The sequence below is a fragment of the Gobio gobio genome, assembly GCF_949357685.1.
Source record: "Gobio gobio genome assembly, chromosome: 6".
NCBI lineage: Eukaryota > Metazoa > Chordata > Actinopteri > Cypriniformes > Gobionidae > Gobio > Gobio gobio.
In genome coordinates, this window is record NC_137102.1 from 23,692,221 (window position 1) to 23,823,265 (window position 131,045).

Sequence of the window (131,045 nt, forward strand, 5' to 3'; positions counted from 1 at the left end):
AACATCCTGAATTAATGGGAAATGTGTCAATTTTCATTGTATCATTTTAGCTCGCTTAGAGAGGAGCAAATGTAAAAAAAAAAAAGTCTCACTTTACCCCACTCTCCCCTATATCGTGCATCCCTATATAAAAAAACAGCTCTGTAAACACTTTTTTTTGCAACACTATAAATGTGTCCCATTGGGCAATCAAAAGTTATATACACATTTGCAGTCTTCACGCCTGCTTGAACACTTGGTGTGTTCAAGTTTGATTTCAGACACAGGCTCCGTTTTGGTCCGTTTACACTGACTTCCAAAAGTCTGCATTTTCAAGGGTTGAAAACTCTGGAGTAGTATGACAGGCGTAACCGTAGCAAAAGTTATGTGTTTTAAAATGAAAAGCTTTAAAACACATGACAGAACAACAGAGTGACATCAGAGCATTGAACCTGCAACAATCACTTGACAAAAAACAAAGATTGCAGATAAGGAAGTTTTCCCTTTCCTGAGAACACATGACCCTTGGGAGCAATGTCCATCTCTTTAGCACGGATTCAGAGGAAGTTTTTAAAAAAGACAAAAAAGAAAATTCCTTTTAAAAATAAGATTACCTGGTATGCCACAATTCACAGCAACAAGAACTACATGATAGTCCAGCCAAAATGAAATTTGTCACCATTTAATTACCCTAATGTAGACAACAACAGTCCTACAAACTGTCTTTTGTGTTCCACAGGACATGAGGCTGAGTAAATGATATAAGAAATAAACATTTTGGTGAACTATTCCTTTAACAACAAATGGGAGATTGACAAGTTACTGAAAAAAAATGCTTTAAAATGCTAAGAATAGGTAACTTTATAAAACATATGAATGCCTCATTCATTTAAAGTTATGATGCTCACATACAGTGGGCAATGAAACATTGGGTACCTATGCGACCATTTGAATAAATAACCACATGTCAAACCAAGTAGCAATTGCAAACAAATGCTGGACTTTCTCAGAACTACCTTTGCTTTTCTGAGCCTCAAGTGGATATGAAGTTAGTTCTCCTCACGTGCACAAAGCTGTCCTAACATAAAGTGTCCAAAGTAAATCCTTTTGAGCAGTATAACTGTTGTTTGGTCGTTTAAAACGTTTTTGTGTGTGAAATGGTTTAAATTAAAATGTTTGTGCTAAACTTCAGTTTTACTTTAAGTTTGACGCGCCATAATGTCATCAGGAATATCACAAGGTAAATGTGCTAACTAATGACACTTATTCGTTATTCGGCAAATAATATTTTAAAACAAATCAACAAAATTAAAGCATTAAGAACATAAGAAGGTCTTACCAGGTCGACTGACAGCAGCACGCCACGCTGTCCTGCCTTGCTCTGTGGAAGTTGTGGCAAAGTGAACTAAGCAAGCAAGAGGAACGACTCGAGTGTGTTTGAGAAACGAAGGACAACTCCCGTATTTGTTTAAATTAATGTTAGAGGAGACGCCTACAGTCTTGTAAGTGATGGGGAGTCGCTTTTAAGACAATGCCTGTGTGCGTTTAGCGCCATCACCCGACCATAACCTATAATGAGAATAATTAATTAAAGAATACCTTCGTTTATATAATTCGGACATAATATTCGACCACGGGTGTTTTTCATGACGTTCCCCACAGTAAAATCAGGCATTGGCAACAGCTAGCAATGTTGATCTACTCATCAAGTCATTGCTAAATTGGACTAATTTGAACAGTCACGCTAAAGTCACGTGTCTTGTTTTAATAAGGGGATTTTAAGACTTTTGTCGGATGTAAGTTAAATAAATAAATTAAGTTTGAAACGACTACCATTTTTGTCTTATGTCTGACCTGTTTTGAAGTTAAAGTACATGGAATACAGTCGGAGTCGACTCCAAAAATCTGGAATCGAACACCTAAAATACGCCCGCTAAGTTGTTTGGCACCACGGCTTCACACATATAAAACGGTTAACGTTATGGCATAAATATTTCATAAAAACCTACAGCAGAAAAAATTTCATAACATATCGATAACAAATAAAGATAATTCCGCCAAGCTTTATTCAGAAAACTTTAGCAGAATGAACACACTAATTATTTAAAGGACTTAAATACCACTTTTTAAATGTCAAAGAACAATCGTACTGACCCTGTGATGACGCGTTTTAACGGTCATCAGTAAATCCTGCAGGTAAAAAAAAACAAAACACACACACACACACACACACACACACACACACATATATATATATATATATATATATATATATATATATATATATATATATATATATATATATATATATATATATATATATATATAAATATATATATATATATATAAACCTACAGCAGAAAAAATTTCATAACATATCGATAACAAATAAAGATAATTCCGCCAAGCTTTATTCAGAAAACTTTAGCAGAATGAACACACTAATTATTTAAAGGACTTAAATACCACTTTTTAAATGTCAAAGAACAATCGTACTGACCCTGTGAGAGAGGGGGTTCAGCGAAAAATCGGCAGCTGGCAGCAGGAAGTAGCTGCCGTTGACAGTCGGAAGTCCTGCCATATTAGGAGGGACCTGCTATTTCGTGGCAGCCAATCAGCATCGTCCAACGTAGTAACAACCAATCACATTTAACTGAAAGTTAAGCGACAGCAGCCAATATTGGCGCCGGTGAATCTTCAGTAATGGCCTCGGTAAGTTCGTAATTAGTATATTAATTATCAGATTAATTAATTATTGTTGCTCTGTAAGTTGGATTTTAACTTTTATGTTAGAGACAATGTATCTGTGACTACTTGAATTGGTTAATTTAATCATTTGTAGAAACGCAGCTTGTGCACATGTGGTCCTGGTTTGCCAAGGGGCGATCATTAACTTCAAATTACATTACCATTAAATATTAGCGTTTGTTAACACGTTGACTTAATCTATTGATTGGAATAAAGCTCATGCTGATTTATTGGAATTATTGACAAGCTCAGCCTTGATGATACACGTACAACACTAACCATGTCGTTTATTTGTGTGTGTATCTAATTTTTCAGGGGATTGTCTGATATCCAACCATTTATTGATTTTTTTTTTGTTTGTTTGTTTTTGTTTTATTGCTATTGCATTGTTTTTTTTGACAAAAAAGTTATTTTAAGAACTACCTTTCTTTCTCACTCTGTGTACACTCAGTTCTACACTTCTTGTGATTTAAATGTGGTTAAAATAGAAACATGTCTTCAATTATTCTTTTTAATCATGCTCATTTGTATGCTCCTCAAATTTAAATATTCTGGTGTAACAAATTGGAGAGAGAAGTCGGCGACATGTCAAGAATACTACCAGATGTACACTCTGCAATGAAATGTACAAGAACTGCTTACCAGGTGTATAAATTATGAATGTGATCATTGCTAGCTGCTTAATGACAATGCAATAAGAATAGTCTTTCATGTGGCTGCATCCATGTGTACTGTTAATAAGGTAATTTGGATGTTAATGTCACAACTTTTTATGTTGGAAGTTATGTTATGTTGGAAGAGGAAAACGAGGAGAAATGCAAGGCTTTTACTGGGAAAACACCCATCCAGGGTTTTGCAGTGATTGGTGCCAGCTAATGGAGAGTGAAAAGTCGTTCAATCAACCATTTCCAGTCTAAAAGCCTAGTTAATCTATCTAATCTTTCTTTTTCTTTTTCTTTTTCTTAACTTGCCTTTAACTTAACTTTTCTTTCTAATTCTTTTCTTTCTAACTTGTCTATCTTTCTAAAAGTTGCAGCTGTTTTATAAAACAAAGACAAGAATGTATTGAAATACTACAAATGTAAAACTGAACTTAAATGGTGGCAAAATATGATTTTAAATAAAGGTCATTGAGACAATGTTCTTTTTTTTCTCTCTCTTTTAGACAGGACTTTAATGAATGTTTATGTGCATTTAATAAATATATGTGTATGTATTTATTTAACAAACATGTACACTCATAAATTATATTTATACACATACAAATTCATAATTTCAAGTGTAGCTTAATTTTAGTTTTCTGTATTATGTCTATGATCTTCGTTAATTGATTTATTTGATAAACCTTTTTAAATCAAATACAAAATCACAAATGTAAGTAAGTACTAAAATGATATATTACTTGATTTGCTTTGCTAAAAGCGGCATCCTCCGACTTCTGGTTATTAGCGGCAGCTGACGTCAGCTGCCAGTGGCACCTACTTCCTGCTGCCAGCTGCTGATTTTTCGCTGAACCCCTACTGCCCTGTGATGACGCGTTTTAACGGTCATCAGTAAATCCTGCAGGTAAAAAAAAACAAAACACACACACACACACACACACACATATATATAGCCTATATATATATATATATTAGGGCTGTCAAAAGATTAACCGCGATTAATCTCATCCAAAATAAAAGTTTGTGTTTACATAATATGTGTGTGTGTACTGTGTATAATTATTATTTATATATAAAAACACACACAAGCATGTATATATTTAAGAAAAATTTATTATATTTATATATAAAATATTTATATACAGTATATACATGCAAATATTTCTTAAATATAAACATGAATGTGTTTGTATTTATATATACATAATAATTATACAGAGTACACACAAATATATTATGTAAACACACAAACTTTTATTTTGGATGTGATTAATCGCGATTAATATATATATATATATATATATATGTATGTATATGTATGTATGTATGTATATATATATATATATATATATATATATATATATATATATATATATATATATATATATATATAAATATATATCTATATATATATAGATATATATATATATATGTATATGTATGTATGTATGTATATATATATATATATATATATATATATATATATATATATATATATATATATATATATATATATATATATATATATATATATATAGATAGATATATATATATATATATATAGATAGATATATATATGTATGTATATGTATGTATGTATATACACTGTAGGCTACTTTGCATTTTACAACAAAAAAATTCTATTAGCTACAGTGGCTGAAGGTATTGATATATTTCTCGATCTATTCCTATGACTTTGCCTGGAACACTACAAAGTCGTGAGTCGTGGTTTGAAGTTGTAACTTACGGGCTCAAAAACCTGCCTGGAACGCAGCATTAGTCTCTCATTCACCACTAGGTATAGAAGTTTACCCAACTATGATTACTTCCACTCATAGGCCACACATCCACATGAAGCCAGAGCTTTCCCTATCCAATCTTTTTTTTTCCCTCTAATAACTGCGTACACTCGAAACCACTAAAACCGACTCAAAATGATGTAGTATACACGCCAGACCAGTAGTAGCGCTTTAATTCTGCCACAGAGATACACTAAAAATGGAGAAGAAGACTTGAGCATACGCAAGACGTGGGGTGGTAATGACATCATCGTTTCACAAAATATACGGATTGGCTGTACACAAGAAAACGCAATGGTGTCATTTTCAGATATATCCACTCTGAGAACGTTTCAGGCTCCCAAAACTCCGGATCCGTCTGGATGAAACACCAATACGATACAACAGTTTTATGGATACAGCGAAATGTGTTTCCGTTTGTACGGGGCCATAGACTGTAAAAAAGATTCCATTGTACAAAAGTGAAACCGGCAATGTCCAAATATGGCGCTGACATCTTGGAGCCCGCTTTTGCGCAGTAGTGCGCATGAAGTGGAGCGTTATCAAAGCCCAGCCCACACTCCCGCAGAATTGGTTACTGCAGAACACCTCATTACGTTGGTGTGAAATAAACAGTTATGGAAATTAAAGTTCCAATCTCCTCCCGAGAAAAGTCAGTTGGTGCCTCAGTTATTACTTTGCTCACATACCATACAACTGTCTCAGCATTAAAATTTCGTCATTTTTTAAGAAATTCAATTCTGTTTTGTGACTCTTTAATGAGTTGCGACAGGTCACTGTTGTGTCTCAGTTCAAACGGCACGTGATTCTATCATCTCTTCCAACTACTTATAGCATAAAATACACATGAATGAACATCAGAAGGTATGTTGTTTCAACCAGGGACGTCACTAGGATTGGAAGACGGGGGGGGGGGATTGGAAGACGATTGGAAGAAAAATATTTGTTTATTTTTCCCACATTAATTGCACACATGTCTAGTATAATTATGTGGTTTTAGTTCATTAATACAGTGTATACTTTTTTCTTGATTTACCCCGAAAGAATGGAAGTGAAATGTGACAACATGCCCCATAGGTGGGGTACATTGTAACATGACCAAATGACAGCTTAAAATGTTATCTGATATAATAAAAAAATTGGCAAGACAAACTAAAATATTTTGTCAACAAAATACAATTATTAACTTTTTAAATTAAAATAATGGCATTTTTTAATCATTAAAAATGTTTGAGTTTGACAACAAACACATCGCTAAATACAGCTATACAGCATAGTTCAAAACATAATAATAATTAATAATTTCTGAACATTGACTCTCAGTCCTTATTCACTCTTTTCTCATGGTTTCTCAAAAGAATTCATAAAAGTATACAATATAATGGCATATTTCTAATAGGGGCTCATTGTAATGCAGTGTTACAACGCACCCCATCTGCGCAATTGGGATTTAAATCGCGGCCTGTGTCTTCTGCTGTTAGATCAGCATTAAAGAACGATCTCAACTGTTAAATAAACAGACATAAAATTTAAATAATATCGGATTTGTCTTATTTTAAATAAACACAAAAAACAGAGATGAAAACTACACTTAAGTAAGAAATTTACTTTTGCTATGGTTAAATAAATGTTCAGTAATATCTTCCAGAGAATTTTTAATTTTGGTGCTATTTTTTCTCTAAATAATGTTGATATGGCAACTAGTAAATACACTAAGTTTCGTCATTCTGGCATGTGTGGAAAGGGTTAAAACATGCGTGTTACAATTAACCCCGCGTTAGGTCGTGCCCCGCGCTCCCCTACACAGGTCAACAAAATATATAACATTGTTCTGGTTATTTTTGGATATTTTAATCTAAAAATCTTACATATTGTGCCTTTAATTAAAAAAGTTGTTTGCAATGCTTTATGGGTTTGTAGTTTTTTCCCCCTCACTAAAGGAATAGTTCATCCAAAAATGAAATTTCTGCCATCATTTACTCTGCCCTCAAGTTGTTCCAAACCTGTATGAATGTTTTTCTTCTGCTGAACACAACAGAAGAATATTGGTAAACCAGACAGTTGCTGGACGCCATGACTTCCAATAGTAGAGAAAAACGAAAAAAAAAAAACGATGGAAGTCAATGCGGTCCATCAACTGTTTGCTTTCCGACATTCTTCAAAATATCATCTTTTGTGTTCAACAGAGGAAAGAAACTCATTCAGGTTTGGAACAACATGAGGGTGAGTAAATGATGGCGGAAACTTTCCTTTTTGGGTGAACTATCGCTTTAAGTCTTTTTGTCCAATTTTCAAAAAAGAAATGTTTTGCTTCAAATCAAACTTTGTAGTGTTGTGATTCACCTTGTAGAAGATTGGCTTAGTTCATGGCTTATAACTCTTTAACAAAGACTTCCCTATGGGAAAATGGAATAGGAGAAATACTTCCAGAACTAGAGCTGCTGAAAAGGGGGGCAGGCATCACACTCTGCCCCTTAGCTGTTCTTAATCACTGTAAACCATGCCTTTTTGGGGCTTATTGCTTCAATGGACAGCAAACATGAATGTTTCCCTAACATTCCCATATGGTTCTCATTTGTTTTGTTTTTTGTGAACTAAATAAAAACATTCTAGGAACATTCCCAGAAGGAGGTATTTTTGTGTCCTAAAAAAACCTATACAGAACAATCTCTTATGGTTATTTTTAGTGTTGTTTTAATAACTACAAACAAACTTTACGACTTCCCAGAACGTAACTTAATCCTAAAAAGGGCAAGAGAAATCAGAAAAATAATTTATTGCTATATTTTTCATCGTATTATGACACAAATAATACAAATTAATTTTTTTTTTATTTGATAAAAACATGACTTGTTGTTTGTATCCCCCAGGATACATCGCCCCTTTGGGAGTATAAAATTATTGAAAAAAGAATGCTTGATTTTGTAAATGCGTGTTACAACATTTTAACCAAATCTTTAAAACATTTATTCTCTCATAACTTAAACGAAACATTCTTTGTCAAATTCTGTTGAACAATAATGCCTATTTATATAGCATACTGTATCATATTTAATTTGCAAATTTCTAGGGCCTATAAATTGTCAATATGACCAAAACTTCAAAAGGATTTATGTCCTTTGATTGATAGTTTATACTTTTCTTTTTATCAATTAAAGTCTTTTTTTGCTCATAAATCTTTAATGGTTTTATTATAATATATATATATATATATAATATTTATTTATTTACTGGACTGAAGCAACTTGGGTTTATCTGATTTTTCATACACCATTTTTTAATGTTCAAAATTAAAAATTCTTTTTACATATTTTTTGTCATGTTATTGTAAATGTTTAATATGACACAACAGGCTTTTGCTAGAATATTTATTTGTCCATCTCTGTTATCAGTGATTTGCATATGGACCATAAAAACCTGATGTATAAATATGAGACTCAACATAAACACATATGGATGAATATACAAGTTTGCATGTGTTTTTTGTTGAGTATTTCACTCACACGCACACACAAACACGTTTGGTTCACTATCTTTGTGGGACTCTCCATAGACGTAATGGTTTTTATACTGTAACTGCATTCAGGTTGAAGTCCCCACCAGAATAGAAAAACGAACACACACACACACACACACACACACACACACACACACACACACACACACACACACACACACACACACACACACACACACACACACACACACACACACACACACACACACACACACACACACACACACACACACACACACACACACACACACACACACACACACACACACACACACACACACACACACACACACACACACACACACACACACACACACACACACACACACACACACACACACACACACACACACACACACACACACACACACACACACACACACACACACACACACATCACGCTTGTATGGCCCATATATGAAATTCATTGCAAATCGGTGGTGAGTAGATTTCCTCCTGCAGGTTGTCATGTGGTTTTTAATTGCTGCTCGTGATCTAAAAAAAGAATGTATGAACAAAGTCACCAGATTCAACATGAAACCAAGAAATGTTAAGACCCTTTTATGGTTAAAGAGAACCTACACATAATAGTTATTTTTAGGTTTTTCTTTTTATAACCATAAGAAAACCTAAGTAGTTAAACGTTTTAATTCTGAGCCAACTACTCCCAGACTGTAGTAAATTGAATAATACATCGATATGTAACATTTTTTGCAATTAAAGGAATAGTTCACCCAAAAATGTAAATTCTGTCATCATTTACTCACCCTTAAGTTTTTCCAAACCCCTATGAGTTTCTTTGTTCTGCTGAACAAAAAAGAAGATATTTTGAAGAATGTTTGTAACCAAGCAGATAGAGCAACCATTGACTACCATAGTAGGGAAAAAAATACTATGGTAGTCAATGGTTGCTCTATCTGCTTTGTTACAAACATTCTTCAAAATATCTTCTTTTGTGTTTTTGTGTACCTGTCTTCTTACAGGTTTGGAACAACTTGAGAGTGAGTAAATGATAACAGAATTTTCATTTTTGGGTGAACTATCCCTTTAAGTGACTTTTTGTCTGTGGTTTATTTTGTGCTGTTTTGTGCATTAATATTAGTTCAGGCCTATTATATTTTATATTACTGTCTAACATTTATAACTTTGCTCATAATATGCTCTTTGGTGGAAAATGAATTTGCATAGTATAAATTTAAACATCTGAGGAAAAATGACATTAAAAATTAAAGTATTTTTTTTTTCAACCTACCTATTTTGACCATATCATAATTTTTATGCATATTTTCCAACTCCAAGCCATATAAACTTGAAAGCTTGTTGGATTTAAGCATATCAGGTGATGGGCATTTGTGTAGTGAGGAAAGGTGTGGCCTAATGAGATCAACACCATCAATATCATTGCGCCGACTGCACCCATGGTACGGCAGCAAAGTTCCTTGATTATTACGCAGAAATTACAGTAAAGTTCCTAGCCATATCGGCCTAGAAAATCGCAACTTTTCATTTTCCGTCGGTCGTAGTACACAATGTAACTACAGAAGAGTAAATTTTTAAAAAGGAAAAATATCAAAACTCTTTAGTAATTTTTTGAGCGAGATGCTAACTAGCCGCGTTTCCATTACAGATTTGCGCAAAACTTTTGCGATATTTTCTAAAAGTCGACAAAAAAATATTGCGAAATGACAGCGTTTCCATTAACTGATGTTATGCGACTAAAAAAATTGTTTTCCTCTCCTGATAAATCATTCCAAAAATCATGCTACGTATGTTGTTAGGTTTATGTATATCCCAGCCACCGCACGCCATTATTTTTAATGGAAAGAGACGTGCGTGTTATACCACTGATGGCAAGGAAAGCACCTTATACTTGAGCGGCACATATGAGGTGTTATGATAAATTGTGGCATTTTATATTCTATTGTTTTTTTATGAGTTTAATAAAGAACTCGTCTTCTGTCCAAACATACCATCATCTGTAAAGATTGATCGACTTTTACATACGCCAGGTTATTGTGACGCATTGCCAGAGACGAGCGAAAAGTTTGAATTTGCATGGTGGTAACTCAACGTTTTTTTTACCACTTTCGTTATTTCGGCTCGGAATTTTGTTTTTTGGAAATATAAACTGAATTTAGAAATGCTTTTGAAATGAAAAACTTTGCGTTTAATAAACAAAATATATTTTTGAAATGAAGACAACGTTTGGAGTGGAGTGCAAAATAATCTGTTCCCTGAGTCCACGGCCTTTGCTGTTATCGTGAGTGTACACAAATAAAAGTAGACAGTTTATAGTTTATAATTATGTCTTGCACTTATCTGTATGGCTAAAAAAGACGGAGAATTTTAAGTTTCCGCTGGAATAAGGAAAAAATTCATCAAAAGGCGACAACGACTTCATCGGAAAGAGGGTTAAAGAGAGGTTAAAAAAACCTAGCCTATTTAGTTTCATATAGTTAGGCTATGTCTAAATATTATAATCTTTTAATTTCATATGTTGATTATGAAAAGTGAGCAGCATGAGTAAGGCTACATAATCAGATGCGCATATGTCTGGAGACATGGATTTTGAGCACAATTGAATTGTTTTCTAGAAAGTCTTTCTTTAAAATTAATTTTGTTTTGTATAAATTGTATTTTAATTTTGATCAATGTTTAATCAACTATTTGGCTGTAGGCTATATTTAATAAATAAGAAGCAAACCAAGATCGTCGGGAATGGATTGACCTAGTCTTTGAGCAAGGCTGAAACTATAGCGTCTTTCTGTTTTAATACATTTCTTGAATATATGTCATAATTACAGTAGGCCTATAGATAGTTATGATATTTGTGGTTGCACCGGGGTCCGTCATTATAAAGTTACGCCGCTTTCATTATTAGGAGAAAATATATGTCGTTTTAACGACATAAGATCTCGTACATACTTGAGTGGAAAAAAAATGATATGTAGGCCCTATGTGAGAGCAATGCGTGACCGTACCAGGTGACCTGTAAATGCGAAAAAACTGTTTCCATTGCAGTTTTGCGAAAATTTCCTTTTTCGAATTGCCTGAAAAACCACCTCATGCGAGCGTAAAAACTTTTTTGCGATATATGGGAGTTTTTGCGAAATTGACGCGTTTCCATTGGGCGTATTTTCAATTAGCAATTTCAATTTGCGCAATTTGAAGGGTAATGGAAACGTGGCTACTGTCTAATCAGATTCAATGATCTATGCTAAGCTATGCTAAAAGTGCTACCGCCAGACTCGGAGATCGGCTGAATGGATTCGAAAACGGTAAAACTTAACTGTTTAACATTGGAAAATGAACCTATTTTCAAAAATAGTTCCTTTAAAGATTAAAGAATAATGACATGGCCCCATTTCTCACCTGATCTAAACCCTATTGAGAACTTGTGGGCCCTTCCTAAACGGGAACTTTACGGTGAAGGAAAAGTGTACACCTCTCTGAACAGTGTCTGTAGTAGTAGTAGTAGTAGTTGATTGATCCCAGTTGGGAAATTAAAGTGTGTTAGCAGCAATACATGAACACAGTAAAGTACTCACAGAACACACAAAAACATACTATACACATATATATATAATAAATAAATAAAGTGCCAAGAAAAACAGTAATTGTTGCTCATCTTGTTTGAAGTTAAGACAAAAATAGAATAAAATATAAATAAAAAACGGTCAATAAATAAAAGCAGTAATGCACATTTGTAGTGCCCTAGTTCCTAAAATTAAAGGTTAATGATACCTGGGCACAGGGTAGATGAATTGTAAAGTCTCACAGCAGTAGGCATAAATGTAGCGTTCTCTGTTGCACCGTGGCATGTCATGGAGGGGGTGTGAGGTATTGTTTGTGATGGTCAACAGCTTGGCCACTGGGAGGCTGTGGATGCTGATGCACAAAAAGTTGATAGTCAGATCAAGAAACTGACAAACTCCATGGATGGAAGGCTTATTACTGTTATTAAAAAGAAGGGTTGCTATATTGGTCATTGATTTTTTCATTTTGTTGCAGTCTGCACATTAACTGTTGCCCAATAATTGTGCACACATACTATTTTGCCAAAAGTTTTAGGACACCTGCCTTTACATGCACATGAACTTTAATGACATCCCATTCTTAATCCGTAGGGTTTAATATGGAGTTGGCCCACCCTTTGCAGCTATAACAGCTTCAACTCTTCTGGAAAGGTTTTCCACAAGGTTTAGGAGTGTGTTTATGGAATTTTTTGACCATTCTTCTAGAAGCGCATTTGTGAGGCACTGATGTTGGGCGAGAAGGCCTGGCTCACAGTCTCCACTCTAATTCATCACAAAGGGTCGGCCGAATGTTTACTTGGTAAAGTTTTGAATATGGATATTTTGCTTACACAAACGCGTCGATTCGCTTCAGAAGGCCTTTATTAACACCCCGGAGCCGCGTAGAGCACGCTATTTGACGGACAGATGCACTTTTTATGGACTTCAAAAACAGAGCAACTATTAATCAAATTATAATGCTTGGATTAGCCCAGGACTTTTGTAATATAACTCCGATTTTATTCGTCTGAAAGAAGAATGTCACATACACCTAGGATGACTTGAGGGTGAGTAAATTATGGGCTAATTTTCATTTTTGGGTGAACTATCCCTTTAATGATGGTTCTTCCCAAAGGTTTAGACTCTCTGCATAACTTCATCCATCTGTTCTGACCCTTTTCCCTCCAATCACTTTAACCTTACCTCTTGTCATGTATGTATTGTGTATGTATGTTTCATGTTAGTTTTAGTCTTGTTCCGTGATTTAGTTATTAAAGTTTGTGCACAATATATGTTTGGTCCTGACTCCCTGCCTGCAAACATATTGTCCCTTAAATGATTGATCTTGCGATGCGCTCTGAGCGCTCAAATTATTTTTCTGGGGCCATGAAAAATATCATTTTCTAAGAATTAATTAATGATCAATAAGGAAACTGATTGAATGATTGTAATTTTAATGTAGCTACATCAAGTTAATCTATTTAACTGATTCAAATATTCATAATTAATCATAATGAGTTATGAATAATTATTCATATTTCCCCTCAGCGCTAAATCAGCAGTCATGTTGGAACAGGAAGGGGCCATCCCCAAACTGGCCCCACAAAGTTGGGAACATGAAATTGTCAAAAATGTCTTGGTATGCTGAAGCATTAAGAGATCCTTTCACTGGAACTAAGGGGCCAAGCCCAACCCCTGAAAAACAACCCCACACCATAATCACCCCTCTACCAAACTTTACACTTGGCACAATGCAGTCAGGCAAGTACCGTTCTCCTGGCAACCGCCAAACCCAGACTCATCCATCGGATAGCCAGACAGAGAAGCGTGATTCGTCACTCCTGAGATCACCTCTCCACTGCTCTAGAGTCCAGTGGCGGCCAGCTTTACATCGCTGCATCTGATGCTTTGCATTGCACTTGGTGATATAAGGCTTGGATGCAGCTGCTCGGCCATGGAAACCCATTCCATGAAGCTCTCTGTGCACTGGTCTTGAGCTAATCTAAAGGCCACACAAGGCTTGGAGGTCTGTAGCTACTGACTGCAGAAAGTTGGTGACTTCTGCGCACTGTGCGCCTCAGCATGCGCTGACCCCGCCATGCGATTTTACGTGGCTTTTGTTTCCAATTGCTTCCACTTTGTTATAATACCACTAACAGTTGACCGTGAAAACAAAGTTATGACAAAAAGATTCTGCACTACACCGATTTCTAGGTCACTAATTAAATAAGCAGACGTGTGACTGATCTTATGACTCTTTATACAGACGGTTCTTGCTTCCATTGAATCTCAAGCTGGAGAACAGAATCATCAGGTTTTACGCAAACTTGTGTTCAAGCAGCTTCAGGGAGACAAACCAAATGCTACATTTTGGCATTACATTTGTCTCAACTTTAATTTTTCTTTTAATTTAAGTTTTCTGCTCAGGTTACTTGTGTGCGTAGAACAATATAAGACTAGAAACTTAATGCAATGCTCGACACAGAGAGGCAGTGTTTCTGCATTCATAGAGATTCATAAGCACAGATGGAAAACACCAAAACTACTATCAAAATATAGTTTATTCTGGACTTTTCATTTGATCGGACTCAAATCACAATAGTCAAATCAACATCGCAGTAAGTGATTTCTGCAGGAGAGTGAGCAAAATAAGAAAAATAACTAAAACAAAAGAGAAAGAAGAGGGAAAAAAGATTAAAGATTAAGTGAGACAAAAATCACTGAACAAGTATTTGCATGGTCCAAGACGTTTTGATATGCCCATGTACATGCTTTTGCTGAGAGCTAAAAACAACATTAGAATTACAAAAGATTTTAAAGTACAAAATTTCAAAGGGTTGTGGACACAGCAAGCCGAGTGCTAGGCGTTGAGGACCGAGAGAAGCAAACGCTTACACACACACTGTAAAAGGTAAATCTCTTTCAAATTAAAACATTATAAAATACCATTCCACTGTCATAGACAATATAATAAATAGCACATTTTCGTACAATCTACTCGTTGATTATATTAGAGCAAGCTTCAAAATACTCATCTCTTTAAAAAAAAAAAGCAAAAAAAAAAGCAAAACAAAATTCAGGACATTTGGATATTCTTAGGAGGGGATACAGATTATAGTTGATCCATGGGGAAAGAAAGGCATTTGTTAGCATTTTGGATTATTTTCATATCTAAAAACAAACTATTACATAAGTTTGAAAACCAGCCGCCTCATCCTCTAATTATCTGGTTCATTCAAGTAAATGTTTAATGTCACTCAAGTAATTTCAGTCCAAAAGATAAAAGATGTTTTAAGTGCTCATTGGATTTCATGGGAGTAGGTCTAAAGTGCTGACAGGTGACATGAGTGTGCTGGATAAAAGCTGCTTCTCTGGACTATGACTGTCTAATGGTATTTTATAAAGACACGTGACAGCGTCTAGCAAATTCTAAATCAATGTGTCGTTATCCTGACGAAATCATGCTGCGAGAAATCCAAAATGTTAACGGAGGTTACGTTAAAATCCATCCTTTATAACAGCAGCATCCCTGTGGACACATTTACGTTTTTTACGTTCTTCACCACGCAATGTCATTTTACAAACAAACAAAAATAGTTGGCAAAACCGCAACGCCTCATCTTGACTTTGGACTTTCGAAGTCTATGGAAGCTCGTTTCTGCCACGGAATAAAACATTCCTTTTAGCGAATTTTTCCCTCAGAATTGAAAGATAGAAACTCGTAATTGCCAGATGTAAAGTCAGAATTGCGAGATATTAACTATAAACAGAATTAAGAGTTAATATCGCAATTCTGGCTTTATATCTCGCAATTCCGACGTCCTTTCTCAGAATTGTAACATATAAACTCGCAATTCTGTTAATATCTCGCAATTCTGACTTCTTTTCTCAGATTGGTAAGATATAAGCTCGCAATTCTGTTAACATCTCACAATTCCGACTTTATATCTCACAATTCCGACATTATATCTCACAATTCCGACTTCTTTTCTCAGAATTGTAAGATATAAACTCGCAATTCTGTTAATATCTCACAATTCCGACTTCTTTTCTCAGATTTGTAAGATATAAACTTGCAATTCTTTTAATATCTCACAATTCCGACTTTATATCTCACAATTCCGACTTATTTTCTCAGATTTGTAAGATATAAACTTGCAATTCTTTTAATATCTTACAATTCCGACTTTATATCTCACAATTCCGACTTTATATCTCACAATTCCGACTTCATAGCTCACAATTCCGACTTCATATCTCACAATTCCGACTTCTTTTCTCAGAATTGTAAGACATAAACTCGCAATTCTGTTAATATCTTACAATTCCGACTTTATATCTCATAATTGTGAGATACAAACTTTTTACAATTGAGTTATAAAGTCTATTTCTGAGGGAAAAAAGGACAGATTTCCCCCCCCTCAGAATTGCTAGTTTATATCTCATAGTTCTGACTTTATAACTCGCAATTGCGTTATAGTCACAATTGTGCAGTTCTGAGAAAAAAAACCCTCATACTTGCAAGTTATAAAGTCAGAATTATGTGATATAAAGTTGCAATTTCGTGTTATAAAAAGTCAGAAATGTAAGATACTCGCAATTCTTTTTATAGTTTAAATATAAACGACTTTATATCTACCTTATCTCAAAATTGTGATATATAAACTTGCTATTGCAAGTTATAAAGTCAGAATTGTGAGTTTATATCACTCAATTCTGACTTTATAACTCCCAATTGCGTTATAAAGTAAGAATTAAGTGATACAAACTCACAATTCTGACTTTAAAACTTGCAATTGCGGAAAAAAAAGTCAGAATTGTGAGAATAAAAAGCAATTAACTTTTTATTCTGCGGTGGAAACAAGCTTCCATATGAGTCCACTTCCCTGCTGACTGACTGAAAGTGAATAAAAACCGCACTGACCCATAATTCTGTCACTCGCGTGAAGCCATAGACTACTAATGCGGTTACAGTCGTGCGCACATACCGAGCACTAAAAGTGTAATGACCAAACCGAAGGATCATTCGAAGCTCATACCTCTAGAGAAAAGCAGGAAATGACAGCAATACGTAGCACTAAAGAAAGAACATTAAATCTGAGGAACAAATCGCTGTCATCAACATTTTTAAGTGAGCCGTCATCTAGGAGGAAGGTAAAAGGTAAAAGGATATTAATTGGAATCAACGAAAGGAATGAATAACCTGATAGCTATAGTTTCTGTAACACAAGAGTGAGAGTTGAATGTGCCGTTGTGTTTTTAGGGTGGGCCTATCAGATATTTTAACCGTACAGGCTTCACCCATTCATGCACTGCAAGTTCATTTTTGTCTTACCACAAAGTTGCATAGGTTGTACAAAATAACACAGGGCATTCGTGTTTGAAAATATAGTTGAGTAATTTAATAGGCTTTCTGTACTCGTAGAACTCTTAAAAAAAAAAAGAATCAAATTATCTCTCAAAGTTTGGCAAAAAAAAATAAAAATCCTTGAGCATTTTTTGGAGAACAGTTCCAAAGTCGCAGAGCCACTAAACATACAGTGCCAATACTCTGAATTGTCAATATCATACGGCCATGAGATGGCCATATTCTGCTCTTTAGCTCATGCAGTTACGCCTAAACCATCGTTGGAGTGCTGACGTGTACAATATGCACACGACAGCGGCGTGAACCTCAGGCCTCTGGGTTTGGAATGATGAACACAGGAACTAATGAGCTGTGTGTGTGTGTGTGTGTGTGTGTGTGTGTGTGCACATGCGGTGTATCTCTCATGTGTCGAGCGTGTCTTTACATAACAGTCCTTGAGCACGCTGATCTGGTGAGTGTCTTAAGCTTCACAGGTCCGTATTGTGATGGAGCTGAGGGACCGCTGGTCTGGGCTGTGGTCTGGCACCTCACGTGTGGTCTACAGCAGTGGATGATGGGCCAGGGACAGTCTGTAAATTTGGCTATGCACACATTCATAGTCGGTCCATGGCTTCCCATAGGCAGTGTCATTTCCTTAGGTCTAATACACAAACCTGAGATGGGGGAAGAAAACATATTGGCAGTCAATCAATGGGCAGTGACATTAATCCTTACGGTAAATGTTATACCTCCTAAAAATTAGGGCTGCACAATTTGGAGATTTTTTTGGTGATTATGTGTCATTATGGCTATAACACAACAACAATAACAATTAAACAAAACAATAATAATACAAATATTTTTAAATAATCTAAAGATTGCTAAATAAAAACATTACTTTTGAAATATTTCACTGTAAAATAAACAATATGAGTATTTAAAAGGGGTCATGACATGAGATCAAATTTGCATTGATGCTGTATCGGTCAAGTCTGCATTTCTATGATTAAAAAAAATACAGATTTAAAATAATGGTTTTCTATTTTATTATACTTTAAAATATAATTTATTTCTGTAATGCAAAGCTGAATTTTCAGCGTCATTATTCCAGTCTTCAGTGTCACATGATCGTTCTGAAATCATTTTAATATGCTGATTTGATGATCAAGAAACAATTATCATCATCAATGTTGAAAACATTTGTGCAGCTTAATATTTTTATGGAAACTTTTCAGGATTCATTGATGAATAAAAGGTTAAAAGGAACAGCATTTATTCAAAACAGACATCTTTTCTAACAATAATAATCTTCTTAATGTAATATTAATTACTTTAAAAAAATCAATTTAACATATCCTTGCTGAATAAAAGTATTAATTTCCTTCCAAAAAAAGAAAGAAAAAAAAAACCCCCTTTGAACAGTAGTGTATATTGTTAAAATATTTATATTTTGAAATAAATGCTTTTCTTTTCTTTTCAGTCATCAATGAATCCTGAAAAAAGCATTAAAAAAGACATTAGGCAACACAACTGTTCCCAACATTGATAATAAATCAGCATATTAGAATGATTTCTGAAGGATCATGTGACAGTGACTACGTTTACATGGACAGCAGTAATCTAATTATTGACCTTACTCTGAATAAGACAATAATCTGATTAAGGCGTTTACATGAGTTGCTTTTAGAATATTACGTTCATGTTCCCGTTTTACATGTTACAGAACATAGTTTGATTAATGGTACGTCATTACGTACCCATGCCACGCTACGCTGTCCGGGGTCCAATCATAGCGCGACTTTCGTAGGTCTGTTCAAATCAATGGGCTCAGGCAACCCACTGTAACTTTACCTGCGGGTGTCGCTGTTGGACAGTGTGACTTTATAAAAACGAGTGATTTTTATACTTTTATATATATATATATATATATATATATATATATATATATATATATATATATAGTTTTATTTTTTGTAATATTAAATATTGTCTTTCAGGTTTTTTTAAGAGACACTGCCCATCTTGCCTCCTTCTTGACAGCCTACATTTCGAATAATAGTTTTGATAAATGATGAAAATGTGATGAAAAGGTTTCAAAATCGTGATTGTTTGGATTGTTGTTTTTTTCTGCCATCGAGCCACAAGCGTTCACTGAATGGCATATGGCTCGCAAGCCTAGAGGTTCCCGACCGCTGTTGTAAGCAGACAAATATGAATCTGGGATTACAGATACAAAATGATCGTATTTTACTTTTAAAATGAGCATTATTGCAACACAAAGAAAAAAAATATAGAGGAGGCCGTGTCCGAGTGAGCAGAGTTTTTACGGTCTATGAGCAAGACACGCAGTCACGCACCATAGCAACACGTCATGGCAACGACATTTCAGACTGAAAGATACGTAAAAGATAAACGGGAATTTAAGCGCATTGTTTTGTACGTGCGGTTATATTAATTATAATTCAAATTCTGTTTTATTTGTCACAATATTATTGATGATTGTTTAGAGGGGCACTTTATATACTTTTGATACGAGCCCCCAAAGCCCTCCCCTCTGCACTTGCCTGGTGTGTGTGTGTGTGTGTGTGTGTGTGTGTGTGTGTGTGTGTGTGTGTGTGACCTGTCACAAAACGCGGCGGAAACTCCTTCACGACGTTAATAGTTAGATTAAGGTGTGTACATGTCTACAATGCACTTAGATAATGCGACTAAAATAGGCATACTCCACATGTCTTAATTCGATTTTTGTTTAATTCGAGTATGGCTTTAACCGGATTAAGGTAATTAGAAATCGCTGTTTACATGGTAGTTTCTTAATCAGAGTATGGTCTTAATCAGATTAATATCGGAGTATTGTTGTCCATGTAAACGTACTGAGTGTGACTGAAGGCTGGAATAATGAGCAACCAACTGTACTGGATCTGATAGCAGCTGCATCACAAATGGTAAATAAATGATTCCACAATGCTTTGTCTGTTAAATTACAGTTTGGATAATGTTTTCAAAACACTCGCATGCAATAGTGAGTGGGCATTGATACTGTTTCCTATGCAGTGTCTGTTTCCCCATCATAAAATTTATGAGAGGAAATTTCGGCCGTTAAACATTTATGGCTGTTTACTGCTACCTTAAACAGGGTTCCTACACATTTTTGACTTCAAAATTCCATACTTCTGACTACTTCTGACATACTTTTGACTTCTTACCAATCAATTTTTCAGACCATATTTAATATTAATGGTTCATACAGTATTTTCAGCATTATTTTTGGTAAATAGTAGAATCATGCAAATTATTCTTTTTACAGTGATGCATGCACTTACATAATGAGAAGAAACCTAAAATGCTTAACTTGCATAATATTCACCTCTGACACATGACTTTGTACTTTACTGTTTGGTGATTATGCAACATCAGACCACAGTTAAAGTATCAGTCTGATTTAGATGATTGTTTGCCGATTTATCTGTTGATGGTTTGAGAGGCACACGCACATTTATCAGTCGGCCGTGTTCGAAAATCAAACAATCACTAAACTTCTGCCACTAAAAACACTCTGCTTGTAGGGATTCGATTCCATATGATTGACATAAAAACTGATCATTTCAGACAGAGGATCAGAAGGGAGGTTGAAAATAATTGTTTTTCCAACTGTATATACACTATATTGCCAAAAGTTTTTGGACACCCCTCCAAATCATTGAATTCGGGTGTTCCAATCACTTCCATGGCCACAGGTGTACAAAATCAAGCACCAAGGCATGCAGACTGCTTCTACAAACATTTGTGAAAGAATGGGTTGCTCTCAGGAGCTCAGTGAATTCAAGCATGGTACCGTAATAGGTTGCCACCTGTGCAATAAGTCCATTCGTGAAATTTCCTCACTACTAAATATTCCACGGTCAACTGTTAGTGGTATTATAACAAAGTGGAAGCAATTGGGAAACACAGCAACTCAGCCATGAAGTGGTAGGCCACGTAAAATCACAGAGCGGGGTCAGCGCATGCCAAGGTGCAAGGTGCGCAGAAGTCGCCAAGTCAATAGCTACAGACCTCAAAACTTTGTGTGGCCTTCAGATTAGCTCAAGACCAGTGAACAGAGAGCTTCTTGGAATGGGTTTCCATGGTTTCCAAGCCTTACATCAACAAGCACTCTGAACTCTAGAGCAGTGGAGACGTGTTCTCTGGAGTGATGAACCACACTTTTCTGTCTGGCAATCTGATGGACGAGTCTGGGTTTGGTGGTTGCCAGGAGAACGGTACTTGCCTGGCTGCTTTGTGCCAAGTGTAAAGTTTGGTGGAAGCAGGGTTATGGTGTGAGGTTGTTTTTCAGGGGTTGGGCTTGGCCCCTTGTTCCAGTGAAAGGAACACTTAATGCTTCAGCATACCAAGACATTTTGGACAATTTCATGCTTCCAACTTTGTGGGAATAGTTTGGGGATGGCCCCTTCCTGTTCCAACATGACTGCGCACCAGTGCACAAAGCAAGGTCCATAAAGACATGGATGAGCGAGTTTGGTGTGGAGGAACTTGACTGGCCTGCACAGAGCCCTGACCTCATGCCGATAGAACACCTTTGGGAAGAATTAGAGCGGAGACTGCAAGCCAGGCCTTCTCGTCCAACATCAGTGCCTGACCTCACAAATGTGCTTCTAGAAGAATGGTCAAAAAGTCCCATAAACACACTCCTAAACCCTGTGGAAAGCCTTCCTCGAAGAGTTGAAGCTGTTATAGCTGCAAAAGGTGGGCAAACTTTATGTTAAACCCTACGGATTAAGAATGGGATGTCATTAAAGTTCATGTGCATGTAAAGGCAGACGTCCGAAAACCTTTTTTGGCAATATAGTGTATTTATACAAAAATTAACTGACTTGTTAATGTTAATGTCGTGTGTTATATAACACATTAAATAATCAAGACATCACTAAGAGGTTAAGTAGAATTAATAATCTATCTATCTATCTATCTATCTATCTATCTATCTATCTATCTATCTATCTATCTATCTATCTATCTATCTATCTATCTATCTATCTATCTATCTATCTATCTATCTATCTATCTATCTATCTATCTATCTATCTATCTATCTATCTATCTATCTATCTATCTATCTATATATATATGCTAATAGTGTGCATATATTTAGCGAAAGAGTTGATTTCTCTAGTGAACTAACAGCTGTGGACACTGAACGACTTCTGAGGTAAAAGATGCTGCGTGACACTGTTTACAAGTTGTTTGACATCTTTTTTCCACGGTTGAAACACTGATTGAGCGATTACACGACATATGATACGTTTCAGTAAGTGTTCATGTATCCTCAACATACCTTAAGATATTAATTAATGTTTATTCTTCTGGAAGAGATGATCGTGTTCACTTGCGCACGCGCAGCGGCCACTTGAATTGACGCGCCTATACAGTGATCAGTTGTCACATTAAAGAGCGTCAAAACGGCATTTATCTTTTGAATTTCGTGATGAAATGGACTGAATAATTAATATGTTCGAGTGGGAACTAGGATTGAAGTGTGTTCCGCACTTGAAACAAGCAGACTGTTAACTGTTAAAGATTGCATTCGGAACCGTTCGGTACACACGCTCACCGAACCGAAAACCCTGTACCGAAATGGTTCGGTACGAATACGTGTACCGTTACACCCCTAATATACACTCACCTAAAGGATTATTAGGAACACCTGTTCAATTTCTCATTAATGCAATTATCTAATCAACCAATCACATGGCAGTTGCTTCAATGCATTTAGGTGTGTGGTCCTGGTCAAAATCTCCTGAACTCCAAACTGAATGTCAGAATGGGAAAGAAAGGTGATTTAAGCAATTTTGAGCGTGGCATGGTTGTTGGTGCCAGACGGGCCGGTCTGAGTATTTCACAATCTGCTCAGTTACTGGGATTTTCACGCACAACCATTTCTAGGGTTTACAAAGAATGGTGTGAAAAAGGAAAAATATCCAGTATGCGGCAGTCCTGTGGGCGAAAATGCCTTATTGATGCTAGAGGTCAGTGGAGAATGGGCCGACTGATTCAAGCTGATAGAAGAGCAACTTTGACTGAAATAACCACTCGTTACAACCGAGGTATGCAGCAAAGCATTTGTGAAGCCACAACACGCACAACCTTGAGGCGGATGGGCTACAACAGCAGAAGACCCCACCGGGTACCACTCATCTCCACTACAAATAGGAAAAAGAGGCTACAATTTGCACGAGCTCACCAAAATTGGACAGTTGAAGACTGGAAAAATGTTGCCTGGTCTGATGAGTCTCGATTTCTGTTGAGACATTCAGATGGTTGAGTCAGAATTTGGCGTAAACAAAATGAGAACATGGATCCATCATGCCTTGTTACCACTGTAGGCTGGTGGTGGTGGTGTAATGGTGTGGGGGATGTTTTCTTGGCACACTTTAGGCCCCTTAGTGCCAATTGGGCATTGTTTAAATGCCACGGCCTACCTGAGCATTGTTTCTGACCATGTCCATCCCTTTATGACCACCATGTACCCATCCTCTGATGGCTACTTCCAGCAGGATAATGCACCATGTCACAAAGCTCAAATCATTTCAAATTGGTTTCTTGAACATGACAATGAGTTCACAGTACTAAAATGGCCCCCACACTCACCAGATCTCAACCTAATAGAGCATCTTTGGGATGTGGTGGAACGGGAGCTTTGTGCCCTGGATGTGCATCCCAGAAATCTCCATCAACTGCAAGATGCTATCCTATCAATATGGGCCAACATTTCTAAAGAATGCTTTCAGCACCTTGTTTAATCAATGCCACATAGGATTAAAGCAGTTCTGAAGGTGAAAGGGTATTAGTAAGGTGTTCCTAATAATCATTTAGGTGAGTGTATATACAGTCAGATCCATAAATATTGGGACATTGACACAATTCTAATCTTTTTGACTCTATACACCACCACAATGGATTTGAAATTAACTGCAGACCTTTAGCTTTAATTTGAGGGTATTTACATCCAAATCAGGTGAACGGTGTAGGAATTACAACAGTTTGTATATGTGCCTCCCACTTTTTAAGGGACCAAAAGTAATGGGACAGATTAACAATCATAAATCAAACTTTCACTTTTTAATACTTGGTTGCAAATCCTTTGCAGTCAATTACAGCCTGAAGTATGGAACGCATCGACATCACCAGACACTGGGTTTAATCCCTGGTGATGCTCTGCCAGGCCTCTACTGCAACTGTCTTCATTTCCTGCTTGTTCTTGGGGCATTTTCCCTTCAGTCTTGTCTTCAAGCAAGTGAAATGCATGCTCAATCGGATTCAGGTCAGGTGATTGACTTGGCCATTGCATAACATTCCACTTCTTTCCCTTAAAAAACTCTTTGGCTGCTTTCGCAGTAAGCTTCGGGTCATTGTCCATCTGCACTGTGAAGCGCCATCCAATGAGTTCAAAAGCATTTGGCTGAATATGAGCAGATAATATTGCCCAAAACACTTCAGAATTCATCCTGCTGCTGTCGTCAGCAGTCACATCATCAATAAATACAAGAGAACCAGTTCCATTGGCAGCCATACATGCCCACGCCATGACACTACCACCACCATGCTTCACTGATAAGGTGGTATGCTTTGGATCATGAGCAGTTCCTTTCCTTCTCCATACTCTTCTCTTCCCATCACTCTGGTACAAGTTGATCTTGGTCTCATCGGTCCATAGGATGTTGTTCCAGAACTGTGAAGGCTTTTTTAGATGTTGTTTGGCAAACTCTAATCTGGCCTTCCTGTTTTTGAGGCTCACCAATGGTTTACATCTTGTGGTGAACCCTCTGTATTCACTCTGGTGAAGTCTTCTCTTGATTGTTGACTTTGACACACATACACCTACCTCCTGGAGAGTGTTCTTGATCTGGCCAACTGTTGTGAAGGGTGTTTCTTCACCAGGGAAAGAATTCTTCGGTCATCCACCACAGTTGTTTGCCGTGGTCTTCCGGGTCTTTTGGTGTTGGTGAGCTCACCGGTGCGTTCTTTCTTTTTAAGGATGTTCCAAATAGTTGATTTGGCCACACAAAGTTTTTCCCATCTCTCTGATGGGTTTGTTTTGTTTTTTTCAGCCTAATGATGGCTTGCTTCACTGATAGTGACAGCTCTTTGGATCTCATATTGAGAGTTGACAGCACAGTTTCCAAATGCAAATAGCACACTTGAAATGAACTCTGAACCTTTTATCTGCTCCTTGTAAATGGAGTAATGAGGGAATAACACAAACCTGGCCATGGAACAGCTGAGCAGCCAATTGTCCCATTACTTTTGGTCCCTTGAAAAGTGGGAGGCACATATACAAACTATTGTAATTCCTACACCGTTCACCTGATTTGGATGTAAATACCCTCAAATTAAAGCTTAAAGTCTGCAGTTAAAGCACATCTTGTTTGTTTAATTTCAAATCCATTGTGGTGGTGTATAGAGCCAAAAATATTAGAATTGTGTCGATGTCCCAATATTTATGGACCTGACTGTATATGAAGAGACAAGACATGTCATGGCCCCTTGAAGAAATGTTTTTACACATTACAACTGAAATGGATTGGCAATTTCTTTCTTTCTCCACATTAAATAAAACTCTTATTATTTTGACAGAAAACTGCAAGGAGACCTTAAAGTTTCTTTGGTTGAGAAGCACTTCTCATTGGAAGTACCGGAAGATGGTTGGCACAAATTCACGTTACAAGCAGATGAGCCGAGAGAAGTTTTTGTGTGGAGCTGCATTTACTGCAAAACAAGCCGCTCTTAGACACTGTTCATGCGCAAGAACTGAAAATAAACTGAAAACTGAAATACACATATCCATTTAATTAAATCAGAGCCTTTGTGATTTGATATATCAGACTTCGTTTTATTGCAAAAAATTGTGCAGCCCTACTAAAAACTATGATTGCTTTCAAACAGACTCAGCACATGCTGTATCTTCATAGTAATCTGAGCATGTTCAAGCAACTCTTCGCATTTTTGCTTTGCAACACAAACTCACCGATCCGTCTGATGCACTTGCGCCCACTTTGTCCCCAGTGGAGTTCCAGCATACTTCAAAAATGCCGCCTGTCCCTCTGTAGCTGTTGACTAAAGCACCACTCTGTAGGGCAGAAATTGAGACTTGCGTTGAGAACACCAGCCATGCAATGCAGCACAGTGACAGATCAATATATCAGTCAGGCCAGAAGGTGAAAACTCTATCTGCAACTAACGATTAACGTTAATCTGAAACTAAGAATATATCAAGTTTGAACACATTTGATTGACTTAGTCTGATGCTTAAACACCTGAAGTTAGTTTGTAGACAAATCTAAATTATGCCTAAATAGGGTGTAAACCGCTAAACTGAAGTTACTATTTGGAACATTTTAATAATAATTAATAAAAAGCCTCAAGGAGGTATAAAAGGTGCAGTAAGCGAAAACAAACAGACCCCTACCCAAAAGGATCACACCCCACACACAATCTTGATGACTCCACCCCCACATTCACGTACATGCTATGCAAGACAGGTAGGATTGGGTACCGTTACTGGAACATGAAATTCAGTACCGGTACCCAACAGTACCTTTTTTGGTACTTTAGGGATGTTTACCTCAATAACTGTATAGAAACTGCAAGTCATTTATAGACATGTTGTTCACATTAAGCATCGCTCGTTGTCTGCCATTGTCTGTGATGTTTGTATACAGAGATATTTACCAGTAAATAGTAGACTACTAGCTACTTAATTGCATTCATAAAAACAACCATTTTAATATATATATATATATATTTTTTAAATTTCATGTCTATGAAAAGATGTTGTGTATTTTCTGGTAATCAAATAAAGACATTAAACATTAATTTAATTTATGTTTTAAATTTAATTTAAAAAAAAAATTGGCAAACAAAGTGCTGCACAACAGCTTTATACTGTTAAAATGTATTATTCAATAGATTTATTACTTAAAAAAATAAAGTGTTGATAATTTATTATTATTATTATTATTATTATTATTATTATTACTACTACTACTACAACATTAATGTTAGTAGCCTATTATTATTACATTGAGACATATCTAAATTCAGTAATATATTTGTTAAACCAAACCTTTATTTTGACGGGTTGCTGTGAAGACCTTTGAGATTCTGTGCGTTTATGATATGGCGGTAGTTTTTTCTCAAATGAAACGGTAAAAAAAGAGTTTTGGCTCTGGAGAGGACGTTCATGCATTCAAGTCCTCGTATGAGATGGTGGAGATTGAAACACGCGGCCGTCACGCGTGATTCAGAGAGTGTGTGAGGTAAATTAAACCGTGTGTCTGCGCCATTCATTCACACAGAGACATGCAAGATTCGTATTTAAATAGTCTTTTTGCCTTTTTATATTCACAGACACTAGTCTATATCACCAGATATGTTCTCAGGTACTGAAATTTGGCCCCGATTGATTTAATGTGAATTAGGGCTGGGCGATATGACCAAAATCTCATATCACGATATAAGTAATCTCATATCCTGATAATAGGGGTGTAACGGTACACGTATTCGTATTGAACCGTTTCGGTAAAGGGCTTTCGGTACGGTGTGCTATTGAACGGTTATGAATGCAATCTTTAACAGTTAACAGTCGCCTTGTTTAAAGCGCGGAACAAACTTCAATCCGAGATCCCACACGAACATATTGAGTATTCAGTCCATTTTATCATGAAATTCAAACGATAAATGCCGTTTTAATGCTCTATAATGTGACGTGACTGATAGACGCGTATCAGTTCAACTTCAAGCGGCAGCGTGCTGCGCGCGAGTCGCGATCATCTCTTCTAAAGAATAAACATAAATTCATATCTTAAGGGATAGTTCACCCAAAAACGAGAATTATATACTTTTCTGCTTACCCCTAAGGCATGCAACGTCAACTGGCGGCCCGCGGGCCAAATCCGGCCCCAGGAATAGCCTTGTAAGAGCATAAAGTTTAGGGCTGGTCCGAATACCCTTTTTTGAGCTTCGAAGCTTCGGAGAGAGGGGCTGAACATATTTTTCTCTCTAATAGGCAGGAATCTGTGTCTGTATGTCCGTTTGCATCTTTATTATTTCGAGAACCGTTCATCCAATCGTCTTCACAAGGGAGTGCAGTGTCGCATTTGGTGCAATATAGATAGGACATGCCATCACTTCCCGTAGGTGAGGTCAAAATAGCGGCCGGGTCATAGATATGTATACATAGATTCCTCATTCGAGCGATCCACACCATGATCCACGCAGGCACTAATGAGGTATCTATGTATATATCTATGACCCGGCAGGAATTTTGACCTCTCCTACGGGAAGTGATGGCATGGCAGTCTGGAGAGCTAAAGCGTTCGTCTGATATGAGGTGATATATTTGCATAAATACCGTTCGGTTTCTCTCAGAAACCGATCATTTCGTGTCTTAAGACATCAATGTGTCGTCACGAGCTGCAGGGTTTAATTTGAAGTTGTCTGTCCATGTTTTTTTTACTCTAATAGAATTATACCCCATTGACAGGCATTATATGAGTGACACACAGCAACGGTTGGAGTTAAAAATCTTCATTTGTGTTCTACTGAAGAAACGAAGACACCTACATCTTGGATGCCTTAGGGGTAAGCAGAAAAACATAAAATTTTCGTTTTTTTGGGTGAACAATCCCTTTAAGGTATGTTGAGGATACATTACAACTTACTGAAACGTATAATATGTTGTGCAATCGCTCCATCTGTGTTTCAACTGCGGAAAGACAATAAACCGGCTTGTAAACAATGTCATGTAGAATCACGTTTACCTCAGAAGTCATTCAATGTCCACAGCTGTGAGTTCACTAGAGAGATTAACTCTTTCACTGAATACATGCACTATATTAGCCTATATATTCGTTATATTAGCCTACATATCGTCGCTGCCCGATGAAACTCACGTATGTCCAAAACGGTTACTTTTCAGGAAGTGAAAAAAACACCGTATTTCAAAAGCAGTTGAATGTAGCGTTGTCATACTTGGTACGGCATCTTTACATGTAACCATATTCTTGCCAGTGTAATGATATAATCCACATTATTCCAAAATTGAGTTTAAATGGACATACGTGCATATTTTACAGTAACGGTGGTCGATACGCGTTCTTCCAATCATTAATTAGAATGGCCAAGTCGCGTTTCATATTGACAGAGGAATACGCTCAGTTTATTAAATAGCCTACGTTTTAGTTTATTAAATACGCTTAGTTTATTTAAAATTAATTATAAATTTATTAAATGTCTCTTGCAAACTTTGAAGGGACAATGAATCAATACATAATATTCCCATGTCGGTTATTTCGGTTTTTAATCCAGTTAAGTGAAACAACAGTTTTCAACATTAATAATAATTTAAAAAAATTCTTGAGCTTTAGCATATGAGATTGATTTCTGAAGGATTATGTGACACTGAAGACTAGCGTAATCATGCTGTAAATTACATTAAAAAAATAAAAAAAATAAAAAATGGAAAACAGTATTTTTAAATTGCAGTAATATTGTGAAATACGTTTAGTGTATTTTTGATTAAATAAATCTAGCCTTTATTTTATTAATCTCATGTGAATAATATCTAACAAGTAACAGTTCGATAAACAGCCTACAGTACCTGCGTGTTCCAGATATGGACACACTTGTCGAAGGAGCCGCTGGCCAGGTGCCGCCCATCTGGGCTGAATGCCACACTGTAGACAGGCTCCTGGTGTTTGGTCAGCGTGTGGATGCAGGCGCCACGCTCTGCGTCCCACAAACGCACCGTTGAATCAAACGACGCGCTTTGGGCAGAAAATAAGAAGAAAAAACATTGCTCAATGTGTACACACACCACATACACCCACACCCCCACACTTTAAATTTAGCCAATAAATCTAAATTATCTTTAAAAAAGGACTGATGGCGGCTGGTTTTAAGTACCTGGCCAGCATGAGGTTGGCATTGGGGTTGTTGGTTCCAGGGCCAGTAGGGCTCCATTTGATGGTGTAGATCTCCTTACTATGGGCTTGCAGGTCATGAACACAAGTGTCCTGTTTCATGCTCCAAAGCTGATGTTCAACACAAAACACAACATTATTATAATACACTACCCATTGACAATGCAAACACAATAGAAAAGAGACATCAAAAGAGAGATGATGGCAGGTTGTTTGTAGCTCACTTTTAATGTCATGTCATCAGAGCAGGAGGCCAAGAGATTCCCTGTTGGATCCCATTTGATTGCATTGACTTCATTCTGAGGAAAAGGGGTTCAAATAATCAGTGATGTAATCAGTTAAGCATGCTTTACCCTATAATACTGTATCTATCATATTTGATGCATAGCTTATCCGTGCGCTTCAGAAAAAAAATGACTTAATATAATTCCTATTCCTAAGATTTTGCTGATTTTGTAATGACTAGAACAACATTTATACTGTTGTTGATATTTCATGCATTTCTGTGCTAGAAACGCAGAGATCTTGTGCTAGATTCACAGGGAATGCATGAACTTTAAATGGGTAGCTTAAATGCAGTGTAAAAGTGTCTGCCAAACAGTCAATGCAAAAAGTAAAAATAAGCAGATATTAATATACACACTCTATGTGAAATAGTAGAATATCTGATGCAAGTGTCTTACTGTGTGGCCCTGGAATGTTTTGACTGGTCTGTCCTGGCCCAGTTTACACACGTGAATGCACATGTCCGTGCTGCAGGAGGCAAACGTGTTGTTGCTCTGCCAGTCCACGTCCAGAGCCGGAGCTGCAGGTGACAAATGCAAACCACATTATTCTTAAAGTGCCCCATTATGCAATTTTAAAGCCTCCTGGTTGTGTTTTGGAGGTCTCCTACAACAGGTTTACTCTAGGGATGCACCGAAATGAAAATTCTTGGCCGAAGCATAATAAAACACTTGGCCGAAGCCGAATACCGAAAGCGTTTTTTCAATTTTTTTCCATTTATTTTGCCTTATTTTTTTTTTACCATGGCATAAATTAAATAGTAAAAATTAGCTTTTTACTTTTTTGTCTTGCTTTTAAAAGAAAAATAAATGACAAAACAACAATTTAAAAATATTTATTTAACACTGAACATTTTTTAGCATTCCAGCAGACATTATACAAACAAAGCACAATATAACTTAAAATAATATTAAAAAAGTGTAAAGGAAAACAATTTTTATGGCCATCTTATGCCTTATCTTATCTTTGGCCTATTATGCCTACAGGTATCATAATCAAATCACTGAGGGTGCTCTATAAATAATTTAAATGTCTCACTGTACGCTTAGCCTACATCTGCAATTTAATAATTTCAAAAGCCAAGACCACTTCACTTACGATCACGAACCACTTTCACTATGCCAGTTCATCGCAAATCTCACAACGTACAAAGTTCAATGAAGCTGCTAACAAGTGCACAATAAATATCTTAAGTCGATTCGTGTCTACACTTTGTTTGTTTGTTCATGAGAGGTTTTTGCGAGCCTGTCACCGCTGCAGAAACACGTAAATGGATACATTTGACATTCTACAGACAAAAATATGCACTGGAGCATTTGCCAGTATATTATTACAGTATCAAATGAGGGTGCTCTTGCTTGCATATGAGGGTGCCTCTCGGACACTTTAATGCTTCCACACTTCGAACATGTTTGCTGCATTTAGAAGTGTGCGCGCCTATCTCTCACACGCGCTGGTTGCTATATTTGATCGAGTCATCAAAAATTTAATTGTTCGGTTAAATTTATTCAGCCTTTTCATTACTTACTATTACTTATTACACTGAAAGTGCAATTTTTGCCATTTTCGGCCGAATAATTTCGGTTGCCGAACATTCGGTGCATCCCTAGTTTACATGCATCAAAATGCTTTCATTTTCTCATAATATACATTGCACATCACCACACTGTTCAATGATTCTTAAACGACTCGATGGATGAATCAGTCTCTCTAAATCCCTCCTTTCCGTGAGCTACTGTTCTCTGATTGGTCAGATGGCCCAGCCTGTTCAGGGTTTTTCCTACATTGAAAAATGTTTGGCTGCTGCCAAAACAAATGTTTGTCCTGCCAAAGCCTTATTTGATGAGTTATTGTGATTTATGAGTGATATAAAACAGATAAGAGACTGCTGCACTTGTTATCTGAGTGACAGAGAGAACGAGAAGAGAGCTCCTCCCCGCGCACACTCTCTCTGTCTTCTGTCTTAGCTCTCTCATATTTCACATATTAATCCAAATCAAAAGGTCGGAAGACCGAATCCATGTTGCACATTCGGACAATTTTTTACTGCTGGGTGTGAATTGCGCTCAAAAAACGTTGACTCTTCTCTGACCAGCTGACACAAACCATACTTTCAATAAACGGGAAACAAATCCTATCCAGTCATGAAGTGTTTTCTGTGTGTTGACAAATCTTTCTGTTCTAACAGACTGGATTCACACACAGCAGGTCTGCTAATGTCCGATTCACGACCTAATGACTCCTTTGAACCGAATCATTTTAAAAGGACTGATCTGTCCAACACTGAACTCACAAATCAGTTTAATAATTTACTCAGAACACATCTGAAATGAGAACACAAGTGCGCTTACTCAATTTAGCAAGAGTGGATAGTAAGAATTAGTTTTAATTATCTTTCAGCTTATTTATGTTGTCAATGTGTAGTGAAATAAATAGCCTAAAATCATTTAGACTGGAGTGAGGTGAAACCAGAACAAAGTTGCTATTAGCTAGCTGATAATTTTATGAAATCGTATATGGCAGAAAATTTGGCTATTTGTAAAAAAATTGAATACTACTTTTTTAATCTAAATTAAAACAATTATCTGTAAATAGTGTAAAAAATGAGGAACAAAAACAAACATTAAGGTCTCAAAATAAGATAAGCAAAAATTACAAACTGTTTCTTTGAATTTATTTTAAATTTATTGTCAGTATTGCATTTGCAGATCACGTGGGTAGGGTACTTTTTACTGTGTGTGTGTGTGTGTGTGTGTGTGTGTGTGTGTGTGTGTGTGTGTGTGTGTGTGTGTGTGTGTGTGTGTGGATGACCATGTCGTCAGCCACCACGAAGACCATATTTGACCCAGGAAAAACCCTGCTGTTGTGATCAATCTACCACTTGCAGAACACGTTGGAAACAAACACCCATTACCGGAGCGGTACGGAGGCTTCCTAAAGCTCGCCGGTTGTACACACTGTAAAGACAGTAATGATGACATTGATTTTACCACATCAATCTGAGCGCGAGTCCGATGATGAAATATTGGAAGAACTAGCTATTCAACCCCAACCTCCATCACAAGGACGACTTGAGCAGTATGTTTCTCAGTGATATGCTACTGATTTTGAGGTACATTATGAGATGTTGCAGCTGTATTTCCTCACCATCAGCATTAACAAGAGTAACTTATGTACATCAACAAACCAATGTGTTTATTTTTAATTTATTGCGGAGCACATGTGGATACTGTATCATTAATTGTTGATCGGAAATGTTGCCTATAAATAGTATTGCGCGCCTTCTAATCAAACCTGCCTCAGCATCGAACAACCACTCCTCCATTTTGCTTGGGAACTAAAAAACTAAGTTTACAGGACTGCATTCTCTGGAATCCTCTCAAGCGGAGCACTTCTACATTCCGATTGGTTGCCGCTGAATCGTGTTATAACTCATTACCATAAAGTTGACCTGATTTCAACTCTCCTCGTCCGAGATGCGCCACGCCGTCTCTGACACATAACAGAAAAATAAAATGTTTTCTATCTACGACCAACATGGGCGGTAAACCCTCAGCTAAATGCTGCAGCTGCTCTTCGTACCAAAATACTCTCTCTGAAGGTCCTACAGGTCCCATTAAAACTGATAAGGCTGCAAAATCCTGTCATGTATAGTTTTATTAATGTTCATTAATTAGTGTGTTTAAGGTGTTTCCAACCCAGACAAGCAAGAATGTCAAGGTCTGTCGTGGTTAAATTAATGTCCTGCTTGTGATCATTTTTGTTACTCACCAGAATGGAATGGAAATTGCTGTTTGGCCTCTCCTGTGTGTGCGTCCCAAATTATGGTGGTCTGAAAGGTGCACATTCCCATTAGCATCTTAACTTCATCACATCAGCTTATCTTGACAAGAGTATGAAAACAAGCATAAGATTATACTGTACCTTATCAACACCAGCGCTGAGAATAAAATTTCCTTTCTTGTTCCACTTTAAAGCAAATATAGGACCTTTGTGCTGCCCCAGAGTACTGGCAAGATTACCTACCAATTATAGGACACTGATTAGATGAACGGGATTTTGTAGTTTAACTGATGTTAGCGATAGAATGAATGAAGCTCACCATCTTTAGTCCATATCCTGGCAAAGCCATCATATGATCCGGTGGCTAGAAGTGTTCCTTCACTCTGTCCAACACACGAGAGAGAGAGAGAGAGAGAGAGAGAGAGAGAGAGAGAGAGAGAGAGAAATATGAATTTGAATAATTTGTTCTGTCTATGAAGTGAGAAATACATGTGTGGAGAGAGGCTCATGCAAGCAGGGTTACTATGATTCATAAGCGCTAGTCCCAGCACTCACATTCCAGTCCAATGAGGTGACGTCTTTGTTACTGGGTACATCCTGCCCCCCCTCCCGAATGCAGTGGCGCAGCACCAGCTGAGTGGATCCTCCCGCGCTGCTCTCGCTCAGGTTCCAGATACGTGCAGTCGAGTCTCCAGATCTGATGGCAATAACCAAAGTATTAACCCATTTGAAAAGTATTATGCAGAGACATGCAAAGCAAGTAAACTGTGGCTTTAGCTTGATACTGACCCAGAGGCCAGCAGGTCGCTGACAGGGTTCCAAGCACAGATGAAGACCTCAGACTCGTGGCCACGCAGCACCATGGCTTTACTGGCTGGGATCTCCACTGCCCTGTCCACCTCCATCATGTCTGAGTGGTGGTCTGTCAAAGGAAGAGGCAGACACACTTTCAGCGTTAGCTTTTGTGACAAACCTAAACCCAACCAATATGCATAATTTATGTAAATGTGCAGCCATGTTGCACCTTTCTGTGTTCTACAAAAGAAAAAAGGTCACACAGGGTTGGAACAACAGTCTGTTTAACCCCTAGTTATCATCTTTTTAAAACTTGGAAAGCAACGCTCACATTGTAGTGCCAAAGGTATACAGGGTGAAAATGTAACAGCCAGTTGTTTAGCAACAAACAACCAATCATTCAATGAACAGCGCTTGCCTCATTAAATATTAATATGCTTTGTATAGCCACAGACACCTTCATCCCCTTCATTTAATTTCAGCATTCAAGGAAAAAAAACTAAATGTCAAACAGATGTGTTTAGTGGAGTGGCGTTTTATTCAGTTATTTAGGTCAGTGTAGTTACTGTAAACTAAAACCATCAAAACAACTTTAATTAAAAACCTGAAATGGAGATATATATATCAGTGAGGAAAATAAGTATTTGAACACCCTGCTATTTTGCAAGATCTCCCACTTAGAAATCATGGAGGGGTCTGAAATTGTCATCGTAGGTGCATGTCCACTGTGAGAGACATAATCTAAAAAAAAAAAAAAAATCTTGAAAATCACAATGTATGATTTTTTAACTATTTATTTGTATGAGACAGCTGCAAATAAGTATTTGAACACCTGTCTATCAGCTAGAATTCTGACCCTCAAAGACCTGTTAGTCTGCCTTTAAAATGTCCACCTCCACTCCATTTATTATCCTAAATTAGATGCACCTGTTTGAGGTCGTTACCTGCATAAAGACACCTGTCCACCCCATACAATCAGTAAGAATCCAACTACTAACATGGCCAAGACCAAAGAGCTGTCCAAAGACACTAGAGACAAAATTGTACACCTCCACAAGGCTGGAAAGGGCTACGGGGAAATTGCCAAGCAGCTTGGTGTAAAAAGGTCCACTGTTGGAGCAATCATTAGAAAATGGAAGAAGCTAAATATGACTGTCAATCTCCCTCGGACTGGGGCTCCATGCAAGATCTCACCTCGTGGGGTCTCAATGATCCTAAGAAAGGTGAGAAATCAGCCCAGAAGCATTTGGATGATCCAGAGGAGTCATGGGAGAAAGTCATGTGGTCAGATGAGACCAAAATAGAACTTTTTGGTCATAATTCCACTAAACGTGTTTGGAGGAAGAAGAATGATGAGTACCATCCCAAGAACACCATCCCTACTGTGAAGCATGGGGGTGGTAGCATCATGCTTTGGGGGTGTTTTTCTGCACATGGGACAGGGCGACTGCACTGTATTAAGGAGAGGATGACCGGGGCCATGTATTGCGAGATTTTGGGGAACAACCTCCTTCCCTCAGTTAGAGCATTGAAGATGGGTCGAGGCTGGGTCTTCCAACATGACAATGACCCGAAGCACACAGCCAGGATAACCAAGGAGTGGCTCTGTAAGAAGCATATCAAGGTTCTGCCGTGGTCTAGCCAGTCTCCAGACCTAAACCCAATAGAGAATCTTTGGAGGGAGCTCAAACTCCGTGTTTCTCAGCGACAGGCCAGAAGCCTGACTGATCTAGAGAAGATCTGTGTGGAGGAGTGGGCCAAAATCCCTCCTGCAGTGTGTGCAAACCTGGTGAAAAACTACAGGAAACGTTTGACCTCTGTAATTGCAAACAAAGGCTACTGTACCAAATATTAACATTGATTTTCTCAGGTGTTCAAATACTTATTTGCAGCTGTATCATACAAATAAATAGTTAAAAAATCATACATTGTGATTTCGGTCTCTCACAGTGGACATGCACCTACGATGACAATTTCAGACCCCTCCATGATTTCTAAGTGGGAGAACTTGCAAAATAGCAGGGTGTTCAAATACTTATTTTCCTCACTGTATGTGTATGTGTATATATATACATATATAATAAAAACAAATACTATAAATGGCTAAATAATACAAAAATAACACTGGTTATTGTCACACAAGTCTATTCAGGATAAACTGATGGTGCAGTCAGGAATGTAAACACGACAGGATGTTCATTTAATTAGGTCACATGCTGTGTTCATCAGTCAATGATAATGACACCACAGATATGCAAAGAACATTAACCTAGGGTTTACAAAGGTATAGTATGAAACCTCAAACCTTGAAAATCCAGGATTAAACCATAAGATTGATTCCTAAAGATTGAAGAGTGATTTATAGTAACACCATTTCGATGATCCACTTTAGACATTTTAGTTGACATGTAGTCGCAAAGTTGGAGTATTAGGAGACTGTAGTAGACCATTAGTGAACTGTTAGGTTAGGGTTAGTAGTAGTAGGTAACGAGTAACGAGAGCCACAAGATCTTGCAATATTAAAATGTGACGAGATTTCTTGTTGAGGTGAAAAGCTGTCTCGTGATATCGCCATGACAGAGCGTGAGGGTGAAATTAGCATAGAATATGCCACGTCTACGTTTACATTACATTATGGTGTCACTGTCAACTAACTCATACTTACCGCGGCACTGCCTCCACTGTTGGTTTGCTTTTTTTTTAATAAAATTAAAACAGATTCATAGAAAGTAGAACTCAAATGACATTCATTAAGATGATTAGTTAAAACATTTCAAAATGTACCTGCAGACTATCTTTCCAGTAATGTATTTTGTCATTGAGGATTTCTTAAAAATACTGTGCAAAAATCTAAGTCACAAAGAAACATCAACCGGCAAACGAATTGAAAGCGGAATGGAACCACACTACACGTTTGAACTGAGCTGCGCGGACCTTTAGAAACATTCGAACATCACAGAACATCAGTGGAGAAAGGCATATAGTTCATACAGGGAGTGCAGAATTATTAGGCACGTTGATTTTCTGATCATATTTTTTTTGTGAAAAGTGAAAAGAATGTGAAAAGAATGCTTCTTTTAGTTTAGTATGATACTATATAGTATAGATGAACAAAAGTACATTTAATAAGAGTAGAATATTTAATTTTTCCCTATACAAAATTTGTTTTTTGCACATTACTGTTCTTAATAAAAGTTCATTTTATCTGCATATCAATTCAAGATCAGTGCTTCACTGTTACATTTCCAATAAACAAACAAACATGTAATATTATTAGTAACTGCAATTATTAATAAAACAATGCAAAACAAGAATAATTTTATGTTTAAATTTATTTTATGATACTCTCTGTAGAACTTAGTGGCACCGGTGCCACTGCTTTAAAATGTTAGTCTGGAGCCCTGCCTAGTCAGTATAATAAATTGCCATGCAGTTGCAAAGTTACTTATAGTTAGTAGAATGTCTATCAAAATTAAGCGCTACCCAATTTATGTTTCATGGTATTAATACAATTTCTTTACGGCTATTCTGTTAGTAATATGTAGGATGTAAGCTTACTAGACAGCGCGTGAGATCCATTCTCGTCTCCATTAGCCGTGTTCTCTCCGTTCTTGGCAGCGGTGGCCGGCGTGGCGCTGGAGGTGGCAGCTTGCTGTTGAGCTAGCTTATCCTTATACACCTGCTGCCTTGTTTGCACCACGTCTGGCATCACTGCATCAATCAACGACAGCGATTCGATTGGTCGTCCATCAAACAGCGTACCGTCCTGAGAGCAAAAACATGTCATATAGAGCATCTTCTCGCATGCATAATTGGGAAGCTGAGAAATATCCAAATCTGGTACTGGTACCAGTGCTGACCTCATTGATGCTGACTTCAGCCTCCACGTACTGCAGCCCTTTCTGGATGATGGAGATGAGGGCAGCAGGGGGCACCAGAGCGCCGTTGATGTTGGACTGGCTGATGTGGCTCTCTATGCCAAAGGTGAACGCTGAGTGGGAGAAGCCTGCAGGGAAAAGGAAGACCGTTCTTGTTACCATTTAGGAACGCATTTTTGAATAGTATTTGTACTTTGGAATCAAGTCAAAGATGTACAAATTTTTATATAAAATCGACAAGTCTTTCTGCAATACCGACCCAATATGGTCGACTGATTTCAAACGAGTATTATTACATTTACATTTATTAATTTAGCAGATGCTTTTATCCAAAGCGAAAAATACAACAAGCGATTGTTCCAAACCTGTAAAACTTTCGTTCATCTTGGACACAACTGAAGACTGACAGTCTACACAACTACAATGAATGTTTATATGTGGATAAAAGCATAAAATTAAGGTTCAATTAGCTGGGCAAATTAGCGCAAGAGCGCAGTTCCAGAAAAACGCAGATGGGAGTGGAAAGTTCTGTGTGTGATCTACTGACGATGTCGAAATTAATCGTTTCTACGTTGCATCGCGATGCAGACGATGCAATTAGACTTTAGTTTTGACTGTAATGCGGCCCAGACCACCTCCTGAAGTGGCTTTTATTATTTTGTGTATTTGTTCTAAATGTTCCTGTTGTCTTCAGTGCCCAGATACATTCAAGAAGCGTGTTTTCTTTGAGCAGGTAAAGTGAAAGGTTCAGTTCATATAACTGACTGACAAAATTGTATACATGAGGATGAAGTGCATTGTCAATGTATTATGATGCATCGTGATATCGAATTGAACCCAATTGATGGCATGATAATCGTAATCGAACTGTGAGACCAGTGTAGGTTCACAACCTTATTGACGACACGCAAATTAAAAGAACGCTGACACAGCTGGATCATTTCCATAATAACTAAGAGAAGCACAAATTAGCGTCTGGTTTAAGACAAACTTTTTTGCCAGTAAATTGACCAGCGCAAACCTTAGTAAATCACCTTGCATGTCTGGAAGGGAAACTCCTACAAATGCATATGCAATAAGGTCAGACGAAAAAATTATTTGTGTGTTTGTTCTGCAGAACATTCCTCTCATCTGCTAACACTGAGTTTGTGATTTTTTGTTTTTCTTTAACATCATTTTAACGTCGCGATTTAAACTGTCCTTTTGCTTAGTAACTTTTGCACATCATGCATAGCACAAACATACCCTTACGAAAATTAACCATGGTTTTATTATAGTAAAACCATGTTTTTTTGGCGTATTGATTACCATTTGTATAACAACACAAATACCATATAGTTAAACTATGGATTTGAAGCAAAATCATGGTTAGTTTGTAGTTACCATGGAATAACTACAATAACCCTGTTATTTATTTATCATTATTCATATTTTTTGTTTGTTTTATTTGTTGTAAAACCATGGTTCGTTTTTGTAAGGGTAGATATATTCACCATGTATGTTTTCATAGCACTCAGCTGACATGTTTGTTTGAAGGACAGCATTGGGCAGGATGTGGAATAGTACGTTTTATCAATAAAATAAAAAACAGGCATTTTATCCGATAATCGAAAAAATTATCGGCCCTACATCAAAGTTGTAGTTGCAGAAATCTCTCAGATTTCATTAAAAAAATCTTAATTTGTGTTCAAAGAATGAGTGTCTTAATGGTTTGGAATGACAGAATTTAAATTTTTGGGTGAACTATAAATGTTATATGTAAATGTAAACAAAATAAAGGTTAACTAAAACATTAAAAAAACTTAACATTTTATTTCAGCTAGTTGCTAATAAAAACTACAGACATATAAAACTAATAAATAAAAATGTATAACACTAATACAAATTACAAAAACAACTAAACTACTAAAACTTTAAAGGGTTAGTTCACCCAAAACTGAAAATTCTGTCATTAATTACTCACCCTCATGTCGTTGGACACCCGTAAGACACAAATGAAGATATTTTAGTTGAAAGCTGATGGCTGAGAAAGGCTTCACACAGGCCTCCATTGGCATTCAGTACATTGACACTTCCAATATCCATGAAAGGCACTTAAAACGTCGTTACAAAGTCTATCTCACCACAGTGGCTCTACAATAATTTTACGATGCGACGACAATAGTTTTTGTGCGCAAAAAAAAATCTAAATAACACCTTTATCCAACTTGTTCTCGACTTCTGTGTATGCCTCCACGACGCATGCGCGAGAATATGACGCAGATCCGGCGTTCGGACATATGACCCAGAAGCGATTTGTTTACAATCAGAGGAAGACGCGCGTGTCTAAGCTGTTGGATTCTACATAGATCGTGCTTTAGGTCTCAGCGTAGTTCTCAAAATGGGGCTTAAGTGTGTATTTCATGGATTCCCGAACGCCGGCGCTACGTCATATTCTCGCGCATGTGTCGTGGAGGCACACACGGAAGTCGAGAACAAGTTGGATAAAGGTGTTATTTTGATTTTTTTTGCGCACAAAAACTATTGTCGTCGCATCGTAAAATTATTGTAGAGCCACTGTGGTGAGATAGACTTTGTAACGACGTTTTAAGTGCCTTTCATGGATCTTGGAAGTGTCAATGTACTGAATGCCAATGGAGGCCTGTCTGAAGCCTTTCTCAGCCATCAGCTTTCAACTAAAATATCTTCATTTGTGTTCCGAATATGAACGGAGGTCTTACGGGTGTCCAACGACATGAGGGTGAGTAATTAATGACAGAATTTTCATTTTTGGGTGAACTAACCCTTTAAAATTAGCACTCAAAATATTAAAATCTATTATAGTATATAATTATATTAAAATAATGGTTTCAAATGCTCAAATGCATAATTGTTCATGTTAAATAGTTCAATAGTTAAAATAGTAAAATAGTTCTTATAAATGCCACTGGTATCGGTTCTGACAACTGACATTTATTTTGTTTTTAAACCTTACTCTTAAAGAGCAGCACATAAAACACTACATTTCCTGAAGAAAACATGGATGATATTTTCCTAAAACACGCTGTCAAGATGTTGCAGGGAGTTGCTATTGTCCTGAGTGTTTTTAGCATGTTACAATGTGGTTTTCAGGGTGCTCTGGTTGGTCCTAGGTGGTTCAATCACTAATTAATTTTTTCGGAAATGAACATGGCACCGGACAAACAACTACCCCAGCATGTGATATGAAACAGGATATTACACAGAGCTGTTAGCAGAAGTGAAAAGGAGGTTGATGAACACACAAACCTGACTCTTGCAGGTATCTGTACACCAGGAAATTGACCTCATCACTGCTTACGCTCATTTTGGATCCTGGGTGAACCAAGGTCAGGGCGAGAGTGGAGCCTGGAATAACAAAGACATGTTTGTGTTAAAGTTCTTCACAAACAGCATTTGGAACATCAGAACATCACTAGACACTGGAGTATACACTACAGTTTAAATTATATATATTTTTTTAGACTTATTCAGAAGGAATTCGTTAAATTTATCAAAAGTGACAAAGACTGCTACAAAAAAAATATTAACTCCGTCTTGAAGTAAAAATGCATCATGTTTCCACACAAATATTAAGCAGCACAACTGTTTTCAACAATAACAAAAAGAACATTATATTCTAAAATAATTTAAAAAACCAACCCTCATTTTATTGTCATTTATTAAGAAAAAAAATTGTATGCAAGGTTGAATACATGCACATTTTTTTCCTTTTAAATTAAGGCAAAAAAATAGTTTTTGGCTAGCGTTACATTATGATCAGACGCTTACTCACGCAAATGTTTTTAAACCATTCAAGCGCCACAAGACAAGAGAATGCACTGACACACACACACACACCTCACAGAAATTACAATAACACACAGAATTATGCCAAAATGCCTGTTTTGTCGAGTACTCTCATGAAAGCGGTCTTAAATTAGTTAAATAACGTCTTAAATGAACTAGCTGTGAGAAAATGATCTTAAAGTGACATCAGTCTAATAAACCAGTTTCTGTGATGTCATTAATGTTAATCACAGATAAAGGAGGTAACAGAAAAAAGTGAACAGAGAAAATTGTAGCTTTAATAAAGATTAATCTATATTTAATTTATAATTTATGCAGTTAAGACTGTAGTGTTTGATAACTTTATTCAATTTACCTGTTAGACAGGTAGGAAGGCCACAGGTAAATATTATATTTATTATTATGGGTTTATGTTAATATTTCAGGTACATTTCAGTGTTGAATGTCTATAATTAATGTTTTAAAAACATCTATTTCAAAGAGACAGCAGTAGCAGTATTAGTATCAGTGATAATGGCCTTCATTCACAAAAAGATGCCATCAAAGAAATATTTTTTAAAAAATACTGTCTTTAAGTTGCTTCTACATTAATTTGGAGAGTAACTGTGAAATTATTACGTTATAGAAATATTAAAAACTGATGTTTTTAAACCACAATTAAGTACAGAAAAAATGTGCGATTAATTAGTTTTTTTTAATTGATTGACAGCACTGATATATAATCACAATTAATCGAATTTCAAATTGCGATTACAGATGCCACGATTCCGTAATCGTTCAAAACCGCGATTACAAACCAAAAAATTATCCCCCCCGCTAGCCTAGCTTAGCACAAAGACTGGAGGTATATGGCTCCAGCTAGCCTACTGCTCAATAAGTGACAAAATAACACCAACATTTTCCTATTTACATGTTGTGATATGTATAGTCACAGCGTGTACAAATAACAAGGTTACATGAGACACAGCTATCTTATAAACGTATACATACAGGGGAATATTCTCAGAAGGCGCAGCACTGCTCTACTTCTGGGGAGTGATTTGCTCGCAGCACCTGAGAAGCCCCGCGGTGAGGAGCAGAGAGTTCGCTCAGAGTTGGAGTAATAGAGTCAGCAATTACTAGATAGTTTACAATCATGGGTGTTCGCTGTATTATAAAGAACTGCGACATAAACAGGGGAGATCAGGTAATACAATGATATTTCATAGAATTCCAATCCAAAACGCTGACCTGATGAATCGATGGCTACTTCAAATCGGCTACAGGTGTGTTTGGGCCATCAAGCACCATTGCGTTTGCTCTGAACATTTCACAGAGGACCACTATTTTGAAAAAATGGAATTTGCCACACGGACCATGAAATGTGTGCTGAAGGATACAGCCATCCAATTGATAGTACAGACGGGACAAAGCGGATCACCTGCGGCTGCGGTAAGTGTTCCGTTATGTTTTTAGATGACTAGCCTACTGTAACAGCACCATTAGCTAGATCTAATGTAACGTTTGTGACACTGTTACATGAATAGGGTGGTCACTACTGTATTGCAGTTTTTCCCGTGCTCCATGTATCTCCTGTAATGTTAGTATTGTGCTGTCACGAACGTGCTCTGTCATAGTAACAAATTAGCGGTGCTAGAGGTAATTCTCTGGACTGTAGCATTTACCTTGCTAATGAATTGGAGGGGGGATGGGCAGTTTTAATATTTGTCTGTGGGTTCATTGTGCAAAAACAGCTACCTAGTCACGCTGGTTTTGTTAACAAAAGTCACAACGCTGCTTCTCAGGTGCTGCGAGCAAATCACTCCCCAGAAGTAGAGCAGTGCTGCGCCTTCTGAGAATATTCTCCAGTATGTATACGTTTATAAGATGGCTGTGTCTCATGTAACCTTGTTATTTGTACACGCCTTGACTATACACATCACAACATGTAAATAGGAAAATGTTGGCGTTTTTTTTGTGACTAATTGAGCAGTAGGCTAGCTGGAGCCATATACCTCCAGTCTTTGTGCCAAGCTAGTCTAGCGGGGGGGTTGTGCGTCAGACAGAGTTATGGCACGCACGGAGATGAGAATGGTATGTATGGACTTATCTAACTCTGGGGAATACAGTTAATAATCCAAAGTCCCAAAAAGTTGGCGTGTTCCTTTAACTCCACGAAATAACTCTTGCCACCGTTGCCTCTGGCTTTTGGCTTAGTTGTGGACACTAAATATTCAACTATATTACTGATCTGCTTGCATTAGCAGTTGACACCATATGATAACTGAACTGAGCTGGATGACTTTACTGTTTTCTCCAGAGCAGCTGTACAGTCGAATCAAATTCTGTTGCATTATTTTCCTGTTTAACACTGTGAAGCTGCTTTGAAACAATCGGCATTGTAAAAAGCGCTATACAAATAAAGGTGACTTGACTTGACTTGACTCTACAAACATGGAAAACAGTGATCGATGGACCTCTCAAACTTTATGCTTAGGAGAAAATCCAACGTCAAACATGATTGTCTCAGCTAGTCATCTCGGTATAGGACTGGGGCAGAAATCATGTTAATGGACGCGATTATTAACGTTACTATAGTATGAAGCAGAGCAGGACCGAGTGTTTTGGGAGCTGAGCAAGGCCGCTGGAGCGATTGTTAATAAGAGCGGAACAAACGCCTTGCGAGCAGCGGGACTGTTATTATGGCAGTCGCAGGTGGGATTTTTATTATGCCAGTCGCCGGTGCCACTTCCGCTTTTCTGGTCAGGAGTATGAGGTAACTCAGCCCTGTTTTATCATATAGAATACATCTGAGTGTGTGGACAATTATGTTATGACTTTACTCTGTGCTTTCGCTCAGCGGCTGCTATGACACTCGTTGCACACTTGAGTAAGAGTAAAGCGTTTCTGCAAAATAAAACCGGGGGTAACGCAGATATGACGCAATTGACAGGCGACTTCCTCACACGTCCCGGCTCCTTGGTTAAAATAGCAATTTTCTCACGATTTACAAATAGTTGAAACATTAGGGATATTGCAAGTACTCAACTGAACAAAATATAACACTGGCCTAGGGGTTTTTGGATATTTTACTGTAAAAATGTTACATAGAGCACCTTTAACATACATTTTAAATGGGCTGTATCTATTTTTGACTGTTCTAAAGCATACAAATACTATAATATGTTTGCAGATAATTCGGAAACATTCTCACACGGGTTGCCAGCTGGCGGAAAACACAACAGCGTATAACAGCCATGGAAGCCAGCAAACGGACTAGGTCAGAGATCGCAGATCCTACCCAACCTAAATAGCCTCGGCATCCATATAAAAAGCTCTATGACCAGAGGCATATTAATACGCAGATACATAAGCTGATCAACTTACAGTGTAAGGCTCGATGCCTTCCATTGTTAATTGCACTCGCTCCTGTTGCGTGTCCTCAATCTGGCAAACCCAGATGAACTTGAGTGTTGAGTCTGAGGAGGAAGGGGCGGGGGGAAACAACTCCCTCCAATATTTTAAATTTGGACTGCAGTACCCATGTCAACAGCTAACTGTCAAAATCATCTTGCCCCTTTAAATACCTATATTTTTTTAATAAATGGTCAGAAATAAATCTGGCTGCCTTTTTTTCTTCAGTTCTTTCAGCCACCTGGCTAGTAAGTGTAAAAGTTAAAAGTTAATGTCAGACCCTGCAAATCCGCTCTTGGTCTACTTAAACAATATATTTTCAAGCAAAAAGAGAACTGAACCTAAACTTCTCCACTGAAGATTTTCCACAGAAGCCCCTTTGAGCCCTGGGGAAATTTTCCACCCGTTTGCTCACTGCTGGAAACAATTGTTAAGAAGCTACACTGTTGGGATTGATGTTGTGATGGCAAGAAGAATTGCATGTGTTTAACAAGAGGAAATGCTCCAGATGTACTCATACAGCCGCTTATTTGGTCTTTAAGCCTCCTTCACACAAGTTCACAGTCTAATAAGCCTTCACATATAACAGCAACCCATCATATGACAAGAATCCCTGTAGATTACGACGTGTCAACAGCCAATTCGCAAACAAATATAATGGGCTTATGCAACTTAATGAAAAGACTCTTGAGCAGTGTAAGATCAAAATGTCTTTACATTCATTCTCTTATCATACACTCATAATAATCAAAACAAACCAGTACATTTGTTTTCTGAAGAAAAGAAGAAAAACATTTTGATCTGATCATTCCGCATCTCTAAAAACCATTCATCCCAACAGCAACAGCAGTTAGGGCTGGTTCACACCGGACACATTTTCCATTCCACTGCGCTACTTTTACATTGTTTTTCAATGTAAACATGTTCAAGCCGGACATCTCTGACCACTGCCGCTCACGTCACATGTCTTTTGCAGCATCTCGCGCTTGACATGGCGTTCTAAAAACATGGCACTCAATTAGGCTAAACTTTCCCCCTGCTTCACTCACCTGGATTTCACGGTTTTAACCGCAAAAATGTTTTCTGTGTGTAAAGGGCCTTTACAAGCTACCTTTGCAGTGAAGGATATTTTAGACTTCATACAGCTTTAAATTTTGGAAGGTAAAATTTAAGACATTTTCATGCTTTTTAAAGGATTAGTTCACTTTGAAATTTAAATTAGCCTATGATTTACTCACCCTCAAGCCATCCTAGGTCTAAATGACTTTCTTCTTTCTGACGAACAGAGTTATATAAATAAATATCCTGAAGCTTCCAAGCTTTATAATGGCAGTGAACAGGGCCTATTGAGTTTGAAGCTCAAAAAATGTGCATCCATCCATAATAAACGTACTCCACGTGAAACGATTCGATGGGGTTTTGTAAGTAAAATATCCATATTTAACACGTTATAAAGTAAAATATCTTGCTTATTCCAGACTGCCTTCCGTATTCAGCTAAAGCAAAAAGTATAACGCCTCTCGCAGTTCAAAATACTTACGCTACGTCTTTGTCGTATGTTCCGTCAGTTACGCTTTTTTCCATAAGTTGAATGCGGAAGTCGGTCTAGTTTTAAATATGGATATTTTTCCCAATCGATTTGCTTCAGAAGGCCTTTATTAACCCCCACTTTTTTAAGCTTCAAACTCAATGGACCCCATCACAGCCATTATAAAGCTTGGAAGGATATTTATTAATACAACTTTGATTGTGTTCATCAGAAAGAAGAAAGTCATATACACCTAGAATGGCTTGAGAATGAGTAAATCATGGAATAATTTTAATTTTAAAGTGAACTTGTCCTTTAAGGAAGTGGCACTCACTTACCATGATACCAAGTGTCGATTAGATGCTCATACTCTTGCCATCCATGGGAGCACAGGAAAATCAGCCTGTTGATAAAACATTGTATTAGTTAAAAAAAATTATTGTAATAGCTCATTTGAATTCTGCCGAAGGCATTCAGAATGTGTGCTCGTAAGTGATCGTTTGTCTTTTTGTAGTTTGAATAATAAATAACTTCTGTCCCTTTAAGACCTGACGCACGCATGGATTCCACTGTTCCTGTGAGCTGGTTACGACTGTGTTTACGTTAAAACCATAGGTTAAAACTCACCAAGATGGGCATTGAGACATTTTTGAGTGCATTTGACCATTAATAAGCTGGAAAAAGGAGCTCATATTTGCACTTGTATGTCAGAGGTGGCTTTATCACGGTATGTGTATGTGCGCTTCAGATGCGAGCGCGAAATCGGCGGGAATTAGTAAACTTAACGTTATGTGCAACCTCGCGCAAAATTCAGACCGGTCACACCAATACTAACACGCAGTCATGAGGAAAAATCCAACAGAACAGCCGTTCGCAATGTTCAGAGGGTTAAACGGACTGAATGAGAGGAGGCGGGTACGTGTCAACTCGTTGTCGGTCGGACAGGAGAGCGCAGCTGATATCGATACTGTAGAAAATGAGTATCATATCGTTTCAGATATTTCAGTATCGATTCATAGCGAAATATCAATCTTTTTGACAACACTAGTAGGCATACACACAGGTTCGAAGACTCGTTCTCTCGCCCCTACAGTGCAATTCGGCTAGGTATACATTAGGGATGGGCAACAGTGGTCGAGTAATCGAGTACTCGAACGTGACAGCGATCATCGATCATGAGAACGATGATCGCCCTGAAAAAAAAAATATTTGTCTCTTTTTTTATTGGTTATTGCGTCGTTTTGCGCGGTACCGGAGGTCTGATTGGTTAGCGTTATACAGCACGCCTCCTGACCGCGGCGAAGTAAAGTGAAACTGAGGCGTGCACTGCAGTGATGTCTGGAATCACTGTGATCATTAAATGGTTAGTGCAAGATGTGCAGCGCCAATCTGTCATAGCCTACATAGCATTATATTGAGAACACCGTGGAAAATGCTGTAAATGATCTGTGTTTAGTTCCCCGTGTATCAGCTGATCCACAGAGAAACTAGCGAGAACACTCAGACTAGCGCGTGAAGTTCACGTGCTCCTTCGCGTCCTTTTCTGCAGATGCACGTTGTAAGATTACTTTTATGTTGTCTATATCTGATTAATCTAATATAAAACGCGTTTGGTTGAGCTTAATAAGCTAGCAAAGCGCTGCCGTTATACCGGCTGTTGTTCATTCTCTTCAGTTTCAGCTCAAATGCATTAATGCTCGAGCTCGACATGGTTTAGAGACAGATATTCTTTTTAGATAGGCTATTTCTTTCTCAGAATCATTGACATTAGTAATGCAGCAGTGCTATACTGTTCTCATATTTTTTAACAGTAGACCTAGTTTATTTAAAGTTGTTTTTCGTTATGAGTTTGAAAACGCGCAGTGATGTCTGTAAACGCTTCGATCATGAATAATAAAATTAAGTGCATGATGTGCAGAGTCAATCTGTCAAAGCATTATAATGAGAACACTATTTTAATAAAATGTTGTTTCTGTGTGCTTTCGTTGTCCGTGTATCAGCGTTGTTGGGAAGAGCGCATTCAAAATGTTCCGTTTCAAACCCTTCGCCTGTAAAATCTAGCACGCTGAAGTTCACGTGCGCATTCACGTCCTTTTGTGTTGATTTATGTCGTAATAGGTTCATAATAATCTTCATATTAATATTGATATAGGGTGCGTTTGGTTGAGTTTATTAACCCGCTAGCAAGCTCTGCAGGGTGGTGTTATTTCACAGTTTCAGCTCAAAGGCATTGCTCGATATTACCGACTTGGTTATTTGAGACGGTCATTTTATAAAGATGTTTCTTTTTCAAAGACATTTATGCATCATAATCTAGCAGTTATTTTTTGTTTTATATGTTCATGTTTTCATGTACCTGTTTTCATGTCACGTTTGTATTTGTCAACAACCATTTTCATAACAGTTTTCATTATCTCAATGAAGGACATGCCCCGCCCCCTGCACAAGCCCCGGCCCCGAGTACTCGAGTACTCGTTTTTGAGACCTATCGATGATCGAAATGAGAAATTGACAAAAATGCCCATCCCTAGTATACATCCGCGCTAAAATATCAAGGTGAAAGTCATCATAGCTTGCGTAGTATAGACCCAGCTCCCAACCCAACTTTGAGAATAGATTAACGGCGATATTTTTTTTAATCGCCCGTTAAGAGTCTCACGTTAACGCAGCACGTTAACGCCGATAACGGCCCACCACTAATTAGTTATAAGCAGATTTACAGTCAGCCTTTTATTTTTTCACTCTATAATTAGGCTAGTCCTGAGTTGAACAAAATTAAAGTGTAAATGTTTGTGGACATCAAGTAAAAGAACATTAATTCAACTAGCAACTGTCATTTATCATCAGATTCATCAAACTATTAGCTTTAAACAAATGGCAAATCATCTACACATTACCACACTTTAGAGAAAAACCTCCAGCTTTTTCAGGCACATAGCCTACTGGATTTCCATTTGAGGCCAATAAACTTGAGATTCATGGATCCAGATTTTTTAAATTAATTCAACAGTGATTGTACTTGCAAATGGGAAATTCTAGAGAATTAGTTAATTTAGACTTGAGTATGTACAATTTTTTTTTTTTTTCAGAAAATTGTCAACTTTCCAGGTTTGGTAATAACTTTAACATTCCCAGAAAAATCCTAACTAATACCACAACTATCCTATTCTCACGTTTCAAGCTAGGGTGACCACTTAAATTGGGAGCTTTGTCCCGCAAGATGCAAGCAGTGTCCCGCATTTCAAATATGTATAGTTTTCCTTCCCTGAAATTAAAATACTACAATAAGAAATATTAGAAATGCTAAAAATGAAATGTGTGCAGCCATATGTTCCAGTTAGAGCGGGAAAATTATCAACCAACACATTCATAGTGTGATTTTTCTGCTGTTGACGACTGGGGGCGGACCAAAGGAATTTGTGTGGACCTCATCAAAACTCGTTAAATACAGCTACACCGGTCAGGACTTCCTCTAGACACATACAGGATAAGAACATCCTCATTATAAATGACAAATCAGTTCCTCCCTCGAAATTGGGTTTCCATCAACTAGGATATCAGTTCATTAATAATAATAATAATAGCATATTAAGTGAATAATTGAGCATTACTACATTCTTTTTATAACTGAAATATTTGGACATTTAACACATAATTTAACAATTACATTAAAGATGATTGTTAATGCATGCATAAACAAGGCTTTAGCTTTACTGCAACTCTGGATCTGATTGTACAATTAAACTGCTGAACTGGAAGCCAGTGCTGATATAGTGAGATCAACCTAAAACAACCCTCTGAAACCACTAGAATGATACATACTGACAGCACTAGTGGTTGACCGATATGGGCTTTACATATCTGGCCAATGCAGATATATACAGCTAATAAGACAAAATTCAATTAATCAAAAATAGGCTGGACGATTTTGGAACTGACATTTTGCTTTCAAGCTAATTTTTTTCTTCTTCCATGAATTGGACCCCAAAATATGATCATCCTTGTGTGAGGCCATCCTAAAATGTAAAAAGACATGTACATAGTTTCTGGTTAAAGATCTAATTTAATCTCTAAAAACTATTATTCAAAATGGCTATTATTTTTAAAATGTTGTTTTTAAGAAACACTTTTTATTCCCATCAAGTTAAATATTTTTTCTACTCATAGTACTACTGTTAGTAGTTATATATACATCTTATTTTTATTATTTATTTTATTACACTCACTGTTTTTCTCTAAACTTCTCCTTGCAGCCCCATGGGGGTCCCGGACCCCAATTTGAAAACCCCTGGTTTCGTGTACAATGTCTTGTCAATGTATTAAGTCTGCAAGTCTATGAAGATTTTTTTTTTTTTTTTTTTTTTTTAAATCACTTTGGATTTAAAGATTGGCCTTGTGGTGTATTAAGAAAAACCTAGACAAGTTAATCTGTTACAAAGCAGCTCTTACTGAGGACAGCTATCATGAAACCATGCAATCAAACTAAAGGTTCCTGTCCAGCCTAACCAATAAAGAGATAAATACAATACATCACTTCTTTGACAGGGCAAAATCTGCTATGGTCGCATGCATCTTCATGTTTAAACTGTATGCATCATTTTGTAATTCACTTAGGTAAGTTACTTTCTTTTCAACAGGTCCATAACATTATTCTCTACACTCAAAAAAAAATTAAGCCTTTTTTTTCAAGATTTACACAATTCAATTAATAGTAAAAACAATTCCATCAGAATGAATTGAATAACACATTCATATTATGAATTAAGAATTTTAAATTAAAATAACTAGAGCTTGATGAAACATGTTGTATACATCTTAAATGGAACACGGAAATGGACGTTTAGTTTGTGATTCGTATTCATAAATGAAAAAAACATGAATATATGTTTAAACGTAAGATTTATACAAAATTGTTTTTACATTAAAGGATTATTCAATTCAAATTGATTGGATTTTACTATTAAATGAAATGCGTAAATCTTGAAAGATTTTTTTTTTTTAGTGTATTCACGTCTTTACCAGTGACTACACCCGTACCATTTCAGAGTACGTTAGAATTATAACGCCCCATTTAATTAAAGTAATTCACTAAACACACCAATATAATTAATTAATAAAACGTAATTAAATACGCAATGTAATTACCATAATGACACGGCAAAAAAAACATCTGCTCGTAACAACTGTCACGCTAACACTCTGCCGGAAGCGCCATTACATGTCATTCGATTTTTCGCGTACGGCTAATGCGCATCGTGGACAAACGTCACCGGAAACAACAACGACTCCCCAAACAAGTGCAAAAATGAGCGATTCTAGTTCCAGCACGTGGCTGCTTCCATAGCAACGCAGCTAACTAGTCGGTTAAATACAAGCTAGTTGTTGTCAACGTCCATCTCGCGTGCACAACGCGAGGAACCTAAGCGCCCATCCCCCACCCCGCGGCCACACGCGCTGCAGTTTCACTCTGCAAAATGAACACTTTTAAAGACTTATAAGCGCACTCTGGCTATCTAAATCGCAAACGGAGACTACACCCGTCACTTCGTGCATAGCTGTGTTCTGGGATGTGTTAAGGGGCTAACGAGAGGCTCGTCTTACTCGTGCCGATGCTTTCACTCTCACCAACCGCTAGCTTCTGGAGCTAAAGTACTGAACAAATGTGCCACAGCGCCGACGCAAATCCGCCAGAAGGGGTTTCCTCGACCTTTCCACTCCACAATGTTAGTCCTGTGCTCGAATAATATATATTTTCCTGTTGTCTGTACGAAATATAAAGGAATAAAAGAAACATTTAGCAGCTTATGGCCAGCCAAGCGCTTCAGAGGAAGCCGACGGCCTCGGACTAGCAGTAGGGCGGAGACTTTCCAGGCGAAAATGAGGTATCAGTCTCGCGGGGATTCCTTCCAATTAAAAAACTGAAGAAAAAAACACCCCTCAATTATATCTAAATTGTCAAACGTTATTAAACTAGTTTTAAATGTGAGATTACGATTATGAAAGCTTAGTGTTTTGCTTACATTCTTTTAATTGTTTGGGGGTATTTAATTATAATCGGCGACATGTGAGATTAGTATTACGAATTGTATTTTGAAAGCAACTATTCCAAAATAATGCATAACAAAAATGTGCTACGGTTCATAAAATGGGGTTAATGATAAACAACACAGTTGAACGCCCAACCCCCATCGCTGATACAGAACTGTATTTTGCCTGGCTGGGCACTGCCTGCGATTCCGCCACACCCACAATCTCCTCCGCTCTGTCGTTCAATAACAGACTGACATCATTGGTCTGCGTACCACACTGCTATTTTCAATCTACCTTAAGTATTGTAAAACCATCGCAGTAGTCTTGTGACTTACAGTCAGCCTGGGCCTTTTAGAACTGTTACCCATAAATTGCAGCACAATTCATTTTTTAGCTGCAGACACTCATAAACCAACTACCTGGTCATTATAATTAAAGACCAACATTGTACATATTCGTTTTTTTCTCTCTTCATAATGTATACAGTATGTCCGTTTTATATCTAAGAAAGAAAGAAAAGAGCTGTATTGCCAGTATGCACACACAAGGAATTTGAATTTGTTTTGGTGACAGAAGAAGGAAGCTTCTAGACACAAAGACAACAATACTACACAGATAGTGTAAAAAATAAAGACACACACATACAAACAAAAATGTAAACAAATGTGTATGCCCAGGGGCCTGTTTCAGAAAGGAGGTTAAGTGGAAACTCTGAGTATGTTAACCCTGAAATAAGGGAAACTCTGGGTTTTCTGTTTCAGAATGGGAGGTATGTCAAACCCGAGAAAGCAGGGTAAGCCAAGCCCGTTTCTGAAAGAGAGGTAACTTATACTCAGAGTCAGTTACCAGGGTTACTTACTCTGTGAACCTAACCTGGTCAGGAGCAGGTTTTCTTTGGTAAACCCAGAGTTTATTTCGTTCTCCTCCCCCTTTTTAAAGCACCAGCAGTGTTTAAATACTTTATTCATTCATTCAAACGCCACAAATGCTTTTCTTACTGAGTATTTTGGTTGTATTTCAAGTATAAATATATATAAAAAATAAATTTAATCTAAATCTAAAGTAAGCAAAGTTTACTTAAAACAAATTAATTATCTGCCACTTGACAAAAATACAAAGTAAGAAAAGCATTCTTTGCAGGAACATTCATTGCTCATATTTTCATCATGAGGACACTGTCAAAGAGACAAAAATGGCATGTCCTTTTATACAGGATCCTGACATTCACTTGATAATCCTCTAGAAGTAACCCTGATAATTAGAATTTCCTTTAGGATTTCCAGTGGTTGGACGCATTGATGACACTCATTTACCCATCATCACACTTTCTGAAAACGGATTATTGTATGGAATGGAAGGATGCTGCCAGATGGTAGTACGAGATATATGCCATAACCACCACCACAGCTGTTAAATACATTTATTTACATTTTTTATAGTCATCTTTATTTCCTACAAATACTTTATTCTTTTTCCTGTTGGGTATTAATTTTCTTCCTCCATCTCCTCTTCATCTGTCAGTGGTGCTGGAGTTTGGCTGGCCTGAGTAGAAGTAAACTGTTTAATGTCATTACCCTAATTAATAAATGTAACAGGTGGGATCAGAGAACATTTCATTATGTGAAAGAGCATAGACCCTTTCACATTTCTGGGTTTCTCAGAGCGGAAGTCGTCATAGGGTTAACTTTCATAGCGGTGAATGAAAGAATAAATTAAATATATATTTTTGTGTCTCCATTTGCTCAAATAGCAAAAGAAAAACTCCACAATAGTGATTTCACAACTTTCAAAAAGGGAAAAATTAAAGTGAGATTGATAACTGCAGTGAAAAGAGAGAAAGATGTTAATTTTAACTATCACTCCCATAGACGCTTTATTAGAAACACTCTCACAGCAGCGGTAGCTTGATTTTTGTAATTGGATGCAAAAGTAATATAATACAAAGTATTAATGTTATAAATGTACATAAAAAAAAAATACACAAAACGTTGCAGGATTTACGATATTGATGACTATTAAAACACGTCATCACAGTCTGTGAAAAGGGTCTATGTGGGAAAAGCTGCTCCACATTGGACACTGAATGATATTTATTTAATATGTCAAATGTTTGTAAAGTCATTAAACCAACACCCATGAACATTTTATGCTTAAAGCTTTATCTGATTGAATTATGTTTTTATTTTATTTTTTATTTTTAGCTGCTGCCACATTCTTTGTTTGCCTTTTGGATACCATGAAAATTAAACTTCATTAAAATAATTAAGAATTAAACTTGTGTATTGACCTGGAAGTATGCAAATGTCTTTTTGTTGGGTGCTGTTGCCATGGTGAATCGTAATTTCGGAGCTCCATTGATCGTGGCTTTTCATAGTTGGAATGCATGTGCTTAACTCAGAGTCAGTCTACTCAGAGTTGATTGAACTACCTCAATTCAGCTGTTCTGAAACCCAAAACTCAGAGTTTCCCATCTCAGAGTAAGTCAACTCAGAGTTCAGGTTTAAACTCAGAGTTGGTTGAACCTCCTTTCTGAAACAGGCCCCAGGTGTGCTATACAGCAGTGCAGAATATAATTTACAGTTAATGGAATAAACAGAGGTAAAAGAGGTATAGCTATTATTTTATTATATATTCATTATAAATCACCTTATTTTAACACAATTGTATATTTCTTTGTCTTGTTTTACTTGTATTATGTATAATGCTTTGGCAATATAAACACAATCTTCCCGATGAAATACATCAAATTGAAAATTATGCATGCACGCACACACGCACGTTGGGTTTTCATGTTTTATGAGGACATTCCATAGACATAATGATTTTAATACTGTACACACTATATATTCTATCTCCTTACACTAAACCTACCCATCACACAAAATGTTCTGCATTTATAGTATGATTTATAAACTCTTTTCCTCAAGGGGACCAAAAAATATCCCACTAGGACAAGGATTTCAGATATTGCCATTTTGTGGACAATTTGTCTTCATAATGCAAGGTTTACCTGAAACACACACACACACACACACACACACACACACACACACACACACACACACACATTTGTGGGGACTCTCCATAAACGTAATGGTTTTTATACACTGTAAAAAAAAATCAGGTCTCCAATTGAACATTTTCTAGTGACCGATCACATCAAAATTTTTCAGTTGGCCAAATAGAATTTCTGTGAATTGATGCAATTTTATTCACAGAAATTAAATTTGGCCAACTTAAAAATTTAGATGTGATCGGTCACTAGAAAATGTTCAATTGGAGACCTGATTTATTTTTACAGTGTACTGTACAAACGGTATATTCTATCCCTTTACACTAACCCTACCCCTAAACCTACCCATTACACAAAACTTTATTTTCCAAACAAACTCATTCTGTATGATTTATAAGCTTGTAAGCCTGTTTCCTCGTGGGGACCTCAATTTAGGTCGTCACGGTGACACAAGTCCCCACGAGTCAGAGTGCATTCAGTCTCCACCAGTACAGAAAAACATGAACACACACACCACACACAAGCACACTGAGAGCCCAGCCCCCTGTACATAGCTTTTTTCCCACTTCCTCTGAGAGATGATGACACAACTATGTAACATCTCAAACCATCTTTTCTTGCTGGAAAGATGTTAAAAGATAGGACTGAGGAGGACGAGGTTAGCATGAGATAAACCACCAGCACATGTGGTCTCCAAGTGAATTATTGCCTGACAGATCAAAATCTATACATCATTGTGTAGTGGTTGCTCTATAATTTGTTCTCATAGCTATGATGAGATTGAGCAGTGCCTATGAGCATTATGGAAGGACCACATTTCTGGACACAATTTTGTTTGGGTATAAAATTATTTATACAAGGTAGAAATGCAATAACCTGACAATGTGATATTGGACATATTTGCTATCACGACCCTGGAGAGAAGCATCTTAAATGCTGGATGTAACCAATGATTGAATTATTGGATTTTATACAGATAATAATTTTTACTGTGCAGTGCATTGATTTCTGGTTGAACATTGCAATCTGTTCTTCTTCTGTAATGCCAGACCTAAAAGTAAAGGTCAGTGCTTTGTGAGCTCATTAGCAGTATGCAAAGCACTCAGTTATTTGTTGTAATAAGTAAATATTACTCATTTTTGCTGCTGTTATTAGTACAACTATATGCTTCAAAAAAGACCACACACACACACAAAAAAAAAATCTTTTTTCTCAGATTGTCTTAATGTGCCAATAATTCTGTCTTTGATGATTGTCTCTTACATGAATATATGCCCTCAGCAATTGTGTCAGATGTTTGTAGAGTTTTTCAACGCTTCAATACCAGCTTTATACAAAGATTGGATACAAACAGACCAATAAAATGTTTCCTGTATCCTTGGCAACAGCACTGGTGCTGGCTGTAAATGAGGCAATCAAATTAATGCTGGAACATAAAGCAGTGAAAAAGGGAGTATAAACTGGAACACTCTGAGCCAGGCACGATTATCCATTTTACACCAAATTTAGCAGGGAGTGAAACATTATACATTTGGATGAGATTCTCAGTCTATCAAAACACATATGGACAGTTTCATTAGAATTGGAAGCAATGCATTTTGGTTGTCTTGCACAGTTGTCCCTAATTACTAAGACCTTTGTGATTCAGTTGGGGAACTGTTTTGGCCAGCAAAGAGTGAGCAGGAGGAATGCTTTTGGGGAAAATATTAATTAATTCATAACAAAATTATTTACATTTACATTTATGTATGCTTTTATCCAAAAAGTGACTAACAAGAGAGGAACAAAAACAATTAATTAAGGAAGCAACAATATTCATAAAATACAATGCCAAAAGTGTATTTGACGACTAGGAAGCAAGCCAGAGAGGACGGGAAGAAATACAGAGAAGAAAAGTTTGTGTGTGTGTGCATAAAGCCAAAAGTACTTCGGCCATCCACACACCATCCGCGTGCCGTAATTTTTGTCATCAGGAGGGCTCGTGGATGTCCACACATGCAGCCCAATTTTTGAGACAGTGCATGTACAACAGCGCTTGACAGACAGAAGAGTCACAACAATTGTACTGTGCATGTGTCGAACTTTGCCATCCGTGCTCTTCTGCGGTTGAGTATACTTTAAAAGCTGTGCAGAAATGACTACATGAGATGTGTCCATGCAGATAAAGTATACTTGGGTGTGAGTGGTTAAGTGCTTGTGCAAGAGGTGTGCCTTCAGTTGCTTCTTTAAAGATGTGATGGTTTCAGCAGGTCGGTAGCTCATTTTAGAAGAACAGAGAGGGGGAAAGGTTTGGAGAATGACTTTTTTTTTTTGCTTTACTGGGATGTTGCCCTGCATGCTAAATAAACAAACTCCAGCTGGTACAAAACGCAGCAGTTAGAGTTCTTGCAGGAATTATGACCATATTAGCCCGGTTCTGTCAACACTGCATTGGCTCCCTATTAACTTTGATGCACAACATGGGTCTAAAGTGACCCGGCTGAGTTTTTATTTTTGATATCTTTTTAAGAAATTAATTTAATCATTCAGTATTCCAGGTATTCTTCATTTAACTTGTTTATGATCATCACAAATCCTTATTTTAATTTTTTCTTTCTTACTTTTTGAATAAAAAATATTTTTTGTATCGCAACCCTTCTAATGCACAACATGGGTCTAAAATGACCCGTATTCATGACCCTATGTTATTTCAGTCATGGCTGAGTGTTTCTTTGCTGAATCTTTAAAATATATGTATTTTATAATTTGTTATTCCAGATATTCATTAAATATCTTGTTTTTGATTTCCACAAATCATTATGTTTATATTTCCTTTCTTACGTTATAAACAAACACAGTTTTTGTATTTCTACATCAATTTTACATACATGGGTCTAAAATGACCCGCATCCTATGTTATTTCAATCATGGCTGAGTTGAATGAGACTTGAAACTTGAATGAGCTCCTGCAACTGTAAGGCACAGACATTTCAAAATAAGAGTCAATGTGTATTTTGAGCTTGTTTGTAATTAAAAGTCACACATTATATATTCGTTTTTGGTTACACAATAAACTGTATTTAATTGAATTCCCATTTAATTCATAGCCAGGAGGAAAGACCAGTATTTGACACATATTCAATAAGTATCAGGATTATAATAGTTAACTAAAACCATTTAAAAAAATCTTCATTACTTGAAATTAAATAAATGTTAACTAAAACAAAAAAACTTATTTGAAGCTTTAGATTAACCTGATATGGCCTACTAACTAAAACAGAAATACAAAGTTATAAAAACTATATAGATGTTTTTAAAAAACAAACTAAAAAGTGAATTGAGCTCTATTTCGTGTATTTTTAATGTCAAAAACAAAATGATGTCAAAATGTCAGTTCAAGTGACAGTCAGTTATTTAATGCTTAGATGCTTAATGTATTACAATTTAACTAAACTCATTAGATTTTAGGAGACTAAATCTACTGTAGATTTAGTCGACTAAAATCTTATGATATTTAACTGACAAACGTGTATTTGTGAGGCACGTAAGCACTGAGATGGCAATCTGAGTTGCCGCTGTACCAGTGTGATTTTATTTTGTCAGTTTTCTTTTCTTTTATTTGATCACATTCACCACAATTCAATTCAATACAGTTGCATTACACCACAGTTCAATTTCAGTGTTATTGGTTTTCAGTGATATGTGAATGCTATGTGAGACAAAGTGGCAAATAGAATATTTCAAGTGTTAAATGTGTTGGTCTAAATAACTGCTAAAATGATTAATTTAACAAAATGTTGTCTTTATTCTTTTGTTTTTTCATGCTTGCATAGATGGGTAATTTTTGACCCATATTTGTAAACTTGATGTAGAAACACAAAACCTAGGAAAAATTAAAATAATATTTTTTGGTAATTGAAAACAAGATATTTTGAACATTTATGGATCATGGAATTTATAGATCATGGAATATTAAATTCTTAAATAAATTGATTTCAAAAGATAAAAAAACTAAAAGTCCAGCCATGCATGAAATAACAGGAAAGGAATACGGGTCTTTTTAGACCCATGTTGTGCATTAGAAGGGGTTTGCATAGCTTGTGCATCAAATGGTTAAACATTGTATACATTTTAAAATCTAGCTAAATTACTTACAAATCATTAAATGGTTTAGCTCCCCAGTACTTGAGCGAGCTCTTAACACATTACACTCTAAAAAAAAAGGCTCGTAATCATAGGGGAACCTTTTTTAGTGCTATATAGCACCAATTTTGGTGCTTCAGTGGTTCTTCAGCGGTTCTTCAGAGGTGCTATATAGCACCTTAGTCAAAGAACCGGTGAAGAACCTCTGAAGAACCGCTGAAGAACCTCTGAAGAACCGCTGAAGAACCACTGAAGCACCAAAATTGGTGCTATATAGCACTAAAAAAGGTTCCCCTATGATTACGAGCCAAGAACCATTTTTGGTGCAATATAGAACCTTTTTTTTTTTAGAGTGTATAGTCCTTCAGGTCTATTGCAATCTCAAAATTCTGGCCAGTTGATAACACCTAAAAAATGAACAGTAGTCAGTAGATCCATTTCCCATTTAGCACCTAAACTTTGGAACGTTTTGACACCATTGTATGAGAAATGAACTGAGCGATGACATCACTGTTTCCTCCAGAGCGGCTGTATTCATAAATGAACTAAATTAATAACTTTTTTTTTCAACAGAAATGAATCATCACTAAACTTTACAGCCAAAACAAACTTTGGTTTCCTTATTTTCCTCTTATCACTGTGAAGCTGCTTTGAAACAATCTGTATTGTAAAAAATACTTTATATATAAATAAAGGTGACTTGACTTTTTGCCTCATTGTGGAGGAACGACAAGGCATCACTCATACAGTGACCTTATAGCTGGTGGGAGGGAGCGTACATTTGTAGGAGTGTATTGAGGTTGATAGGTGCCGTTCCAGTGGCAATTCTGAAAGCCAGTGTCAAAACTTTACATTTGATTCTGGCTGCAACTGGGAGTCAGTGGAGTGAGATCAGGAGGGGTGTGACATTTTCTTTGGTTGATTGAAGACCAGACATGCTGCTGCATTCGGTATCATCTGCAGAGGCTTAGTTGTTCTGGCTAGAAGGCCTTCTTGAAATGACAAGAGCTTGGACAAGAATTTGCGCCACATACAAACCATGAACGGTTTGATTTTCCTGATGTTGTAAAGCGGGAACCTGCATGACTGGGTCGTTGTTGAAATACTGGTGGAAAAGCTCAGTTGGTCATTAAACACAACCCCCATGTTCCCTGCTGTCCTGGGTGCCATTGGTGTTGTAGACCCCAGTTGAACAGGGATATTCATGGTCAACTGACAGATTTGAATTTCCAAGGAACTCCGTCTTTTGAAGTCTGTCAATGACGCTCCTCCATTCAAACAGAGATGTCTGAAAGGCAGCCGAGATACGAGCGGAGAAAGTGGGATCATCAGGTTGAATTGACAGATAGAGCTGTGTATAATCTGCCTTCAATGGTAGGAGAAGCCATATGCCTTTATGATCATTCTCAGTGAAGTTGTGTAAATGGAGAAAAGAAGAAAATCGAGAACTGAACCTTGAGGCACCCTGGTGATTAGCTGGTGTGACTCAGGCATCCCTCCTATCCATTAAAACCTTGAAAGATCTGCTTGTGAGGTAAGATCAAAGACACCAAAGTACTGTGCATGTGATGTCCAAGTCAGAAAGGCTGGATTTGCAATGTCAAAGACAGCAGACAGGTCTAGAATCAGGAAAGATGATTTGGAGTTTGCTCTTGCCAGCCATAGAGTTTCAGCAAAGGTCAGCAGGGGCAGGGCGGTCTCTGGAGTTTCCACTGACAGCCAGACTAGTTGTCGTTGAGTTGGTTGTTCAATTCTATTCAATTCAATTCTCTTTTATTGTCACATGCCATACACACAAGTGTACTGGCAGTGAATTTCTTAGGTGCAAGTCTCTTGCATGGCAGTATAAACAATTAACAATATACATAAATAACAATACACACACACATTTAATAAAGTGCAGTGGAAGGGCAAGTGAAGTATGCTATGATGTATTGCTACAGTTCAGCAGTCCAATGGCCTGTGCGAAAAAACTGTCTCGTAGTCTACTGGTAAGAGTCCTAATCCTACAGTACCGTCTGCCAGACGGTAGCAGTGAAAGCAGATCATGGCTCGGGTGGCTGGAGTCTCTTAAGATATTCTGTGCTTTCCTCACACATCGCTGGTTATAAATATCCTCTTTCAAGAGTTTTTGACAGAAAAGGAAGAAGAGAGACTTTCAACTGCTGTTGGATTGAGTTTTGGCTTTTTGATCGGGGGGGGTTACCGAAGCCTTCTTAAATGCGGTGCATGGGAAATTTGCTGGTAATGATTAATGTGTTGATGATGTGAGTCAGAGCGGGTTTCAGTGTTGGTGAGATCTCCTGTCGAAGGTGGGAGGGGATTGGGTCTGAGGGACAGGTAGTAGGACGGCTGGCACAGAGAACTTTGGAGACCTCGTTCTTGGTGAGGGGAGAGAAGGAAGTTTGGACCCTTACGAAATAAAAATATATTGCAGTATATTGGAAAATATCATGTAATACATTAGGCAATATATTCCCATATATGGGATTTAATATTTATATTTTCCAATATATTGCAATATATTGAAAGCGGCAATCATTTGTATATTTTGCAATATACTGCAATATATTACATGAATATATAATATTGTATATATGTACCATCAATATATTAACAATATATTATGTTTCAAGTAATATAATTGGTAAACATATTTTCCTTTCGTAAGGGGAATGTGTGTGGATTGGAGGTTGGTTGTGGGTAAGTGGTGCAGACTCAGAGATCGGGTTGCCACCTTATCAGTGGAATAGCTGGCAAAGTCATCAGCAGTCAGAGAAGAGGTGGGAGGAATTGGAGGGGGGACAGTGGAGGGAAGATTGTTGTGAATAGTTTCCAGGTGTCTGAGGTGTTGCTGATTTTGTTTTGGCAGGAAAAATACCTTGGCAAAAGAAACACTAGAGGAGAAATAAAATAGGGGAAATGGTACTTGCTCAGGTTAGCTATGAAAAATTCAGATAGGAAGCTCTAGCATTTTAAGTGTTAAAATCCAAGCACGTCTGTGTCAGGCCCATGTGCCATTATGCTGCATCGCATAAACCCCAGATTTAATGCACCACCAAGCTGTGAAACTGCTCAATCCATCTAAATGTGACTTCAGGTTTGATCATGGAAAGGTCATCGGTCTTAGCAGCGAAGTCTGAGTCTGGCATTACAATAGCTAGTAGATGGATGGTATCCAGAGCTGTGTGTTCCCAAGATTACAGTGTTGTGAAACGTGGCATATGCACCATTAACCTGAAATATTATTTCTGAGTAATGAATGGTATGAGATGACACACTTAAATAGCGATACCTTCATAACTTGCAGCGCTCCAGAAATACACTGTATATACAGATTGCATACCCAGCATGTCTCTATATATAAAAACAAAAGTCTGTAATTGCTGCAGCTGGAGGCATTTAGTGCTAGGCCAACAACAACAAATTATACTGGGGTCAGATTGGTCAGACCCTCCAGAGGGTCAGATTGGACTCAAAACTATTTTTCAGCACATTAGAACCAGTTTTGTCAGTTCTTCGAATAATGTATTGACCTAGGAATTAAATTTAAGTTTAAGACAATAATGATAATGAGGGTGAGTTGGAAAAAAGCTCCACCCAAATATAGAAGCATCACACAGAGGTAACACACTTTTTAGTCACAGGTACAAACTCCAACAGAGACACCCAGTGGTACAAACGGGCATCATGCCTATTTAACCACTCTCTCTCTCTCTCTCTCTCTCTCTCTCTCTCTCTCTCCTCTCTCTCTCATCTCTCTCTCTCTCTCTCTCTCTCTCTCTCTCTCTCATCTCTCTCTCTCTCTCTCTCTCTCTCTCTCTCTCTCTCTCTCTCTCTCTCTCTCTCTCTCTCTCTCTCTCTCTCTCTCTCTCTCTCTCTCTCTCTCTCTCTCTCTGACTCATAAATTGAAACTACCATTTCCAAGAATATATATTCTATACTTGATAATACAGTATTTCTCAATTGCTAAAACACATTTCTTGAAACCTTCACCCATATTCTAAAAACTTTAAACACAAAACCCAGTCTTTAAACTACATTCACAAAACCCCTGACTCTTCTGGCAAAATTAAGCCTCAAAACCGTTTGATCTGTGCTCAAAATCAACAATACTTTCAAAACATAAAAACAGCCAGTCAATATATAAACACTCATCAGCATTCATTAGACACTACATCAAAAAATTGAGACACAGCGTCCAGGGCATGTAGTTACAGAGAAAAAATGTTTATTGCATATAGAAAGTAATTTTGCCATAAATAAAAGTAAATAATTCACAACTCAGTACAGCAAATATATTGCATACTGTAAGTACTGCAAGTAATACAGTATTGAATTTCTGTATTTTCAGCATAAAAATAAAGTAAGGCCAAAGAACAAAGACAACTCTAAATGAAAAGCGTATTTCACAAAATATTGTGCAATTGCAAAATCAAAGTCAATGAGAGCCTCTTGCTGTTGGGAGAACAAAGGAGTCCTTCCTCCCTCATTTGGTAGTCTTGCAATTCTACAAAAGGGAAAATGCTCTTACAACTGTATACATACAGAAACAATAGTGATGGACATCACATTCATATGTAAAATGCATTGTAAATCTTTTTTTCTTTTTCCCCCACTCCCCTTTCTATTGACAAACTGATGTACTATATCAAATGTATACAGTAAACTTTCAGTCGCACAAATTAGAAAAACAATACATTTACCTGTTCTCTTCTCTGAATGTCCTGATTATGGTGGCCATAGAGAATCTGGACAAATTGGGTTGGAATCTTTGTCCTGCTTCCCTCATTGTCATCCCATGAACAAGAACATGGTCTATCACAGTTGCCTGAATTTGCCTGAAATTACTATTCTTGGTCTTGCTCTTCATTGTCCTTGTACTCTTCCTCCTCTTCCTCCTCTCCCTCTCACATTGTTTCCATCCATTGTGGTATCAACACTCAACGTACCTGGGCCACCTGTGTACTCTGAACTGGCTTATATTCTAGACAACTGATTTGATCACATCATTAGAAACAAGTGCGAACAATTTTGAGTTGTTGTGTGTAAACGATGACAACTGTGTTGAAGTTGTGTTTAACTTTTGCCACATGTATGTACCATTTTGCAACACAGTGCAAAATGTGTTTTAGTGAGTAAGAATGTGTTTAGAGTTTTGCAAAAAGAGTGGATGAGATTTGCAAACAGTGTCTTAACTACCTGAACTTGTTTAAGGTTTTGCCTACAGAGTGACTTATTTGACAAATGGGTCAATGCCACTGAGCATTGGGTTCAGAGAATGGGGTTTAGTGTTTTAGCGATCGTGAAATACTGTTATATAATCCACGATTTAAAATAATAAATACATTTTATTCTACAATGATGCATTCAATTGATCAAAGTGATTTCTATTTCAAATAAATTATTTTAAGAAAAAAAAACTAAAAACATTTATATTATAAAAAGAATACCAAAAAATGATGTACCATGGTTTCCACAAAATCTATATATAATATAGAATATCATACCGATTTCTGATGATGCTGAAAATTCAACTTTGCATCACAGCAATAAATTACATGAAAAATATATTAGAAAACGTCTCGGTTACGGATGTAACCCTCGTTCCCTGAGGAGGGAACGGAGACGTAACGTTAGTGACTAACGAATGGGGGTTTCGCTTAGAAGCCTATCAACTTCGAGTTTTGAGAAAACGCCCAATGGCGTGCCAATGCCATGGGGCATGTGGAATTTGCATACGTAGCTCCGCCTCACTGCGTGAGTATATAAGGAAGTACGAGGCAATATCGCATTATGTTACCTGCTTGAGGAGCCAAGACTGAACTCCTGCGTTCCAGGTAGCACAGCTCGAAGTGGCAAGGGGACGTTACGTCTCCGTTCCCTCCTCAGGGAACGAGGGTTACATCCGTAACCGAGACGTTCCCTTTCGTTCAGTCACTACGACGTAACGTTAGTGACTAACGAATGGGGGTCCCAATATAATCCCGCCACTCAGCTGTCTTCCAGTGCCCTGCGTAAGTGTGAGTACCCTGTCGTAAGACTAGTACGGACGAAGGACTCCCACTTAACACAGGAATACCAAGGTACACTGGGAAGCATATCCCAGTGAGGGAATGCCAAAGATGCCTACCCGTGGGGAGGACTTAAGAGACACATATGACCCGGAGAGGGTTGCATATGGAAGATCTCTAGGGTACCAGCCGAAGGTGGATTTTTAACCCTAGGGGTGGCGGGGACACGCCAAGGGAAGAAACCCGCTCACTGCGGAGACTTACGGTGAAATACACATGTGGGGGTCGCCGGAGGGAACCATGCACATGGGGCACCTGGCCGGACATGAGGGTCTGGGCTCGAAAGGGCAGACAGAACTGATGTCGGCGTCGACAGTGCTGGAGGAGCTCAGGGCTCTCGGGAGCTCACCTGAGGAAAATATCGCACGTATCCAGTCCGTGGAGTGGAGTGGCGAGCAAGCGAAGACACCTGAGCCTGGCCCATCACCGGCCCCTCGGGGGGGGCGAGTACATAGTCGGACACTGGCTCCACTCGGAGATTGTAGAATCTGGCGAATGTGTTGGGTGTCGCCCAGCCTGCAGCTCTGCAGATGTCTGCTAGCGAGGCGCCATGCGCTAGAGCCCAAGAGGAGGCCACACTCCGGGTGGAGTGTGCCCTCACACCAAGGGGACATGGTCGGCCTTGCTGCTGGTAAGCCAAAGCAATGGTGTCCACTAACCAGTGAGACAGCCTTTGCTTTGAGAGAGCACTTCCCTTCCGCTCTCCACCATAACAGACAAAGAGCTGGTCTGAGGTCCTGAAACACTGCGTCATGTCTACGTAGGCGCGAAGGGCGCGTACTGGACAGAGCAATGCCAAGGCTGGGTCTGCCTCCTCCAAAGGCAGCGCTTGCAGGTTCACCACCTGGTCCTTAAACGGAGTGGTGGGAACCTTGGGCACATATCCAAGCCGGGGTCTCAGGATCACGTGAGAGTTAGCCGGCCCGAATTCCAGGCACGCTTCGTCAACCGAAAATGCCTGCAGGTCCCCGACCCTCTTGACTGAGGCCAATGCGGTCAGCAGAGCCGTCTTCATAGACAGAAACTTAATATCAACCGACCGCAAAGGCTCAAAGGGAGGTCTCTGCAGAGCAGTTAACACTACTGCGAGGTCCCAAGAGGGTACGAGAGGAGAGCGAGGAGGATTCAGTCTCCTAGCTCCCCTCAGGAACCTGATGACCAGGTCGTGCTGACTTACCTTTTTGTTCTCCAAGAGATCGTGGTGGGCAGATATTGCGGCCACATATACCTTGAGGGTGGAGGGAGACAGCCTTCGCTCCAGCCCCTCTTGGAGAAACTCAAGCACGGACCCGATCGGGCATTTCCAGGGGTCTTCTTGGCGGGAAGAGCACCAGGTGACGAAGAGGTTCCACTTCAACGCATAGGCATGCCGAGTGGACTCTGCCCTAGCGGAAGTGATGGTGGCGACCACCGTAGGTGGTAGGCCACTCAAACCTGCCGGGTCCCGTCTAGGAGCCACACGTGGAGGCTCCAAAGGTCGGGACGCGGGTGCCAATGAGTGCCCCGTCTCTGAGTAAGGAGGTCCGGTCTCAGAGGAATAGGCCAGGGAGGGGCTGTCGCAAGGAGAATGAGTTCGGGGAACCAGGTCCGGCCGTGCCAGTACGGGGCGACCAAAAGGACCTGCTCCTTGTCCTCCCTGATCTTGCACAGAAGCTGTGCGAGTAGGCTCACTGGGGGGAATGCATATTTGCGTAGGCCCCGCGGCCAGCTGTGCGCCAGTGCATCCGTGCCGAGCGTGCCCTCGGTCAGGGAATAATACAGGCTGCAGTGGGAAGAGTCGTGGGAGGCAAACAGGTCTACCTGTGCGTCGCCGAACTGTTCCCAAATCAGCTGAACCGTCCGGGGATGGAGTCCCCATTCTCCCGGGAGAGGCTGAAACCGCGAGAGCTCGTCGGCTGCGTGGTTCAGGACTCCCGGAATATGGACAGCACGAAGGGACCTCAGGCGCTTCTGACTCCATAGGATGAGATGGCGGGCGAGTTGAGACATGCGGCGGGAGCGTAGACCGCCCTGGTGGTTGATGTACGCTACTACGGCCGTGTTGTCTGTCCGGACAAGCACATGTTGGCCCTTCAGCAACGCTCGGAAGCGGTGCAGGGCGAACCGTACTGCCAGCAACTCGAGGCAATTGACATGCAGGAGGCGCTGGGGTCCTGTCCAGGAGCCCGCGGCTGCTTGTCCATTGCACATGGCACCCCAGCCCGTGGCAGAGGCATCCGTCGATACGACAACATGCCTGGAAACTCGTTCTAAGGGCACACCGGCCCGTAGAAAGCTGAGGTTCGACCACGGGGTGAGTGTCTGTAAGCAGGCCCGAGTCACTTGGACCCGGAGCGTGCCAGACTGCCATGCCCATCTCGGGACTCGATCGCGAAGCCAGTGCTGAATCGGTCTCATATGAAGCAATCCGAGCGGCGTTACCGCGGCTGCAGATGCCATATGCCCCAGGAGCCTCTGAAATAGTTTCAGTGGAACCGCATTCTTGCTCTCGATTTGTCGGAGGCAAGTCAGCAGAGACTGCGCGCGCTCGCTCGAAAGCTGCGCGTACATGGCGACCGAGTCGATCTCCATACCGAGAAAAGAGATCCTCTGCACGGGGCAAAGTTTGCTCTTCTCCCGGTTGACCCGAAGGCCCAGACGGGTTAAGTGGTGGAGAACCAGATCTCTGTGTCCGCAAACCTGCTCTCGAGAGTGGCCTAGTATGAGCCAGTCGTCGAGGTAGTTCAGGATGCGGACCCCGTGCTGCCAAAGGGGCGCAAGGGCTGCCTCGGCGATCTTCGTGAAGACGCGAGGGGACAGAGATAACCCGAATGGGAGAACTGCGTACTGGTATGCCCGCCCCTCGAAAGCAAACCGTAGGAACGGTCTGTGTCGAGGAAGGATGGAGACATGGAAGTAGGCGTCCTTCAGGTCGATCGCTGCAAACCAATCGTACGGACGAACGCATTCGAAAAGGCGTTTCGCAGTCAACATCTTGAACGGAAGCCGGTGAAGGGATCGGTTCAAGATGCGAAGGTCCAGGATTGGCCGTAACCCACCGGTTTTCTTGGGTACAATGAAGTAGGGGCTGTAGAACCCCGACCTCATTTCGGCTGGAGGGACAGGCTCGATCGCACCCTTCGCCAGTAGAGTGGCAATCTCCGCACGCATGACGGGGGCATGGGCCCCGGTCATGGTATAGCGGACTCCCCTGTAACGGGGAGGAGCCTGCGCGAACTGAATCGCGTAGCCGAGCCTGATGGTCCGGGCAACCCAGCGGGACAGCCCCGGAAGCTGAAGCCAGGCTTCCAGAGACTGCACCAACGGGGTCATACGGACGAGAGACGTACCCTGGGTGGGGCAGCGAGGCAGCGTTACCGGCGCGGACAGGGGAGGCTGTTGGGCGTCCCCGGGTCGGAGCACGGTTAACGGCTGCGCCCTGACAGAGGAGACCAGGGAAGGACTCGCGTTCCACTGGGGTCTGCTCTGCCAGGGGGCTGGCGATAGAGAGGGACGAGAGTGGCGAGACCCGAGGGTGGCGCGCACTGCCGTCACCGATCTCTGGGGGCTCAGGGATGGGGTTGTCAGTTCTTTCTTTAACCACATTAGGGTGCTGCTGACCCGGGGGCCAGCAGCTGAACAAAAGATTCTCCCCCGGCCCTCCACCGGGGGAAGGAGCGGCCCTGCCGCCGTCTCCTGGAAAGAACTGCCCATCCCTGAGCCGTCCGCATCAGGAGCGCCGCTTAGCCTGGCGTTTCTTCACGGGCTGCGGGGCTGGAGCGGACTGGGACGCCTTCCTGCGGCTGCCTCTGCGCGGCCCGGGTGGAGGCTGCTGCTTGGGTGGCGCAGAGGCGGAGGAAGCCGCGGGAGGGCGTCCTCGGCGGCGAGCAGGCTGAGGCACCTGCGCGGGCGGTGGGGTGGAGGCAGCAGCTGACCGCCGGGGCAGGATGTATTTTATTGCCTCAGTCTGCTTCTGAGCGGCCGAGAACTGTTGGGCGAAGCTCTCGACCGCTCCGCCGAATAGCCCATCCTGCGATATGGGGGCGTTGAGGAAACGTGTTCGCTCAGCGTCGCGCATATCAGACAGGTTGAGCCATAGGTGTCTCTCCTGGACCACATTTGTGGACATCACCTGACCCAGGGAGCGTGCGGTCACCTTCGTCGCCCGGAGAGCGAGGTCGGTGGCGGCACGCAACTCATTGCTGAGTCCTGGATCAGCCCCTCTCTCGTGCATATCACACAGCAACTTGGCTTGGTAAGCCTGAAGAGTTGCCATGGTATGCAAAGAAGCGGCGGCCTGCCCCGCAGCTCTATAGGACTTCGCCACCAGGGATGACGAAAACCTACAGGCTTTGGAGGGGTGCTTTGGGTCACCACGCCAGGACGAAGCGCTCTGAGGACACAGTTGCATCGCAACAGAATGTTCGACTGGGGGGACCCCAGTGTACCCATGAGACGCGGCTCCATCAAGAGAGGTGAAGGCGGAAGAGGCCGCCAAACGTTCACGGGAAGACAACGGGGCCTTCCAGGAACGCGCAACCTCTTCATGCACCTCGGGGAAGAAAGGTATTGGAGGAGCGGCCGGACGGGTGTCCGAACGCGCTGCCCCCAAAAACCAATCATCCAACCGCGAACGCTCGGGCTGAGGCGGAGGGTTCCACTCCAGTCCAAGCGCTGCGGCGGCCCGAGATAGCATGGCTGTCAACTCTGGGTCCGACTCGGGCAATGCTGGCGCACCCGAAGGTGGCAGCACAGCCGAATCATCATCCTCAGATGACCCCAGCCCACCTTGTGATGCGGCGATAGACATCACTTCCTCTTCCGCCGCGCCAAACGCCACAGTCGGGACAGCAGGAGCCGGCCGTAGACGCCTGAGCGCGGACCGGGTCAAGTGCCTGAGAGGGGGGTGTGGGCCGAGGAACTAGCGTCGGAGCTTTGTTCCACACCGCATTGGCACGCCATTGGGCGTTTTCTCAAAACTCGAAGTTGATAGGCTTCTAAGCGAAACCCCCATTCGTTAGTCACTAACGTTACGTCATAGTGACTGAACGAAAGGGAACAGTATTTTCAGTTGTAATAATATGTCACAATATTGCTGTTTTACTGTATTTTTAATAAATGCAGCCTTGGTGAGCATAAGAGACTTCAAAACATTTAAAGCAGTCTTTCTGTATATAATGTACTGTACCAAGTGATATTTAATTGATTTATTAACTATATTGTCAAATGTTCTGAAGTTATTCAATTGCATTTTTTGCAACAGACCGTCCCTTTGTCATTAATTATCTTGATGTGCCATATTTGCGTAACTGCAGAGAATATTATTATTAAACACATTTATACTTTTTTCTCACTCAATACTATCTGTCACACAGGAGTACAGTAGGCACACACATTAACGAGACAGGACAAGAAACAGCGGCTGACTCGTTGCCTCGCTGCCTTATCAGACAATGGCTTGTAAGGCAGCATTTGTGCATGAAGGCACCTCACAAAACTAATTTCGGGCTTTCCGACTTCTTAGGCAGTGTAACCGTTTAATGATCTACAGCGAAATAGAGAGAGCTTTGGTGAGAACTAAACAAATATTTAATTACTGCATTAATTTCTCGGTAGAAATAACATCAGAAGTAGAAAATGTTGGTAAAAAACATACATTTACACACAAACTGACCAGCAAACGCAACTTTCGGATGCCATGTTTTTTTCCAGCTCAACTGTCACAGAATGGAAAGCACAGGATTGTGGGATATCAAAGGCAGCGAAGGATACAAATATGCTGCCTTCAAAAATCGATCAGATGAAGGTATCTCAGGAGACAGGAAATGAAGCAAACATTAGATTCGGACATGCCTTGGTGCCTTCCTGCCTTGAAATGTTTCTTCTGAAGGTAGCATTTTCCAGGTTTCGGACACAGCCAGAGAAAAACTCAGGGCTTAAAGGGGTACTTCAGCGCTGGTAAGATGAATGTGTATTTAAACTGGGTAATTTATGTAGTAGAAATGTGAAATTATTTTTGAATTTGGTGCGTTCTAGACAGAGAAAAAAAACAACAACTCCCAGAATGCACTTGCTTCGCTGCCCTACGAGGCCACTCCCAAAGCCATGGCCACTGGTTACATCTCTTGCCCACCCCAGCGTCGTTTTGATATTCATAGTAATAAAATCATTTCGTTCAGTTAGAGAACAGACACTACACTTAAAAACTGTTTGCGAACCGTACGAAAGGCACGGCACAAATGCAGCAGGAGTCAGAGATTTCAGAGAACGAAGAGCAGAGCTGAGGTAAGCGCGGGCCGCGGCAATCATTCACGATGCGTGTCCAGTCTGGCGCGTTATCATATCATGCCTATGGAAGCTTAACTTTCATAGGAATTAATCGAAAAGTTGAAACACTCACTTTGCTCTGTACCGCTCCGTTACTAATGCCCGAGCTGAGCGGCAGCGGGCTAGCACATTTACATTCTGTGAGAGACATCCCACCCTATGGGCAGGTTGATAACATGCGGAACAGCTCCTTTTACTGGCTGTAGTTTTTAGCCTCTGGCCAAGAAATCCTCAGATGACGCAAAATGATGATATTTGCGTCATCAGAGGATTTTTCCAGAAATAAAATGCATAATTCTCTCGTCTCAGGGGGATATGAAAGTACCATCATTTGAATATACTACCGGGTTTCTACTGATACAAAGCTTAAAGGGGTGGTTCCGTGTTTTTTTTCTAGGCTCGGTTGTGTTTATGGGACGCAGTATAACATGTCTTAATACTTAATAATTTTTAAAACGCCGTATTTTTCTTATATTTTACCTTTATTCCACACCGCTGTCTCCACTGTCCTTTGAACGGCTCGTTTGCTTCCTGCTTCTATGAAGCCCATTCCTCCAAAAAACGCAATGGTCTTAGATTGGTTAGATGGCCAAATGTAGTTTGTAGTTCTGCAACAGCTCTCTCTCTTTCGTAATGACTGCGACGTGGCCTCGCCCACTTTGTTGCGTGTTCGCGGGGGCAGTGTTTATGTTACTCGCAAGGGTTTATGATGTCACCAAACCGGGAAGAAGCTTGTTGTAGTCCAAACCCGCCGTTTTTGTGGACAATAAACTGCCATAACTTTAAAAGACAATATCGTTTGCATTGAACTTTCAGCGCTGTAACTTTGCAGATACTGTTTATGCTCAAGCAGCAACATTACACACTAACTAAAGTTTAAAAAGTGAAATCGCATGCAACCACCCCTTTAATGCAAAATCACTGAAGTAACCCTTTAAATACACACAAAATCAATTGACATATCCATGTTTTGAAATGTATAGTATGTTGTGATGATGAGACAGGACTTTCTAAAGACCTTTCAACCCTTCAGAACACCTGTCAATGGTACTATAATAATCCAACACATGGCAGAAAATACTACCTGGAACATTCTTGGGAAAGGGCAGGCAGATTTCTCAGAGGGCTGAATAGGCAAATGAACAGAGGAAGCTGAAACAAACACAATTGCCAGCAACAGGTGTAAATGTCCCCCGTTAAGGATCTGCTCAACACACCGTAAAACACAGAAGGGTGCGTGACTGGTCTGATTGTCAAATAAAAGATTGGGCATTTCTAAGTTTGATGTAGCCTAATCTAGAAAATAATGTGGATGTAGTACTTTCCCCCGAAAAGAACTAGTCAGCCTCAGCAGAGTATACAGAGATGAAGTTGAGTCAAAGATAGCATCGTTTTGAGAAATGGGCTCTTTGCAGAAAAAAAAAAGAAAAATGAAAAGATTTGACTCCATTCCATTTGCGACAAAGTGTGAAAAGTGTTAAATGGATTTCAGAATTTAAAAGAGACCATCAAAAAGTCCAATTATCGTCTCTATGTGCATTCACATGGACAAACTGCGCTGAGATAAAAGAGTGTGTCTTCTTGCACTTACAGCAATTCTGGCTTCTTCTCATCAGTTTGCCCTTGGGACAAAATGATCTGTCATCTTTCAGATATGTAGAGAATTTTAGTCAGCAAAGAAACCCTGCTGTCTCTCAGAGGTTAAAATAAAACTATGTTTGATCCTTTGTTGAAATGCTTGCTGTCATTGCCACCTAATTTTTCTTAGTTTCATCTTAATCTTTGGCATAATGTGTGTTTGATGCATAAAAAGCTGTATATAAGAGTAGCCACAAACTAGAGTGGCAATTGCTTGTTCAGTTGTCACTGCTGCAACGTGTGTGTTTAATGCATTGCTATATAATTGCTAGGGTGTTCTGAAGTGTAGTTGCATTGCTTTTATTATACGCCAGCTTAAATTTATATGTCTGACCGATTAGCAGAAAAGAATGCTGCATGATATCATATTCATGTCTGTCATACAAATGGCGCAGGACGAGTTACACAGTGAAATGTAATAATAAAGGAAACATACTAAACATACCAGTGCCTGAACACAGATGCATCTATTTTGCATTCTGAAATGTGTAATTCAAGTGCATGTATGCATTGCACTGTAACCTGATCTTAAAGGTAGGGTAGGCCATTTTCGGAGCAGCTAGCAATAGCAAGTTAGCTTTGAACGCATGAGATCCCACCAGTCCTTCAGAGCGTCTCCAAAACCACGCCTCTTTCAAAGCTCATGAACACGTACAGCAGGTCACGAGACACACAAGAGCCAATGACATTTTACAATCAAAGCTGACGTAATGGCGCAATTGGTCACGAGAAATACGAGAGCCAATGCAATTTCACTATCAAAGATGTAATGTTTCTTCGGGCGGCAATTTTTGAAATTTGAATGTGTGCATGATCTTTGGTGGACGGAGACGCTGATCGCTTTTGGGGATTTTCTTCACACAAATCAATCGTTTGGCCTCGGAACACTTGGAATATTTGTACTTTTTGAATAAATTGTGCCTGCAGTCTTATCTGCCTGTTATATTCTGCGTTTTATATCATATAATACCCAAATGGGTATCAGAATGTAAAGAGCTTTCAACCAACATAACAAAATATGTTTCTGGAACAAATCACCTTTTAGAAATCAACACTTTAAGGGAAAACGTAATGTTACGAGGTGGCAATTTTGTACAAGTTCGTATGCTGGGAATCGTACAAAAACATTCAATTATTAGAAAAAAAAGCATAAATTTTTTTAAGCACCTCCCCATCCCTAAACATACCTGTCACTGGGACGTAAAGACAATAGCCATACCCGTCAAACCAAAGGACAATAGACCTTATTCAGAGCAGTGAAATGACAGGTATAAAAGCGAGGCTGTGAGGTACAGACTTGCCGTGTTTTCAATGGTATCCGCTGTAAAAATCTTTGAGCTCACTTATAATTTTCCACATACAGCTCATGAGTTTTTTGTCTGTTGACATTTCTTGGAAAGATATTTTTGCAGTGTTTCATCAGCAGAACAATCCGCACACATTAAATAACAGTACAACCCACAAGAGATGTACAATCATTGAATTCAGGTGTTCCAAACACTTCCATTTCCAAAGGTGTATAAAATCAAGCATCTAGGCATGTTGCTTCTACAAACATTTGTGAAAGAATGGGTCGCTCTCATGAGCTTAGGTAACAAAAGGTAACAGAATATGATTTATTTTATTCTTCTGAAATTGTTACTCTAATATCAGGAGAGTTTTATATTATTGTGAATTTTTTTTTTTTAAATAAGACAAATTAAAGCATAAGGAAAGCATATGATCATCACAGCAACGTGGTTATGTTTGCACAAGCTCTGCAATTCGGCACTCTAGTAAAGTCACGTCACATTTATTTATACAGCACTTCATACAATAGATTGCTTAAAATCAAGCATCTTTATCGTGTTAAACATGAAAAGTGTTAGTGTCTCATTTCATCAGAAGTACAACTTCATTTTCTACTATAAAGTAACTCTCCAGTGTGTTCATGTTTTCACTCACGGACGTCTGACCTCGATGGACTGAACAGGTGAAATGAAGTTTCCAGTCACTTTTCTCATTCAGGTCAGCTTCTGTCATGGCAGAGCTACTGCTGTCTTGCTGAGCAAGTTAGATGTTACGCAAACATATCTGCAATGCGTTCTTGCCTTTGCTCTAAACTGCATTATACAATTTTTAAGCATTATTTATATGAAACCATCTATGATACCAGCCATGTCAGATGTTTTTGCTAATGTATTATTTAAATGTGAGAATTTTGTATTTGCCCATTCAGTTAGATAAGAAATGTACTTGAATGGAATAACTGCCGAGTGTGATTGTCTGAACTGAATTGCTTTGAAAGGGACCATGTCTAAATGAAAATGCAACTGGAATTGCTTTTCAGTGTGCACAGAATCATTAGTTTTATGGTGTAAAAATGCTTTGTTTCTGCCCTCAGGTTTAGGGGATCAAATCACTAATCCCAAGTATGAGTAATCGTAGTAGTGATGCTTGCCTTAGTAAATGCCATAAATCATGTATGCAAGCTCAATGACAGAGGTTTGACGAAAAGTGGCACATGGTTATTTCTGTTCAGTTCTTCACCTCTATGCTGGAAAGGGGCAAGGTCAGGGTGTCGGGCCGGCTAGGAAGGACTCATTCCACACATCATTTGGCAGGAAATTGCTGCCCTACACAGTTTCACACACTGGCACACAGCCCACAAAGCCACAAATCTGCCAGCAGCATTATCGGGTATTTTAAAAACCCTTACGGGTCTCGAGAGGAGCAAGAGAAGGCTGACGGTTATTGACTCAACATGCTTTCTTGAAATTTCATTGCTCTACTTTGGCTTCAAACTATCAATACAGGTATGTAGAGACCTTGGCCTTGCAAGGGATATAAATGGAAAGCTTTGGATTACATATATTGATTGATTAGTAAGATAAAGCATGCTGGGTTTGAATGCTTCTGTGCCTTCTGATAAGTACTCCGAGGATAGCAGAGCAAATGGAGGGAAAATGTTTCAGGAATACATTTTCACGGATGTACCTTCTTTGATTTAACTCCAGGACATCTTGAAAGGAACTGCTCTACAAAACCATGTCAAGTGAGACATGAAAAATATAATTGAAAGCCAATAAGCTGCTGTCCGTTGACGTGAACGAAAAGCAGATTTTATTTGTGAATTCCAAAGAAGAAAGGACTTTTTGTGCATTGATTTTTAAATCCATTTATCAAATGGATACAACGATTTAGACAGTTTCAATCAACCAAAAACATTTATCGATTAGATGGGATAGAAAAGGCCTATTCATTCTCAACAGGAACTTGTAAAATTATGTCCCTCATTGCTGAGTGCTTTCAATCATCTCATTACTTAAAAATCATGTGACATTGGACAAAAGGAAAGAGCTTTAGCCTTTTTTTCCTCCAAGTAGACGACATCTCTTTGTTTCAGGAGTAAAGATTTGGGCTATTTTCCAAACCCAGGGTCAGTGAATCAATAATGTATTTACTCTGCTTTATGTTTGGCAACGTTCTGCATTTAGCAAAGGCATGTTGTGCTCAAAAAACAGTTGACATTGTCGATACAGCATATGTGAGTGTGTACTTGTAATAATAATGTAATTCTCTTCATGCCCTGATGCTCTTAGTAATGGCAAGGCAATTTTGAAAGTGGGGCTCTATCAACCGTCAACTGCATTTCTGACCCCTTAATGACCCACCCCTCATAGCTGTGTATTACAGCACTCAAGCTATGTTTGAATATGCATACTTGATTTGAATATGCATAGGCCACCTCCAAATATTTATAGAGAATTCTATGTTTGTGCACTTACACTATATTGCCAAACGTATTGGGACACCTCTCCTAATCATTTAATTCAGGTGTTCCAAACATTTGTGAAAGTGACTTGTGACTTGTTTCGAGTCGAGTTTCGCTCAAACACCACGCGGTCACCAGATAAATGTTTGAGGAGCTTGAGTTTGTTGCCCAGCCCTATTTGTTTGAATCTCGAGAGGGCGTCTACTTACACTACTCCTACATACTACGTCATGTGCGGGTCAGAGGTCACTCTTCTAGTAGAGACTCCACTTGGAGTACGGCCGTTACCAGAACCCATTGATTATATTTTATATATATGTTATAAGTTATAAATATGGATAGTTTTTCGCTTTACTTCAGAAGGCCTTTATTAACTTCCTGAAGCCATATGGATTACTTTTATGATGGATGGATGGATGGATGCGCTTTTTTGGGCTTCAAAATCTATGGTACCATTCACTCCCATTATAAAGCTTGGAAAAGCCAGGATATCTTTTAATATAACTCCAACTGTGTTAGGCTGAAAGAAGAAAGTCATATACACCTAGGATGGCTTGACGGTGAGTAAATCATGGGGTAATTTACTAAATCTAACTAAATTACTAATCTAACTAAACAGCCTTCTTTACAGACTTAATTTATGTATACAAATACAGTCTCTGAATAAGCTTATATAATAACATTTTAGTTTAAGTTAAGGAATTTCAGTAATTTAATGGTGTATGCAATGTGTCTTTGTAACAATTTTATGGGCAAATCATTCAATAAGTGAATGTGTTGTTTAAAACTTCACTTACTGCAGTTTTATGAATTTCTTTCAATTTCAGTCCATACATGTAGGTTACAATATAAATTTGCACTTCCATTCTTGAATTTAAAAGGCTGGATATGACATACTGCACTCTAAAAAATGCATGGGTTAAAAATAACCCAGGTTGGGTTGAAAATGGACTAACCCAGCAATTGGGTTGTTTTAACCCAGCGGTTGGGTTAAATGTTTGCTAAAAACAACCCAATCGCTGGGTTAAAACTACCCAATTGCTGGATTAGTCCATTTTCAACCCAACTTGGGTTATTTTTAACCCAGCATTTTTTAGAGTGTGGATGCTCAGTATCTGGGTTTCAGTTTTTTCTGAAAAGGTCCGTGTTGCTAAGAAATATCCATTCAAATAATTTTGTTTTCAAACTAAATTAAGATTTTAATGGATGTAGACTAAATGAAACAAACCAAACACTTGATATTGCAAAGGCATTGCTCAGTCCTCCCATAAGATCCTCAAGCTTTCTTAAGGCTATTAGATTGATTCAGAAACTGCACTTATGGAGTTATGGCCCATGTTATGACCCATCTTTCTATATGCTGATTTATGTATCACTGAAGTGCACTGTCAGTGAATAGTTAATATATTCTTTACATAGTAAAAGCAGTGTATTGTAAAATCAATACTTCTGGCTTCTGTAAGCATAATGTGTCAAACTATGGTCCGATAGTTTTATAACAGAACTATGTAAATGCAAATTTTATAAGCTCAAAACCATTTTCAAGATGGATATTTTTAGATTTGTAATATAAACACTTGTGTTCAGTGTGACCTGTAAAACTGTAAAATGTTTGTGTGAAATTATCCAATGATTTCTCTGTTTTTTTAAACTTTCTAGAACTCCGATCCTCCAGATCTCCCTGACAGTCATCAGACAAGATGTTCTTTGTGAAGGGGGTCAAAACAACACAAGCCACTCAACAAAGGTGTAAATCTGTTTAACACTTGCTCTGCCTGCCTCAATATGTACAATTAATGTAAATTGGGTGATTGTTATTCACATCATAATGTTTCACTGATGTCTTTTCCCAGGGTAATTTCTAAGAGATTGTGGGGATATGAGCTAAAGGACAAAAAAAGAACAGAAACAGCACTGAAGGCTGGAGAGGACAGGGCCATTCTGCTGGGTTTGGGCATGGTGTTCAGCTCAGTCATGATGTACTTTGTGATCTGTATCACCATGGTGCGCACGTATGCAGACAGGTAGTGTTACACCATGACTGCTTCAATAATATTTAGCCCTGAACTATGTAACTATACACTCTAAAAAATGCTGGGTTAAAAATAACCCAAGTTGTGTTGAAAATGGACTAACCCATAATTTGGGTTGTTTCAACCCAGCGGTTGGGTTAAATGTTTGCTTAAAACAACCCAATTGCTGGGTTAAAATAACCCAATCTCTGGGTTAAAACAACCTATTTGCTGGGTTAGTCCATTTTCAACCCATCTTGGGTTATTTTTAACCCAGCATTTTTTAGAGTGTATACAGTCTTGCTCAAAAGGTTACACACCCCTTGGTGAATCTGTAAAAATGTGACCACAAAATAAGAGGCATCATACAAAATGCATGTTATTTTTTATTTAGAACTGTCCTGAATAAGATATTTTACATAAAATATGTTTAAATATCATCCACAACACACAAAAAAGCTACATTTATAAAAATGACCCAGTTCAAACGTTACCCTTGATTCTTAATACTGTGTGTCGTTACCTGGATGATCCATGGCAGGGTTTCTTTTTGTTTTGTGATGGTTGTTCCTGAGTCCCTTGTTTTTCCTGAGCAGTTAAACTGCCCAATTTTCTTCAGAAAAATCCTCCAGGTCCCGAAAATTCTTCAGTTTTCCTGCATCTTTTGCAAATTTGAACCCTTTCCAGCAGTGTCTATATGATTTTTAGATCCATCTTTTTCACACTGAGGACAATTGAGGGGCTCAAACACAACTATTAAAAAAGTTTCAAACATTCAAACAACCCTCATTTGTCCTCATTGTGAAAAGTTGGTTTTAAGAATCAAGGGTTCATAAACGTTTGAACGGGGTAATTTTTTATAAATTCAGCTATTCAGCAGTCTTGTGGACTATATGTGAACATCTTTTATGTAAAATATCTGATTCAGGACGGTACTAAATAAAAAAATAACTTGCATTTTGTATGACCTCTCTTATTTACTTAAAATTATTCACATTTTCACAGATTCTACAAGAGGTGTGTAAACCTTTGAGCAAGACTGTTTATATTTCAACCCATGACATTTTTGGAACCTTTCAGTGTGACTTTTAAGAGTTATCCTTCTTTTAAACGTTTTCTTTCTGTTGTAAAATGCAGTGTATTGACAGATGAGACCAGCTGTATTGTGCTTAACTCCAGTCTAACAAAGGATATCAATTGTTCATACAACTGTGGCTCTGACTGCTGGCAAAGCTCTAAGTACCCCTGTCTACAGGTATACGTCAGCCTGAACGCCACCGGCCGTATTGGGCTGCTCTTTCACGATGAGGAGATGCTGGACGTCAGTTCCGAGGTCAATCAATAGTTGTTTCTCCTAAATAGTAACAAGATTAAATTGAGATCAAATGGAGAATTTTCAAAAGTGAAAGAATTCATTCACGTTGCATGCTATATTTGCTGACATTGGATTGGCTGGCATGCCTTTAGGTTATAGTAAGAGGGATTGGCTGCGTCCGAAATCGCATACTCTCTTGACTAAGTACTTATTTTGATAAAGTAATTACTTCACGACTTCTAAAAATGTACGTTATAAATAGTATGAATGTGTGTAGTATGAATATAATCCGGACGTACTACATTTGTTGTCATTATCATGTGATCTACCTGCAGCATCAGTTGCGTCGTTTCACTGCCATTCACAAATCATGGGATAGTAAAGTGTCTATTGTATGCACACTTCAGAATCTCGCCGGGTACTTTTTGCCCACCCTTTTATGAGTACTACTGTAAATTCAAACATACTTCTTTTGTCACAAAGGCCTACTGTTTTTATAGTAAGGAAGTATGTGATTTCGGATGCAGCCACTGATATTACAAAATGGTGGAAGTCAGCAAAATGGGTGAACATAATCTTTAAATGGAACTCCTGAGCTTTGAGAAATACAATTTTCACAATAGTAGGAAGTAGGAAGTTTTTGGGGAAAAAAAACAGGACGAGGTTGATTCTAGTAAAGTTTTCTGTTTGTTCCGACAAGGATGGTTGTGAATGAACTAATTTAAATCGACCTCTAATGTAAAATTAACCTCTCACACTATATAGTGTACAGAAGTTTTGGATCAGCAACATTTTTTAATGTTTCTGAAAGAAATCGCTTATGCACACCCAGAATGCATAATCAAAAATACAGTAAAACACTAATATTGTTTATTTTACAATATTACCAACATGAAATTCATGCTGGGTTTTTCAGCAGGATATATATCAGGATTATATGATGAATAGAAAGTTCAAAAGTACAGCATTTGATTAAAATAGAAATCATTTGTATCATTACAAATGTATTTAATGTTAATTTTGATCAATTTAATGTAATGCATGTGAATTTTAGTGTAAATATTAAAATCCAAAATAGCACATTTAAAGTAAATTATTTTCCAGATACAAAACTGAAAAATAACATAACTAAAATAATAACTATGTTTTATATATATATAAAAAAAAACTACTCTATGTTTTTCCACAGTGTTTTTATGTGCCAAAATGCCAGAAGGACCACAGCGTCCTGCGTGTTATGGTCCAGAATATTTCAGAACATCTGAAAACGCACCAGCAGGTAACATGTTTCCATGACTCCAAGGAGCGTCAGGCCAGTATCCTTCTGAACCGTTTGCATGGCAGCAGTGCAGTTTTCCACTCGCTCTTCTGGCCCTCCTGTATGTTATCTGGAGGAACCCTCATCATACTCATGGTCAAGCTCACTCAATACCTTTCCATACTGTGTGAACAAATCGGCAAAGTGCCAAAGTGAAAGGGGCACAGTGATTGACAGACTTGGTGAAGTGAATGGAGGAGCTTTCATTTCTCCTTCAAATGGTATTTTGGTCTCCTGCTGTTCAAGGATTGACTGGAAATTGATATGTTAGTCTTCCATGACTAAGCTATATTGTAACCACAAATCATATCTCTTAAGTGCTATTCCAGATAAAGTTTGTGCTGTTGGAATAAGGACTTTTAAATAATGCAATATAATATACAAAATAATTTGACAATCTTATCGGTTATAAGCCTTTGGGAAAATTATCATAATTTGTCATTTTCATTTTCTTTTGATCAATTAGCAGTGTTTATATTGGATAAATGACGAATAATAATAAATCCAAAATAAAGAAAATACTGATTCTTTAATATTATAATTTATCAACATGTTTCATATATTTAAAAACACTTCAGTGTTTAAAATTTGTTAATGTTCAGCTCACAGAATATGACAAATTTTATTTTTCTTAGTCATATCTGATTATTGTAACGTGTGTATGCCTTCTGTTTTGGTTTCGTTATCACTCTGTTTGCTCTGTTCCTGTTTGCCTCTGTTCATAGTTAGTTTTATTGGAAATGAATTATCCCAAACCTGTTTTTGTTCAGTTGATGACCCTCACTGTGTATTTAAGCCCTGAGTTTGTTTGCGTTTCATGTGCTTGCGTTATTCAGTTCTGTGTTTTCCTAGTGGTATCTTGATTAAAGATAATTTTTTTGTAATCAAAATGTTGTGGGCTCATTACTACAGTCACATACTGTAACAGAAGGCCGAACCTTGAAAATATATTTTTTTGTGCTGTGTGCTGGTGACCAATGGATCAGCGTTTACCATCTGCCCAATGGAGGACATGACCCACACACTGCACGGAGCAAATGCCAGAGTCCACCGCAGACAGTGAGCCCAAGCCTGCTGTTATGCAAGAGTCAGTAAAGATGAATGAGCCAACCATTGTCCCGGAGCCCAACAGAGAATCTGACTAGGTGCGTGAACCGGCAACACTTGCATTGCTGTGGGACTGCTCATGGAGTACGAGGGCATGGAAGAAAGCCATGGCGGTTGTTTGTTTGCAAGATGGCTGATGTTGATCAGAATCAGAAAGAGCTTTATTGCCAAGTGTGCTTGCACACACAAGGAATTTTTCTTGGTGCTGAAGCTTCCAGTGCACATATACAATACAAACACAACAAGAACATAGTAATACAAATTCTAAGAATAAAAATCTGAAAAATAGTATAAAAAATATAAGGTCACAGTTACGTTTAGTGATAATAAACATTTACAGATTATGAACATATTTACAGTATTTGAGTAGTATGAATATATAAATATAAATAATCTCCTGAGTTTAGACGATTGCACTAAACAGTCAGAGTATCACATTTTGGGGCTTGGGGGGGGGGGGGGGGGGGTATTTAACTGTTCAAGAGGGAAATGGCCTGTGGGAAGAAATTCTTCCTGTGCCTAGATGTTCTGGTGGCCAGTGAACGGAGTCGCCGTCCTGATGGTAACAGTTCAAACAGGCAGTGTCCAGGGTGAGCAGAGTCTGTGATGATTTTCCCTGCTCTCTTCCTCACTCTGGAAGAGTACAGGTCCTGGAGGATTGGCAGAGGAGCACCAATAATCCTCCTCTCTTGATGTCAGATTTGGTAGCTGAACCAAACCAGACAGTGATGGAAGTGCATAACACAGACTCAATGACAGCCGAGCAGAACTGAAGCAGCAGCTCCTGTGGGAGGTTGAATTTCCTCAGCTGACGAAGGAAGTACAGTCTCTGCTGGGCCTTTTTCACAATGGAGTCAATGTGATTGTCCCACTTCAGGTCCTGAGAGATGGTAGTGCCCAGGAACCTGAATGACTCCACTGCTTCCACAGTGCTGTTCATGATGGTGAGTGGGGGAGAGCTGGGCTGTTCCTCCTGAAGTCCACAATCATCTCCACCGTTTTGAGCGTTGACAGCCAGCTGTTCAACCTCCAGTCTGTTAGCAGACTCGTCACCGTTTTGGATGAGGCCGATGACAGTGGTGTCATCTGCAAATTTCAGGAGCTTCACAGAGGGGTCTTTAGAAGTGCAGTCATTGGTGTACAGGGAGAAGAGCAGAGGGGAGAGAACACACCCCTGGGGGGCGCCAGTGCTGGTAGTGAGAATCCTGGATGTGAGTTTCCCCAGTCTCACTCGCTGCTGCCGGTCTGTCAGGAAGCTGGAGATCCACTGACAGATTGAGGATGGCATAGAGAGCTTGGTCAGTTTAGCTGAGAGAAGATCAGGCATGATGGTATTGAAGGCCGAACTGAAGTTCACAAATAAGATCCTTGCATAAGTCCCAGGTCTGTCGAGATGTTGCAGGATATAATGCAGTGCTATAAATGCAGATCGAGCATTCATCGAAAGAGTCAATGCTCTGTTTTTGCTCTGAAGAGCAGAACAGCGGCGAAGGGGTCAGCATCGCTGTACTTGGGTCCACCAGACCCTCCGGAGGCATTCTCAGTTTGGCGAGTTTCACCACTTGCTCCAGGAGCTGCGCCTGGATGACGTCCACTTTCAGTGGTACTTCCGCCTGTCCTGCGGCCAGTTTGATGACCTGTTGTCCTGCATCGGAGCGAGTATCGAGCGGGCAGGTCTGCCGCCGTTTATCACGAGCAGGCTCCTGATTGGTTGCGAACAGACCCCAAAGTTCAGATTTTTCAACTCTGGCGCCAGACGCTAATTCGCTTCAAACGGGTGAATGCACAAAAAGCACCAGATAAAATCACTGGTGCGTAACGCGCAAGATGCTCAAATGCGTCTTTCGAGCGAACTGGACGCACGAATGAGGTGAATTCACGTCCATCATACCGTGCTGAACACGTCTATCGCGCAGCAGGACCTCCAGACACTCGTCAACATGTCTTTACATTGACTTAACATGGAAATCACTCGCTCCAGACGGTCCAGACACTCCAGATTTGGGTTCTGCTTTGTTTGAGGAAATGGAAGAAGGATGTTTCCCTGCATCTCCGATTCCTGCATGTCCCGCACAGCTCTAAGTCTCCTGTGTTTCTGCTGGTCCTGTCCAGCTCTAAGTCTCTCCAGCTCTAAGTGTGTCTCCAGAGTTCCCATCCAGCCTCCTTCTCCCCCCTCCTCTTCCAAATTCATCAAGTTCATCGACCCAAACTCTGCTGGTTATCTCCTCAGTTCCTCCATTATTAACTCCAATATGCTGTGTGGATGTACCTTGGATCTTCCGGTCACCAGCTTCACCTTGGAAAGAGGATCCCTTAGCTCCGCTTCCAGTCGCCGAGTCCATCAAGATCAGGCATGATGGTATTGAAGGCCGAACTGAAGTTCACAAATAAGATCCTTGCATAAGTCCCAGGTCTGTCGAGATGTTGCAGGATATAATGCAGTGCTATAAATGCAGATCGAGCATTCATCGAAAGAGTCAATGCTCTGTTTTTGCTCTGAAGAGCAGAACAGCGGCGAAGGGGTCAGCATCGCTGTACGCTGTACTTGTATATTTGGGGCATAAGGCACTAATTTTAATTTCATAAGACACTGAATGAAGCCATTATAACTACTAACTTACCCATTACAGTAGAGGCACATTATACTATTTTCTAGCTAACTTGGTCATGCTACTCCATGTTGCCCCCTGGCCTGCATCTTAAGAACCGGTAAATCCTACCCTCCGTCAGTTTACTCTGCTTGCCAAGTAACTCCTCTCTACTGATCTCAGTGCAGATGAAAGCAAGATGCTGGTTGAGTTTCACCAGCCCCACCATCTCGGCTCTTTGACCTGTCGGCTACACCTTGGCTCCTCCATCCCTTGGCTCCACCTGGGACCATCGTCCTTATGGCTCCACTAGCCCCTCTCGTCCATCGAGCTTCGCTTTGGTTAGACATTGCTCTGCCTTCGCCATGGACTAACGCATCCAAAAACTGACTTGTCGCCTCGCTGCCCTACCAGGCAATGACTTTACAGGTAGCGTTTGCACACGAAGGTACCGCACAAAACTGATTTCAGACAGACTTCAGATGCAGCACAACGGTTTAATGATCTACAGCAAAAAAGAGTGAGCTTTGGTGAAAACTAAGCAAATATTTAATTACTACAATGGTAATTTCTCGCCAGAAATGATATCAAAAGTAATAAACATTGGTCAAGAACATACATTTATACAGAAACTGCTTCAAGCACCATCTTTATTTAATTATAATGAACAATCACAATGTATAAAAAGCTTTGGCCATATTTGGGGCATAAGGCACTAATTTTAATTTCATAAGACACTGAATGAAGCCATTATAACTACTAACTTACCCATTACAGTAGAGGCACATTATACTATTTTCTAGCTAACTTGGTCATGCTACTCCATGTTGCCCCCTGGCCTGCATCTTAAGAACCGGTAAATCCTACCCTCCGTCAGTTTACTCTGCTTGCCAAGTAACTCCTCTCTACTGATCTCAGTGCAGATGAAAGCAAGATGCTGGTTGAGTTTCACCAGCCCCACCAGGAGGATTCCACCAAACAACATGAGACTGGGCCACAACAGATAATAGAAGGCCATTTGAATGGAGTATTTCCTCCTATAGATGGCGTCATCTGGGTATGTAGCACTGAGATAGCATGTCATATTTTCCCCTTGCGTACTTAACACATGTTTGATGTTACTGGCCTCAGCCTCTTGCTCTGTCTTGTTTCGTTGGCATTTTGGAGTGTAGAAACACTGAGGGAAAGATTATGGCAAATTGAAATAGATTTTGCAGACATTTACACTACATGGTCACTCACATGTTTTAAAACATATTTTTATCCGTAACTTGGTAACAGTATATATCATTTTAAAATAATTAATATTAATAATCATTTTAATTTTGAAAGTCTTACCGCTCCATTATTTTTCTCCATAATTCCCTGTTAAAAAATGAATAAAATAATGATTTTAAAAGAATAGAATAAAAAAAAATATTTAATGTAAAATACAGTATTTTGACTCAATTGAAATAAGTAAAGTGTGGGGGGGTTTTGTTGGTAGTTTTTTTTATTTACATAAAAATCATCACAACTTTTAATTTCAGTTGAAAATAATATAGAATTTGGAATGACAGGATTATTAAATTCTCCACTCAGTTAAACAACACTGACAATACCTTTGGCCTGGATTTCACAGCCTCTTCATCGTAGTAAAGTCGAAGTGTTTTTTCAGGGGATGAAATGTTGACCAAAACACGCAGGCATTTAAAGCTGACAATGCCACGGCAGTCCATCACTTCATCCAACAAATCAATCTGGACTAATGAGCAGTTAGCAGCATTTTTCCAGTTACTGTTGGAAAAACAAACATGAATTATTAAGTACATTTTTACAATGTAAAAACGTAATAAAGCACGCACTATAAATCATGTTAATTGGTTAACAGTACGTTCCATTACTATTATTTTTTATTATTATATATATAATATATATTTATTATTACATTTCATGTAATTTTACAGTAAAACACTGTTAAATGTACTGTTTTTGGAAGTAAACAATAACAAATCTTATAATTTACAGAGAAAAGCCTTAAAGTTGCCCCTATTATGGCATTTGAAAGGTTTCTATTTTTGTTTTGGGAGTCCACAACAACAGATTTACATGTATGCAAGGTCAAAAAACACTTTCATTGTCTTATAATATGCATTTATTTTTACCTTATTTGCTCGAAGACTCCCAAATGATTCACTTAATGATTCATTTTTCCAAACCCTTCCTTTGCATGACGCTAATCTGCAGTGATTGATGACCCAGTCAGTTGTGATTGGTATACTGTGTACAGCGCATGACGGAAACGGAACACCTATCACCATTACTGGATTATGGCTTGTTAAGTGTTGAAAATTTTATACAGTGTATGAACAGACCAAGCGACAACTTCCCCCAGTTTCTCTTGAAGCCAATACGGAAGTGACTTAAACTGCAATTCATTGACTGGCCGCTAGAGGCAGGCTCCAAAAGGGAGCAGAATCTTATTGAGCCCCATGTTCAATGCCCAACTTTACAGCAGAAAAAAAAAACATTGTTTACAGCCTGGTACAAATTGTGGTTTTGGTCTATACGGCTAATTTTGCCCTTCATGGCAACTGTGAGGGGGGTGAATTATTTTTTATAACTAATTTGTTTACATTATATAAAGCCTTAAAGTTCTGCATAATTAAGGGTGTGGCCACTTTCAGTGACATGTGGATTACCGTTTGTCTGCTGTCTGTTAGTCATCCCTTCACCTCAACTCTAGCCATGTCCCGCCTCTTAGCCCATTTTCTGTTATCCGGGAGTGACGCACGGTGATGCTCTGCCAAGATGGCAACGGCCGATTTTGATGCTTCAAAAACTCTCTTCAAAAACCTATGGGTGACGTCACGGACACTACATCCATATTTTTTTACAGTCTATGGAACAGACATGGCATCAATTTTGCCTTACAAATTCGAGCCAAAGTCCGACGGAGAGCAGAGAACAAAGCCCGTGTCACAGTAGCATGTTTACAGACAAAATATTTCTGCTGGTTAACACGGCGTACAGTATACAGTGCTTGCATCACTTACATTGTATTATAATAATGATGGTGCGCCACTCTGTTCTAAAAATAAAGACTCAGAAAGGAAATAAGTTGTTTTATGTTTATGTTAGCAAACTATAGCCCACAGCTCGGTGGTCAACACCCAAACAGTTTGTCAGAGACATGGAGACACGGAGTGCACGGAACATACACAACACAACTAAATCCAAATAATCCAAATAAACTGGGTACTGACCCATCCTTCATACCTTCTGTGTTATTATGGAGGATGTCAGTATATGTCAAAGGTACAAAAATTACAACATGAAAAGTATCATTTCCTAATAAGGCATACAAGCAGTCTACCTGAAGACCTGGTACTAACCTATGGAGACATGGTTTCACCATCGCAATTCCCACCAGAAAGTACATGAGGACTGAGAAGGTCATCATGGTGAAGCCCAAGAGGATGGCTCTGTCTTCTCCCACACTGGACTCTGGGATTTGAGCTTTGGCTTTCTCGTTGCATTTCAGCTCCCTCTCTTTCCTCCAGTTCCCTCCAGTTTCCTGCAATTGGCCTTGATGGTGGAAGACATCCCTGAGAAACAGTTAAAGGAATAATTCACCCAGAAATTATTTACTCAACTTCATGTCATAACAAACCTATATACTGTTATTTTTTCCATAGAACAAAAAAGGAGAATTTCTGAGGAATCTTCAAAATTTCGTGGAGATTCTGTAAATCTCCTTGTCTGGCTATCACCAGACCAAGCTCAATTTAAGATTGAACATTGGTCTGGGGAGTCTGCTCTGTATTTTCTACTGCACACGCGAGCATAAATGCGCATAAATTAAATGACTCTGTACGCAATTGGATAGTCCTTCAACCAATCAAACCACAAGAGGCATGATAAACAAGCATAATTCAAATCACTCTGTACACTTGGATAGTCCTTCAACCAATCAGACCACAAGAGGCGTGATCAACAGGCAATGACCCATCGCTTCTCTATCCATCATCGTGATAATCCCTCCAATAGCGGGCCAGGTGGATAAGCCAGTCTGTGATTGGTTCCCGCAAAAGTGTAACAGAAGCAGTAGAAGAGAATGTACGGGTTTCCAGACTGAGTTGCCGGGCGAAATTAAATCGCTGGCAGATCAGGCTGGGTTTACCCAGTCTATAAATCTCCCTAAAAATAATAATAATAAAAAAAATTCAATTTTCAATTTTCGGTGACCTATTCCTTTAAATAATTTTATGCAGATTTACTATAACATGCACATGGCCTTTGTTGGTGAAATTACAAACTGCACAAATTTAAATCAGACTGCAACTTCAACCAATGGAAAAGCCACAATTTACTCATCCTCATTTTATTTCAAACATGTACTTTCTTTCTTCTGTGGAAGAAATGTGGAGTCCAAACTATTTAGAACCCCAGTGAGTTTCATTGTATGGGGTTAAAAAGTATATTTTAAAAAGACTACTCATTATGGAAATAATATACTTTAAAAGAATATAAGTGAATATATTGCATGTTATTTACAATTAAAGGATAAGTTCACTTTTAAATAAACTTTAGCTGACAATTTACTCACCCCCATGTCATCCAAGATGTCCATGTCTTTCTTTCTGCAGTCGAAAAGAAATTAAGGTTTATGATGAAAACATTCCATGATTTTTCTCCATATAATGGACTTCAATGGGCTCCAAACGGTTCAAGTACAGCTTCAAAGGCCTTTAAATGATATCAACCACCACCAGACGATGAATAAGGGTCTCATCTAGCGAAACGATCAGTTTCTGCGAGAAACCGAGCAGTATTTATGCTATTATTTGAACGTGATCATCTCTGAGCTCCGCCATAACTTCCGCTAAGTGAGGGCAAAATACGAGCGTGGTCATAGATATATCGATCGTATACATCTATGACAAATGATCAATGATCTTTTGACCTCACTTAGCGGAAGTTATGGCGGAGCTCAGAGATGATCACGTTCGTCTGATAAGAGGTAAAATAATAGCATAAATACTGCTCGGTTTCTCGCAGAAACTGATCGTTGCGCTAGAAAAGACCCTTATTCATCGTCTGGTGTCTTTAAAGCCCTTTGAAGCGGTACTGAAACTGTCCTTTGGACCTTGAACCGTTTGGAGCCCATTGAAGTCCATTATATGGAGAAATCAAAAAACCTTTTCATCAAAAACCTTAATTTCTTTTCGACTGCAGAAAAAAAGACAGGGACATCTTGGATGACATGGGGGTGAGTAAATTATCAGTAAAAGTTTATTTAAAAGTTAACTAATCCTTTAAATGAACATGTATTATAATTAAAAAATTATATTAAATGCAGTTAGTTGAACTCAAGAGTGCTTTTGAGTGCTATATGGTTTAAGTGTAATATTGAATGTACTGAAAAGTTTAGTACATGTACAAGTTTAGTTTAGTTTATGGTAAACTAAAATATACTTTAATGTTATTTCTATTGAAACGATAATTTATTTGTAATTGTAATATATTTGTAATTACACATTTGTAATGATAAATTTGCTATTTAATACATTTAAAACAACTTAACTTTAAATATTATATCAAATAACACACTAAAGTAAAATTATAATCAAGTACTTTATGTTCTTTAGTATAAAAATTAGTATACTTCTTTAACAAAACAAAAGATTATTAAAACAATGATTTGAAATGTACTTTAAAGTACATTTAACTAGAAAACATTTTAATTCGAAAAAATTCAGAAAGAACACTGTGGCATTTTATTTCATGAATATTATCTGCAAACACAGTTTTTGTGTTTGTACAGTACAGTACAAGTGCACATTCAATACAATTAAGCACATTTCTTTTTACAAGGGCATGAGTGTTGGAACTATCACAAATTTCTGTAATGAGCGCACAAAGAAAGAAGTCCTATCACTAATAAAATCTTTAAATATAAATCAAAAAAGGAGCACACAAGAAATATCAGGAACAATAATCATTCAAACGTTAATATTGACGATACCGGACAAAGAAACCGAAAGAACAGAGGTGTTTAAATACACAAAGATAATAAATGTAACCAGAAACAAATGCATAACTCAATCAAAAACCATGGAGACAAACTAAAGGGAACACAGAAAAACAAAAACAAAATGGAACAAACATGTTACAGGAACAACATGAGGGTGAGTATAATGACATAATTTCATTTTGAGTGAACTATCAGTATTTGAGTGATTCTAGTGTCTTTCTACTTAACTTGATATAATGTTCAATACAATACAGCGGGGAGACAAAAATAGTATAAGGTATGTTATTTCTAAAGGACTTGTTGCTGCCATTGTTATATTTGTTAATAACTTAACTTCTTGTACTAGAGTCACAACTGGACAATTAGCTGTAATAAAACAGAAGACGAAGGCAGTGGATCTGATCTCCATATACGTACCGCATGTGTCGTCGCCGCGCGCCATGCAAGGTGATGTTAACAGGAACACTGAAAGACCCCCGGGGGGAATGATTCAGCAGCATTTCTATCTTACTAAGTAATCCTTAACTGGGTTACAGCACTAAATTAACACAACACTGACCCCACTTTGACAAGGTCAATGAACTATACATCTGGACACAGAACCATTGTGCTGCATAGCTATCAGACATGTAGTGCACAACAGAGTGCACTTAAGGGACTGTTTTCTCTTTATCCAGCTGAGATCAGTGGAATATCTTTCCTCTACCTGAACAGGGATGCCACAGAGGGTTTCTATGGGAACCCCTACAGCCAGACCATAATTATGTCCTATGGGATTGTAAGCACACCTGACAGTTTGTTTTTTCTATTTTTAAATTATGACCTGGACAAAACTAAAAAAAATCAAGTAAACGAACAAACCCTGCAGAAATGCACATAATTATGTTTACTTTACTGAAACACAGATTCTAAAATGGTGTAAGTTCCAAACAATGTCTTACCTCAAAAGATGCGTTCTTCTGTTCATGATATAGCTTCTATTAAGCTAGACTGATTCACGACACCAAATGACAAAACTCACAACTTTTAGCTTCATGAGCACAACAGTGTATCAATAATTAACGAGTTTTTATTCAAAATAACATTCATTATTAATTAATGACTTACTGTATATGAAAAAGTATTCAATTTGTCAGAACAACATTACGCACCTGGTCATCATCATCCATCACAAGGGGATCATCATGTTTACAGCAGCTTTATAGCTGAATTGAACTAATTTCATAATTGATGAACTTTATTGAACCAAATTGAATCATCACTGAACTTGTCAGAGAGAGACACGGATTCAATTGCAGGTAACACAAACGTTTATTTCAGGGGCCGTTTAGCCAACACCATTTTCAACTAAAAGCGGAAAACGTCTCTGGTTACGTATGTAACCTATGTTCCCTGAGAACAGGGAACGAGACGCTGCATCAGCTGACGCTACGGGGAACGCCTCCAGCGTGACAGGTGCCTGAAACCACAATCACAAAACGTCAATCCTATTGACCGGCGACAGCCTATGACGTCATCAAGGTGCAACCAGGAAGTATAAAAGGGCGCCTTGCCAACATGACAGTATCTAAACGTCTGAAAGGGAACTCGCGCTGCGTCAGCTGACGCTACGGGGAATGATATACCAACGCCGCCATGCCGAAAGGAGTGCATGCCCACTGGCAGTGACAACTGTCAGGACAAGCAAATTCAACTGAAATGCCTGAACCACTCCCCTTCTGGTCACATTAGGCTGTCAGTGACAGCGCTCCCTACGGTCAAAGCCCAAGCTATAAACCTGAGAAGGAAACTTCGCATAATACATGAAGTCCTACCCTGGCCGCTCGAAGGCCTGGAACCAGCCCGTTCGACAGAAGGGGTTCCTTTAAGGGAACGTGGCAGGGGGACCTGAGGGAACCCGTGCCAGTCACTATTCGGGAAGAATTCACAGAATGCCACCAGGGAGGCCTGACCTAGCGACCTCTAAGTGGGACACGTCAGTTCGGCCAACCCCTGTCTGCTTAAGTACAGAGCCTCTGGTACTTGCCTCCGGAGAGACATCCTGCTAGGGTACTGCAAAAAAGGCAGTGTCCTCCACCAGCCGGACCTCAGAGATGGGTTATACTGGAGAGCAGCGCTCAGCGAAGTGCTTTCTAACCCTTGCTAGCGAGGGGAGTTTAGCCGCTCGATCCTAGGATCTACCAAGCACTTTAAAACGTGCTCAGGAGGCCGAACAGGCCTACAGGCTGATCCTTGCTGGGAGGCCTCGAGGGGCCTACAACCGACGGATCAGTGCCAAGCGGCTATCAGCTCACAGAAGACTCTCACTTGAGAGGAGCTCCCAAGCCTGCCTGGTAGGTAACCATGCTGTAGGCGATCTATGAGAGTCCCTTCCTGTAGGGACCGCATAGTAGCAGCGTCGTCTCGTCATGCTAGGGTATGAACACCGCCTTCAGGTGCTACCGGCTAGAAACCGGCGCCTGATAGCAGGTGACCACCAGCTGTCAGCGTAAAGCCAGTTATGTGTTCCCTCCTAGGGAACTCGTCCCCCAGGGAGGCCAGAAGGGGCCTCCATCTGGTAACCTGTGCCGACTGCTCGCGTGTCCAAACCACGGAGCTCGCCCTCAGGGAGGCCTAGCAGGCCTACCACCTGACCGCAGTCGAGCTAGCCCTCGAGGTAGCTGGGAGAACAGGGACTCGCTCCGTCAGGGTGGCCTAGTGAGGCCTACCACCTGTTTAGTCGTTGGGCGTTCCTTCAGGGAGGCTTAGTTAGGCCTGCCACCTGACAATAGGTGCGCTAGAGATAGCTTTTTCACAGTGTCTAGACTCATCTAGTGACTGCGAAACCGGAACATGCCCTTAGAGGAGGCCAGGTGAGGCCTACAATCCAATAGCGAATCCCCCAGGGAAGCCCGTGCCGCTTGCTACCTGTTAGCAACCCATGCTACCATGAGGTACCGGAACTGGGGACCGGGGAACGATCTCAGGGAGGCTCGCCGCCTACCACCTGATAGCAGAACGTGCTAGTCCTCCAGGGAGGCCTAGTGAGGCCTACTACCTGCTAGCACTTCACGCTCACCGCCACAGAGACTGGGAACCGGGAACTCGCCCTCAGGGAGGCCGGGTGAGGCCTACTACCTACAAGCAGCTCGTGCTAGCCATCCAGTGACTGGAGCCCGGGACCAACCCCTCAGAGGAGGTCCAGTGAGCCTGCTTACCCCACAGCAGGCCCTTAGGGAGGCTTGGTAGCGCCTACCAACTACTAGCAGCTCGTGCCAGCCGTCGAGGGACTAATGCCCAGGAATACCCCCTCGGGGGAGACCGGGCAAGGCCTGCTACTCACAGCAGGCTCTCAGGGAGGCCTGATGGGGCCTACCATCTGAGCCAGGGTAACCCAAAAACGGGAGCCTACCCCTCAGGAGATCTGTAGGATCTATGAAATAGGAGATCTGCAGGTTCTATGAACCCTGCCGCGGATAGAAGAAGGCTGGCTGCTGCACCCGGGCTGACGGTAGCTGTCTTCTGCTGACGAAGAACTGGACATCCAGTTATCACCTGGGGACTCATCCCCAAGGAGGCCAAAGAGGGCCTACTGGTTGACAAGGTTTCTGCTGAAGTTGGCGTCGACGGAAAGAATCCTCCGGGGCCCACCTATGGGCCACGACGTCGAGACTCTCTTGTCCTGGAGTCCGCTGCCCAGACTGCCCAAGCTGGCTACTCACAACCAGCTGGCCTTCATATGCCCGCACCTGGGGCTGGCTCCATCCCAGAGGCTAAAGGGCCTCCGCGATAGCGCAGTCTCACAGGGCAGTGCCTACAGACATGAACCTAATCACATTGCCAACAGCAGTGCACTCAGCAAACAAATGCTTAGGAACCCTCTAAAGCGAGGGGAGTGCAACTTACGTCACCTGCTTCAGGGCGGCCGCCTTACTTTCTCATACAGCGGTCTGCCGTTCGTGCAAGGACGTCAGCCATTGGTAATGCTCGGGCCTCAGGGGAGCATTCGATCAAACCGCCACTTTTTGCAGAAGGTTGCGATGTTTAGCTCGACCCGAGCCCTAAAGAAGGTGGAGCAGAGGACATAGAGCAGAGGGTAAAACACTGTGGCGAGCAGCGAGGCCGAGGGACCGTGAGGGCGGGACGAGGCGGCGCTCATCAGAGAGGATGAGCGCCAGCTGCGAGCCGCAGCGATCTCGGCCCTTGCGGAGGAGTGAGGGAGTATAAAGGAGGAGTGACGACAGTGAGGGACGAGAGAGGACCAGGCCTGGACGTTTTGTGTTATGTTTTATTTTGTGTTCGCTGCAGTCGTCCGTGAGGGGCTGCAGCTTTTACTTTCACTTTGTTTGTATTCTTTTTGATTAAAGTATGTTGTATTGTTCGCCGGTTCCCGCCTCCTTCTTCCCACACGAACGAACTTTACTACATTGGTGCCGAAACCCGGGAGGAAGGAGAGACATGCTGTCGAAGAGCCCTCGCTGCTGAGGGGGATCGCGGTGCTGAGGAGGTCGGGCAGCGCGGATGGGTGAAGACCGCGAGGAGCTGCCCGAGGCGGTGGTGCTGGAGCGAATGAAGATCCGGTGGGACGGAGAGCTCGCTGCCGTGCCCCTGGGTCGAGGTGGGGTGGCTGCCGTCCTAGAGGGAGCGGAGGAGTTGCCGGCGCTCGCCGTGGGCCGGAGCCTGCGTCCATCCGCCATGTTGGGGAGGAGCAGGGAGTGCGCGGGACTCGCTGCCGGCTGCCCTCGACAGGAGGAGCCACCGCCGGCCGCCAGGGGGCGGAGGAGGATCGAGCCGTCCACCGAGCGTCCAGTGCCATCGCATGGCACCGCGAGGAAGAGCCTCTCGGCGGGCTGAGGACCGAGCGGCAGTGTGTCAGGGAACCGGACTCATTTTTTTTTTTTTCTTTCCTCTCTTCACTCTCTCGTCCGGTCGCTCTGGGGGTCTCCGTCTCCCATTCTCTCGGCTCGCCGGCCCATATCCCCGGACGCCGAGATTGGGCTCCCCGGGGGGGGAGTAGGCGTAGACGCGGGGTAGTCCCCGGCCTACGAGGGGTGTTGGGGGTATGTGGCGAGGTGGACAAGCGAGAGACATGGGAGGAGCGAGCGAGATCGGTGTGCGTGATTGAGAATGAACGTCACCTGCGAGGCACACCGGTCTCGAGTCCTCTCATGAGGGAGCACGGAGACATAAAAGGACGAGCGACTCAAATGAAGGACGAGAGAGGACCAGGCCTGGATTTTAATTTGGGTTTTATTTATGTTTTGTTATGTGTGTGCGGCAGTCGTCCGTGAGGGGCTGCCGCTTTTACTTTCACTTTGTTTGTATTCTTTTTGATTAAAGTATGTTGTATTGTTCGCCGGTTCCCGCCTCCTTCTTCCCACACGAACGAACTTTACTACAAACACATCATACAAAAATGTAACCCACCGGCCGTACCATCCTCCAGGATGAGGCCGGGGGCCACCAGAAGGTGGTGGCCACACAAGCTCTGAAAGGCGGGGCACAGCAAAACTAAAGTCTTAGACGCACACAGCGAAAGACGCTCAGCCCGGCCCCACGACCACTGGCAAGGTCGCTATCCCTGCTGCAACACCTACACTGCATTACTAAATAACCCCAGAATGCAGAGAAGGGGGCGGGCCTTGGCAGGACTACTCTGTAATAAGAGGAGGCTGAATCAAGGATGCAGAAAAACATGCACTGTTCTTATACTTAAAGACAGGCCTAGGGCGACAAACCTGCTTTTAAAGGAAGCGCCCCCCATCCTTAGCAAAGCCTAGGCCAAGTGGTGCGGTGCTAAACCTGCACTTGATCGACCCAGGGCTCGGGAAAGAAATATTATCACCCCTTACATAAACAACGGGGCCCCGAAACCCATTTAAAAGCCCAACAGGGCTGGGCGCAGATCTCACTACAGCTCACGCATTAGTGCTTAACCCGGTCGTAATGCTACTTTATACTTAAAGCTAGGAAAACAAACAACTCGCCCCCGCACGCCACAAGCCCGCGAGCAAGAGCGGCAAATACAAACACTCACATAAGTGAGAGAGATAACACGGAGAGGCGGTAGATCTCTACTAGCTAAAGTATAGCATTATGCACAAACATATAATGTTGCAAAGAAGATCGTTCTCAGCTTACTCACGGGGAGCTGCATGCCCTGCGATGTCCAGCGATGTTCCATAATCCCCCGAGCCCTCTCAGGAGAGCGAAAAACGGAGTCCTGAAAACATTAGTAGAAAATGTTTCACCCTTCTCGAGGGGGACTCACCACTCGCTCTTCTCGGCGCTTCAAACCAGCCATCAAGCTAGTATACGACCACCATCCTGAGGGGGGCGCTTTCACCAAACAAACCAGGCGGGCCGTCAGAATCTTACATTTTCTGCTCATCATTGGCCCACCGGCCTGATGTAAAGCGCCCAGGGGAAAGCACAGGAGGAAGGGAAAAAGGCAGCGCTCATCTGCGCGCCCTGGGAGGCGGAGTCCGCTGCCTACGCTGGTTCCGGTTACCAGCACCGGCTTCCTTCCTCTTCCTGTTGAGGGTGTCCCGCCTTCTCTGCGCACCAGTCCTCCACGGAGGGGGCGCTCGAGAGGCGACACTGGTTCGCTGGTCCCGTCTCCAGTCCTCAGATCGTGACGGGCCAGGGACACCCGGCTGCCTGGGCGCGGTCCCGGACCTCAGCGGGATGCATGTTCTAAATCCCGCCGAGCGCGCCTTCGCCTCCCTGAACTTTCCGACCACCGCCTCCACGGAGGTGCCGAAAAGTTCAGAGGGCGAAACCGGGGCATCCAGGAGAAAGGACTTCTCTTTCTCCCCGATGTCCGCCAGGTTCAACCACAGATGTCTCTCCGTGGCTACCATCGCCGCCATCGAACGACCGATGACAAACGCGGTTTGTTTGGCAGCCCGGAGAGCGAGATCCGTGGTCCGGCGCAACTCGGTCACCGCATCAGGGGTTAGTCCCTCCCCCTGATCGAGGTCCCTCAGCAGGTCCGCCTGGTAGGCTTGTAACACATCCATGGTGTGCAAAGCCGCCCCAGCGTGACCCGCTGACATGTACGCCCTGCCGTTCAAACGTGATGTTGTTCTGAGGGGTTTGGTCGGCAGGGTGGGAGCCCTCAGTGTCGATGGCCGCCCAGAGGCGAGATAGTTCGCAAACATCTCGTCCACGGGCGGCAACGACACATATCCAGCCTCAGCCAGTCCCTCAACATCAGCGAAGTTAGCTCGCTGATGCCGATGGTTGCGGGCTGAATAAGGCTTCTTCCATCCCTTCGAGATCTGCTGATGGAGATCTGGAAGAAATGGAAGACTCCCGGGAGCTGGGCGGTCATGAGCGGAGAGAAACCGGTCATCCAAGCGACTAGGACGCACGACCTCTCTCCTCGCGCGTTGCCACGGCAGCTACAGTCTACCTGCAGCGCGCTCCATGACTTCCACCAGCTCCCCGTACATGGGACAGGATGGATGCGAGGTTTCAGCCTCAGCTGACTCATCAACCTCTTCATCCATCCTTTGCTCGGTAGGAAGAGCCGCAGACGAGGAGGAGGAGCCCAGATCCCGCTCCTCCTCCGATGTCTGCCCCTCGCGATCTGGATCGTCATCCGTGAGCACTACACCAGTCTCCAGACGACGAGCCAGATCAATCTGGGAACCCCAGGACTTCAGACGCCGCTCAGCCTCAGCTCGAGCGGGGCCGTCCCCAGATGCTGAACTCTCTCCCCTCGAGAAGAGAGCCAGACGAGAGCGGAGCGTTTTCAGGGGAAAACGCTTGCAGTTTGCACAGGAAGCTCCCTCGAGAACTTCCCGTGCATGCTCCTCACCCAGACAGTAAACACAGAGTGTGTGTGTATCCTCAGGTGTAAGATACCTGGTACACGGGTCCACACATCTGTGGAAGTGGCGTTGCTTCTGAGCACACTTCATTCTCTCGTTTGCAAAACTTTCTTTGACGCTTTACGTGAGATAGGCAAAACAGTCCCTGAAGACGAAAAGATACTGTCATGTTGGCAAGGTGCCCTTTTATACTTCCTGGTTGCACCTTGATGACGTCATAGGCTGTCGCCGGTCAATAGGATTGACGTTTTGTGATTGTGATTTCAGGCACCTGTCACGCTGGAGGCGTTCCCCGTAGCGTCAGCTGACGCAGCGCGAGTTCCCTTTCGAAAGGGAACATTTTATGCGTTTTGGCCGTCCATTTACGTTTTGGGGGCCTGAAAACTTTTGAAAACAGGACTCAAAGTGCAAGTTTTTGAAAACAATACCGTTATTGTTGTCTTGAAAACAACAAAAACGCAAATTTGCAAAAGGCGCATAGTGTTTCTTTACAAAGTGGCATTGCCAACTACTGGCCTGGCAGCAGAATACAGTTTATTTGTCATTTTCGCGGATCCCTGTGAACAGGGTCGTTTTGATAACACTGTGATTGTTTCCATTGTTTTTAGTACATCTTTGTGGTGTAAATCAGGGGCATTTCCACCAAGGAGGCAAGGGGGGCAGTGTCTCCTCAAAAAAACTAGATGAGAAAATAATCGATATTACAAAAATAAAACAACGCAAATATTACAAAATGTGACATTAAAAAGTGTAAAAGTTTTTATAGAGTAACACTGTTCAACAGCGACAACCGCAGGTAAAGTCCACATCTCTCATGCCTCCTCTGATCCCATTGGCCGCATCCGAAAACATGACGTCCGACAACCTAGGCAGCTGACTTGTCAGATAATGACTTGTAAGGCAGCGTTTGTGCATGAAGGCACCATATGAAACTGATTTCGGACAGACTTCTAAGGCAGTGTAACAGTTTAATGATCTACAGCAAAATAGAGCGAGCTTTAGTGAGAACTAAACAAATATTTAATTACTACAGTAGTAATTTCTCGCTAGAAATGATATCAGAAGTGGAAAATGTTGGTCAAAAACTGACATTTACACAAACTGAACAGCAACCGCAACTTTCTGACGCAATCTTTTTTTTTCTAGCTCAGCTGTCACAGAATGGAATGCTGAGGATTGTGGGATATCAAAGGGAGTGAAGGATACATCTATGCTGCCTTCAAAAATCAATCAGATAAATCAGGAGAAGTGAAGCTAAGTTGGATTCGGACGTGCCTGATGCCTTCCTACCTTGGAATTCGTCCTCTGAAGGCAGCCTTTTTAAGTTTCCGGATGCAGCCATTGATCCCCTAATGTGTGCAGTGAGTTTAGTGGGGGTAATTGAGTGGTGCAGGTATGACATCTTTTTTGTAGGCCAAAATGTGGAAGCGAGCATTTTAGCATTTCCGGTTCCCTCGTCAGGAAGTCAATGGGTTTTTTTAATGGGATTTTGTTAAATGGCTAAAAATGGTCTGTGGTGAACATAAGCTCAAGTTTTATTCTATGACATAAAATATATCAGTAGGCTATTACCTCACTCCTGATTTTTTAAAAACTTTTAAAAGTTAAGTGTCTTGAAAAAGGCTAAATGGGACGTCATCACGCTGTAAAGGTAAACACAGTTCACTTTTACTGCCTCATTATGCTTATAATTGTGCTCATAAACTAGTCTAACTCAAACATTCTGGGAAAATGTTTTTAGTTAAAAACTGAAAGAGTTGTCAGAAGCTTAGTGATGATCGTGGGACCATGGTGTAGTTTGTTTATAGCCTACCTTAAGGTTTTTACTTCTGACGACTGCATTTCAAAATGAATAAAAGTTGTGTTCATCTGTGATAACTATTTTGATGGACAAAACGTGTAAGTATCATAAACTTTTGTTGATCACAGAATATTTTTTTTGCGATAATCCAAAAGCCTATGGGAAAATCCTATTGGGTTTTTCTCGAGGGAACCAGTGCGATGCTAACTGCCAGTTGGCCTACAAAGTGACAACACTAACTTGATGAAATTTATACTTAGTTTTAACAAATAGAACATTACATAGTGTAAAAATACAAAATAGAATTGTATTTGGTCTCTCTTTTTTATGTAATGTTTATTTAACCAGGATAATTAGGTGTAACATGGACATACATTTACATTTGATATATAATAAAGTGTGTGGACTTTGCCTCCTCATTTTAAAACCCCACCGCACACCATTGGTGTAAATGTACCCTTAGCCTGAATGAGCACAGAAAAAGGGCAGGAACACAAGACTTGGAGAGAGAGTACAAACTGGAGGCCACAGGCAGGACGAGCTGGATTGTGCTACTGAACACCCAGATCAGCATCCACTGGGCTGAGAGAGTGCAACATTGCCAAAATGGGACAAGGAGTCCGCGAGTCACCAGTGGTGCAACGTCTGCTCTGAATAATAACACTATTGTCTTTTTAGAGCTACTTTACAGTGGAACTGAATTCTGTTTACATCGTTGATCATTAGCCTATTTTCCTGTTTATCACTGTGAAGCTGCTTTAGCCATCTGTATTGTATAAATCACAATATAATTAAAGAAAAATTGACTTGACTTGAACCAAGGGGTTATTGGCATCTAAAAGAAAGGTGGCTGCCAGGGCACTGCTGTGTTTGCTTTAGATGTTCTGTTCTGGGTTCTCCTGTGGCTGGCACACAATGAAAGTACTTTCAGAGTCCTTTGTGAAATAGAACATATTAGTGTCTATATATCAGTATAAACAAAATACCTGCAAGAGTACACGGTCCTATCTGACCCTATACAGTTAAGATGCTGAGCAAATAATGATTAAACCTATAAGGGACAAACACATGGGTCAGAAGGATACAAATGAAAGTGGTCAAATATTGCTTAAATTAGTGCTATCAAATCGATTAATCACAATTAATCACATCCAAAATAAAAGTGTGTTTGCATAATATATGTGTGTGTACTGTGTATAATTATTATGTATATACACTCTAAAAAATTGTGTCAGGAAATTAAATACTGTAGATAAAGTAACTTTACAGCACAGAATAGCTTCCCCAACTTGCAGACAGTTTTTTTTTTATTTTTTTTTTACAGGAAGAAGTGTCTGTGTTGTTCCAGTTCCACTCAATGTTGATGGCTTCAAACAGTTTGTGAGTAGTTGAAAAATGTCTCCCAGTTAGTTAATGTGAGACCAAATATTCACAGGGTTCAAATCTGGACTCTGACCAGGCCAAAACATGAGCCTGATGGACTTGTTCTCAAGACACTTCTTTGTTGTCTTTGCAATGTGGGCAGGAGCATTGAAAAATAATGCCTGATCATTCCTCTTTAGATTTTTCATTTGTGGGAAGCAAGCCATTCTGCAATATTCTCCTGTACTCTAAAGCATTAAAAGACTTTTCACAGTGAAGCAACTCACCAACACCAGAAGCTAAAAAGGCTCAATGACACAGTCTCTTCCTCCATAATTCACTGTGATAGAGATGCATTTATTATTACATTTCTCAGCAGATTTTCGAAGACATCGCTCTGGAGCATCACCATGTTTCATTGTGATTCATCACTCCACACACAACCTCACATATTCTGCCAAAAACTTCATTCTGTCTTTGATGTTTTTTTCTGAGACAGCAATAGCTTTCTAAGCAGTGCATTTGCCTAAGTTTTGCTAATTTCAAGACCATTGTAAGCATAGTGTATGTCATTTCGGCCTTGGTCCTTTTTCACTGTGTGCTCAGGAATTAACTGAATTTCTGTTATAAAGAAGTGAAGATGCAGCATTAAGGGAGTAGAATTACAGTCCACTTCACCTGAACACGATAAATAATGGATACAAGCCCACAGGTAATACTAGATCTCTGGTGCTTGTACAGTGTACAGAGACTGTTGGAAGTGCCTGAGCCCTGTTCATCTTCAATGCTGCATCAATGAAAAGGTAAATTATCGTTGCCTCGTGAGGGGGACTTGAATGATCATATTCAAGGAAAAGGGATCCACTGAACATCAAACAGCATGTTTGTGTAAAATTATCAACAAAAACAAAAAAATGTCCCTAGTCGTTCCTAAACTCGATGGCACCACATGGTTTATACTGTCTTTTGCTGAATGATATGCTATTACCCACAAAAAAAAGAGATATAGCCTAAAGTAAAATGAGCAAGGTTACATACCGGAGCCTGTAATGGAGAACACCATCCCTCTCATTACAATAATTGGACCATGAGGAAGAGGAATGATCAAGTGCTGTGAAAATAACCTACAGAAACACTACGATGGATTACAGACAAAAAAGAAAGCTGTCTTTTCTCACTGTTGGATTAATATTTCTTTTGAGTGGCATAGAATATGGTAAGTAGCCTAGAATTCAATTTTACTCTTTTCTTTTCTTTCTAATTAAAAACAAATCCATGCAGCAAATCACATGTTTGAATCGATAAGTCTTAATATCCTCAAGAAAGCTGTATTAATGTGTAAATGATGAATGTATTGATTGTATTTTGCACATCAACAGCTTAAACTGTCACTCTCTCTCTCAGCTGTAATTCTGCCCACTATATGGCGATATCTGCAGTTATTAGAGGCACCACCTTATTTTCTTGGGTTGGGTCTTTCTGCGTTCAGCTTCAGTGGGCTGGTGTCAGGTCCAATGTTTGGTCACTGGTCAGACAAGACCAGAACTACAAAGACCATCATTCTCTTCTCCAATGTGTTTGAAATTGTAGGTCAGTACCTAAGAATGAAAATGGTTTTTAAAACATATCAAATAACCCTTGTTCTTATGCAGTTACGATCTCCTAAAATATTGTTTTACTTGCTCAAAGTAACACATTTGTCTTATAGGAAACTTCATGTACTTCATGGGATATTCAAAATGGCTTCTGCTGTCCAGCCGTCTTGTTGCAGGTGAAGATATTTCGAAGTTGCACCATCAGTCACAATGAGCGTTGTTTGTGAGTTTCTGTGCTCCTGTGGTGTAAACCATCAACATTAATGAGATTTAAGACATCCAACAGATACCAACAGAGAGACTGCTCTTTTTGATCGATGACGCTCGTTAGATTGTAATTTCTGCAATGCAGTATTGAGTCAGACCAGACCAGACCAGACATAATGACTTGTTTATAACAAGTTTATTACTTGTTTATAAAATTATATACATATAATATAATTAATCACACATATTTTCTGTAACAATCGTGATTAATTGCAACACACGTACACACGTACACACAGTATATATATGTCAAATATAAAAATGATGAATACATGATATGTTTATATATATATAATTTATTGTTTATCATTTTTTTAACAAGTATTTAGATATACAGACAGGTGGAGCTGGGGGAGGTAAAGGTTGAGCAAGCCAATATGCTTGTGCCTTGTACTAAATGACGTGATGCTTATGCTTATAAACTGACTTTAGTTACAGCACATAGTATTTACAGTAATTTTCTGGATTATACTGCGTCTTTCCATCAGGTATTGGAGCAGGAGCTGGTTCCTCCATTTTTGGGTTCCTTACACGCACCACCCTCCCTGATGAGCGAGCTAGTGTCTTTGCTGCTGTCATGGCATGCCGTCAGGCTGGACTTCTGATTGGTGAGTCAGTGTTCCACCATGCAATAAGTGGCAATATATATTATACTATATGCATTTTTACTTGCAGGTCCTGCATTCAATATATTTCTACGGTTGTGTGATTTCAAATTGGGTCCATTCATAGTAAATAAGTACACCTCACCTGGGGTAAGTGTGTTTTTGCCAATTTCTTATAAATTTACTTGCACTCTAAACACACACACGCACGCACGCACGCACGCACGCACGCACGCACGCACACACACACACACACACACACACACACACACACACACATACACACACACGTTGGGTTTTCATGTTTTATGGGGACTTTCCATAGGCATAATGGTTTTTATACTGTACATACCGTATATTCTATCCCCCTACACTGCCCCTGCCCCTAAACCTACCCATCACAGGAGACATTCTGCATTTTTACATTTTCAAAAAATATCACTTAGTCTGATTTATAAGATGTTTTCCTCATGGGGACCTAAAAATGTCCCCACAAGGATGAGGATTTCGGATATTGCCATCTTTGTGGGGACATTTTGTCCCCATAACGTAGGGATTACCAGTCCACACACACACACACACACACACACACACACACACACACACACACACACACACACACACACACACACACACACACACACACACACACACACACACACACACACACACACACACACACGCACACACACATTTGTTGCAAATTATGATGGATACAGCTTGTAATGTGAATGTGGTAACTCTGCACATTTCAAATGTCTCCTTAATGAAACGCATGATAGCACTCATCAGATCATTAGTAGAAGATCCAAGACCTGAAATGGTTGCATCAGATCAAGTGAGGGAGACATCCAAAATGTAGTGCTGGGGGGCTCAATAGGAAATAGGAACAGGGCTGGGAAACATATCCTGTCAGTGGATCTCACATAATAAGCTCCAAAAAATTTCTTACTGATATTTCACACCATAAATCAAAGGGGGGTAATTGTGTAACATGTTTTTTCTCTGCTCAGTTTCTGTGATTCTGTTTGCCTTAGGTCACTAATTAGTCTCGTTGGTTAATACGTTCCCACACCTGTTCTGTTGCTCCTCTATAAAATGAAATAAAATACATGATCCTGAGAATCCAAAATAAAGTCTCAATAATGTGAAATGACATGTGTTCTTTGTAAGATTCACCTGTAAGTTAGTCATTTATTTCTATATTATTTTCAACATTTTTATTTGCCATTTATGTAAGTTGACTTCTTTAATTCAAGCTTCCTGGCCTTGTGCTCTTTTGACCCAGCTCTTCATGTGCGGGATGTGGCTGCTTATGCAGTTTGCAGTGATGGTCCTTTACTGGGACATCCCACCACTGGACTCCTTCCCTGAACAGCACATGCCCCTCAGAGAGGTCAGAGGTGAAGAAGATGAGCCCCTCATGAGTCTGGAAGATGAAGACAGGGTCGTAGCATTGGACTCGAATGGCCCGGTCAATCCAGAACAGACCGAGACCCAGCTCTCATCCGAACTCCCACCTTCTCCTCCTGATTCCCCACCTCCAGATACCGCTGACCCCTTTGAAAACTTCAGTGCCAGTCGAGGTAAAGCCCAGAGTTTAATGTCAGATTAAAATATTTTTTTAGCAGTGCAGTTTAAATTGGTGTGGCATTGATTCCTTTTCTGCTGCATCTAAGGCGCTAATCTGAGAGTAGCGGTCTGAAAACACCTTATTGATCACTTCATTCTGTCTTTGCTCTATGATTGCAGTGTGTGTGTGTGTGTGTGTGTGGTAGATATTTCCATTATATTCAATCCTGTCTTGACAGCCTGAGATCTATAGCGCTCTCTCTCTCTCTCTCTCTCTCTCTCTCTCTCTCTCTCTCTCTCTCTCTCTCTCTCTCTCTCTCTCTCTCTCTCTCTCTCTCTCTCTCTCTCTCTCTGTAGAATTTCTTAGGGAGGAGGTGGTGGTTCTCCTCACTGCTCAATTCATCACTCTCTTCAATCAGACAGCACTCGAGGTAAAAGTCATCATTTTCAGGGTGGCACTAGTAGCAGTCCTGGTTCACTTACTGCCAGAAGACCTAATGTGATAAACTCTCTTTAGCAACTTAATGCTAGAATACACTACATGACATTTAAAATCTAAACCGATTTTATACTTGCTGACTGTAACCATTAAAAATTGGGCATCACACACGACTACTACACTACCAGACTTTCAAGTCGGTCTGAACATGACAAACTTATGAAACATATGCACTACGACAGTGGACAAATTAAATCAATATGTGTTAAAATCAGTATAAGTTGAAACATGTTTAACATGTTTTCAAAATGGTGGACAGATTCATAGTCTGAAGATAAAAAATCGGGGTCTATGCCCATCAAACTCTATGATTTTCCTTAAAATCTGCCAACTCAAATCTGAAAACTGTCTCTAACTTTCAAGAACTAACTCATCCAGACTGTAAATCAGGGCAAATAGGCTATCTGGGCAAAAGTCATGTAGTGTATTCCAGCCTTCAGAAATTCTGTTGGCTTATCTACTATTTTAGCAGCTTGATCTTTTTCTTTTCAGACCAAAAGTTCTAAAATTAATGCAGCATAGATCTTTCAAACTATGACTACCAAACTCAGATCAGAGCCTTCGGGCTACGGATCTATTAACAAAGCCTACCTAGGATGTGTTAGCAAGCTAAAGCATACTAACAACATCTTAAAACATGTTAGCAAAGTGCTAGAAATATATTAAAACAGTGGAGCATGGTAAAACTTGCTTGCAAGGTGTCAAAGCATGCTAGCAGTGTGTTAGGAATATGCTAGCAACTTGTAAACAAAATGTAAACAAAATGTTAAAACCAGCTAAAACATGGTAACATCAAACATTCTAACAGCGTTCTCGCTAAATGTTAAAACATGTTAGAAGCATGTTAAAACCAGCTCGCAGGGTGTCATGCTAGCAATGTGCTAAGGTGTGTTAGGAATATGCTAGCAACAGCTATGCTAGCCTTAGTTCAATTAGGACATTTAAGTAGCTTTTTTTAACATGCCTTTAAAAAAGATATTACTGGTGTTCATCTTGAGACAAAACAATGGCACTGACGTATTTTAAGTTCCCTTTCAAGGGAACTTGCACTGCGTCAATGATGCGTTGGCAATGCCTCTGCGTGATTGCATCTGAAGCACGTATATGTCAACTAGTCCAATGGCGAGAGAGAACATCACAGGCAGGCGACGTCATGACCAGCAAAGCATAAAGGCACATCTGGAACAACAAACATTAGCTTCTGTGGCTCAGCAAGCACTCTATGTCAAACTGTCTGTCTTATTTATTGTTGTTTGTAACGTTATAGTACTTCACATGTCCAGTTCTGAGGAGGTGAATGTGTTGAGTATCGGAGTGGGGGAAGAGGTTTCGCCACCTCTTCCCCCAGTGTATGAGGAGCTGGTGGACATGATTACCAGAGCAATAGAGCAGTCTATGGCAGCCCTGGTGGCCACAGAGAGGCATCTACGGCTTAATATGTCATAGATAAAAGAAAAAGACAAAGCCTTTTTCCTGGATGCCCTGCTGTCTCCCTCTGGCCTCTTCGGTGACACAGTAAACACTGTCGTCGAGAGGTTCTAGTAGACTAAAAAGAAGGAGGAGGCATTGAAGCGGTACCTCCCTCGCCGTCCCCAACCCTCTGAACATGAGCAGCCCCAGCTGTCAAGCTCCTCATACAAAGTGCAACAGAAAGAGAGTTTCGCTTCCCATGCCCTGCCACAGAAACAATAGTGGGTGCAGGGACGATACTCAAAAGAGGTCCTTACGCTACCATGGGGTGGAGCGGTGTACACCTCAGTATACGGTGCCCATTCCATTTCATCACCCTCTAGAGGCCAGTCTGCCAACCCCGCCACCCTCGGTGCCTCTGGGAACAGTGGTTTCCAGCGTGGTTTCAGCGCAACGTCTACACGATGTCACCTCGAGCACGCACCCTCTGAGGAGGGTCAAAAAGCAGCTAAATCGGGTGTGTCCTGCCAGTATGTTTCAGGCCCTCGAGGTAGCGGCTACCAGTACACCAGAGGCCAGCCTCTCAATACAACGGGGTGCTGCTAATATTAGTGCATCCCGAGCAGGCTCTGGTGATGGAACAAGAAGTAAAAACTCTCTTAGCAAAGGAGGCTATAGAACGGGTCCCTCCACCCGACAGGGAGTCGGGTTTTTACAGTCTTTATTGTTCTTAAGAAGGATCAAGGGTTGCGTCCTTTTTTTAGATCTTCGTCATCTGAATCGTGCAGTTCAAGATGCTAACTCTAAAACAGATTGTGACTCAAATTAGATCAGAGGACTGGTTTGTCACAATAGATCTTAGGGACGCATACTTTCATGTCTCCATCATTCCGCAACACAGGAAGTTCCTGAGGTTTGCTTTCAGGGGCGAAGCATATCAGTATCGGGTCCTTCCATTCGGTCTCGCTCTGTCAACCCGTACATTCACGAAATGCATGGATGCAGCTCTGGCACCGCTCAGGCTGCATGGTATTCAGTTTTTGAATTACATCGACGACAGGCTTATTCTAGCCCAGTCAGAGGAGATTTTGGTTTGGCATCAAGATGTCGTTCTCGCTCATATTCAGAAGTTGGGGCTGAGATTGAATGCCAAGAAGAGTGTGCTTTCTCCAGCACAGAGAACCACTTTTTTGGGTGTGGTGTGGGATTCAGTCACGATGGAGGCCGTCCTATCACCCGCTAGTGTAGCTTCCAAACTCACATCAGTAAAAAATCTCAAGCTAGGCCAGTCACTCACTGTGAAACAGTTTCAGAGACTGTTAGGTCTGATGGCAACTTCATCCAACGTGATACCTTTTGGCCTGCTGTGCATGAGACCTTTGCAGTGGTGGCTCAGGACCAAGGGGTTTTCCCAGAGGGGCAACCCACTTCGTATGATCAAGTTCGCGGAGGTTTCTCCGTGCCTTGGTTATATGGAGGGAGCATTGGTTCCTGTCCCAGGGTCATGTGTTAGGAGCTCAGTCACTCTCACAACAGACGATTCTCTCACAGCTAAGTTTCTCGTTACCAATGCGTCATTGAAAAAAAAAAACAGACCAAAAAACAAATAAAAAACAAAGTGGGCAGTCGTGGCCTAATGGTTAGAGAGTCGGACTTGTAACCGGAAGGTTGCGGGTTCGAGTGTCAGGTCCGGCAGGAATTGTCAGTGGGGGCAGTGAATAACCAGTGCCCTCCTCCACCCTCAATACCACGACTGAGGTGAGGCCCTTGAGCAAGGCACCGAACCCCCAACTTCTCCATGGCCGCTACAGCAATATAGCTGCCCACTGCTCCGGGTGTGTGTTCACGGTGTGTGTGTGTGTGCACTTGGATGGGTTAAATGCAGAACACAAATTCCAAGTATGGATCACCATACTTGTCCACACGTCACTTCACTTTCATTGACGCAGCGCGAGTTCCCTTGAAAGGGAACACAACAGTAACCATAGTACCCTGAGAAGGGAACGAGATGCTGCGTCAACTTTTAACTCAAACGGCATTAGCTTCAATTTAGCCGAAGTAGGTCACTCACAGGGATGCAGGAAGTAGCCTATGGATGCAGTTTGTTCCATATGTGCCTTTATGCTTTCCTGGTCATGACGTCACCCGCCTGTGATGTTCTCTCTCGCCATTTGACTATTTGACTATTCGTGCTTCCCAACGTGTCCTTGACGCAGTGTCTCGTTCCCTTCTCAGGGAACTATGGTTACAGTCGTAACCTGAGACGATATGTCACTGCAAGTTGCTTTGAGTTAAAACAACTCAAACGTGCATTTTAGTCTGGGACTAGTTTTAAGCCTTGTCTGTGAAACTGGGGGAAAACCAGCAAGCAACATAAAACATGCTTGCAGCATGCTAACATCATGCTAAAACACTAACAGCATTCTTGCTAAATGTTAAAACATGCTAGCAATATGCTAGAAATGTGCTAGCAATGTTAAAACAATGTTATCACTGTGTTAACAAAATTTGTTAGCAGTGTGGTAAAATACGGTAAAAGCATCGCGGTTAGGAATGATAGCAACAATAATAATAAAAAAAAAACTTGCTTATGCTAAAAAATGTTTGCAGCATGTTAAAATGTGCTAGCAATATGCTAAAACATGCTAAAACGTGCTATAAGTTCATGTTAAAACCTGATAACCCCAAAGTATGATGATCCCTTTTATGAGGCCCGTTTTTAAAATACAAAGGAAGCTTTATTCATAAAGACAAATTTATAATGTGTGAGACAAAGCAGTAATCAAGGTTTATTTAATTTTTTTACATTTCCAAACTCAGATAATTGGCTTTTTGTTGTCACTGCACTAAAGCTAAATTAAATTATTAACACATTAGCCTATGAAAAAAAATCAAATGATTATTCCAGGTTCAATACACTAAGCTCAATCAACAGTATTTGTGACAAAATGTTTATTCCACAAAAATTATTTGACTCATCCCTCATTTTGTTTAAAAGTAAAACAAAAAATAATGAGGATCTGGTAAGTGAATGGGGCCAATATTTAGAATTTTTAAAAGCAGAAATGTGATGCTTATAATATCATAAAAGCACTCAAAAATATTATTATGATGTTATTTTGGAAGTTGCATTCAATATGTGCTTTGAATGGGCACAGTGCTTCTGAAAGCCAGTCACCAGACCGCCCACACTGTCCTAAATTCATCTGAGCCACTAAACAATGTCTGTCCAATTATGATTGATTAGGCTCACAATAGTAGGACCATTTAAATCTAATTTAATGTAATCTAATCTAAGCTTTGATTTAATATAATCAGGTATTTGAAATTGACACACATTTACCTTCCCGGTTGCCTGACCTAGATACACGACAAACTGATAATAAAGTTCTGGATGTTCCTTTTCATTAACTTTTTCTCCTTTCAGATATATCATGTCTAGGTTTATTCTTTTACATCAAATCAAATTTCTCTATGAAAAAAGCATGTGCTGGATACATTATAATCTTACATTTACTTTACATTGCCTGAAGAAAATGTGAGTGGTGCTTCCCCATGGAAGACTTGCTATTAATTCTGAGTTGTTTTAAGCGTGTTGCTATGTGGTTGTTAGGGTGTTGTGAGTGGTTGATGTCTGCGTACCAATTTCCTGCTCTCATCTCCAGACCATGGTGACCCCTCTGACGCAGAAGTACTTTGGCTTCGGTGAGCTGGGGAACAGTGTGATGTACAGCCTGTGTGGGGTGGAGGTAATTGCAGGTTTCTTCCTGGTGCGCTGGCTGAGCCGTGTGTTGGAGGACCGGGTGGTGCTGGCGGTGGGGCTGCTCATCTGCAGCGGGGCTTGTGTCTGGTGCCTCACCTTCCTGGCCAATCCACAGGGTGTGTGTATGTGTGTGTGTCTGGCAGACATCCAGAGAAACTGGCATACACCTGGGCATGGACAGACACAATATGCCTGCTCAGTTTGGTGCCAGCTATCTATCTATCTATCTATCTATCTATCTATCTATCTATCTATCTATCTATCTATCTATCTATCTATCTATCTATCTATCTATCTATCTATCTATCTATCTATCTATCTATCTATCTATCTATCTATCTATCTATCTATCTATCTATCTATCTATCTATCTATCTATCTATCTATCTATCTATCTATCTATCTATCTATCTATCTATCTATCTATCTATCTATCTATCTATCTATCTATCTATCTATCTATCTATCTGCCTGTCTTTTGCTGTCTGTCTGTCTGTCTGTCTATTTCGGTCTTTGATATTCTCGCTCTTATTCTCTGTGGATGTCTTTTGCTCAGGTGGTTTTGCGTTCGAGTTAATTGAGTTTATCATCGGAGTGTTCCTGCAGTTACTGGGACTTCCTTTCGTTGCCGTGTCTCAGGTGTCCCTTTTTTCTAAGGTTACAGCTGAGAAAACACAAGGTGAGAAACAAAGAGAAGTCCATTGTGAATACAGTAAGAGACATAAGAGAAACATAGATGAGATCAGCATGTAACACTCATGTTTGTATAGGTGTCACATTTTGTCGCTGTTTAAATATTCAAAACTAGTGGTGACTGTTTGTTGTGTGTGTGTCTGCAGGTTTTAGTCAAGGTGTGCGTCGTTCAGTCGGAGGTCTTGCCACCATTCTTGGTCCCCTGTGGGCTGGGGGTCTAATAGGAAATCTATATGTGATGCTGGGTATGATGATGCTTCTACTGACCCTCATCATGGTGCGTACACAGACTCATTATGACTGATTCTGTAACATTATCAGAGATTTCTCTCAGTGTGTCATAACACACATCATTTACCAGCTCAATTAAGTTTACATTTATTGCTTTGTGCAAACAGTGTCTATTACGGTTCCAGTCAACTGAAAAAATCTCTATTGACTGGAGATTGTGTGTTCATTTTGGCCTTTTTCTTTCAAAAAGGTGATTTAGAAATAAGTAAAAATGTTAGATTGGAAACATTTCATCAGACAGAGAATGCCGTCAAGTGTTGAGAAACTGTATTGTGCAATCTCAAGTTATGTTAATAAATAATAATATATGTTTGTATGTAGGCTTACTTCAGAAAAGTAACAGGATTGACAGTTATTTATTCATCTTGTGCTAACACTTCAAGAAGTTTAGTATTTATTTAATTTAATTTAATGCTGAAATTTCTATGAATGCATGCAATTTGAATTAGTAATTATTTACTATAAGAAAAATCATGGTAACAAGGTTGACAATTTAGGATGGTCCCCTTCCGACAAAGCTAACAAAATATAAGAAACAGTGATTTAAAGAGGAAAAAGGAAATTAACATTGGCATGCCGCTTTTTAACAGTGAGTATATTTTAATGATATTTATGGGTTAACACAATCTGAAGTTCTTTAAAAAAATATTTAAACTAAAATAGAAAAAAAAAATCATAAAATCCATGTTTTCGGTCATATATTAACCCTCTATGGTACGCAATATGATTTCAATGAGTAAAAATTATTTGTGGTATTTTTCCTGCTTACAATTGGACACTATAATAATAGCAATACAAATTTCCATATTTAAAAAAAATTTTTTTTTAAGTTTGCTGCCTCAAGGCAACATTGTACCACAATGGACAAATTGAAACATTTGACATTTTCATTTAGAAAAAATAAATATATTTATTGAAAATTTCTTTAACCAGACACCTGAACAAACACATTTATCCAGTTTTTCATGTATTACAAATTTCATATTTAATAAAAAGTAACATTTCAAATTCAGCTGTTGCTCTCAGGCAACATTGTACCATCGTGGAACACAAGTATTACCAAAGGATATCAAGTTATCATATCCATCTTCATCCTCATCTCCATCTTCAATGCACCCTCACTCTCTCCCTGCCGGATTGTCACTATGACCCTCATCTTCCTCATCACAGTATGACACCTCATCCTCACCCTCACCCTCATCAACTGGCAATTGTGTTTTATACCTTTTTTAAGTGAAAATGTGTTTTTTATTGAAAATGTGCAGATCATAATATGTGCAGTTATAGTATGTGAATTACTATTCTTATAAGTGCATTACAAAATCATGAAACAATGCAAATATATTTAGAGAATTCCAGCTCTTTTCCTTACAAATATACTATATTTGTATCCAACCCAGTGTGTCTGGTATGGCCTTTCCGATGTGCGATTCCATTATGGTACAATGTTGCCTTGAGGCAACACACAGTTTTTAGTTATTTACTCTAAAACATTTGATGATATATAATCAAAAGTTCTTGAAAATACTTCTTTACTTACCAGTGAAGGTGACTCATATTTTTTTGTGGGTGAATGACTGGACAGAAATTTGTGAAAAATGTACTTTTCATTGGAGAAAATATGGAGCCATGTGACCTGTGTGTGCTGAAACAGGACACAAAATTTACTTTTTTTGCACTTTCATTGATTAGTATTTGAGTGTTTCTTCCCTGAGATAGGTTTGCCCAATAAATTGGTATTATTTTATTAAAAATAAACTAAAATAGATAATATTGCCTGGAAGCAATACCGTACCAATGAGGGTTAAGGAAATAAAAAAATATTAATTATGTGAAATATGTCTATTCACATTTTAACAATAAAAATAGGGTGTCAGATCTTCAATGTAAAGTCGTTGTTTATTTATAATAATGAGGGACACATATTGTACCTTTTGTGTTGGTTCCCATTTTGTATGACCTTTAACACTGACTAATGGTGACTTATCCTTGTCAGATCATGATGGTGTTGTCCTATGAAAAGCTGGTGGAGCCGCCCAGGGTGGAGCACGCACAGGACTCAGAGAATGGAGGATAGACACCACCCTTCACTTTACTGGATACAGGTGAGACAGTGGTAAGACAGATTTACCTTGTACATTCGTGAAGTGTGTAATGTTTGTGTCAGAAGCATGACTATGTGAAATTGAAAAAGAATCGCATGAAATAGAACAGATAGTTCCGCACCAAATTCACGCCATTGGCTGAGCCGAAACGGTCGAGGTTTGGCATGGTCCCATTAGCCCTTGCAGGGTGTTGTAATTACACCATCTTGCCTCCATTTTTTTTCAGATGGCTCTTAAAAGCCAAACATAGAATTATATTTTTATATCTGTGTCTTGCTAGTGGAGAGTTTTGGGCTGTGCACGTTTGTGGTGCCATCAGCCCATCAGAATCATCATGATGTAATTTTCCTGCATCTCCAGATTCATTTATGGCTCGTCCCAGCAAACAAAAATGTTCTAAGAACATTTGACGATAATGCTTACTTTAGATTACAGCCCGGAAAGTACTGCGCAAGTAAAACAAATTTACAGTGTAACTTTCAGTAATTATAGTGTAACTATAAAATAAAAGCTCAGAGACCGGTGTTTCGCGCAGGTCTCTCTCAGTAGCATTTGCTCCCAAGGGTTCTCGGCAGAGTCAAGACTACAACTTGATTCCACAAGAATTCACAGCGTCATCAAGCTACGCCTTTGTTTTGAATAAGCGACCTCTAGCGGCGGAACTTACATACTGTGCCTTTAAGGGAACATTCCATGTTAGAATTTTGCAAACATTATGGGAAAGTTACTTTTGAATGTTCTCTGAACATTTTAAAACAAGTAACGTTTCAGAAAAAAGTTCCATAAACAATGCAGTCTATAGCATGTTAGCAATGTTAGCATATTGGTGCTAACGTATTGAAAACATTAAAGACCAGATAACTTTGAAGGGATCTTCTGTTAATGTACCAGAAGAACATTTGTTCATGAGAGATTTTATTGGCCTGGGTGCAAAGATGGCAGATTTTAAATCATGTGGCGTCTTACGCAAGGTAATAATCTACTGGTGAGATTGTATGGTAATGCTAACGCTAATGCTAATGCTAATGCTAATAGATAGCTTTCTTCAGATATTATAGATCTCCTCGCTTGCTCGCTTGTTGTTATGTCATGCTAGCCAGAATGTTCAAACTTTTATTTTGTCAGAATGTTCAAACATTCAGAGCAATGTTTTGTTTACACAAATATTGAGTAACACAATTTATTTTTAAAGAGATAAATTGCGTTTTCACTGTGTACAATCTGGATGACATATTGTTGTTTGAACAGACTGAAATTCCACTCATAACTTAATTTTTTTTCTGCACTAACAAAGTTAAACTGATACAGACTTCAGCCATATAGCTTTAAACTGCAATATAGAAACTGCTCAGAACTGAAAACAGAACAACATGTAGAACTAAAAGTAAAAAAGTGGGCCAATGAATAGCAAATTCTATAATCCGCTAGCGTCAGTCAACATTATAACACAAAATTACACTCTCTGAAGTATGACAAAAGCTGTCATTGGTAAATGAATCTATCTGTGTGATTTTCATATTTCAGCACAGAGCAAGAGCCCCTCTCTCTGTGGTCTGTCTGCCAAAGTTTAGCGCTCGTGTGGGGCTGTACAGAGCAGATGCTGAAACAGTGGGAGATAAGAGGCCCTGCCAGGGCTAGCAGACCGAGAACAGCGAGAAGGGCACACACACACACACACACACACACACACACACGCACACACGCACACACACGCACACACACACACACACACACACACACACACACACACACACATACACACGCACACACACACACGCACACGCACACACACAAATTACATTTGATATAACATATCCTTAATTCTGACACATTTTGGTTTTATGCTTTTTATTTTTTATATTCTGTAATGTTTTATAATTGAGTCCTTATCAATTCTGATTTCATTTTGCATAGTGTATTTACTGAATGACTTTTAATGTACATGTCTTATATGATTTGAGGATCCCCTGATTAGCTGATATGGAGGAGGATGAATATTTGAAGTGAATGAACACATGATGGCGCTATTGTGCCTTAAAGAGATTGAGGTTGAACGGAACCGCAAGACTCCCTTTGCATGAGAATGTGTGTGTGTGTGTGTGTGTGTGTGTGTGTGAGAGAGAGAGAGAGAGAGAGAGAGAGAGAGAGAGAGAGAGAGAGAGAGAGAGAGAGAGAGAAGATAAAGGGAAAAAAATTACGTTTCTAAAAAACAAATGATTCATGCAGCTATTCTGCACAGATCATCGGTCATTTCTTTGGATATTTACTCATCTTAAGAGGGAAATGTAATATTTATGTGTCCTCTGGTGCATACGATCTGCGTTTTGTTTTAAAGATTATTACTGTAAACAAATTAAAATCTGTGTTCACCAAATATAGGAGCTTTAAATGAATGAACCAAACACCAGCATTATTATGCCATTCTTCAATAGTCCTGCTTTTTCAGGGGTGTCCTTCTATAGGCTATCCTCTTTTTTTCTTTTCTATACATATTATAAATATACATTATCACTGATATTTTATTTATGTACTGTAAATATTTCATTACAATTTTGGATTGTGGCCATGACAGACCTTTTTCAAAGAGTTCAGTAATGTATTTAATCTTTAATTTAGCAGGGTGAACCTATTGTATCAAACTTTTTTTGCTCCCTTAATGGACATTATTTAATAGCTATCACTGTACTTTGTGTTGTAATACAGTGGCTTTAATCTAGTAAACAAGTAAATTCTGAGGGTTATTTAAATGGCTTTTTTTGTGTGGGATATTTCTTCAATTTGTGTGCAAGTGTGTAAATTTAAAGGGATAGTTCACCTCATTCACTCACCCTCATGTTGTTCCAAACCTGCATGCATTTCTTTCTTCTGCGAAACACACAAAACACACACATTTTGATGAATGTCGGTAACCAAACCGTTTCAGTTCTTGTCCATATAGACAATGGGAACCAAAACAGTTTGGTTACCTACATTCTTAAAAATAGATATTTTTTTGTTTGGAACGACATGAGGGAGAGTGAATGATGGCAGAATTTTCATTTTGGGGTGCTCAATTTAATCCATTTAATAGTGCATTTTTCTGCAATAACATTTGCCATTTTACCAAACCCGTCAAGACGGGAAAACAGTCCATTCCAATAAATGTATCGCAGGGCATCAGAGAATTAGCATTAAACCGCTCACCCCTCAATCCAGATGATCTCATAATCCATCAGCAGCTCTGTGTGAAAGAAGATTATAATCCCAATCCCATACTCGTTCACATCTGTAGCAGTGATAAGCAGGAAGACACAGTGATCACTGTAATTCAGAGCAATTGTGACAGTTATAATCATGACACTGTCATAAACCTGTCAGACATCAGATGTCCATCTCATTCTAATAGCCGTCCAGCTCTGTTGGGAAAAATGTTTCTCCTGATAGCTTTACTGTTTGTGTAATTGTTTATGAGCTACTGTCCTTCACAATACCGGTCACGGCAACATCATATTTTTATGTTAATGAGACATTCCTTGGACATCAGAACATAATGACAAGCGCTTTTTTAGTAAATTAATGCCAGCTTTTATCCTGCGGGATGTTCGCCATCAGAATAATGGCTTGCCAGTGGGTTGGCATTTGCGTTCAAGAGGCTTACGTGCCCATCTCAGCACAGCTCCTCTCTCTTCATTTGAAAATGTCATTTGGAACCAGCAGGTTGTGGCCACGGCAACATCAGAGAATAACATTTCTCAAATCCTATTTGACAAATATATGTCAGACGTCATAAGCGGCTCGGGATTAAACATGTCGGCTAAACGTGTTTAGCGCAATGCTGGAGGGTAACCCGAAAGAGTTAAGGCCAGCACTACAACAGAATTGGGGCCTGGAGAGAAGAGTTGCTGCCAAAACCTAAAAAAAGAAACATTCATCATATATTGTGCATGTTATAGCATTGAGTGAAAACCTGTTTGTGGGGGAGGTAAATCAGGTTTAAGGAAAATTATAGTAAGTAATTAGTTTATGATTGGTCTATGAAGCACATTTGGAGCAATTATCAGAAATTAAATCACATTTATGCAGCGGGTGGTGGAGCAATTAGCCGTGTGCTAGCGCTGCGCTGTGTACGGAACATGAATGCAATGGCAAACAAACACTCATAAACCCCCTCAAAACCAGGACTAGCCTCCTCTCTCATATCAAAACAACACAAAGATTGTGAAAATTAATTGTTCGTTCTAACACTGTGGTACACCACAGTGCAAAAATAAACACCAAAAAAACACCAAAGTGCAAAAATAGATGCTAGTCATGCAAGTTGTGTATGAAAAAAAAAACAGCAAACAGTTAAAGTTTTAGCTTTGACCAGTTTGGACCAGTTTAAATTTGAAAATGGTCGTAGGTTTTAGATGGACAGCTTATTGATGACCAGTGTATCCATGCTAAAAACCAGCATGAAAGTCATGTGTCATTGTCATGTTCTGCTTGTTTTCGCTTTCCCTGTTTCGGCTTCACTGTTTGCCTGAGATCTCGTTCATTGTTTGTTACTGTGGTTTCTGATTGAGTTTCGCACCTGTTTCTTGTTCTGTTGAATATCATTCCTGTGCACACCCTCAGTTCTCTTTGTTCTTTGTCATCAACGTTATGTTAAGTGTAGTGTATGTTCAGCGTTTTCCTTGTATTCATAGACAAGTGTGTCACGCATGAATGACAACCGGTGGCAGTTGTCATTCATGACAACCAGTGGCACTTTCATTGTAAGATTTCTTGAATTCAGATTAAAATTCCTTGCTCGAAACTTATACAAATATTAAACATTAAACATGCTTACCTTAAGAAAATGTCCACTTCCTTTTTACATGAAAGTTTAAGTATATGCATTTTTTCCTAGGATAAACATTTAGGACATGTCTGAATACATATTAAAAGCCCGACGTTTGTGATTTTGAATAGGCTAAATAATATAAAAAAAACATACAAGAACTGATAACAGGGTTGCACATTTGCTCTAATGGTACGTTTACACGACAACAATGTACTAAAAACGGAAAAGGTTTTCCTTTGTGTTTTTTCGCATACAGATCCCGTTTCCCCACGATTTCACGAACATGACTAAAAACACTTTATTATTCCGGTAACACTTTACAATAAGGTTGCATTAGTTAACATGAACTAAACATGAACAGCACCTCTGTTGAGCATTAGTTAATCTTTGTTAACGTTAGTTCATAAAAATCCAGCTGTTCATGGTTTGTTCATGTTAGTTCACAGTGCATTAACTTATGTTAACAAAATTTTAATAATGCTTTAGTGAATGTTGAAATTAACATTAACAAAGATAAATAAATGGTTGATAAGTGTAGTTCATTATTAGTTCATGTTAACTAATGCTAACAAATGAACCTTATTGTAAAGTGTTACCATTATTCATGCCAGGCCAGTAGATGGCGATGTACCTTTGTAAAGAAAAACTATGCGCCTATAGACTGAACATGTAAAGCGCATGCGCATGACGTCACCATTTTCACAGATTCACAGATTTTTGTATTTTACACTGAGACGATAACGGTACCGTATTCAAAAACTTGCTCTTTGAAAACGCTTTCAAAAGTTTGCGTTTTCAGGGCCCGAAAAGCTGTTGTCGTGTAAATGAGCAGCAAAACGCATAAAAAGTTTTATATTTTTAGTTGAAAATGGTGTTGTGTAAATGACCTGTAAATTAAGATATCCCTAGGGACTTGCTATGTATGAATCCGTTGGGTGCTTTAAACTGGACACAGATGAATGTGTGGAAAATGAATGTAATCTGGACGTACTACAGTCGCCATATTGTCATCATCATTTGATCTACCAGCGTCAGTTGCGTAGCTTCACTGCCATTCACAAATCCTCTCCCGTGGCCTCATGGGATAGTAAAGTGTCCATCGTATGCACACTTCAGAATCTCGCCAGAAGTAGAAGGTCACCCGGCCTACTCTTTTATGAGTACTGTGAATTACTCTCTTCTTTTGTCACATCCTGTGTTTCACCTACTATATAGTGGGGAAATATGTGATTTTGGATGCAGCCATAATCATAAACATGTACTCTCTGTAAGCACACTTAAGTGGCCTTTTATTTCATTAATATAATATTATCTGCAAGTACAATTTATACAAAATATATACTTTTACACTACAAGTGCACCTTCAATACAACTAAGTGCACTTCTTTTTCACATCTTATACCTTCAAGGCCTTATAATTTATAATAATATTTTAAGATGATTTTCACTGATCATTTAAAATGGACAGTTGTCTTTGCTAGTATTTTAAAAACAGCTCGATTTACATGTCCAGCTCTGCTGAGCTCTCTTGCCCCTCTGATGGATGAGTCAGCTGGAGCGAAAACCAAGATTTTTGTGTCTAAATTGTCATCAGCGTTGTTTTTCTTACTAATTAGCCATGATTGGTTTCCGTGGGAAATCAGATGGATGTTCCTGTGCTGTGCTTTTCACAGTGAGAATCTTGATTGCATTAGAAGTGCACATGGAAGTTATTACAAATTGATAAGGACTTCATGGGAGGTCAACAAGAGATCGATAACTAATTGTATTATGGGGTCATTTTGAAGGGCACAGAACCCACTCATACACACAAATACACAGATGATGGCTTGAATAAAACAAAACACAAAAAAACATGGGCTGTCTTTCAAGATCCTAAACCACATTACCTGTGCTCACATGTGAGAAAAATACCTCTCATTAGCTCACCGATAACAGCAGGCCAAAAGCTATGCAGCGTCAGTTGAAAAACGCTACCAAAAAAATCAACCTTGAAGTGATGCAGCCTCCTCCATTTGTCTTCATTCTGTTTGGCAGGTAATCTATTAGTTTTAATAATCCCCACTGCCATATCGCGAGCCAAGCAGCCATGTTGTCGGGGCTTGTGCCCAGGACTTCATCCACCCTAGATAAGTCATTATGACAATATGAGCCAGTCAACCAGTAAGACGGTTCCCTTCATCGAATGTTAGCATGAAAATAAATCCATTGGGATGATATTAAAAGCCTTAGACTGACCAACAGACCGTCCTTGAGATGAAATGTTGTCAAATGCACATTTTACAATATTTAAAATTCATCAATGATATTGCAATGAAGGTGCAAAGCATTTTTAATAGAATATGCATTGATTTACCACAAAAATATTGAAGCATTTTTTTTTAAAGAAGTACGAATCAAGGTTACGACGAGGAAATAAAGTGACTAGAGCCAATTTGTGTGGAATTTAAAGGCAGAAAAGTGAGATTTATAGTTTATAAAAAAACACCTATATTAAACAAACATTAATATTGTGTATTATCTGTGCTGTAAAACTGGTTGTCATATTTTTAATGGTAATTTTATGGCATCTTGTTGTCAAGTTTCAAAATGAATATAATTTTACAGTAATTAATATCATTTTCCACAATAAAAACATGTCGACATATTGTTTATGTCTTGTGGCTACTATTGAAACAGTGAGTAGCCTATTTTAATGTTTATTGATTGGACCATTACAGTAAGTGCCTCAGTATACACAAAACAATTATATAAAAAAAATATATATATTTAGACCTACATTTAAGTTTCATGTATTTGAATTGTGTAAAGTTCACATCCATTTGGATTACACAGTTTTAATATAAACAAATAAACGTAAGGTAAAATTTCAGTACTAAAAAAAAAGCATAGTTGATTAACTATTTGCATCTATTTGATTTTAAAATGCATTTACTCAAATTGCTTGGAAACATAAATATGTTTATTGCATAAACAATTAGCCTACATTTATTTACACTATGTAACTTTTGGCGCTCTGGTGGTTAAAAAAAAACAATGCATATTGCGAAAGAACATTGTAGCTGGAGCTACTTCTCTTTTTATAAATATCAAAATAAAAACACTTATTATAGGTGTGAAGTGATTCAGGATAAGACAAGAACATGGATAGGAAGATGGATTCATGATGTACTCTATTATTATACATTTTGTAAATTTTTAGGGGGAAAAAGTTGTGTACATAGTGTACATGTAACGTAACTGCTCCGAGACACAAGGCTGGGAATCCAAACGCATCTTTATTAAAGGGTAATCCACAATCGTAGTCAAAAAACTGGCAAAGGTCATACACATGCAAGCAGTCCAAACAGGCAAACAAGACAGGAGAGACAGGCAAAAGGGTAATCCACGGAACAGGCAAGTAATCCAAAACCAAGATACAAGAAACCAGGGAAAATGCTCAGAAATACAACAAACAAGACTTTGCAGTGAATGAAAGAGTGAACAGGGTATATATATAGGCTGAGGTAAATGAGACACAGGTGCAAACAATGAGTGCTCATTGTCCGGGCAAAGGATTATGGGAGATGTAGTCCTTGATGGAGTGACAGTCTTAGGTGGAGTGCCCTCTGGTACTCTCACTGGTGATCGGCTTCCAGATGCTCCTAAACTGTCCAGGAGGGAGGTGGAGTAGAGGCGGAAACAGGGGCCAGGAAGTGGGCCTGGAGGCAGCCAGGGCGAAACAGGCTGGGTAGATGACCAGGGTAGCCCAGGCCTGGCAGGCGGCCAGGGCAGAGAAGACTGGGCAGATGACCAGGGTGGTGCGGGCCAGGCAGGCGACCAGGGTGCAGCAGGCTGAGCAGATTACCAGGGTAGAAGGGTAGAAGGGCTGACCACCATGGCGGAGCAAACGTCCCCCACAGCAGTGCCGATGGGATTGAAGACCCCCACAGTGGTGCAGATGACCGCCACAGCAGTGCAGATGTTTATGAAGAACCCCATGGCGGAGCAGAAGACCACCAAAGCAGCGCAGACAGGCTTGAAGACACCCACGGGGGAGCAGATGACCACCGCAGCAGTGCAGACAGGCTTGAAAATACCCACGGCGGAGCAGACCACCACAGCAGTGCAGATGGGCTTGAAGATACCCACGGCGGAGCAGGCTGAGCAGGTGGCCTGGTCGGAGTCCTCTCTGGACTCGGGGCAGAAGACGGTGTCCTCTCTGGACTCGGGGCAGGAGGCGGGGTCCTCTCTGGACTTGTGACGGAAGGAGGCGGAGCCCTCTCTGCACTCGTGACAAAAGGAGGCGGAGCCCTCTCTGGACTCATGACGGGGTCTGGACCCTCTCTGGACGCTGGTCAGAGGCTGGAGCCATCTCTGGACGCTGGTCAGTAGCTAGAGCCATCTCTGGACGCTGGTCAGTGGCTGGAGATGTCGCTGAACCCTGGACATGGACAGGAGACGTCGCTGGACCCTGGACGGCAGCCATGACGGGACGAGACTGTGAAATGGCGGCCATGTTGTCCGAAGACACATGCTTAGCAGATGCAGTGGGTATTTCACTATCCTCCTCCATGATAACCACTGTAAAAGCAGAGCTGCTCAGTTGCAATGCAATGTCAATGTAATTTTTCAGAGACCAATTAGGATCATGCAACGGCATGATAGAACTGAGCAGCTCAAATAGTCCTCCCCTAAAAAAAATATCATTAGGCATACCTCGTCCATTAAAGTCAAATGTGCCAACTCAATAAAGTCCTCTACATAGTCCTCGATAGGACAATCTCCTTGACGGAGACACAGGATTCTTGCTGCTGGATTCATTGTATGGCAAAGTCTTCTGTAATGTAACTGCTCCGAGAAACAAGGCTGAGAATCCAAACGCAGCTTTATTAAAGGATAATCCACAATCGTTGTCAAAAAACAAAGGTAGTCAAACAAGACAGGAGAGACAGGCAAAAGGGTAATCCACGGAACAGGCAAGTAATCCAAAACCAAGAGATAGGGATGGCTGGCGCGAAACTGACGTTTCGGCGCTTTGTCGAGATCCCGAAGCACAGATGTTTCGAAACACTGCTCCGAACTGTGATTCGAAACACCCATGTCATGTGACTATGGCTAAATGAAGCTTCGAAGTGTTTCATCAGGTGGCGCCTGTCGAAACTGCGTTTGATTGAAAGGGGCGGGAACAAACCACACAGTCACACATCTGTATGAACCTAATTCCCCACAGCTTAAAAGTGAAGTTAATCCATCTTCACCTCATGGGTTTTTGTGAGAGGAGAGATATTTTGTGATAGCAGTGATTTCCCCTCATTTGTATGTACTTGCTAAAAAATATTTGTGCTTGCCAGCAACAAGTGTCCCTTGTGAGAGGATTTTTTTCAAAGGCTGGAGAAATTATATGTAAAAAAATGAGTTGGCTAAGTCCTTCAACAGAAGAACAAATAATATTTTTGAATAAAAATGCTATGTAACAAATGTGACACATTGTGGCTTTATTTATTTTAATAAAGATAATTTTTCATGACCAAAAAAACCTATAGTTATTCACAATGAGGAGGCTACAGGTTACAAAACCAAGATCATGTAGTTGTCAGTTGTAGTTGTCTATTTTTTTTTTTTACATGGATCACTGTCAAGGTTATTTCAGATCAACACGTGCAAGTGACCACTAGGTGTTGCCGTAGAGATGGGTGTCGGATTGATTCGAAGCTTCGAAACAATACGGCACATTTGCTTCAACTGTTTCAGTGCTTCACAAAGCCTCGGTCTGCCCATCACTACCAAGAGACAAGAAACCAGGGAAAATGCTCAGAAATGCAGAAATACAACAAACGAGACTTTGCAGTGAATGAAAGAGTGAACATGGTATATATAGGCTGAGGTAATGAGGTAAGGGTGCTGATGAGTCCGGGCAAAGGATTATGGGAGATGTAGTCCTTGATGGAGTGACAGTCCAGACAATTATTAGCGTAATTTCATCATAAAGATTGACCAATATCTTATTTCAAATTCAAAATGGATATTTCACAATAGTAAAACAAAAAGTATCTTTGAAAGTTGTTTTTTCTTCCATCACTTGTGCAGAGACATCAATACTTGACTTACAAAACACAACAATTGTGACACTCAACAATTAATAATAATAATAAAAAAGATAAATTCTTAACATGACAAAATAAATAAACAACACAAACTGCTTAAAAAATAAGTTCAGCAGCACAGATAAAACCAACAAGAATCACGAAACTCCACAGCTTAATCTATGAATGCCACACTGCATGCTGGGTACAGTGCATATGCACTGTAGAAATACAGTATGGTCTTCCAAGAGCAGTTAGATACAAGAGAAGTCCTACTGTGGAATTACTGTAACTAATGCAATTATTAACCTGGAATATACTGTAAATTCACACTAAAAATGTAATAGTGTGGTTATTGTCTAGGTTATTGTGTAGAATGTACACCTTCAGTTCATTAGTAGGCCTACTGTTATAGAAATTTGACAGTTTCTTACCGGGTTCATTTTTTAGCCTATGTCTGAGAAAAATGCATCACATTAAGCTTATTTGTTTGTATAGTTGAAATGGATGGAAATTCTGCAATTCAAATACATCATAAACCCAGGTTTTTTTATTTTATTTATCTATTTTTTTGAACATCAAAAGTGCTGTCGATTGATCTTAACTCATACGGAACCAAGAATATTTCTTTAAAGCAACCCTGGGCATTTGCAAGAGTGCAACTTTGCATAATTCCTCCTCTGCCTTCATCTTAAGTAACACTTCACATGACAAATCCACTTGTTACTTTTAGTTAATGGCTGTGCTGACACCTTCACTAATCACCCTGGCCCCATAGAGATAGAAGCACAGCATAAAATATTTCACCACTGTGTATCAATGTATTATTAAAACGTCATTTATATTTAATGCCGCAGGTCACTGTGAGGTGTGCAAGCAATAGCTGCACTCTGGCAAATTCACACCTACCACCAGCAGGAGACTCGGTCAAAGCAATCCTGTCCCCTCTAAATGGACATGTACAGACCGTGTACGTGCAAACCGCAGACATGAAATCAAGTGGATTATGCAAGCGGTTGAACGTTCAGCTCTGTGGTCCTGTGGTGGGGGATTATAATGCAGTTGATATGTATATCACCCACCAGGGATTAATGGATTAGTCCTGTCCTGCTCATAACAACACGAATCAACAAGTCTTACGAAACAAGGTTGTGAGATTGGGTCCGGATTATATGGCTGGCCGATGAATTTCTGTGCTGTTTTAGAATTAAACTTGTGATTTTTAGCTTCATTTTTGTTTTTCCTCTTTTTTTCAATATATTTCTACAAGGGGACATTGTAGACGCCCACTGATGGTTGGTTGGTGAGGTCCAGGTTCCCAACCCAGACTCTTGAGTGTGTAATCCTGTCTAACATGCATGCAAATCCTATCTTTTGCCTTACACAATAGCCAGTCTGTGTGCTACTCGGCAGTAACAAAGATAGCAGTTAGCGACTGGCTACGTCTCAGCCCAAAGGGGGTAAACTTCAAAAAATGTACATAATCTGCTTTTGTCAGCCATCCAGAGGCTGTTTAAAACAAAGGGTCCATTCGTCCACTTCTGAAGTATACGATTGCACCCGAATAAATCAATTGAACAAATGTATTATTGGGTCTTGATGATATTTCTCAATAATAACAATCGTGTTCCAGAAGTAAAAATTCCATTAATTGGAAAACTTATTTTTAACATATAAACCTTTAAAGACGGTTACCGGGATATTGCAAGTAAGACATGTTCCTGGGTCAACATATTTTGTTGATCCTGGAACAACATTCCTGTCTGAAAATGTAATCCTGAAACTATCCCTACCCCTACCCCATAAACCTAACCCTACCCACCCATAACTTATATCAGAGGGCATTGAAAGGTGAATAACACTGATGTAGAAGCACCTAACTCTGACTGTAAGTTGACATAAACTGTAAACTTGTACATCAAATCTGATTGGTTGATTGGAATGTTGTTCCAGGGTCAACATAGATGTTAATTCAGAAACATGTTGTACTTGGTGAAATCACATTCACCTTTAAAGACAGACCTGTTGTGAACTCTGAGGTTAGAAATCAATGGTATATGCTTTTGTTTGCCGCCTTATTTGTTACAGTGTATTTTTTGTTTGTGAAAATCTACATCAGCCATGGTGTTGTACTGAATATTCCCACCAATCTGTTACGGTGAGCAAATCGCACCAAAACAGGTTGCAGGAAACGCCCTCTCCATAACTGAGTCGGTCTCGGCTGCAAAATATGCAACATTTCAAATATTGTTTGTATAAGCAACAATTACGTATTGCTCTATTGGACTAGTTATTTCCCTCAAGATTTTCAAAGACGTTTTTGCTTTAACTAAAAGTTTGTAATATTGTGATTCGCCTTGTTGCTGGTTAGTTTGGTTCATGGCTGATAATGCTTTAATGAAGGGTTTTAAATCCCTTTTTAAACCCTTGGGAACAATTAATGGCAACAATTCTTCCGGAACCAATGCCGCTGAAAGATTTGGTGGGATATAATGCAGTCTATTGCAGGTGTTTTTCCCGATAGAAACCAGGGCTGATTTCGCACGCACTGTGCCCAAAATCGCATACTCTCGAGTAGGTACTTATTTTGAAAAGGTAATTACTTCACGACTGCTAAAAAAGTATTTTCTATATAGTATGAATGTTATCTGGACGTTGTCATTATCATGTGATCTAACAGTGTCAGTTGCATCACTTCACTGCCATTCACAAATTCACACTGCAATTTAATATTCATTGGCCTCATGGGTAGTAAAGTGTCCACTGTATGCCCACTTCCGAATTTCACCGCAAGTAGTAGCTCATCTGGGTAGTTTTTGCCTATGAGAACTGTGAATTCGGACATACTTCGTTTGTCGCATTCCTGTTTTTCGCCTATATATAAACTGTAAATTCTGGCAAGTTCAGTTGGAAACCTTATTGCCTTATTTTTGCAAAGCAAACTTAAATAGAAAACTGAAGTTAATTTAATAATCAGCTAAAAGTAAAGAAAGCTAACACCTCCCAAGTAAATTAAGTAATAAATATCAAGTTGGTTTAATGCCAATTCTAGTTAACATATTTACAAATCTTACTTAAGATTTAATAGTA

At 39.8% G+C, this 131,045-nt stretch overlaps 5 protein-coding genes across 7 annotated transcripts in view; 2 read left to right on the forward strand and 3 right to left on the reverse strand.

Moving 5' to 3' along the window:
• Positions 1-1,441, reverse strand: part of b3gnt5b (UDP-GlcNAc:betaGal beta-1,3-N-acetylglucosaminyltransferase 5b) — a 27,180-nt gene extending 25,739 nt beyond the window's left edge. The window contains exon 1 of the mRNA XM_079819918.1: positions 1,319-1,441. The gene's annotated coding sequence lies outside the window, so the exon portion shown is untranslated. The remainder of the gene's footprint in view (positions 1-1,318) is intronic.
• Positions 1,442-14,764: 13,323 nt separating this feature from the next.
• Positions 14,765-53,874, reverse strand: tbl1xr1b (TBL1X/Y related 1b). 3 transcript variants are annotated; one of them, XM_079818405.1, is made up of 16 exons: positions 53,615-53,874; positions 48,352-48,416; positions 42,553-42,651; positions 39,268-39,413; positions 38,966-39,173; positions 35,402-35,534; positions 35,168-35,309; positions 34,932-34,995; positions 34,754-34,851; positions 34,601-34,661; positions 31,228-31,349; positions 30,769-30,843; positions 30,528-30,655; positions 30,223-30,388; positions 26,590-26,691; positions 14,765-18,241 (listed from the first exon to the last, which is right to left on the reverse strand). In XM_079818405.1, exons 3-16 carry the CDS (start codon positions 42,608-42,610, stop codon positions 18,215-18,217), a joined length of 1,530 nt encoding a protein of 509 aa, XP_079674531.1. In that variant the 5' UTR covers positions 42,611-42,651; positions 48,352-48,416; positions 53,615-53,874; the 3' UTR covers positions 14,765-18,214. The 3 variants fall into 3 exon arrangements, with proteins under 3 accessions (XP_079674531.1, XP_079674530.1, XP_079674532.1); XM_079818404.1 differs by lacking the exon at positions 53,615-53,874 and adding an exon at positions 48,641-48,771; XM_079818406.1 differs by lacking the exons at positions 48,352-48,416; positions 53,615-53,874 and adding an exon at positions 46,459-46,770.
• Positions 53,875-80,650: 26,776 nt separating this feature from the next.
• Positions 80,651-83,751, forward strand: kcnmb2a (potassium large conductance calcium-activated channel, subfamily M, beta member 2a; the record flags this gene model as incomplete). Its single annotated transcript, XM_079819167.1, has 4 exons — positions 80,651-80,697; positions 80,804-80,974; positions 82,100-82,295; positions 83,467-83,751. The coding sequence occupies 4 exons, from the start codon at positions 80,651-80,653 to the stop codon at positions 83,749-83,751; spliced, it is 699 nt and encodes a 232-aa protein (XP_079675293.1).
• Positions 83,752-87,774: 4,023 nt separating this feature from the next.
• kcnmb3 (potassium calcium-activated channel subfamily M regulatory beta subunit 3) lies at positions 87,775-94,311 on the reverse strand. The gene is made up of 5 exons (XM_079819055.1): positions 94,248-94,311; positions 90,665-90,877; positions 88,892-89,066; positions 88,629-88,655; positions 87,775-88,467 (listed from the first exon to the last, which is right to left on the reverse strand). The coding sequence occupies exons 1-5, from the start codon at positions 94,271-94,273 to the stop codon at positions 88,108-88,110; spliced, it is 801 nt and encodes a 266-aa protein (XP_079675181.1). The 5' UTR covers positions 94,274-94,311; the 3' UTR covers positions 87,775-88,107.
• Positions 94,312-105,426: 11,115 nt separating this feature from the next.
• mfsd8l2 (major facilitator superfamily domain containing 8-like 2) lies at positions 105,427-117,058 on the forward strand (the record flags this gene model as incomplete). Its single annotated transcript, XM_079819321.1, has 11 exons — positions 105,427-105,502; positions 105,691-105,876; positions 105,995-106,057; positions 106,637-106,756; positions 106,824-106,903; positions 108,042-108,339; positions 108,683-108,756; positions 113,900-114,113; positions 114,554-114,676; positions 114,837-114,967; positions 116,978-117,058. The coding sequence occupies 11 exons, from the start codon at positions 105,427-105,429 to the stop codon at positions 117,056-117,058; spliced, it is 1,446 nt and encodes a 481-aa protein (XP_079675447.1).
• Positions 117,059-131,045: the final 13,987 nt, after the last annotated feature.

Excerpts from the sequence above, each read along its gene's own strand:
- tbl1xr1b (XM_079818404.1), bottom strand. The coding sequence starts at position 48,705 with ATGAGCTCCTTTTTCCAGCTTATTAATGGTCAAATGCACTCAAAAATG. Across the intron at positions 34,996-35,167 it reads TCACCTCATTGGACTGGAAT|AGTGAAGGAACACTTCTAGC; the intron begins GTGAGTGCTGGG and ends TGTGTTGGACAG. Across the intron at positions 34,662-34,753 it reads TCAGCGCTGGTGTTGATAAG|ACCACCATAATTTGGGACGC; the intron begins GTACAGTATAAT and ends TGCACCTTTCAG.
- kcnmb3 (XM_079819055.1), bottom strand. The coding sequence starts at position 94,273 with ATGAACAGAAGAACGCATCTTTTGAG. Across the intron at positions 90,878-94,247 it reads AGAAGAACGCATCTTTTGAG|GGATGTCTTCCACCATCAAG; the intron begins GTAAGACATTGT and ends ACTGTTTCTCAG. Across the intron at positions 89,067-90,664 it reads GTGAAACCATGTCTCCATAG|TAACTGGAAAAATGCTGCTA; the intron begins GTTAGTACCAGG and ends TTTTTCCAACAG.